At 44.2% G+C, this 144,179-nt stretch overlaps 1 protein-coding gene across 1 annotated transcript; it reads right to left on the reverse strand.

Moving 5' to 3' along the window:
• Positions 1 to 7,377: 7,377 nt before the first annotated feature.
• LOC117511177 (GRAM domain-containing protein 2B) lies at positions 7,378 to 102,359 on the reverse strand. Its single transcript, XM_034171162.1, has 11 exons — positions 102,174 to 102,359; positions 88,486 to 88,608; positions 50,485 to 50,572; positions 44,717 to 44,786; positions 44,498 to 44,601; positions 41,805 to 41,900; positions 30,093 to 30,164; positions 29,902 to 29,988; positions 28,184 to 28,295; positions 17,810 to 17,879; positions 7,378 to 7,561 (listed from the first exon to the last, which is right to left on the reverse strand). Exons 1-11 carry the CDS (start codon positions 102,263 to 102,265, stop codon positions 7,453 to 7,455), a joined length of 1,023 nt encoding a protein of 340 aa, XP_034027053.1. The 5' UTR covers positions 102,266 to 102,359; the 3' UTR covers positions 7,378 to 7,452.
• Positions 102,360 to 144,179: the final 41,820 nt, after the last annotated feature.

The following is a 144,179-nucleotide window of genomic DNA, read 5'->3' on the forward strand; positions in this document are numbered from 1 at the left end:
ATATGATTAAAGTGGTGGGTGGACTCATTTACTTTTTGAGCAAAGCCAATAGAGTCTAATAATAGATTAAATGCAGTGTTGAGGCTGTCATTCTCAGCATCTGTGTGGATGTTAAAATCGCCCACTATAATTATCTTATCTGAGCTAAGCACTAAGTCAGACAAAAGGTCTGAAAATTCACAGAGAAACTCACAGTAACGACCAGGTGGACGATAGATAATAACAAATAAAACTGGTTTTGGGACTTCCAATTTGGATGGACAAGACTAAGAGACAAGCTTTCAAATGAATTAAAGCTCTGTCTGGGTTTTGGATTAATTAATAAGCTGGAATGGAAGATTGCTGCTAATCCTCCACCCCGGCCCGTGCTACGAGCATTCTGACAGTTAGTGTGACTCGGGGGTGTTGACTCATTTAAACTAACATATTCATCCTGCTGTAACCAGGTTTCTGTTAGGCAGAATAAATCAATATGTTGATCAATTATTATATCATTTACCAACAGGGACTTAGAAGAGAGAGACCTAATGTTTAATAGACCACATTTAACTGTTTTAGTCTGTGGTGCAGTTGAAGGTGCTATATTATTTTTTCTTTTTGAATTTTTATGCTTAAATAGATTTTTGCTGGTTATTGGTAGTCTGGGAGCAGACACCGTCTCTACGGGGATGGGGTAATGAGGGGATGGCAGGGGGAGAGAAGCTGCAGAGAGGTGTGTAAGACTACAACTCTGCTTCCTGGTCCCAACCCTGGATAGTCACGGTTTGGAGGATTTAAGAAAATTGGCCAGATTTCTAGAAATGAGAGCTGCTCCATCCAAAGTGGGATGGCTGCCGTCTCTCCTAACAAGACCAGGTTTTCCCCAGAAGCTTTGCCAATTATCTATGAAGCCCACCTCATTTTTTGGACACCACTCAGACAGCCAGCAATTCAAGGAGAACATGCGGCTAAACATGTCACTCCCGGTCTGATTTGGGAGGGGCCCAGAGAAAACTACAGAGTCCGACATTGTTTTTGCAAAGTTACACACCGATTCAATGTTAATTTTAGTGACCTCCGATTGGCGTAACCGGGTGTCATTACTGCCGACGTGAATTACAATCTTACCAAATTTACGCTTAGCCTTAGCCAGCAGTTTCAAATTTCCTTCAATGTCGCCTGCTCTGGCCCCCGGAAGACAATTGACTATGGTTGCTGGTGTCGCTAACTTCACATTTCTCAAAACAGAGTCGCCAATAACCAGAGTTTGATCCTCGGCGGGTGTATCGTCGAGTGGGGAAAAACGGTTAAAGATGTGAACGGGTTGGCGGTGTACACGGGGCTTCTGTTTAGGGCTACGCTTCCTCCTCACAGTCACCCAGTCGGCCTGCTTTCCCGGCTGCTCGGGATCTGCCAGGGGGGAACTAACGGCGGCTAAGCTACCTTGGTCCGCACCGACTACAGGGGCCTTGCTAGCTGTAGAATTTTCCACGGTGCGGAGCCGAGTCTCCAATTCGCCCAGCCTGGCCTCCAAAGCTACGAATAAGCTACACTTATTACAAGTACCATTACTGCTAAAGGAGGCCGAGGAATAACTAAACATTTCACACCCAGAGCAGAAAAGTGCGGGAGAGACAGGAGAAGCCGCCATGCTAAATCGGCTAAGAGCTAGTAGCTACGCTAAGCTAGCGGATTCCTAAAAACACGCAAAGCGAATAATGTGTAAATAATTTAGAGGTGATTCAGCAGAAGGAGTGCTTTAGTTAAGGCACGTAAAGATTACACTGGGAAACAAATCGTAATCTAGATAACTAGATCAATCTAACTGCGCAGATCAAACAGCTAACAGATACAGAAAAACACCGCTGTGCTCCGGAACAAGAAGTGATACAATACCGCAGTGAGAGCCGACCACCAGTAGAGTCAAGTAAAAAAGTAAAAAAAAAATAAAATAAAAAGGTAAAAAAGTAAAAAAGTCTTGAAAAAGACTATTAGTTCAAAGTCCAAAGCAGCAGGTAGCAGTCTCTGTGTAAACAGTCCCAACAGAGAGCCAAAATTAACAGATACAGCAAAACACCGCTGTGCTCCGGAACAGGTGTGTGTGCGAATGACGTCACCGACAGGCGTGGAAAAACTCACGCATGCGCACCAGGGTGCAAGCATGTCTGACGTAAAAACATATGAATGAAATCCATATAGTTTTTGAAAAAAAATAAAAAGGACCTATACTTTACGGACAGCCCTCGTATAATGATGTTTTTGTTCACTGACGTGGAAAAGCATCTGCATGTGCACACCTCGGAAAGTGTTCAGCACAATCTGGAGGAGGTCAAGTCAGTTCTGGATAGTAGAGAAGCTTGAATCTTCGACTGGACTGGGTTGCTTGACGTGAGGACGTTTCGCTTCAAATCACAGAAGCTTCCTCAGCTAAAATTCTTCTGTCTTGACTCTTGTAGAGAAGAATAAACCAGAAGCCAACAAAAGCTGGAGTTTTTTTAACCTAACCAGACCCCACCTACCGAGAGGCTGACTGCTATTGGCTAGTGGCCATAGGGGGCGCTCGGGCGCTGCCCTCCTAGATGTGGGGGGGAAAAGTCATAATATATATATATTTAAAAAGTATTATCAATGTCAGTTTTACTTACTTGTATGTGCCTACATGCAATATGAATGATTAAAGCAACACTTCCTCCAACTGACTCTCATTCAACAGTGCATTTCCACCGACAGGAGCAGAAAACGTACGTTCCTCGTCTTGGGCGCCATTCAAAGCGCCCTTGAAGTGCAGCGAAATAACCAATCGTATGTAGTTACTAGGGAAAATTAATAGATTTTGGCAAATCAACATTGCCAAAATTAATGGCTTTGGGGCGCCGGAATTTTAGCCCTTGCTACAAAATGCGGGAACGTTAGATTACAGTTAGTGATACACGTGACGCTGCAGTTGTCAGTCAGTCAGGAAGAGCGACGACGACATTTGGGTTATATTTATTTATTTTTATTTTGTCTCCGTGTGTTTTGCTGGAGTAAGCTGAAGAACACTTCAGAGGTTTAAAACGGGACAAAACTCATCAAATCAATGACACCAAAGTTTGGCGGGGATCCTTTTGGAGGCGCATGGAGGTGCGCACATCAGATCTTTCTCGTGGTTTAATGACAATTGCACATCCCGGTTGGAGGAGAGACGTTTGTCTGACTCGTTATAAACCGTGTCAGGCTTCATTCACACTGTCAGCGCTCACACGTCACGGAGGCTGCTGATCTGCGCGGATGGAAAGGAGCGCATCCACCTCTTCAGGTGACGAGCTGCTCAGATTTATTCCCGAATGTTGCTCCTGGTGTGGAAACGAGGGTGAAAATTTAAGATAAAACGCATGAGTGATGTTTTTTTTGTTTGTTTGTTTTAGGGGGTCAAAGCTGTGATCTTTATTGGGACAGCAGACCAGTTATAATGGTAATAGGGGATGCTGGGGCTGTTTGTAACAGTGTTCAAAGCTGCAGCCTTGCTGGTATTTTGATTTCACTTTACACGTTATGAGGATCAGTCCACAGAAGTGAAATATTCTTTGGAGTATTCCACACTCTAAAACAAATTATTTGCTCAGTTTAAAAACAAAATAAAACAAAACCCTAAAATAGCAATTTGCATGTTTTTTAAAGAAATTTTAACTCAACCACTGAGTACACACAAGACACTTACAGTCAGACAAACCCAGGTTTAGCAACGCATTTAATTAAGTGGTTTTGTAAACTTAATTTGCTTTGTCCTCTACACTGTTAATTAATTTTAACCAATTTAATTTAAAGGTTTTGGTGTTATTAGTTAGTCAAGTTATTTAATTTAAGTTTTTCAAGCTTCTTTTTTGCATCCATTCCACTCAGTAATGTTCATGCAAAATATTACCTTAATTTTCTCTCTCGCTCTCTCTCTCGCTCTCTCTCTCTCTCTCTCTCACTCACACACATTTTCGATCTCTCTCTCTCTCTCTCTGTCTCTCTCTCTCTCTCTCTCTCTCTCTCTCTCTCTCTCTCTCTCACACACACACACACACACACACACACACACATACACATTCTCTCTCTCACACACACACACACACACACATACACATTCTCTCTCTCTCTCTCACACACACACACACACACACACACACACAAACATTTTCTCTCTCTCTCTCTCTCTCTCTCTGAAGGTGGTGTGAACATTGTAATATGTACATAAGGTTCTTTTGTCAATTGAAGAATTTTTCCACGTTTTTAAAGAGTGTAAATTTGGTGATATTTTCTATTTTGTTAAGGGGGTGTCATTGTGAACCCCAGGATCGGTTTGTCTGAAGATAATGGCAGTTCAGTACAGTTTGGTGTACTATGTGTGTAATTGGTGTCAAATGCTCAAGAACTTGAGTGTTGCATTTGATACTGTTCCTTTCCAAAGTAGAAATGGGGCCTAATATAGCTGTAAATGGCTAACTTGATCTGTAAAACAGCTGATTTTGAGAAGGACATGAAATGATTATTGTGGAATTGTAGTAATTTTCTTACTGTTCACTTGAATGCCTGTACTGGACAAGGCAGGGGAATCTATTGGCACAGCAGCCCCACAAGACTGTTTTTCACCAGCCGCCACTGCTAGTGACTAAACAATAGCTCTAATTAGCACCTATTGTGCTCTAGTTAGCACTCTCCTAATGACAGGAAGATTTTAACTTCCTTGTCCTCTTAGCCAGAGAGAAGAAATGGTTTGAGAGAGGTGTCAAGGAAGCATTCTTTGTAAAAAAAGCTGAAACCCAGCCTTAACTGCGGAGCGTGTCTCAGACACGCTTTGTCCCCTGTTTACAATGTGGTACTCAGGTCAAAGCACTTTCAGTCTTTTGTTCATGGTAATGAGTCATTCACGTCATCAGGAGGGAGTGGTCAAGGGAGCCATCAGGGGAGGCTTCCGTCCTGTCATTAGGAGAGTGCTAACTAGAGCACAATAGGTGCTAATTAGAGCTATTGTTTAGTCACTAGCCTATAGCAGTCAGCCTCTCGGTAGGTGGGGTCTGGCTAGGTTAAAAAAACTCCAGCTTTTGTTGGCTTCTGGTTTATTCTTCTCTACAAGAGTCAAGACAGAAGTCAGACTACCAGAGCAAGAATTTTAGCTGAGGAAGCTTCTGTGATTTGAAGCAAAACGTCCTCACGTCAAGCAACCCAGTCCAGTCGAAGATTCAAGCTTCTCTACTATAGAAACCACCTGGACAACTGAGAGCCTACACAGAATCAGTTCTGGATGTATGCACCAATCTCAAGCATTGCCACACCATAAAATCACCCTAGGTTCCTGGTAGCAACTATCCAGACAGACAACTGGCTCATCCCTACTTCATGAAAGATTTCAGATTACATTTAATCTGTCTACATCAGGCATGTGATATATGTGCATCCCTTTGGCCTTTTCTAACTCCTGGGGTCTTCAACACTACTGCATTTGGTTATTGGATGATGCCAAGATGCCATGCAAAGAAATATTACTAAAACATCAATGCTGAAATTCCTAAACTATGCAAATGATACTCCTCATTCAAATCTCCCCAATTAATTCTTTGTTTGACACAAAGTCATTCCAACAGTACCAAAACACCAAAGAGACCTTGTATTAAAGACACCGAGATATCACCTTAGGTCACTGCTTAGCATCCAGATCTCTATACGAGGTCTGTCCAAAAAGTATCGTACCTTTTTATTTTTTTCAAAAAAATATATGGATTTGAATCAAGTGTGATTACATCAGCCAAGCTTGAACCTTCATGCGCATGCGTGAGTTTTTCCACACCTGTCGGTTGCGTCATTCGCCTGTGGGCAGGCTTTGAGTGAGCACTGGTCCACCCCTCCCGTCGGATTTCTTTTGTCTGAGAACTTGCTGAGAGACTGCCGCTTTGCTCCATGAAATTTTTTTTCAGAAACTGTTAGAGACAGGCAGTTGGAAACCATTCGATAGATTCAGTTGGATATTGGTGAAGATTCTGTCGGCGTCACGCGGATTATGGACTGTTAAAACCTTTTTAAAGACGGCCCACAGCGGCGGAGGGCGCACGGCGCGCCGAGCGGCCATTCAACAGGCTGGATCGACCAGATCATTTCTAAACTGAATGCTGTATTGATCAGGGACATCATGTGACTACCACAGAAATGGCAACAGAGCTGGACATAGCACTTTTGCTGCACATTCCACTGTTACAGGAGATTTTGTAATGAAAGACGTGCGGAGGGCACGAAGCAGCTCAGGACGCGCAGCAAAAAAACACCTCCATCTTGGAAGTCTCACAAGACATGTTGGGGCATGTCCAGCTGTTACACAATTTCTCGGATACTCACTCGACTGAAAGCCATCGAAAGCCGTCTGAATCTTCTGAATGGTTTCCAAAACGGAGGTGTTTTTTTTTTTTTTGCTGCGCGTCCTGAGCTGCTACGTGCCAACACGCGAAATCCTCCGCACGTCTTTCATTATTTAATTTCATGATACAATGTGCTGGGATCACAGACATTAATATGTTACCCGACTCAAGGGATATAATAATGATTGTGAAGTAACAAGGCTATTTTGGAAGATTTTTAGGTTAGTTTATTAGATATAGTATATATAATAGCTAGGCATAGCATGTGTCTATATGTGTGTGGTGTATTGTAGTGATGAGAAAACAATGCCACTGTGCATAGACCATCATATGCATAAAGTTGCCATGAAGGTGTTTTTTGGGTGGGGATGAAGGAAAACAGTGCCAAGAACAGGTCAAAACGAGTAGCCTTGAACCTGCCTCTGCTTGTTCTTCGACGCCAAACGATGCCAAGGTCAAGACTGTGTCATTACATAGCGAGGCCGAGGCATCAAAAACCTGTCTTGACACCTCCAGCACTAATAACCATACAGTAAGACAGGAAGCAGCAGGACCCTTAGGACTTTGACCTCTATTGTTCTGCATAGATATCGACACCTCTGTACAGAGATGTCATGACTTCAGAAGCTCTTCCCAGGTGTCACTTGTTTTTAGTAGCAAAGGACCCAGAGACATGAACGTCACTGCTGAGGCAAGTGAATCTCTCTAAATTTGAAACTTTGCCTGCATATAGATACACTAGGAATGGCCGACTCCAGAAAATCATTGAAAACCTGGCTCTTAATCGTGACTGAGTACACTCGCAAACCTAGACACTTTGTTGCCTTACTGAGCTTCTCAAATGCTGCAATACTTAGATTCCACAAATATCAAACATCATCCACAAAGTCAAGTATATGTTCCTTGGTAACAATGGTACCGAAGCTGATGTTCTCCACAACCCTGCTCCACACCCAGTCCATGCAGGCATTGAACAGAAGGGACCCAGAACACATCCCTGGAGTCACATTAGAGGCACAAGTAACTTGAGTCAAGAATTATATTTTTTCAGCACATTATGTAGAATTGTACATTTTTCAGCATTTTGAGGGAGGTGAACCTACTCCTGCTCAGTGGATTCTGCGACAGAGCCAAGTGATGTCAGTTTTTGCTCTAACGAGATGATTTTAAATGCCATATAGCAGGACGACAGCAGCAGGATACACACCCTACAAGACAGAACACACACAATTGGCACAAGTAAGTGAATGAGTGTGTGAATAAACAGAAAATGGTAAATTAATCAACATGAAAGGCACACTGGCTCAAAATGCTAATCTTGTTTTTCAGGTACAGTGGGGAAAATAAGTATTTGATCCCCTGTCAGTTTGGAGGTTTTCCCACCTACAAAGAATGGAGAGGTCTGTAATTTTTATCATAGGTACACTTCAACTGTGAGAGACAGAATCTAAAAAAAAAAAAATAAATAAAATACAGAAAATCACATTGTATGATTTTTCCATCCATCCATCCATCCATCCATTTTCTTCCGCTTTATCTGGAGTCGGGTCGTGGGAGGCAGCAGCTCAAGCAAAGCCGCCCAGACCTCCCAATCCACACACACCTCCCCCAGCTCCTCCAGGGGAACCCCAAGGCGTTTCCAAGCCAGCCGAGAGATGTAGTCCCTCCAGCGTGTCCTGGGTCTTCTCCGGGGCCTCCTCCCAATGGGACGTGCCCAGAACACCTCTCCAGCGAGGCGTCCAGGGGGCATCTGGAAAAGATGCCCGAGCCACCTCAACTGACTCCTTTCGATGTGGAGGAGCAGCGGCTTGACTCCCAGCTCCTCCCGAGTGACTGAGCTCCTCACCCTATCTCTAAGGGAGCACCCAGCCACCCTGTGGAGGAAACTCATCTCGGCCGCTTGTACTCGCGATCTCGTTCTTTTGGTCATGAGCCAAATCTCATGACCATAGGTGAGGATCGGAACATAGATCGATTGGTAAATCGAGAGCTTTGCCCCCCTACTCAGCTCTCTCTTCACCACGATGGTCCGATACAGCGACCGCATCACCGCAGATGCTGCACCGATCCGTCTATCGATCTCACGCTCCATCCGTCCCTCACTCGTGAATAAGGCCCAGAGATACTTGCATTTTATTGTATAAAGTAAGTATTTGAACACCTACCAACCAGCAAGAATTCTGGCTCACACAGACCTGTTAATTTTTCTTTAAGAAGCCCTCTTATTCTGCACTCTTTACCTGTATTAATTGCACCTGTTTGAACTTACCAGTATAAAAGACACCTGTTCACACACTCAATCAATCACACTCCAACCTGTCCACCATAGCCAAGACCAAAGAGCTGTCTAAGGACACCAGGGAAAAAACTGTAGACCTGCACAAGGCTGGGATGGACTAGAGGACAACAGGCATGCAGCTTGGTTGAAGACAACAACTGTTATGATTATTTATTAGAAAGTGGAAGAAACACAAGATGACTGTCAATCTCCCTCGGTGTGGGATTCCATGCAAGATCTCACTTTGTGGGGTAAGGATGATTCTGAGAAAGCTCATAACTACACAGGAGGACCTGGTCAATGACCTGAAGAGAGCTGAGACCACAGTCACAAAGATTACATTAGTAACACATGATGCTGTCATGGTTTAAAATCCTGCAGGGCAGCAACGTCCCCCTGCTCAAACCATCACATGTCCAGGCCCGTTTGAAGTTCACCAGTGACCATCTGGATGATCCAGAAGATGCATAGGAGAAGGTCATGTGGTCACATGAGACCAAAATAGTGCTTTTTGGAATCAACTCCACTTACCATGTTTAGAGGATGAGAACAACCCCAAGAAAACCATCCCAACCATGAAGCATGTGGGTGGAAACATCATACTCTGGGGGTGCTCTTCTGCAAAGGGGACAGGACGACTGCACCGTATTGAAGGGAGGATGGATGGGGTCATGTACAGTGGTCCCTCGCTATAACGCAGTTCACCTTTCGCGGCCTCGCAGTTTCGTAGATTTTTTTAGTGCAATTTTGCAAGGTTTTCTTTTTTTTTTTTACAGCGCATTCTGTTCGTGTCCTCATCAAGCAGGCCGGTTGCGGCACCGCGAAGAGAGAGCACGTGCATTGTGTTCTGCGTGTCTGTTTATAAGAATCTTCTCGCCCAGAAGAAAAAAGAGCACCAACAACTACCCATAACTGTGTTCTTCAATCGGAAAAAGACACCTGCACCAAGATGTCACTCAGTGGAAAAAGACGTGACAGCGGAGCGGCGCCAGGATGAAGAGGCGCGATCAGAGGAACTGTGAAATACTGGTCAGTCACTATTAATAATTTCTTATGTGTCCAACCTCGTAGGTTGATCATTAAAATTAAATTTGCTAGTTCTAAAAGCCATCATAGTTATTTATAGGAAAACGTTCTATTTTTATTTCTCAAACAAATGTTTGGGCCTGAAAACAGGTTGGTCTTGTTTTTCTACTAAGGTTTGAACTTTGAGAGTGTTTACACACTAGAGAAAAGTGATAAAATGTTAATGCCTGTTTGAGAAAAGTGTAGAAAGTGTGTAGTGAGGGGTTTTACAGCCTTAAAACACCTATAATAATTGTAAAAAATAATGCTGACTACTTTGCGGATTTTGCCTCTCACCGGTTATTTTTAGAATGTAACTCCCGCGATAAACGAGGGACCACTGTATTGCGAGATTTTGGCAAACAACCTCCTTTCCTCAGTAAGAGCACTGAAGATGGGTCATGGCTGGGTCTTCCAGCATGACAATGACTCCAAACACTCAGCTAGGGCAACTAAGGAGTGGCTCCGTAAGAAGCATTTCAAGGTCCTGGAGTGGCCTGGCCAGTCTCCAGACCTGAACTCAATAGAAAATCTTTGGAGGGAGCTGAAACTCCAAACCTGAAAGATTTGGAGAAGATCTGTATGGAGGAGTGGACCAAAATCCCTGTTGCAGTGTGTGAAAACTTGGTCAAGAACTACAGGAAATGTCTGACCTCTGTAATGGCAAATATTTCTGTACCAATTGTTAAGCTCTGTTTTTCGAGGGGGTCAAATACTTATTTTATGCAATAAAATGCAAATTAATTATTTAAAAAATCATACAATGTGATTTACTGGATTTTTTTAAAATAGATTCTGTCTCTCACAGTTGAAGTGTACCTATGATAAAAATTACAGACCTCTTTGTAGGTGGGAAAACCTGTAAAACTGACAGGGGGTCAAATACTTATTTTCCTCACTGTAATTTTGTGCCATTGCATCATTAGCCACCACCTTCTCAACCAAAACAAAAAGACATTTAAATTTCCCTTGGAATATAACATACAAAGAGCCCTATCATGACAATCTATAGCACAAAGTCTACCGTACGTAGCTCCAGTGGACTTGTTGTGTGTCCAGCTCTTTTATTGCTATTTACATGGTATGTAATCTGATCCCAAACTTGGCCACATGGTGCAAAGGGGGTGGTATTATTACAGTAATAGTATTATTGGTATTATTACAGTAATATTATTACAGTAACATGCAACATAACCTTATTTAACATCCCGATTAGCAACACAATATCAAAGTATTCATGATTGTAAATCTATCTGTGCACATGTGGTAATAATTAGTGGTCGTTGATGTATTTTATTGCTAATTATTCCTCTCGCTCAGTGACTTAGCAGGTGTATTTCTGGAAAATGTCTTACTCTGCATTTCTCAGCATGTGACGTACATTTTAGGAAAAGCAGAAAAATCCCGACAGAGTGATCGAGTGAAACAAACGCTGCTACATCCAATAAGAAAGCTTCTGAGCTTTCATTTGAAAGTAATGGCTCAGAAATACATAGAATACACAGAGAGGGACAACACACGTCACCACAATACACTTAAGTTTTTCAGAGTTTGTCAGATTTTGGACCCTAACATGTGGTGATGCTGCTGTTTGTGTAGCAGGATGCTATTTTACTGCCACAAGGAATGCTCATGTGGAATATTTCCATGACACTGTTTTTACAGGCTGCCTGAACATGCAGATGTATTTCTTACATTGGAAGAAGTCAGAATCCATTTTTTTCAAGAGATAATGGACTTTTTATCCAACGTGCCAGAATCATGAGAGAACTTTGTGAGAAGCTGACGGTGGAGAGGCCATGGGAAATGTAGGGCCATGGCCTCGATTCGCCCTGATTAAATAAAATATATTAATCCTATCTCAACCACAAAAACCACTGGAGACAGAGACTGCGTTTCCGCCTCCAGTTGAGAAATTCCTAAGTCATCTGGAGATCTTCAGATAAGTCTGGAGATGTCCCTAGATGGTCCAACACTGCTTCACAGAGTAAAAACAAAGCTGTAATTCAAAGTTCTTCATAGGGAAGCCCTCGCCTTTTTATCAGTGAATTTTCGGTCATTATGAATTACATGACATTATAATTGCTTCATGTTAGAATCTGAGCTTCTCCAGGCCAGGAGAACCCAAACTTTTATGATCAAGCAAAGGCAGAACCTCTCCTCATCCGAGGGGGGGCTTCCTCCATGATAACACATGGTCATAAACTTTGTCTTGATGACCAGCTACTTTGTTTAAAGCAAAGGAAAATACCTTTGGTTTGAAATAAAATTTTAGATCAGTATTTCTTTCATTTATATCTAAAGACTTATAATGTTTGTTTGTATTGATTTTTCAAACAAAATGCTTTGCATGTTGTCATTCCATTTATTGATATGTGTTCTTGCCACTGATATGTGTGTAAGTGTGACCTTTCTGCAGTATCCAAAATGAGATTGAAGTATTCTGTTTATTCAAAGGATGTGCTTATGTGACGATGGATGATGTGTCCGTTTGAGTGTCTTAGAACAAATAGTATTTCAAATTAATTAATGTGTTTAAATAGTCAGATCATTTGAGTCTGCTCTGAGGACATGAAGTTTCTGTAAGATTACACACACTCTAAATGGGCGGAGTTTGGTGACGTCATTCCCCCTTTAAGAAGTTAGCACAATGTCTCGCTCGTCCCTTCTTCTGCAACCTTCTGCCCTTCTTCTGCGGCCTTCTGCTCTCTTCTCTGCTGGCAACTCTTTCTTCTCTCTCTTCCTTAAGGCTTAATTTTTATTTTTGGGCCAAGGCCCCATTGCTAAGCAGTACTAAGCTAAGCCAAGCTAAGCAACCATAGTGCATTCATTCATTCATTCTTTACTTTTGACAGACTTAAAGTTTAACTTGACAGTTTAAGGTGCGTCAAGTCTTTTGAATTCGTAAGACAACTTCTGAGCTTAGCTTTTCAAATTAAGTGCGAATTTACAGAAAAGCGACTTGTCCTTTTCATAATTTTCAACGCTCTTAATGTTTTACTTTTTATAAATTCACAAAGACTTTAATTTGGCTCCAACAATTTTTTTAGCTCCCAGACACCATTTTCAACAAACACCTTCTACCTCTGGGTTCCTGCAAGCTGACAACGGAGCTGATTTCAAACCTGACTGCAGGCAGCTATAACCATTGGCAAAGCCAGCCGACACAAGCCCTGGGATCACTCGGGGACACCGCTTGGTTAACCCCTCCAACCCAAGTGAGCCCACGCTGCCCAGAGCAGAAATATCGACGACGCACTGATGGAACCAACCCTGCAACAGCAGCCAAATGACCCAGTCCAGGCTCCATGAAAGAGGTTTGTTGTCATTGGATACGAGTGGCTCCCTTTTTAAACATATTCATGCTTGTTTAATATTTTTCTTCATAATTGGCTTCAAAATTCATCACTAAATTCCAGTCAGATTTATTTCTTAAAGTTTTGAGCTTTATCTCTCTTCCTTCCAATGTCTCATGAATGAGTAAGAAAATTGTTTCCATGAATGAACATATTTTCAATCACTGTCCATAAATGCCAGTAAAATGTTCATTTCTTGTATAAACTGTAAATAGATTGTAAATATTTTCTGCTGTGGTTTATTTTGTGCTCAGAAGGAAACTCTTGGTCAACCGTACATGAGAATTCAGACTTCAGATCAGAGATTGATTAAATTAAATTGAGGCAGATTAATTAATTTGAGACTGATGAATCAATGTTTAAATTATAGTACCTATGCTATAAAAAAGAATAATAGGTGGTGCCCCCGAGTAATAACTAAATACGTATTAAACCCTAAATTAATTATTTTGGTGACCCGTTACATTGGGCCTAGTCCAATCTAATTCAATTTGGGAGTTTAATTACTTATTCACTATAAATTGCTACATCTAATTTTTCAGTGTGATGTATGACACACAAGCCTAGGCTAAGCATTGCCTGGTCAAAATGATGCCGATGTCTCCCTGGACCAAGAACATCATTTCAGTCTTATCAGAGTTTAAAAGTAGGAAGTTGCTAGACATCCAGCTTCTCACTGATGCAAGGCAATCTTCTAAGGATTTTATGTGGATGAGATCAGCATAGCAGTGAAAGGTAAACCCAAAACGCTGCAATATGTGCCCAAGAGGTGCTATATAAAGGGAGAAAAGCAGGGGGCCTAAGACAGACCCCTGTGGAACACCAAATTTCATGTCACTAAAGTTAGAGGTAGTGTTATTGTACAAAATACAGTGAGAACGACTGGTCAGGTATGACAACCATGCAAGGGCACTCACAGTAATCCCAAAATGATTCTCCAGCCTATCAAGTAGAACAGGGGTGGCCATGTTTGGTCCTTGAGAGCCACATTCCTGACACTCTTAGTTGTCTCCCTGCTCCAACACACCTGAATCCAATGAAAGACTCGTTAGCAGACTTTTAATGAGCCTTTCATTGGATTCAGGTGTGTTGGAGCAGGGAGACAACTAAGAGTGTCAGGAATGTGGCTCTCGAGGACCGAACTTGGCCACCCCTGAACAAACACAGCACTGAGATCCAACAGCACCAGAACCGTAGTGGTGTCTGAATCCATTGCAAGCAGACGATCATTCACCACTTTAGTGAGAGCCGTCACTGTGGAATGCTATTTTCTAAAAGCAGACTGCAGTGGCTCAAAGAGATTAATGGACTGCATTTATATAGCACTTTTCTATCTGCATCAGACACACAAAGCACATTACACATCAATGCCTCACATTCACCCTGATGTTACGCTGCTGCATCCACTACACACCGGGAGCAACTAGGGGATTAAGGACCTTGCCCAAGTGCCCTCAGTGATGTTCCGGTCAGGCTGGGATTTGAACCGAGGATCCTTTGGTCTCAAGCCCAACGCTTAACCACTAGACCATCACCTCCCCTATTCTCAGTAAGGTGGTCCACTAGCTACCGTGAAACCACTTTTTCCAGAATTTTAGAGTAAAATGATACATTTGATATTGGCCTGTAGTTTTTCAATTCACTAGGGTCAAGATTAGGTTTCTTAAGGAATGGTTTAATCACTGCAGATTTGAAACATTTAGGAACAAATCCAGAAGTTAATGAGAGATTAATAATTTCCAGCACAGTCAGCCCAAGAGTGGGCCACAGGTCCTTAAACAATTTTATTGGTAGGATCAAATAAGCAGGTTGTACTTTTTGTATATGTTACGAGTTTTGTCAGCACACCTCGTGAGATACTATCAAATTCTGCAAATCTAGGTAATACCTCAGTAATGGCACCTACCTCACTAGCAGGGTGTAGTGGCTGCATTAATGCATGCTGGGATATGTTTAACCTAATGTCTTCTATTTTCTTCTCGAAGTAATCCAAGAAATCTTGTGCTGTAAAAGGAGAGTGACTTACAAGTGGTTGTCCATGAATAAGTGTTGCCACCGTGTTGAACAAGAACTTTGAGATATGCTTGGTTTTGTTGACCTTAATAATTATTAATATTAAAATACGCCACATTGGCCATGTCCACATGTGAGGGACAATTAATCTCAAAGGTTAATAACTACTAAAAGTATTTAAATTCACTACAGTTCTGGTGCCATCTTGTGTGGCCAAATTATTAGAGCTTTAAATTGTTACAATTGTAAATCCATTGAAAATACATGGATGACACAACAATGTGAAAACACTTATTTCCACTGTTTCCCCTTAAAAAATAACAAATAGAAGTAATAATAATATCAATAATATTAATAATAATATTAATAATAATTTCTATTATTATTATTATAATAGTGTGTATAGTATAACAACAACCTAAACAATTTATAAATATATTAAAACAGTAAATTAACATTAAAAATACATAATGAACAGGAAATAAAAGGGTTGAGTTCTTCAAAAACCTGTTGAGGGCTAATGTTCTAAACACATTCTGGTCTCACACGCCATTCCAACTGATTATAGAATTTTTGCACAATTTATTACCACCCTTGAAAAATGCCAGCTACCTATTTTATAAATACTACCCAGTCTACAGCCATGGATCCCCATGGGCATCATACTAGTTTTATTGTTTATCACTCAACAAAAATATAAACGCAACACTTTTGGTTTTGCTCCCATTTTGTATGAGATGAACTCAAAGATCTAAAACTTTTTCCACATACACAATATCACCATTTCCCTCAAATATTGTTCACAAACCAGTCTAAATCTGTGATCGTGAGCACTTCTCCTTTGCTGAAATAATCCATCCCACCTCACAGGTGTGCCATACCAAGATGCTGATTAGACACCATGATTAGTGCACAGGTGTGCCTTAGACTGTCCACAATAAAAGGCCACTCTGAAAGGTGCAGTTTTATCACACAGCACAATGCCACAGATATCGCAAGATTTGAGGGAGCGTGCAATTGGCATGCTGACAGCAGGAATGTCAACCAGAGCTGTTGCTCGTGTATTGAACGTTCATTTCTCTACCATAAGCCGTCTCCAAAGGCGTTTCAGAGAATTTGGCAGTACATCCAACCAGCCTCACAACCGCAGACCACGTGTAACCACACCAGCCCAGGACCTCCACATCCAGCATGTTCACCTCCAAGATCGTCTGAGACCAGCCACTCGGACAGCTGCTGAAACAATCGGTTTGCATAACCAAAGAATTTCTGCCCATCTGTCAGAAACCGTCTCAGGGAAGCTCATCTGCATGCTCGTCGTCCTCATCGGGGTCTCGACCTGACTCCAGTTCGTCGTCATATCCGACTTGAGTGGGCAAATGCTCACATTCGCTGGCGTTTGGCACGTTGGAGAGGTGTTCTCTTCATGGATGAATCCCGGTTCACACTGTTCAGGGCAGATGGCAGACAGCGTGTGTGGCGTCGTGTGGGTGAGTGGTTTTCTGATGTCAATGTTGTGGATCGAGTGGCCCATGGTGGCGGTGGGGTTATGGTATGGGCAGGCGTCTGTTATGGACGAAGAACACAGGTGCATTTTATTGATGGCATTTTGAATGCACAGAGATACTGTGACGAGATCCTGAGGCCCATTGTTGTACCATCCAAGAACATCACCTCATGTTGCAGCAGGATAATGCACGGCCCCATGTTGCAAGGATCTGTACACAATTCTTGGAACCTGAAAATGTCCCAGTTCTTGCATGGCCGGCATACTCACCGGACATGTCACCCATTGAGCATGTTTGGGATGCTCTGGACCGGCGTATACGACAGCATGTACCAGTTCCTGCCAATATCCAGCAACTTCACACAGCCATTGAAGAGGAGTGGACCAACATTCCACAGGCTACAATTGACAACCTGATCAACTCTATGCGAAGGAGATGTGTTGCACTGCATGAGGCAAATGGTGGTCACACCAGATACTGACTGGTATCCCCCCCCCAATAAAACAAAACTGCACCTTTCAGAGTGGCCTTTTATTGTGGGCAGTCTAAGGCACACCTGTGCACTAATCATGGTGTCTAATCAGCATCTTGATATGGCACACCTGTGAGGTGGGATGGATTATCTCAGCAAAGGAGAAGTGCTCACTATCACAGATTTCGACTGGTTTGTGAACAATATTTGAGGGAAATGGTGATATTGTGTATGTGGAAAAAGTTTTAGATCTTTGAGTTCATCTCATACAAAATGGGAGCAAAACCAAAAGTGTTGCATTTATATTTTTGTTGAGTGTAGTATTACTAAATGTCTCCATCTGCTGTGCTCTTTATTTACTGTTTTACATTAGTGTTAGAATATGTCTGTCTCTTCACCATGTAATAGTGAGAAACATCCTTTTGATTCCTTTGTATGTGTGGTGCATGTGAAGAAATTGACAAGTTAATAAATCAGTCTTTCAGAATGTGCCAATAAGGAATGGCCACCAAAGCTCACTAAGGTGAAGCATTGAAGCAGTAAGGTAAAATTTTATCTTTTTCTGCTGGTGTTTACTTTTTTGATGGTTGGTTTTGGTTTAGTTTTGCTGTGTGAACTGTCAGAGTGCATGTGTATTGTGTACCCATTTATGTAATGTCATCATCATATAGCTGAACATTAGCTTAGCAGGTAAAATGGCACATTATTTACTGTATGATGGAAAAAAACTGAGCCAATGAATGATTGAATTAATATATACTTACAAGAACAGGTAGACAAACAGCAGCGTGTTGAGAGAAATAGCTTCTTTACTGTTTATCACCACATGTGAACCTGTAAACAGACATTACATCATTACAGGTGTTGTCACACTATGACAGAGTGAATAAACTGATTAGTACTAGTTTGAAATAATTTGGCCGTTGGCAAATTTCACTAAATCCATTGGCCACCCTTGGATTTGGGGCTCTGATGGATGGATGACGTCAAAACAGGAAGCCCTGGCTCTGATTGCATGCCAGTCAACATTCTTTGAAAAATATATATACCAGATTACACAGGAAATTTTGCTGAGTAAACCAATTCAACATAGTGTAAAATCAACTCTTATTGGAGTAGAACCATTTGCAATGATGAGACAGTGTTGCAGACAGAACGGTACGCCCTGCCTTCACTGCGCATGCATCATCAGCCATGGTTCACCGATTAACACCTTGTTTCTGCTTCAAACCGCATTCCACTCATCATCTTTCTCAGCGACAGATATCTGAAGCTTTTGTACAACAATCATTTCCACATAAATTCAGCATTATTTCATCAGAAAAGGTGTAGGAAGTGATCACAGTGCCGAAGCTACACGAGCTGCTAGCTATTGCGTTCACTGACCATCCATCATTTCAAAGCGTCACCAATTTACGCTTCGTTTCTGCTTAAAATTACCTTGTTTCTGCTTAAAACTGATTTTAGAATGATTTAAGAGGTTTTACCTTGCCATCTGGTTAATAATACCATTAATCCATTTGATCGCTTTGGGTGAAGAGAGTCCGTCCACAGGGGCTGCTGAGCTCTGGAATGACGCATGTGCATTGGAGGCAGGGTGGGAGGACCGTTCGTTTGGCAACAACGGTAGAGCTGATTTCACTCATCAATAGAGTGTTTTTTTAATCAATTTAGACTGGGATCAAATGTTATCCCAGCAGAGTAAATTTTACTCAGCAAAATTTACTGTGTATGAATCATTACTTCCAACTCTTTAACTTGTGCAAACATTGCATATGCCTCAACAAGACTGAATAATAATGATTACATAGAAAGTGGTGTCTGTAATTTCACTCCTGCTGTGTCCACACATAGAATAGAAAACAAATGATCCGCACAACCACAGCGCTCTGATACAAAAAAGGTTTTATTTAACAAGACGTAACGTTTCGGGCAACCTGCCCTTCGTCAGACACGACTTGTGATCCATTCGCTGTATGACAAAGGGCAACTATGTGGGGCTCCAGAAGAAAAACAAACCTCCCTTCATCAGCCTACGGATCTGGTGTCATTGACATTGGTTCTACTCATAGCGCTTAGCTTGGCATGGCGCGATTTGACACTGTGGCGCAATCCACAAACATGGCCGATTCCACGCTTTCGGGAGAGGAACATGCTTTGTTCTGAATTTTCTCCTGGCCACACAAAAGGAAAGGATAAAATCTGTGGTTAGATCCATGTTTTGAAGACCATTCTCGCGCTGTGCTCGGCTTCACTTGTGCTGTTTGTACGAGACGTACTATATATATATATATATGTATAACCAACTCCCACTTTCAAAATTTTATCTTTGGAAAATCTGTCCACATAATAAAGAACACTAGTCATGTGACGACATCCTTGCAAAGTACACATTTTAACCATTTTAACATATTCACAGTCAAAGTAAAAAACAAAAAAAACAAACACTTATTTCACACTGTAAAAAAAATTACAGTTTTCCTCATTCAGTTTAGAGGCTTGACCTGAGATGATGTCACCAAAATTCATAATCCTTGAGGTTTCTGAGTGTTTATCAAAGGCTAAAGCTAATTTTCCCATGTTTATGACTTCATTTCTCTGGGCATATGGCACCAAAAATAAAATGAAATGCAACAACATTTTCATAATTCTTTATTTAGTTAGAATAGTCAGCTCATTTGACATTTTATTTACTTGTGATATCTACTTTAAACCTGTTAACTTTTTATGAGGTCATTGATTACTTCCTCACTGCCCATGTCACACAAATGATTAAGGTTTACCTGATTCAGAGTGGGTAACTCTGTACTTAAACAATCCAGCACTCGCTGTGTGCCTTCCCAACATCACCCAGTTTACTGTCTGCCACGTACATTCAACATGTGGCACAGTTAGCATAGCCTCACAGTACAGATTCTTGATGTTTGTACCAGTGTCTATCCTATTTCAAATGTGTATGTGTGGGTTTGTTGTTGTTTTTGTGGGTTGGGTCAGATTTGGACTGTTAATCAGTGTATATTTTTTCAAGGCAGGCAGTGTGGACTGCCTCCTATGAGGGGTCAGGTGGGTGAGGGTGTTAAACCATACCTGACTATATATCACTCAGTACAGTTCTCTGTATAGAGACAAGACTTGTGATCGATTCAAGGCGGCAATGTTCAGTAATTTTCATGATCAATAAATTAATTTGAGGTTAAATTGAAACCCTGGAGTCTTGTTCACAAATGGAGGTAAGAATCAGAATTGAATATATTGCCAAGTAAGTTCTCACATACAAGGAATTTGATCTGGTGTCACTGATGCATAATCAATAAAAGAAAATACTTCTGTAAGAAGTAATGGATGCCTAAACAACAATCAAAAGAAAAGGAAAAAAAATATTTCTGTAAGCAGTAAATGAGTCAAGTGCAAAACTAAACACAAAAAGGGCAAAACTAAGTTTACTGTCAAATAGATATAGTGGAATGGGGCTGTGCAGGCATACAGGTGAACAGTACAGGGAGGATCAGTCTGTACTTTGTGAGAGTTGGGGGGCAGGGTAAATGGGGGTTTCTGGGATTATTTGTAAGTCTAGCTGTGGACAGAAAGAAACTGTTTTTGTGTATTGAGATTTTAGTCCTGATGGACTTCAGCCATCTGCCAAAGGGGAGAGTGACAAAAGGTTTATGTCCTGGGTGAGACGGATCGGCCACTATCTTCTTTGCTCACCTCAGGGCCCTGGAGGTGTACAGGTCAAGAAGGGATGGCAATCACCTTTTCTGCTGTGTGGATGATATGCTGCAGTCTGCTCCTGTCCTTAGCAGTGGCAGTAGCGTACAAGACAGTGATGGTAATGGAGAAAGAGATGATAGACTCACTAGTGGCTGTGTAGAAGTTCACCATCATTGTTTTTTGCAGGTTGAACTTCCTTAGCTGCTGCAGAAAGTACATCCTCTGTTGTGCTCACTTGGTGAGAGAGATGACGTTCAACTCCCACTTGAAGTCCTTGTGTAATGTAATGTGATGTGGTCCCGAGGTAACAGAAGGCTTCTTCAGTGGCAACTGGGAAGTCACACAGGGTGATGGGGCTGGTTGGAACTGGGTTCTTCCTGAGGTCACCAACCATCTCCACTGTCTTGAGGGCACTGAGCTTCAGATTGTTTTGTTTGTATCAAGACACCAGGTGATCGATCTCCCATCTGTAGGCAGACTGGTTCCCATCAGAGATGAGTCCGATGAGGGTTGTATCATCTATGAACTTCAGGAGCTTTATAAACTGGTGGCTAGAGGTGCAGCTGTTGGTGTACAAGGAGAAGATTAGAGGGGAAAGAATGCAGCCTTGGGGGAGATCTGGTACTGATGGGCTGTGTGTTGGAAATGTGCCCCCCCAGCGTCATGTGCTACCTTCTGTTCTTGAAAGCCTCCTCCTTCTGCCGACTCAACTGTTTGAGTTTAGGATTGAACCACAGTTTGTCTTTGTTATACCTCACCATGGTTTGTGATGAAATGCAGCAGTCCTCACAGAAGCTGATATATCAATCAATCAATCAATTTTTTTTTTATATAGCGCCAAATCACAACAAACAGTTGCCCCAAGGCGCTTTATATTGTAAGGCAAGGCCATACAATAATGATGTAAAACCCCAACGGTCAAAACGACCCCCTGTGAGCAAGCACTTGGCTACAGTGGGAAGGAAAAACTCCCTTTTAACAGGAAGAAACCTCCAGCAGAACCAGGCTCAGGGAGGGGCAGTCTTCTGCTGGGACTGGTTGGGGCTGAGGGAGAGAACCAGGAAAAAGACATGCTGTGGAGGGGAGCAGAGATCGATCACTAATGATTAAATGCAGAGTGGTGCATACAGAGCAAAAAGAGAAAGAAACAGTGCATCATGGGAACCCCCCAGCAGTCTACGTCTATAGCAGCATAACTAAGGGATGGTTCAGGGTCACCTGATCCAGCCCTAACTATAAGCTTTAGCAAAAAGGAAAGTTTTAAGCCTAATCTTAAAAGTAGAGAGGGTGTCTGTCTCCCTGATCTGAATTGGGAGCTGGTTCCACAGGAGAGGAGCCTGAAAGCTGAAGGCTCTGCCTCCCATTCTACTCTTACAAACCCTAGGAACTACAAGTAAGCCTGCAGTCTGAGAGCGAAGTGCTCTATTGGGGTGATATGGTACTACGAGGTCCCTAAGATAAGATGGGACCTGATTATTCAAAACCTTATAAGTAAGAAGAAGAATTTTAAATTCTATTCTAGAATTAACAGGAAGCCAATGAAGAGAGGCCAATATGGGTGAGATATGCTCTCTCCTTCTAGTCCCCGTCAGCACTCTAGCTGCAGCATTTTGAATTAACTGAAGGCTTTTTAGGGAACTTTTAGGACAACCTGATAATAATGAATTACAATAGTCCAGCCTAGAGGAAATAAATGCATGAATTAGTTTTTCAGCATCACTCTGAGACAAGACCTTTCTGATTTTAGAGATATTGCGTAAATGCAAAAAAGCAGTCCTACATATTTGTTTAATATGCGCTTTGAATGACATATCCTGATCAAAAATGACTCCAAGATTTCTCACAGTATTACTAGAGGTCAGGGTAATGCCATCCAGAGTAAGGATCTGGTTAGACACCATGTTTCTAAGATTTGTGGGGCCAAGAACAATAACTTCAGTTTTATCTGAGTTTAAAAGCAGGAAATTAGAGGTCATCCATGTCTTTATGTCTGTAAGACAATCCTGCAGTTTAGCTAATTGGTGTGTGTCCTCTGGCTTCATGGATAGATAAAGCTGGGTATCATCTGCGTAACAATGAAAATTTAAGCAATACCGTCTAATAATACTGCCTAAGGGAAGCATATATAAAGTGAATAAAATTGGTCCTAGCACAGAACCTTGTGGAACTCCATAATTAACTTTAGTCTGTGAAGAAGATTCCCCATTTACATGAACAAATTGTAATCTATTAGACAAATATGATTCAAACCACCGCAGCGCAGTGCCTTTAATACCTATGGCATGCTCTAATCTCTGTAATAAAATTTTATGGTCAACAGTATCAAAAGCAGCACTGAGGTCTAACAGAACAAGCACAGAGATGAGTCCACTGTCCGAGGCCATAAGAAGATCATTTGTAACCTTCACTAATGCTGTTTCTGTACTATGATGAATTCTAAAACCTGACTGAAACTCTTCAAATAGACCATTCCTCTGCAGATGATCAGTTAGCTGTTTTACAACTACCCTTTCAAGAATTTTTGAGAGAAAAGGAAGGTTGGAGATTGGCCTATAATTAGCTAAGATAGCTGGGTCAAGTGATGGCTTTTTAAGTAATGGTTTAATTACTGCCACCTTAAAAGCCTGTGGTACATAGCCAACTAACAAAGATAGATTGATCATATTTAAGATCGAAGCATTAAATAATGGTAGGGCTTCCTTGAGCAGCCTGGTAGGAATGGGGTCTAATAAACATGTTGATGGTTTGGATGAAGTAACTAATGAAAATAACTCAGACAGAACAATCGGAGAGAAAGAGTCTAACCAAATACCGGCATCACTGAAAGCAGCCAAAGATAACGATACGTCTTTGGGATGGTTATGAGTAATTTTTTCTCTAATAGTTCAAATTTTGTTAGCAAAGAAAGTCATGAACTCATTACTAGTTAAAGATAATGGAATACTCAGCTCAATAGAGCTCTGACTCTTTGTCAGCCTGGCTACAGTGCTGAAAAGAAACCTGGGGTTGTTCTTATTTTCTTCAATTAGTGATGAGTAGAAAGATGTCCTAGCTTTACGGAGGGCTTTTTTATAGAGCAACAGACTCTTTTTCCAGGCTAAGTGAAGATCTTCTAAATTAGTGAGACGCCATTTCCTCTCCAACTTACGGGTTATCTGCTTTAAGCTACGAGTTTGAGAGTTATACCATGGAGTCAGACACTTCTGATTTAAAGCTCTCTTTTTCAGAGGAGCTACAGCATCCAAAGTTGTCTTCAATGAGGATGTAAAACTATTGACGAGATACTCTATCTCCCTTACAGAGCCTAGGTAGCCACTCTGCACTGTGTTGCCACATGGCATTAGAGAACACAAAGAAGGAATCATATCCTTAAACCTAGTTACAGCGCTTTCTGAAAGACTTCTAGTGTAATGAAACTTATTCCCTACTGCTGGGTAGTCCATCAGAGTAAATGTAAATGTTATTAAAAAATGATCAGACAGAAGGGAGTTTTCAGGGAATACTGTTAAGTCTTCTATTTCCATACCATAAGTCAGAACAAGATCTAAGATATGATTAAAGTGGTGGGTGGACTCATTTACTTTTTGAGCAAAGCCAATAGAGTCTAATAATAGATTAAATGCAGTGTTGAGGCTGTCATTCTCAGCATCTGTGTGGATGTTAAAATCGCCCACTATAATTATCTTATCTGAGCTAAGCACTAAGTCAGACAAAAGGTCTGAAAATTCACAGAGAAACTCACAGTAACGACCAGGTGGACGATAGATAATAACAAATAAAACTGGTTTTTGGGACTTCCAATTTGGATGGACAAGACTAAGAGACAAGCTTTCAAATGAATTAAAGCTCTGTCTGGGTTTTTGATTAATTAATAAGCTGGAATGGAAGATTGCTGCTAATCCACCGCCCCGGCCCGTGCTACGAGCATTCTGACAGTTAGTGTGACTCGGGGGTGTTGACTCATTTAAACTAACATATTCATCCTGCTGTAACCAGGTTTCTGTTAGGCAGAATAAATCAATATGTTGATCAATTATTATATCATTTACCAACAGGGACTTAGAAGAGAGAGACCTAATGTTTAATAGACCACATTTAACTGTTTTAGTCTGTGGTGCAGTAGAAGGTGCTATATTATTTTTTCTTTTTGAATTTTTATGCTTAAATAGATTTTTGCTGGTTATTGGTAGTCTGGGAGCAGGCACCGTCTCTACGGGGATGGGGTAATGAGGGGATGGCAGGGGGAGAGAAGCTGCAGAGAGGTGTGTAAGACTACAACTCTGCTTCCTGGTCCCAACCCTGGATAGTCACGGTTTGGAGGATTTAAGAAAATTAGCCAGATTTCTAGAAATGAGAGCTGCTCCATCCAAAGTGGGATGGATGCCGTCTCTCCTAACAAGACCAGGTTTTCCCCAGAAGCTTTGCCAATTATCTATGAAGCCCACCTCATTTTTTGGACACCACTCAGACAGCCAGCAATTCAAGGAGAACATGCGGCTAAACATGTCACTCCCGGTCTGATTGGGGAGGGGCCCAGAGAAAACTACAGAGTCCGACATTGTTTTTGCAAAGTTACACACCGATTTAATGTTAATTTTAGTGACCTCCGATTGGCGTAACCGAGTGTCATTACTGCCGACGTGAATTACAATCTTACCAAATTTACGCTTAGCCTTAACCAGCAGTTTCAAATTTCCTTCAATGTCGCCTGCTCTGGCCCCCGGAAGACAATTGACTATGGTTGCTGGTGTCGCTAACTTCACATTTCTCAAAACAGAGTCGCCAATAACCAGAGTTTGATCCTCGGCGGGTGTGTCGTCGAGTGGGGAAAAACGGTTAGAAATGTGAATGGGTTGGCGGTGTACACGGGGCTTCTGTTTAGGGCTACGCTTCCTCCTCACAGTCACCCAGTCGGCCTGCTTTCCCGGCTGCTCGGGATCTGCCAGGGGGGAACTAACGGCGGCTAAGCTACCTTGGTCCGCACCGACTACAGGGGCCTGGCTAGCTGTAGAATTTTCCACGGTGCGGAGCCGAGTCTCCAATTCGCCCAGCCTGGCCTCCAAAGCTACGAATAAGCTACACTTATTACAAGTACGATTACTGCTAAAGGAGGCCGAGGAATAACTAAACATTTCACACCCAGAGCAGAAAAGTGCGGGAGAGACGGGAGAAGCCGCCATGCTAAATCGGCTAAGAGCTAGTAGCTACGCTAAGCTAGAAGTCACAGCATCTGTGTACTCATCCAGACTGTTGGTGGCAGTCTTGAACACATCCCAGTCTGTTTTTTCTAAACATGCCTGTAGACCCTCCACAGCCTCACTGCTCCACAGTTTAGATGTCCTCACTACAGGTTTGCAGAGTTTTAATTTCTGTTTGTAGGTAGGAATCAGTTGGGTCATGACATGGTCAGCATGTCCCAGTGCAGCACGTGAGATGAGATGATAAGCACTGTTCATAGTTGTGTAACAGTGATCCAAAATTCTGTCCTCTCTGGCCAGACATTTGATGAGCTGTCTGTGTTTGGGAAGTTCGTGGGAGAGGTTACCTTTGCTAAAGTTGCCCAGGACAATAACTAAAGAGTCTGGATTAGTCTGCTCCACATGCAGTATCTAGTGTACGTTGTGCTTTGTGAACGTTAGCCAGCGGTGTGATGTATGTACCAGCCAGGATGAATGAGCTGAACTCACATGGCGAGTAGAACGGTTGGCAGTTCATAAAAAAAGTTTCCAAATCAGAAGTGCTGTTGGATCACTGTTACATTGTTACACCAGTCAGTGTTGATGTAAAAACAGATTGCACCACCTTTTGTTTTGTTGGAGAGTACTGTGTCTCAGTCCACTGTGAAAAGTTTGGAGCCTACCAGCTGCAGCGCAGAGACCGGTATTGATCCACAGAGCCACGTCTCCGTGAAGCACAAAACAGCAGATGTGGTGAAATCTTTGCTTTTTCCCACCAGTAGCTGGAGTTTTTTGGTTTTAGTTTGCAGAGAGCACACGCTGGGGAGGAATATTCCTGGTAGCAGTGTACGTTGGCTGCGGCACCACAGTCAAACAAATGCTCCGGCTCGTCTCCCCGTCCTGTGGCGTTTCGCTGCGTGCACCAAGGTGAGGACATCTTTGACCAAAATGCTCAATAGGTCCACTGAAGGCTCGATAAAAATGGGAAACAAATCCGCTGGCCTTATTCCCCTGATCTTCAAGAGTTCAATGCGGTGAAAGAGATCCAGGAACCGTTGCATATCACAGGAGTAAAATACAAAAACAGACAAAAGAATGTGCAGCAAAACACAGAGGCAGCCATTTGCAGTGCCATCTTATACTAAGGTGTAGAATGAGATCGATAGACGGATTGGGGTGGCATGTGATGTTTTATGGATTCTGTGCTGGACTGTTGTGGTGAAGAAGGAGCTGAGTCAGAAGGTGAGACCCTCAATTTACCAGTTGATTTACACTCCTATCTTCACCTATGACCATGAACTTTGTGTAATGGCCGAAAGAATAAGGTTACGGATCCAAATGGTGGAAATGAGCTTCCTCTGTCAGATATCTGGGCTTACACTCCTGACCAGAGTGAGAAGCTCATCTATCCAGGCAGGACTCTGAGTAGCGCCAGTGTTTCTTCGCATCAAAGAAACATCAGCCACCTGAGGTGGTATCCTCACTGGCATCTGGTGAGGATGTCTCCTGGATGTCTCCCAATGGAGGTCTTCCAGACACATCCAAGTGGGAGAAGGCCCCGCAGACGATTCACGGCATGCTGGAGGGATTATATTTCCCAGCTACCTTGGGAATTGTTCAGGATACTCCGGGGAGAGTTACAGGACTTGGCTACCTCGGTTTGAGCTGCTTAGTCTACTACCACCATGACCAGGACTCAGATAAGTGACAGAAAATGAACGAATGAATGACTAATCTAGATTTTATTTTTAATTTGCTATTTTTTGCTTCTGTAAAATGCATAAACTACATTTTCAAAGTTAATCACAGCTTGCTAGACTCCAAGGTCACATCTTCAAATTTATCACATCTGACCAACAGTTGAAAGTCCAAAAATATTCCATTCTTAATGATACAATACAGAAAACGATCAAAGTGTGCTTTTATCCAACTGGTGTGGCAGATATTCTAAGATTTTTACACTTGCTTACGTAAATGACAAACCTTGAATTTACATGTTTCTTTATTGCCGTTATTATTGCATGTCATGACCCACTGTCGCCAAGCGTTTGCTCATAGGGGGTCGTTTTGACCGTTGGGGTTTTTCTGTAATTATTGTATGGCTTTTGCCTTGCAATATAAAGCGCCTTGGGGCAACTGTTGTTGTGATTTGGCGCTATATAAATAAAATTGATTTGATTTGATTTGATCATTTTGATTAATTAATAAATCTTGACAACTGGCTGATTTTGATTGGTTGTTTGTTAATACCTGCTATCTTGTCATCAGTGGGGGTTTGTGAATCTGAGCTGCTGCTCTCCTCCATTTCTTGACTCTGGTGTCTCGCTGTTCCATCCAGATCACTGAAATCAGCTGGAAAACTCTGCCAAAAAACAACTGACAATGCAAACTTTAGCAGTCCAAAGGCTTAGTGCTGAGACTTGTAAAGCACACATTTGAGCCCACCTGTGGGGGTTAATTTGTAATTAATTTGGCATCCAAAATAACCTCAAGTTAATATGATCCAGTGCAAAATGACCAAGAACAATTTGACGCAATTTAAAGTGAAATGAGCCAAAACAGACCAAGCATGATGGAGAACCATCATAGAAACAAAGTGTATAAAGCCCAGTGCATCAGATGTCACATTAAATTGTTTCTGCATGAGACCTAAGTCCTACAGAGGCACTGAGGCTAATTACAACAGAGATTTGATCGTATGGCTGTTGGTCTCCTTTCATTGGCTTCCTGTGCCTGTGAGACCAGATTTTAAGGTTTTGTTGATGCCTTAAAAGGGTGCAATAGTTGTCCACTCAATTATCTTGCAGAACTTAATGAGCCTTATGTGCTGTCACATACCCTGCAGGCTCAGCATGCAAGCATGCTCTGCTTTACTAAGCAGAACAAAGGTTTGACAGCGTGCAGGGCTTTTGTTTATGGGACTATTCCACAGAGCACCGGTCCTTCCCATTTAATCCGAAATAGCAAATCAGTGTGAAGCGTGTGAAGCTCTTACTTTCACCCCTGATTATTTCCCATCTTTAACTTAATAATGACATTAAATAATGATCCGACAGGTATCTTGTGTCGTGGCAGACATAGTGTGTATGACAAACTGATGGTATTCTTTTCTGTCTGGATTCGGGCTAACAAATTAATTCAAGTCTATTATATAAATAGTCTGATCCTCTTCTGTATTTGTTTTGACAAATAGTGGCTGTACAAATGTGGGACTGAGTTTGAATAAATGTCACAGCACAGTAACAGCATGGAAAATTCAGATTTTTCCTAAAACTCTCTTAAAAACATTGATCGTGTCCACACTGTCTGGTTGTTACATACTAACAAGATGGTGACACTCTGGCAACAGCCAGCCAATGAGCAGATGCCTCAGTCCTCCATCTAGTGAGTAAATAGAAATCGATGATCTTCACCTGGTGGACATTTACCATTAATGCTGGTACAATAGAATTAATGCAGGTACACCAGAATTTTGCCAAAAGCTCTAGTAAACAATATTTAACAAAATGTAAATCTATATAAATATAATATAATAGAAATATAAATATAAATATAAATAGTAGAGGGGTGGTGGCCAAGTGGTTAATGTGCTTGGTTTCAGTTCAGAAGGTTCTGGGTTCAAATCCCACCCCTGCCACATTTCTCCATGTAATGTGGAGTTGCGTCAGGACGGGCATCCAGTGTAAAACCTGTGCCAATTCAACATGCAGATCCACCTTGGATTTGCTGTGACGACCCCGAGTGCAAACAAGAGAGCAGCCGAAGGGACTTACTAAATCTATATAAATAAACAGATGACCTCATCAGCAATATTGTCTACACTGCCTGACAGTTGAGGCAGGTGTCAGCAATTTCTAAGAACTGTGGTCAGATTGAGATATTTTGCTATCCTGGACATTTGGATCCTGAAAATGATGGCTGAGACTTGAAAGTGGCTTAAATCTGCCATATTTATATGGTTCACTGACCAGAGGAAAGTGTGGGGATTGTGGTGACCTTTGACCTCTGAAGCTGTTCTCTGCTGAAGATAGGATGGGGCTGCTGCATGGACTCTTCTTTCCATAAAAAATGAAAAAAAAAAAAACAGACAAACATCAGATATGTTTGTTGTAGATTTGACCTTCATCTGTTACAAGGTCATGCTGTACATCTGTTCTACCTTCAGGTGAAGACATATGGATATCAGGAACTTGTAGGTGTTATCTCTGGACAAGAAGGATACAAACACGTACTGCAACAGAAATACACCAATTTTACTGCAAATGTTTACTCCTTTTGACGTCTTTTTGCACAACAACCATTTTTGCTGCTGTTAATGTGACTGTGTTTGTCCTGGTTCAGGGTTAGTTTCTTTCTTTTTTTGCCAGATATGGTAAATGTACATGGACTACATTTATAAAGCACTTTTGTGGTCAAACTCTTTACAATAATGCCTCACATTCACCCATTCACAGCCACACACACATTTGTTATGGCACATATTGTCGTAGGGCATATATTGTCGCCATGACCATATATGCCAATGTTCAAAGGCACCGGCACATCATGTCGCCGGCACATTTGTCCAAAGCGACAATATATACCGACAATCCAGGCACATATTGCTGCCGGTCATTTGAGCAAGAAGTAAGGGCCCCTTCACACATAATACGAATAAGTACAAATCAGGGCGAATCATGACAGAACAGCTTGTATGAGCGATCCACGAAAACACTGAGCCGACTGGCAGGCGTGAATGGTCCCGCTTGCAACGGTTTCATGCACAACACCGTTGCGTGCACGAAACCATTGCAGCGGGAACACAGTGCGAGCAGCTGGAAGTGTAACCACATCGCGCAGCTGCTGTGAAAATAAATAAACACATGCCACCCACATGATTCGAACCTGCAATTTACAAAATCTCTGATTGCCAGCCAGAAACTTTACCACTGCACTACCATCGCTGGCCTGTAAAAGATGCAGAAAAATGCCTGAAATCAACAAGGAGATGGATGTATTTAAAACCACACACCATAAAAAACGCCACATTTTATTGAATTCCTCTTATCAAGTGAACAATACAAGTATGAACCATCTGTTCCTTTGTAAATGACCCATGGTCACAGACGTACAGTCATGAAATGACATGAATGCAGGGCGTTCTTATCATGTTCACATCTACTGGTCCAGTGTGTCCAGCCGGCCCCGCGGGCATGTCCGGCCCTACGCGCATGTCTTGTGCAACAGAGCTCACATGGGTGATGTGACATTCAGATCACCCACTGCGTGTTACGATCTGACGGTCCATATCACCTGGGGCAGCCTGTCAATGTGCGCGCCGTGCGCTCGCTCGCCACAGCCCGTCGCTACAGCGATATATGTTTTGATGTATTTCCACGTGAGGACAGCAAACAGATGCGTGGAGACCTGCATGGAGGTCTAAAATGTAGGCTTCCCGTGGATACGCACCAGGTTCTATTCTGGCAGTTTATCGTGCGAGTGCATGTAAAGTGTCACATTTATTTTCTTGCCAGCCTTCTTGACAGCACCAGGACTTTTCACGACAAATGCACACAGGACCAAGAAAGATGGTTCGATCCATTCTGTACTGACTGGCAATGCGTAACGTGGAGATGCTTCTGCGCTGGCTGCAGAACATCACATCATTTCAGCATGACTTTTAGCACTCACATGTTGGTGAATTATTCAAAGCGCTCGGGTGATATTGGCTCAGTAATAATAAAAATGCTGGCACCGTTGCTGCTTCTGCTGCAGATGGCAGTGACACAACAGGGTGCGCGACAGAGACCCTGAACCCTCACACTTTACAAAAGCACAGTGAAAATTTCAGATAAAATAGTCACTGTGTGGTGCAGTTGCTTTTTTTCCCCGTCTGCATATATATAGTAATGGTAACTGCCACACTGGCAGAACCAATTATGAACATTAATACACATATATGCAATTTATTCTTGCAAGACAGAAGGTATGTAGTGTGTGTGTGTCTGTGTGAGACCCCCATCCGCCCTTCTCGATCAGCCTTCAGCATCCTACTCAAGGCTAACCGACAACTTCTGTCAGGAAGGGCCAACCACCAAAACAACATGAAGACAGACAAGAATGATGTGTGGCGCAGTTGCTGAGTCGTCTCGCACGCTCCCTCCCTCACCATGGGTTTGCCAAAGCGTGCAGTTGAACAGAAAAGGACTGCAAGGAATTTAGGCATACCATCATCTACACTCCATAATATAATCAGAAGATTCAGAGAATCTGGAGAACTTTCTGTTCTACACATAAGTGGCAAGGCCAAAACCAACATTGACTGCCTGTGACCTTCGATCCCTCAGGCGGCACTGCTTTAAAAACAGACATCATTGTGTAAAGGATCTTTCCGCGCGGGCTCAGGAACACTTCAGAAAACCATTGTCAGTTGGTATGGGGGCTTGTTAGTGCCCATGGCATGGGCAACTTACACATCTGTGATGGCACCATCAATGCTGAAAGGTACATCCAGGTTTTGGAGCAACACATGCTGCCATCCAAGCAACATCTTTTTCAGGGACGCCCCTGCTTATTTCAGGAACACAATGCCAAGCCACATTCAACAACAGCATGGCTTCATAGTAAAAGAGTGCAGGTACTAGACTGGCCTGCTGCAGTCCAGACCTGTCGCCCATTGAAAATGTGTGGCGCATTATGAAGTGCAAAATACGACAACGGAGACTCCGGACTGTTGAACAACTGAAGTCGTACATCAAGCAAGAATGGAAAAGAATTCCACCTACAAAGCTTTAACAATTAGTGTCCTCAGTTCCCAAATGCTTATTGAGTGTTGTTAGAAGGAAAGGTGATGTAACACAGTGGTAAACATACCACTGTCCCAGCTTTTTGAAACGTGTTGCACACATTCAATTCAAAATGAGCAAATATTTGTACAAAAACAATAACATTGTTGCCAGTGCACAGGACAGGAGGGTTTCAGAAACAGACATCACATCCATCTCTGGATGGAGCTGCACCTGAAACAGAGAGAAAAAACAGAATCAGGCATCAGAGAAACAACAAATACAGTATAATTTGTCAACATAAAGCAACAAGAAAAATAGAAGAAATACTAAGGTGGTCGCCGGCCACTAGTCCTAAGCTTCACTAAACGACCCAGAATTTAGATAAAATTGAGGCCGCAGCCCGCTCCATGTCCTAATAAAATTAATTTAAAAGGGTAAAAAGCATAGTATGTTACTATGCCAGTATGCTAGCCATACGAAAGGGGAAATAAGTGCGTCTTAAGTCTGGACTTGAAAGTCTCTACAGATCTGACTGTTTTATTTATGCTGGGAGCTCATTCCATGGAACAGTGACACTATAAGAGAAAGCTCTGTGACCTGCAAACGTTTTATTCACCCTAGGTACAAAAAGTAGTCCTACACCCTGAGAACGCAAAGCTGGTACATAGGGTTTAATTAGGTCAGCTAGGTAGGGAGGTGCCAGTCCGTGAACAACTTTATAGGGTTAGTAGCAGAACCTTAAAATCTGATCTCACTGGGACAGGAAGCCAGTGAACTTATGCCAAAATGTGTGTAATGTGGTCAAAAGTTCTGCTTCCTGTCAAAGTCTGGCAGCAGCATTTTGAACCAATTGGAGAGCCCTAATGCTGGACTGTGGTAAACCAGAAAATAGAACATTGCAATGGTCCAATCTAGAAGAGAAAAATGCATGAATCAGGGTCTCAGCATCAGCCATAGACAGGATGGGACGAATCTTCAATATATTTCGCAGATGGGAGAAAGCAGTCTTCATAATATCTCTAATGTGGAGGTCAAAGGACAATGTAGGATCAAAAATTTCCCCAAGGTTCCTCACTTTGTCAGTGTGATGTATGACACACGCTCGTGTGTCATACATCACTAAGCGTTAGGTGGTCAAATTGATACTGGTGTCTCACTGGCCCAAGAACCATCATTTCAGTTTTATCAGTGTTTAAAAGCAGGAAATTGCTAGTCATCCAACTTCTCACTGATGCAAGGCAATCTTCTAAAGATTTTATGTGGATGAGATGTGGATGATGATTTTTACGTTGGGTTGTTTTGTTTTCCAATAAATCACATTGATTTTTTTTTTTTACATGTGTACCCCTATTTTCATAGCTGGTATTATATCCTACCATCAAGTGTTTTGTCTTTATAGATACCTTAGGTCATACCCCATTACTACAGTAAATTTGAGGACGTTTTGTCTTTATTTAGTGCAGTTACACAGGGGACACAGATTCTAGGAGCCAGGATCTCTCAGCCTGCCAGGAAATGTATCCCCTACTTTTATAGCTTGTATTAAGTCCTACAATCAGCTATTTCAGATTCATACTGTATATACATTAGGTCATATCCAATTACTACAGTAAATTTATGGCCCCTTCACAGAAACTGCGAATTTTGAACAGTGTTTGGACAAAAACAGCGAAACAGGGTGAAACAGTTCGAAATTAGTGCACCACAAAACATCACGCCAACAGGCAGGCATGCATGAACCTAGTGTGAGAGTTCATGCACACGCCAGTGTCTTTTGGGCAATAAAACCAGCCGGTACCTGTGGGACCACATCGCGCCACTTTTGTGGGAAAAAAAAAATACTATCCACTGGACATGAACCAAAAGCTCTGATTGCCAGTCAGAGACTCTACCACTGAGTTATGGAACTGTTTTTGAAAGCTGCGGGAATCTACCGCATATCAGGAAGGACATGGAAAACCTGAATTACAAAAAAAAAATTAAAATCACACACTATATAAAAAACACATTTATCAAGCAAGCAATAAAATATGCCCCATTTGTTTCTATGTAGATGACCCATGTCACAGACATACAGTCATGAAATGACATGAATGAGAAGCAGTTCACTTGTCTCATTCATGTCCACATCTGCTGGTGCGTCTCCAACTGGCCGTACACGCGTGTCTTGGAAATGATGCGCTGCAGGACACCGCGTCATGTGGAACAGAGCTCACGTGGGTGACATGACAGTGAGATCGTCTGCTGCATGTTCTGATCTGACGGTTTCAACCTGAGAGCAGCTTGTCCATGTACGGTCCTTGTGTCTTATTTTATTTTTATTTTATTGAAATTCATTTTTTTATCATGGTTTTATCTATTTATATATTATTTTATCTTACCTATTTTATTGTTATTATTGTTATTATTGCTATTTTCCGTGTCTATGCTTTTGTTGTGCAGCACTTTGGAGACTCGGGTCTGTTTAAATGTGCTTTATAAATAGATTGGATTGGATGTGCACGCCATGTGCATGTTTGCTCACTGGAGCATGTCACCACAGTGATATATGTTTTTATTTATGTCCACTTGATAACAGCAAACAGACATATACATGTCACAGTGGACAGTTGTTTGTCCATGTCCATCCAAACATAGTACGTGGTGTCCAGCTGGAATGTCCAGATCCACAGATGTCCACAGCTGCATCAGTGGGAGGACACACTTCCTGTCATTTTCAATTTCAATTTATTTTCATTTATATAGCGCCAAATCACAACAAGGTTTGGAGGCTCTGTCATCTCAGCGCACACACCAACGCCACACTTGTAAGGGACTTAGATAAATTTCTCTGTGAGTACGAAAGTGATTGTCTGCAGTCTGTTGTCATGTCAACAGAGCGCCTTGGGGCAACTGTTTGTTGTGATTTGGCGCTATATAAGAAAAAAGTTGATTGATTGATGTCAAGAGTGCGACTGGCCACACATTTTCTAAGTGCCATGCGAGCAGTGTTAGATGTTTGTGTGTATCACCTGGAATTTGGCCGGCACCTGCCTCGAGAGGGTGACATGGGTTCGCACAGCACACACTTTGTCTTTTAGGCATTTGTGTCCGCAAATAGTTGTAACAATGGGTGTACGAGGCGTTGGAGGCAGGGACGACATTACACGGTTTGCACACGATTCCTGCGTCATGTGCACTAAGTGTTGCACTTCGTCCAGACTTCGCATTATGTGTGAGGGGCCCTTAGTACAGTTGCATTGGGGACACAGATTCTGGCAACCAGCATCTCTAAGCTTGCCAGAAAATGTATTGCTTATCTTTATAGCTGGTATTACATCTGACCGTCATTTATTTCACCTTCATATATGCCTTAGGTCATATCCAATTACTAGAGTAAATTTGAAGATATTTTGTCATTGTTTAGTACAGATGCATAGGGGTTGTCAGCACCTCTCAGCCTGCCAGAAAATGTATCCGCTATCTTTAAAGCTGGTATTACATACTACTATCAGGTTTTTTGTCTTTAAAGATACTTTAGCTCGTACCCAATTACTGCAGTAAATTTGATGGAGCTTTGTCTTTATTTAGTACAGGCGCATAAGGGATTATCTTTTATTTAAAAAAGAAAAAGTCACAGCTTCTACACAAGAGTGTACAGTTTATAATTGTTCATATTTTAATCTCGAATAAACTAACTGAACTGAAAAAAGAGTGAAAATCATTGTAGATTATCTTGAGAGTGATGTCATAGTAAACGTCTTACAGTGTGTTTTTTAAATAAACGACTTATAGCATGTTTTTAAAATAAACATCTTACAGAGTGTTTTTTAATAAACGTCTTACAGCATGTTTTTATAAACATCTTACAGCGTGTTTGTTTTTATATATCTTACAACATTTTTTTAGTAAATGTCTTACAGTGTGGGTTTTTTTTTTTAAATAAATGTCTTATCTTACAACGTGTTTTTTAAATAAACCTCTTACAGCATCTTTTGGATACCATTTCTGTGACGTGAAGACACACATGCATCAATCAATCAATCAACAACTTTATTAATCCCACAAGGGGCAATTTCATTTTAGCAGTCCATTTAAGAAAAAATGAAATAAAATAACAATATATAACAACAATAAAAACAAATAAAAAAACAAATAAAACAGACTTAAGAAGTTAAAATGAATAGCAAGAATACCCATATGGAAAATAAATAGAAAAAACTTACCAGAAGTTACATCTGTTCCAGTAATAAACTTTATATTTGACATGTGTTGTGTTTATAAGTCTCAGTTTGATATTACATATATCTACTAAGGATTCTGTATGTGGAATTAGTCATATATTGTTCTTGTAAGTTCCCAATTTATATAAGTCACATATTATACAAATTTACTAAGGATCTTAGATCTGGTTTGACTGTCACATGTATTACTTACAAGTTCCAGATAGAGCAGATACAAACTTTATAAAATTTATATATATCTTTTCCATATGGGTAAATAAATAAATAAAGACACGGCAGACCTATGGAGCATTTAAAAGTCAAATTGCTGAAGGTATAAATGACTTTAAAAAACGGTTGGTTCTACACACCGGGGATGCATAACTGCGTCCTAAAGGAAACAGAGAAAACTCTCCTAAAAGAACATGACCTGACATGGACAAGATGATTTCAGCCTTCCGGAGGATCTGTTGATTACAAAAAGAGTGTAAGTCTCTTTGTTTCACTCCAATAATCTTTGAACAAATTTTAACAATATTGTTCAGGCTGTTTCTGTCTTTCACTGAGAGGCTGTGAAACCAGCAGATAAATGAAAAACACAAAAGACTCAACGCATTAAACATTGTCAAATGATTATGAAACTGATTTTTTAAATCATGTATTGAACAACCAGCATACTGTTATTTTTGTCTGGAAGTGCGGAGGAAATTGTTTATAAGCGCGGCACAATGTTTGTAAGTGCTGCACTGAGTGAGAGCGTGTTCCCGCATCAGGGGATACAATTCCTAGTGCGAATAACTACTTTGGCACGACACCGGGGGAACAATAACATGGGGATTCACGTTGCACAAACAGTTCTTGCGCTGATCCACATATTTACATGCGATTCCAACCAGCTTTTATCCACGAGGTGCGCAGCTCTAATTCGTGCAAGTGTCAAGACACCTGCTCAGTCCCATTTTTCGATGATCACTTGTATCCCATGAAGTCCAACATGGTTGCAGTGTGCAAACATTTCAACATATTGTTGAAGAAAGCCTTATTGTTTCATTAAAAGTTATTGAATTATTGAGCCTGCCTGCTCTCTCTCTCTCTCTCTCTCTCACATACTTTCTCTCTCTCTCTCTCTCTCTCTCTCTCACATACTTTCTCTCTCTCTCTCTCTCTCTCTCTCTCTCTCTCTCTCTCCTCTCTCTCTCTCTCTCTCTCTCTCTCTCTCTCTCTCTCTGATTGATTGATTGATTTTGCAAAATACATGTAATGAAGTAACAGTGGCAATATACATGCATATACATATTTACTGAGTATGGCACGAAAAAGCACAGACTTATTTCCATCATGGTCCCCATGGCAACACAGAAAAACAAACAACAAAGATAAAAAAACAAAACCAAAACAAACAAACAAACAAAAACCCAGAAATACTTAAAAATGGCTACAAAGCCATTTATATACACAAATTAATAAAATACAAAATTATTATGACTTCTCTCTCTCTCTCAATCACACAACTATTGCGTTATTTTGGTGACAATATGTACCAATGTTCATGGCACATATTGTCCCTGGTGCAGTGGACTGTATGCACTAACACACCTGGCACATACTGTATTGTCCCTGGATACAATATGTGCTGTAAAACCTGGACACATATCATTGCTGGCAACAATATGTGCTGCACTGTGGCCATGAATGTCAGCCTATGTGGTCGTGGCAACAATATATGCCGTGCGACAATATGTGCTGTAACACACATTGATGTTGAGATACTGCTATGCAAGGTGCTCAGTATAGTGCATCAGATAAGTGTAGGAATTGTTCAGTTGATGATACGAGCACCAAATTGGGCAAAAATACTTCTGAGAAGTCCTTTTCTTCGGCAAAGCTGTTTGGCACATGAATTTTTAATTTTAGGGGCTATAATGTTGAAGTAATTGTTTAGCACACAAGCCAATGTGGTGTACTTGGGTGTGGCCATTGTCATGCACAACAACTACTACTTACACTCATAGGTCAAAGTTAGGTAAGCAGTAAGGACTAGTATCCGTCCAAAGAACTTGGTTGACTTTAAAAACAAAAATACAACCTTGACTACTAAACCTTTACACCCCAAACACTACTGCACGTTCGACAGCATGCATGTACACTTATTTAAAACATACACGATCCATCTAAAAAGCATGAAAATATTGCCTGAAGTTAATTTCAAATCTACCAAGTTCACAGTACAATATTTAACAGGTTCAACCTTGAAGTAAGCCAAGATTGTGTAAATATATGAGGGAAATACATATTTCTAGGTCCCATCTTTAAAAAAACAAAACAACAACACAAAAACAGTAAATTGAAGTGGCTAATGGTTGGTTGTTTGTTTTTTTTGAAAAATGTAGATGAAGAAGTAACATTATGCCAAATTTGGTGCCTTTATGACAACATGAAAGATTCTTATGATATATGCATTTATCTGCTGCACTACTCCACATCTACAGTGACTTGGGGATTAAGGCCCTGAGTGATTTTCTCATACAGCAAGTATTGAACATGTCACCAGTTTTCTCAGTAAATATATTCCTAAAGGTGCTATTCATCACGTCAGTAACAAACCAAGTAAACCACACATACAAAATACTACAGAAATTAATTCATCAACTAGTTCAGGGGTGGCCAAGTTCGATCCTCGAGAGCCACATTCCTGACACTCTTAGTTGTCTCCCTGCTCCAACACACCTGAATCCAATGAAAGGCTCATTAAAAGTCTGCTAATGAGTCTTTCATTGAATTCAGGTGTGTTGGACCACGGAGACAACTAAGAGTGTCAGGAAGGTGGCTCTCGAGGACCGAACTTGGCCACCCCTGAACTAGTTCAATCCCAAGTAATGGCCTATAAAAAGGTGTCTCATTACCAAGGTGTCACACAAGAAACATCTCATGATGGGTAAAAGCAAAGAGCTCTCTCAAGATGTTTGGAATCTAATACCCCCGTCACGCATACAATCATGCAGAATGGCGTCAGAATGACAAACTGGCGCACATCTGAAAAGTGTGTGTGTGTGTGTGTATACAGTATATGTACTCACCAGCCCCTTTATTAGGTACACAAGTTCATTTGCTTGTTAACACAAATAGTTAATAAGGTAATCACATGGAAGCAACTCAGCACATTTTGGCATCTAGATGTGGTGAAGATGATTTGCTGAAGTTCAAACTGAGCATCAGAATAGGAAAGAAAGGGGATTTAAGTGACTTTGAATGTGACATGGTTGTTGGTGCCAGATGAGCTGGTCTGAGTATTTCAGAAACTGCTGATCTATGGGGTCATTTATGCACAAACATTTCTAGGGTTTATAGAGAATGGTCTGAAAAAGAGAAGATATCCAGTGAGCTGCAGTTTTTTGGACAAAAATGCCTTGTTGATGTCAGAGGTCGGAGGAGAATTGGCAGTCTGGTTAAATGGGTGATTGTGTGATGCTATCTTGTTAATATGGTACTACCCAACCCACCCTGGTACTAGCAAGGTATACGTAATAAAGTGGCTGTTGAGTAAATGTATATATCAGATCTCAGCAGCTAAGGGTGCTATCTCACTGGGCTGCAACACCTTTTTAAACTTGTCTCACCCCCTTCTCTCTCTCTCTCCCCCATCCCTCGTCTCTATGAAGACATGCATTGGGAGTTCTTTGATGTGCTCATTGTGAGGAACGCATGAATAGTGAGAAAATATGATCACATGCTTTCATTAAACAGCACTCTGCTCAGTTCCAGCTCCAACAGGACACGTATGTGTCTTTAAACCTGGAAAATCTTTCTTCTAAATGCCGTGCTGCAGAAATGTGATGCCATGTCCATCAGAGCCAAAACAGGAGGATGGAGAAGGACATATCTGTGCCAAATCAATGTGCAAATCCACCTCAGATCTGCTGTGAACACCTCGATTGAAAAAACAAGGGAACATTTGAAGTGCCTTACAGTGTTATTGCCAAAGGATGCACACCTCTGAAGCACTGCTGGACATCACTGTGTCACAGAGAAAAGGCTGTTCCAGTATGTGAACAATCACTGTGCATGAATCTTGGAGCCATATGTAACCCTTAATTGGAGTAAGCGGGTATAGAAAATGGATGGATTATATATTGGACATGGAAGATAGGACATAGATCCAGGGACATCATTCTGCAAATCACTGTATACTTTATTAAACATTTTTTAATTAATTATTATTCTACTATTTATTCAGTTTTGGCAATATTGGGAACAGTCGGGGAATTTCCACAGTCTATTCACATGGATAACAGCAGGATAATAAGAGCTGAATACTTTGTATGCAAATCTGTCATTTGTCTTCAGTTGTGAGTGGCTGATTCAGTGAAATACCCAATGTGACACTGTCGCTCGTTCGCATGTTTGGTCGCTAAGTTGCATCTCCAACAGCTCTCCAACAGATGTGCCCAGTGAGATAGGACTCTAAGTAGAGGGGATCCTGGTTATACATGCATGGGGACCTCTTCAGAAGACCAGGGGCTGTGTTTGTTTCTCTGGGAAATTGGAATTGTGCCAGGCATCCATTTGTGCCAAATCCCATCATGGATCTCTACTACATCCATTGTGGTATCCCTGAACAATCAGGGGCTGCTGAACATCAACACTGCAGCAGCCACACGCCTCAGCAGGACATGCTTCTCTACATGGACAGACATTCTTATCAGAGTAAAATCTGAAATGCCAAACAGTTTGATTCAGCAGTTTCTGATAATATCATAAAACATTTATCAATATCTGGCACTGCAAGGCCCCCAAAAATTGACATATTGTCCCAGGTATCACCTATCTGCACATGAAATATGTATGCCCAGGACAGAAGATGTGCCGTGTTTAAATACAATAAATAACATGATACATTCTCACCCTGTCATTTGTCGTGGCGATCACCAGAGCATTTGGCAACAAGATCGCGGTTTTGGTCTTCTTAATGTACGTGACGGACACCAGGGGGATGGCGATCTGAGACGGACAGACACCATGATGAAATATATAAGTGCATATCTGCAGAAACTGACTCTTTTTTTTTTTTTTTTTGCTGTTTATGAAGTTGCTTATTTCTGAAAATCAGTGACTCGTTCATTTTTACAGCAGTCGGCCGGTCTGACATGCTCTAAATGCAAGGTCCACTGTGCATCACAGAAAATTCAGATAGGGTCATTGTGCAATGTCAGAGATATTCCTGGGCCCAGGTACATAAAGCAGTCTAATTTGTTTAGTTGAATAAACTAACCTAGTTGACTAATTTTTTTTTTTACATTAGTAATTGCACAAAGCACATATTTGGCTAGTTTTGTGTTACCCAACTAAAGTTTTTAGCCCAGTACAGAGGAAGCTAATCGTATTTTAGTCAAGAAAATGAAAATGGTTGCTATCCTGTATCACCACTTGATGGAACAAACACTCAAGACCACCCCCATGTTGCTCGTATTCCGCCAAAAGGAGAGCTTCCTCTGCTTTTGGCCATGGTTGTAGCAGAGAACTGTCATGTGATGTGTTTAGAAGAGTTCTTACATTAGCCACCAGGCATCGCTGTTACTCTGAGAAGTGTTGTGTGCACAAACAGGCTCAACGGAAGTGCTGTAAGTATGTAGAAGAAAAACTGCTAGGTTAAGAGCTAAGCACGTCGTCCTACAGTTTGTATGTGTCCGTAAATGTTAATAAAGCCAGTTAACGCAACAAAAGCTGGATAGTTCGTGGCAACAACCAACCCGGAAATAAACAAAACTCTCATGCATTGGGGGTGATTCTTGGCATTGGTGCTCGCGAGGTGGCTATGCCTATGAAAATTATAGACTAATGTAAAACGGCTAATAAGTTTAAGTTTAGCTTTTGATGTGAAACAGCGATGAGACAGATGATGTTGGGCAACTAACTGTAGATGACTAAGTAAGTTTAGTAGACTAAAAGATTAGACTGCTTAATGAAACCTGACCCAGGTTTGTCACCAGGTCATGACAGGGATAAATCAGTCTTTTATTCAAACAGAACACCAGAACAAAATATTTCAGCTGCTTTCAACAAAATGTTTTTATCCAACAACTAGAAGCACTCAGAGAGTGCAAACTTCCGCCAAGGCCATGGGGTCACTGACGCCATAACATCTACACGCCGTGGAATCATTGAACCTAAAAAAGTCTAACAATGATGTTTGCTCAGTAGTAAAAAAAAGTTTCATCTGCTGTGACTGGATAGCATGTATCCTTAGCGCTTGGCATCACAGTTTATTGCAACTTGCACCTTTACCAGAAGCTACTGTCATCTGAGCACTGATATTGATATCGCATGTGCTTATAGACAAAAACAAATAAGAGACAAAATTCAATTTATTATTCAACTAAACTGCAAATATATGAATTTTTTAACATTTATGAAACACTTCTCTAAACAAGGCCATTCGGGGTATTCACATATCCCATAATCCCTTGCGCGCCAGAGAGTCGCTGCAGTCAAAACAACATAGAGAATCCACACGATGACAATTGTAAATTAATATTATACTACAAAAATGTTTTTATGCTTTTCATCATGTTAATAAGAGACTGCTGAAGGATACCCTGAAAACTTGCTAAAACAATTATAACAAAAAATCTGTGTCTGCTACGTTTAATCTGCGTGAAATTTAATAAGTGCAAACCGAATTTCAGACATATTATATATATTAGTCTCAAACAAAGAGGACAGTGTTGTAAAGAACAATAATCAAGACGTTAAAGAGCAAACTTCACTTTCCCGACATGATCAGGAAGCGATTGTAGCTCACAGCAGCTCCCATTGAAAATAACGGAGAGACAGCCTGTGATTCTCACATGTTTACATAAAACAAACGCAATAACATGTCTAAAACCCAGAGAAATATTCACAAGCGTTTTAGGCACAATATAAAAAGTTTTATGTTGCGATGTTAATGGTGTTGTCTGTGTGCAGCGCTTAAAGTGAAGCGTGATCAGAGCCTCAGTGCAGTTCTCAATGTTACTGGGATCTCGCAGCGCAGTAACCTCTTTGAGGTTTTGCGGGATTTGAAACCTGAAAAGCCTCAATAGGGTCACTGACCCTAAAGAGATTCCCTCCTTGGCACAGTGATCTATTTCTTTTTGTCTCTTTCTCTAAAATTGTATATAATAATAATTAGATTATTAATATATAAACAAAAATAAATTTAAGAAATATTACAATTTGAAAACAAATGCACCCGAACGTGATGACAGCTGCAACTGCTTAATGCTAACTTTTAACATTGAAAATGCCATAGACATGCTAACGCATTAGCATTGGGATCCGGATCGTGATCCGGATCACCACTAAAATTTAATTACTTGTTCCTCTTGTCATTTCCAACCACTCCACAAAATTTCATCAAAATCCGTTCACAACGTTTTGAGTTATCCTGCTGACAGACAGACAAACAAACAAACGCGACCGAAAACATAGCCTCCTTGGCGGAGGTAACAAATAACTTTTCTGCTCAAATAATGTTTTCAGTCTTTCTGTGTCTGTGACTCAAACTATAAGCAGCACTTCAGTGGTCAGAGACGGTTACTAGGTTACTTTGTGAGTACCTTAGTGTCTTTGCCAAACACCTTGGAGTGGAAACAGATCCAGTGGTCAGAAACAAACATTCTTCCCTGGTACAGAATGTCTTTTTGCAGGGCACACGTATAGCCTGGCAATGGGCACAAAACATCACTTTATACAAGTTTTGTCTTCAACAAAAAAATGGCAACAACAAATAAATTCAGTATTTAAAGTGGAATTAAATGAGATGAAGGAAGACTCACTCTGTCGGAGCTGTTCGTCTTTGCTGATTTCCTTAAATATTTTATGGTACTGGCAGTTGCTCTTTGAAAGCTGAAACACACACACACACATACACCCCCATAGAACCGTATCTCTGCAATCTCACATGAAAGATGTTTTAGGTTTTTACAGAAATGCCTGATGCATATCTGAGTGGGTCAGAACCAGAGTCCACAATGCCACAAACTTAAAATTCTTAAGCCCCTGTCACACACAGTAAGAATTTGCAGGAACCAGACCAACACAGCAAAAATGGCCATAATCCGGAAGCAGTTGGCAGGGAAAGAGGCATGTAGACTGTGGGCAGATCCTGTCCAGACCGTCCACACCTGCACAATTGTATCCAAAGCACATTTAGCCAACAGTTAGATGACACAGACTGCTGTCAGATGGCCATAAAAGGTGCTGAAGACTGCCTGATGTCCAAATATCTAGATGGCAAACATGGGACCGGAGTGGGAGGCAGCATTATGTCCTCCCTTTGCACAGGCCCTGTCGGTACTGGACATTGTAGTACAACCAACGTATGGACCAGACTCACACCATATGTGTCCAAGCCAACAATGGTGCAGTCACTCGCTCACTCATGCAATCACACCTTCGCTTGTCCTTTCCTTCCCAGCAGCGCTCACTGACTTCAGGTGCATGTGTGTGCATAGAACAGGTGCTGAAATGATGAAATGATTGCTCAGTGTGTGTGTGTGTGTTCATAACGGCTGAATGAACTGCTACGCGTGCATGGGGTGCACGTGTGTGGGGTGCACGTGCATGCATGCGCGCCATTGTCAGCCACTGGACATCTTTCGCTTCTAAAGTTTGCTGGCAGTGGGCCAAGCTTTCCCATGTGCACAACATCCATCAGACGCAGCCTTTTCAGCAAACTTTTAATTTCTTTATTATTTCTTTGCTCACTTCAACAGCACACTGCAACTCTGTACACATGGGATTTATGTATGCCGTGGTTGTTTCTAGCACACAGCAGCCAGGTGAGAGGCTTTTCACCATAGACTGTGGTCCCTGGCTCCTGTCCACCCTGTGCTGTGAAATGCTCCTGGGGACGTGCCAAAGATGAGATTCATGTTTGATAATGTTGCCATGGCCTGGCAATACAGTTCCACATCAATCAATCAATCAATCAATTTTTTTATATAGCGCCAAATCACAACAAACAGTTGCCCCAAGGCGCTTTATATTGTAAGGCAAGGCCATACAATAATTATGTAAAACCCCAACGGTCAAAACGACCCCCTGTGAGCAAGCACTTGGCTACAGTGGGAAGGAAAAACTCCCTTTTAACAGGAAGAAACCTCCAGCAGAACCAGGCTCAGGGAGGGGCAGTCTTCTGCTGGGACTGGTTGGGGCTGAGGGAGAGAACCAGGAAAAAGACATGCTGTGGAGGGGAGCAGAGATCGATCACTAAAGATTAAATGCAGAGTGGTGCATACAGAGCAAAAAGAGAAAGAAACAGTGCATCATGGGAACCCCCCAGCAGTCTACGTCTATAGCAGCATAACTAAGGGATGGTTCAGGGTCACCTGATCCAGCCCTAACTATAAGCTTTAGCAAAAAGGAAAGTTTTAAGCCTAATCTTAAAAGTAGAGAGGGTGTCTGTCTCCCTGATCTGAATTGGGAGCTGGTTCCACAGAGAGGAGCCTGAAAGCTGAAGGCTCTGCCTCCCATTCTACTCTTACAAACCCTAGGAACTACAAGTAAGCCTGCAGTCTGAGAGCGAAGCGCTCTATTGGGGTGATATGGTACTACGAGGTCCCTAAGATAAGATGGGACCTGATTATTCAAAACCTTATAAGTAAGAAGAAGAATTTTAAATTCTATTCTAGAATTAACAGGAAGCCAATGAAGAGAGGCCAATATGGGTGAGATATGCTCTCTCTTTCTAGTCCCCGTCAGTACTCTACCTGCAGCATTTTGAATTAACTGAAGGCTTTTTAGGGAACTTTTAGGACAACCTGATAATAATGAATTACAATAGTCCAGCCTAGAGGAAATAAATGCATGAATTAGTTTTTCAGCATCACTCTGAGACAAGACCTTTCTGATTTTAGAGATATTGCGTAAATGCAAAAAGCAGTCCTACATATTTGTTTAATATGCGCTTTGAATGACATATCCTGATCAAAAATGACTCCAAGATTTCTCACAGTATTACTAGAGGTCAGGGTAATGCCATCCAGAGTAAGGATCTGGTTAGACACCATGTTTCTAAGATTTGTGGGGCCAAGTACAATAACTTCAGTTTTATCTGAGTTTAAAAGCAGGAAATTAGAGGTCATCCATGTCTTTATGTCTGTAAGACAATCCTGCAGTTTAGCTAATTGGTGTGTGTCCTCTGGCTTCATGGATAGATAAAGCTGGGTATCATCTGCGTAACAATGAAAATTTAAGCAATGCCGTCTAATAATACTGCCTAAGGGAAGCATGTATAAAGTGAATAAAATTGGTCCTAGCACAGAACCTTGTGGAACTCCATAATTAACTTTAGTCTGTGAAGAAGATTCCCCATTTACATGAACAAATTGTAATCTATTAGACAAATATGATTCAAACCACCGCAGCGCAGTGCCTTTAATACCTATGGCATGCTCTAATCTCTGTAATAAAATTTTATGGTCAACAGTATCAAAAGCAGCACTGAGGTCTAACAGAACAAGCACAGAGATGAGTCCACTGTCCGAGGCCATAAGAAGATCATTTGTAACCTTCACTAATGCTGTTTCTGTACTATGATGAATTCTAAAACCTGACTGAAACTCTTCAAATAGACCATTCCTCTGCAGATGATCAGTTAGCTGTTTTACAACTACCCTTTCAAGAATTTTTGAGAGAAAAGGAAGGTTGGAGATTGGCCTATAATTAGCTAAGATAGCTGGGACAAGTGATGGCTTTTTAAGTAATGGTTTAATTACTGCCACCTTAAAAGCCTGTGGTACATAGCCAACTAACAAAGATAGATTGATCATATTTAAGATCGAAGCATTAAATAATGGTAGGGCTTCCTTGAGCAGCCTGGTAGGAATGGGGTCTAATAAACATGTTGATGGTTTGGATGAAGTAACTAATGAAAATAACTCAGACAGAACAATCGGAGAGAAAGAGTGTAACCAAATACCGGCATCACTGAAAGCAGCCAAAGATAACGATACGTCTTTGGGATGGTTATGAGTAATTTTTTCTCTAATAGTTAAAATTTTGTTAGCAAAGAAAGTCATGAAGTCATTACTAGTTAAAGTTAATGGAATACTCAGCTCAATAGAGCTCTGACTCTTTGTCAGCCTGGCTACAGTGCTGAAAAGAAACCTGGGGTTGTTCTTATTTTCTTCAATTAGTGATGAGTAGAAAGATGTCCTAACTTTACGGAGGGCTTTTTTATAGAGCAACAGACTCTTTTTCCAGGCTAAGTGAAGATCTTCTAAATTAGTGAGACGCCATTTCCTCTCCAATGTACGGGTTATCTGCTTTAAGCTACGAGTTTGTGAGTTATACCATGGAGTCAGGCACTTCTGATTTAAAGCTCTCTTTTTTAGAGGAGCTACAGCATCCAAAGTTGTCTTCAATGAGGATGTGAAACTATTGACGAGATACTCTATCTCACTTACAGAGTTTAGGTAGCTACTCTGCACTGTGTTGGTATATGGCATTAGAGAACATAAAGAAGGAATCATATCCTTAAACCTAGTTACAGCGCTTTCTGAAAGACTTCTAGTGTAATGAAACTTATTCCCCACTGCTGGGTAGTCCATCAGAGTAAATGTAAATGTTATTAAGAAATGATCAGACAGAAAGGAGTTTTCAGGGAATACTGTTAAGTCTTCTATTTCCATACCATAAGTCAGAACAAGATCTAAGATATGATTAAAGTGGTGGGTGGACTCGTTTACTTTTTGAGCAAAGCCAATAGAGTCTAATAATAGATTAAATGCAGTGTTGAGGCTGTCATTCTCAGCATCTGTGTGGATGTTAAAATCGCCCACTATAATTATCTTATCTGAGCTAAGCACTAAGTCAGACAAAAGGTCTGAAAATTCACAGAGAAACTCACAGTAAAGACCAGGTGGACGATAGATAATAACAAATAAAACTGGTTTTTGGGACTTCCAATTTGGATGGACAAGACTAAGAGTCAAGCTTTCAAATGAATTAAAGCTCTGTCTGGGTTTTTGATTAATTAATAAGCTGGAATGGAAGATTGCTGCTAATCCTCCGCCCCGGCCCGTGCTACGAGCATTCTGACAGTTAGTGTGACTCGGGGGTGTTGACTCATTTAAACTAACATATTCATCCTGCTGTAACCAGGTTTCTGTTAGGCAGAATAAATCAATACGTTGATCAATTATTATATCATTTACCAACATGGACTTAGAAGAGAGAGACATCATACCTCCTACACAGTTAGATGGTGATCAAGCTAAAATATGCATATTACTGGGGTGAGATCTATTCAGCTCTGAGCCTTTGACATGTGCAATGAGGCATTACTGCACATTAGACCACGGAGAGGCCCACCTGCCCGTGTTGTCACAGATATGATGGGCACAATATTTCACATTATTTATGTCACCCATGGGAAGGAATGAAAATATATCTGTACTGTAGGGTCTATTTTGGCTATAACAGCCTGTTCAGATCTGCAGCGGTGTGTGTTGTGTGACGTATTGACGTGCAGTGGCACATGGTGCTTTTGGTTTGACTACGCGCTGTTCACATTCACTGCACATAATGAATGCATGCCACATACATGTGATTACATATTAACATTTCCTCTGCCCTGCCTGGCTAGGGTCCAGTGGAGGTGGACATATGTGGCACAACATGCCAGCAGGCTCTGCCATGACCCATCCATCTCAGAGCTCAATCAACCATGATCAATGAATATTGGGCCAAAGTCTACTATTCATTTTTGCAGCTGGGTGGACTGAGACAATGCAGTTTAAGTGTTTTGTCCAAGGACATAGACAGGTAGCATGATCGGGATGAATTCACAACCCAGTGCTTACAGAGTGCCTGTCCTCTATTTGGATGAATTATGTTTCTGTCAGGAAGGGTTAAAATTTTGCTAGACCAAACATGCAAATCACCAATCAAATTTCAATCACGGATGGGTTAAGGCCCGGATTAAAAATGTTAACCATGTTCGCCATATTTGTTGTGGTCCAGCAAGTAATTATGTTACTTTTGGACAAAGCAGAGGTGGAGAGTGTGTCCTGAGGCTGTGGGAGAGGGAAAAAATTTAAAGTGACCTGAAGTGACCTGAACTGAGTGTCTGATAGGGTGATGAGTGTGAACCTGGACATTGAATGGGTGATGATGAGAGTTGGGAAATAGAAGCGATAGGAGACCTATGGACTTCTAGATGAAAAGGTGGAGATATCCTCTGAAGAGAAGGGGAATGAAAGGCAGTTGGAGCAACACAAAGTACATTTCTGTGAAGGAGAGGAAGTACAAAGAAATTGTGAGGTTGCAAGGAGGTGAAGTGGTAAAGGTAGATTGGTTTAAATAGATGAGATAACCTCCTCAAATTAATGGAGAGTGTGGTAAAGAAGTGAAGAAGAGAGCACAGGCAGGGTGCAGGGGTGGAGGAGTGATTTTCCATAGAAGGGTATCTACAAGAGTGAAAGGGAAAATTTGAAAGCCAGTACTGAGATGAGCTACTGACTGTAAAATACAATAACCATGAAAATGATTTCCTTATGTGCGTGTGTGTAGGTGTCTCATTTATCTATCAAATCCTCACCTGGCTGTACTGAGGCTTCTTCCTCTCTAGCTTGGAGTCTAAATCTGTCTGGATCTGTGTCAACAGCGAGTGATCAAAAGTCTTTGACCTGCGTAGACAGAGAGGAGCCTGAAATCAGTTCTGACATGGAGTAAGTCTGAGTTACACAACTCATACAACATTGAACAGTAGACATATATGTTTGGGATAATGCACTCAATATAACTGGCATTAGACACTTTGTGCACATTTAGATTTTTCAGTCTACTCTCTTGATAGAAATGTTTCATTGCTGTTCCTGAAATACACTCAACAAAAATATAAATGCAACACTTTTGGTTTTGCTCCCATTTTGTATGAGATGAACTCAAAGATCTAAAACTTTTTCCACATACACAATATCACCATTTCCCTCAAATATTGTTCACAATCCAGTCTAAATCTGTGATAGTGAGCACTTCTCCTTTGCTGAGATAATCCATCCCACCTCACAGGTGTGCCATATCAAGATGCTGATTAGACACCATGATTAGTGCACAGGTGTGCCTTAGACTGCCCACAATAAAAGGCCACTCTGAAAGGTGCAGTTTTATCACACAGCACAATGCCACAGATGTCGCAAGATTTGAGGGAGCGTGCAGTTGGCATGCTGACAGCAGGAATATCAACCAGAGCTGTTGCTCGTGTATTGAATGTTCATTTCTCTACCATAAGCCGTCTCCAAAGGCATTTCAGAGAATTTGGCAGTACATCTAACCAGCCTCACAACCGCAGACCACGTGTAACCACACCAGCCCAGGACCTCCACATCCAGCATGTTCACCTCCAAGATCGTCTGAGACCAGCCACTCGGACAGCTGCTGAAACAATCGGTTTGCATAACCAAAGAATTTCTGCACAAACTGTCAGAAACCGTCTCAGGGAAGCTCATCTGCATGCTCGTCGTCCTCATCGAGGTCTCGACCTGACTCCAGTTCGTCGTCGTAACTGACTTGGGTGGGCAAATGCTCACATTCGCTGGCGTTTGGCACGTTGGAGAGGTGTTCTCTTCACGGATGAATCCCGGTTCACACTGTCCAGAGCAGATGGCAGACAGCGTGTGTGGCGTCGTGTGAATGAGCGGTTTTCTGATGTCAGTGTTGTGGATCGAGTGGCCCATGGTGGCGGTGGAGTTATGGTATGGGCAGGCGTCTGTTATGGATGAAGAACACAGGTTCATTTTATTGATGGCATTTTGAATGCACAGAGATACCGTGACGAGATCCTGAGGCCCATTGTTGTGCCATCCAAGAACATCACCTCATGTTTCAAGGATCTGTACACAATTCTTGGAAGCTGAAAATGTCCCAGTTCTTGCATGGCCAGCATACTCACCGGACATTTCACCCATTGAGCATGTTTGGGATGCTCTGGACCAGCGTGTACGACAGCGTGTACCAGTTCCTGCCAATATCCAGCAACTTCGCACAGCCAGTGGCCTGTGGACCAACATTCCACAGGCCACAATTGACAACCTGATCAACTCTATGCGAAGGAGATGTGTTGCACTGCATGAGGCAAATGGTGGTCACACCAGATACTAACTGGTATCCCCCCCCCCCCCCCCCCCAAAAAACTGCAACTTTCAGAGTGGCCTTTTATTGTGGACAGTCTAAGGCACACCTGTGCACTAATCATGGTGTCTAATCAGCATCTTGGTATGGCACACCTGTGAGGTGGGATGGATTATCTCAGCAAAGGAGAAGTGCTCACTATCACAGATTTAGACTGGTTTGTGAACAATATTTGAGGGAAATGGTGATATTGTGTATGTGGAAAAAGTTTTAGATCTTTGAGTTCATCTCATACAAAATGGGAGCAAAACCAAAAGTGTTGTGTTTATATTTTTGTTGAGTGTATATTTTATCTATCTCAAACTAAAGTTTTGTGAAAATAACCTAAAGCATCACATGGGAATGGGAACCTATTGTGTGTTGGGGGGTGTGGTTGGATATTTTGGTGTTCTTTTCTTTTCTTTGCTCTTCAGGTGGCAGGGAAACTGATTTGTCTGTGGAGAAGGTGCTGGCTGAAGAGTCCTCACCCTCATCAACATCATGTGTAGCACCTGTGACGGGTGCTCACATGCCACCTTAAAGACTTTCAGCTGAAGCAGATAATTGGATGGCGTTCTGCATTTAAGTCATGTGTGATTCAAGCAGAACTGCCGGGAACTCGACCTTGTGATGTTCGTTTGTGAGACGCTGAGGACCGCGCCTGGGTTTGACACATCGAGCCCGTGAAGCAAGGAAGGGTGAGGACACATGCTGTCAGCACACATTAAAGGTAATTAAGTGTTTGACTAATTGTTGATAGTAACTTGGTGTTTTGTTACACAGTATACTTGAATTGTGATGAGAATTGTGCAGCTTGCTTCTCACTGCTGTGGCGTGCGGATAAGTGATCCTCCACCTGTTATGAGAAGCTGCTCATTTGCATAAAGTTAAAAAAGATACAGACCTGAATGTGTTGCTGATAGTGTGTGTCTTTTGAAAGATATTGTTGTAACTGCTGACTTACCTCACCTCTTCTTTGCTTCACAGAGAGTCAGTTTGTCGTGTCCACCTGGGGGGTGTTTGGCGGTGGTAGTGAGTCCAGGAGCGCTGGGCTTTGATCCTTGCGGGCGCTGGAGAGTGTGCCAACAGTCACTCCACCAGAAGGACGCTATTTTTGTTTTTACACTTTTTATGCACAGCGGGTGTAATAAATATATTGTTTTTGGAACCGCTTTTCTGGTTATTTGTAGCGCTGGGTTCCGTCTGACGCAGGTCCGCTCCTCAACCCGCGTCGACACATAACAGTAGTTCCCGGCCATTCCATAATGGACCCAGCGTCAGAAGCGGTTCCTTTTGCCGAACACTTGGAGAAAATATGGGAGCAATTACAGCATCTCGCAAACCAAATTAAACAAACAGACGCCCGTGTTACGGAGATCGCAGCGCAAGCCGTTCCGCTTCCTGCTGCTCCAACTGCGGCATCATCGATACTAGTGCAGATAACTCCGTCACCCAGAGATTCGGCGTCCGAACCGATTGTTTGTCGTCCGGAGCCTTGTGCGGTGATGCAATGTTCTCTGGTTTCTGCTCAGTCAGGTTGGAGCGCCGCAGCTTTACGAGGAATGTTTGTAGATGGGTTAAATGAGTCATTAAAAGACGAGCCGGCAGTTCGTGACGGGCCAAACGATTTAGATGAGCTAATATCGTTGGTGATTCGTCTAGATGATCGGATGAAGGAGCGTGGACGCGAGAGAGGACGCCCATCAGAGCGGGTTTTTTCATCTCGGGGCTTTCCCCGACACAGATCTGGGCCGCCTCTTCTTCGCTCCACTGAGGCTCCTCTGACGGGACCTGTGGCTCCTCCTGTTGACGAGCCCATGCAGCTCGGACGAGCAGAGACTACTGTATTGCCCCGACATATAAACGTCAAGAAAAATTGGTAACGTATCTCCAGGTGTTCTGGGACAGGCAATATACACACATAAAAAAAAAAAAATCTAGTACGGGTTAATGTTTTGTTTTCTTTAAATAGGGTTATAATTTGTTTGGGGAGTCAGAGGCGTGTCTGGTGGAGTGACTGTTAGGCGGTTAGACGTCCGCCTGGGCTCACGTCATTGTTAATTTCTATGTGTTTTAGGTATTTTCTGTTTGGGTTTTGGGTCATTTTATTTTGTTGTTTTATTTCTCTACATCCCTAACCCCAACCTCACTTGCCCCAAGACTGTTTTCTTGTGGGTTGTGGGGTGGTGCAGGTTGGTCACGCTGAGTATTCTCAGAAGACCTCTGCACCTGGGGGGGGGGGGGGGGGTGTTAGAGGCGTTTTCTTGGTTTGGTTAGGGCCCGGTTCCACTCCAGCCTCGGTGAGCCTTTGTACCGTTCGTCATTGGTGTTGCCGGGTGTGTTGCAGCGGAGACTTACCTCAGTCGGAGGGGTGGGCCGATCTGTTGCCGTTCGCCATTTCGGTAGTTCCACCCCTCCCGAGAGGCTGGGGTATGGTCGAGTTGGGGCACCGGACGTATTTCCGGTTCTCCGCTGCGCCTTGGGGTTGGAGCTGGGTTAGTTTTTTCCTGTTCCCTTCTCCGGCTTAATGTTTTGAGCCGTTCGCCAAAGTTGAGCCGCCGAGGGGCTCTGGGAGGGACCCGGAGTCTTTCGGGGTGCCGGGGAGGGTAACAGGGTTTACGGCGTTTTATATCCCCCCGGGGTTGTTTTTGGTAGTCCTCCGGGGGTTGATTTTTGATTTTGTTCTGTTTCCTTCCGGGTTCCACCTCCAGGGTTGATGGGACGGTCCTCTGGGGGGGAATTGGCTTGGGGCCAACTAGCCAAGTGTGACCGGGTCTGGGGTTCCGGGGTTGTGGGGAGGGTACCTCCTGGGTTGATGGTACGGTCCTCTGGGGGGCGCCGTTTGCTCCATGTACACCTGGGGACCTTTGTGGGATTATGGTTCTGGCTGTTCCTCCTGGAACTGGCGATGAAGGCCTTCTGGAGGGGTTGGGCTCTGCAGGTCATTCTGGGGGGTTGTTTGTTATTTTTCTTTTATGCATTTACGTTTGTATTGTGTGGGGCTGTGTTGGGTTTTTGTGTTTGGGAGTTTTTCTTTTCTTCCCGGGTTTGATGGGACGGTCCCCTGGGGAGGTTTTGGGTGGGTTTTATGTTTTTTTCTGTGTGTTGAATTGTACTGGGAAATGTTTTGGGGCTTTTGTTGATGCCAGCCGGCCTTCCAGCTGCGGTGCCTGTCCTGCTGTCTGTGGTGCTGTCTGCTTCCTGACGTGGACCCCGGAGGGAGGTGCTGTTCTCGGGCCTGGTCTGTTCGGTCGCCGGGAGGCTTCCCGTTGATGGGGGGGTACTGTTGTGTGTTGGGGGGTGTGGCTGGATATTTTGGTGTTCTTTTCTTTTCTTTGCTCTTCAGTGGCATGGAAACTGATTTGTCTGTGAGAAGGTGCTGGTCTGATTGGGGAGGGGCCCAGAGAAAACTACAGAGTCCGACATTGTTTTGCAAAGTTACACACCGATTTAATGTTAATTTTAGTGACCTCCGATTGGCGTAACCGAGTGTCATTACTGCCGACGTGAATTACAATCTTACCAAATTTACGCTTAGCCTTAACCAGCAGTTTCAAATTTCCTTCAATGTCGCCTGCTCTGGCCCCCGGAAGACAATTGACTATGGTTGCTGGTGTCGCTAACTTCACATTTCTCAAAACAGAGTCGCCAATAACCAGAGTTTGATCCTCGGCGGGTGTGTCGTCGAGTGGGGAAAAACGGTTAGAAATGTGAATGGGTTGGCGGTGTACACGGGGCTTCTGTTTAGGGCTACGCTTCCTCCTCACAGTCACCCAGTCGGCCTGCTTTCCCGGCTGCTCGGGATCTGCCAGGGGGGAACTAACGGCGGCTAAGCTACCTTGGTCCGCACCGACTACAGGGGCCTGGCTAGCTGTAGAATTTTCCACGGTGCGGAGCCGAGTCTCCAATTCGCCCAGCCTGGCCTCCAAAGCTACGAATAAGCTACACTTATTACAAGTACGATTACTGCTAAAGGAGGCCGAGGAATAACTAAACATTTCACACCCAGAGCAGAAAAGTGCGGGAGAGACGGGAGAAGCCGCCATGCTAAATCGGCTAAGAGCTAGTAGCTACGCTAAGCTAGAAGTCACAGCATCTGTGTACTCATCCAGACTGTTGGTGGCAGTCTTGAACACATCCCAGTCTGTTTTTCTAAACATGCCTGTAGACCCTCCACAGCCTCACTGCTCCACAGTTTAGATGTCCTCACTACAGGTTTGCAGAGTTTTAATTTCTGTTTGTAGGTAGGAATCAGTTGGGTCATGACATGGTCAGCATGTCCCAGTGCAGCACGTGAGATGAGATGATAAGCACTGTTCATAGTTGTGTAACAGTGATCCAAAATTCTGTCCTCTCTGGCCAGACATTTGATGAGCTGTCTGTGTTTGGGAAGTTCGTGGGAGAGGTTACCTTTGCTAAAGTTGCCCAGGACAATAACTAAAGAGTCTGGATTAGTCTGCTCCACATGCAGTATCTAGTGTACGTTGTGCTTTGTGAACGTTAGCCAGCGGTGTGATGTATGTACCAGCCAGGATGAATGAGCTGAACTCACATGGCGAGTAGAACGGTTGGCAGTTCATAAAAAAAGTTTCCAAATCAGAAGTGCTGTTGGATCACTGTTACATTGTTACACCAGTCAGTGTTGATGTAAAAACAGATTGCACCACCTTTTGTTTTGTTGGAGAGTACTGTGTCTCAGTCCACTGTGAAAAGTTTGGAGCCTACCAGCTGCAGCGCAGAGACCGGTATTGATCCACAGAGCCACGTCTCCGTGAAGCACAAAACAGATGTGGTGAAATCTTTGCTTTTTCCCACCAGTAGCTGGAGTTTTTTGGTTTTAGTTTGCAGAGAGCACACGCTGGGGAGGAATATTCCTGGTAGCAGTGTACGTTGGCTGCGGCACCACAGTCAAACAAATGCTCCGGCTCGTCTCCCCGTCCTGTGGCGTTTCGCTGCGTGCACCAAGGTGAGGACATCTTTGACCAAAATGCTCAATAGGTCCACTGAAGGCTCGATAAAAATGGGAAACAAATCCGCTGGCCTTATTCCCCTGATCTTCAAGAGTTCAATGCGGTGAAAGAGATCCAGGAACCGTTGCATATCACAGGAGTAAAATACAAAAACAGACAAAAGAATGTGCAGCAAAAACAGAGGCAGCCATTTGCAGTGCCATCTTATACTAAGGTGTAGAATGAGATCGATAGACGGATTGGGGGGCATGTGATGTTTTATGGATTCTGTGCTGGACTGTTGTGGTGAAGAAGGAGCTGAGTCAGAAGGTGAGACCCTCAATTTACCAGTTGATTTACACTCCTATCTTCACCTATGACCATGAACTTTGTGTAATGGCCGAAAGAATAAGGTTACGGATCCAAATGGTGGAAATGAGCTTCCTCTGTCAGATATCTGGGCTTACACTCCTGACCAGAGTGAGAAGCTCATCTATCCAGGCAGGACTCTGAGTAGCGCCAGTGTTCTTCGCATCAAAGAAACATCAGCCACCTGAGGTGGTATCCTCACTGGCATCTGGTGAGGATGTCTCCTGGATGTCTCCCAATGGAGGTCTTCCAGACACATCCAAGTGGGAGAAGGCCCCGCAGACGATTCACGGCATGCTGGAGGGATTATATTTCCCAGCTACCTTGGGAATTGTTCAGGATACTCCGGGGAGAGTTACAGGACTTGGCTACCTCGGTTTGAGCTGCTTAGTCTACTACCACCATGACCAGGACTCAGATAAGTGACAGAAAATGAACGAATGAATGACTAATCTAGATTTTATTTTTAATTTGCTATTTTTTGCTTCTGTAAAATGCATAAACTACATTTTCAAAGTTAATCACAGCTTGCTAGACTCCAAGGTCACATCTTCAAATTTATCACATCTGACCAACAGTTGAAAGTCCAAAAATATTCCATTCTTAATGATACAATACAGAAAACGATCAAAGTGTGCTTTTATCCAACTGGTGTGGCAGATATTCTAAGATTTTTACACTTGCTTACGTAAATGACAAACCTTGAATTTACATGTTTCTTTATTGCCGTTATTTTGCATGTCATGACCCACTGTCGCCAAGCGTTTGCTCATAGGGGTCGTTTTGACCGTTGGGGTTTTTCTGTAATTATTGTATGGCTTTTGCCTTGCAATATAAAGCGCCTTGGGGCAACTGTTGTTGTGATTTGGCGCTATATAAATAAAATTGATTTGATTTGATTTGATCATTTGATTAATTAATAAATCTTGACAACTGGCTGATTTTGATTGGTTGTTTGTTAATACCTGCTATCTTGTCATCAGTGGGGGTTTGTGAATCTGAGCTGCTGCTCTCCTCCATTTCTTGACTCTGGTGTCTCGCTGTTCCATCCAGATCACTGAAATCAGCTGGAAAACTCTGCCAAAAAACAACTGACAATGCAAACTTTAGCAGTCCAAAGGCTTAGTGCTGAGACTTGTAAAGCACACATTTGAGCCCACCTGTGGGGGTTAATTTGTAATTAATTTGGCATCCAAAATAACCTCAAGTTAATATGATCCAGTGCAAAATGACCAAGAACAATTTGACGCAATTTAAAGTGAAATGAGCCAAAACAGACCAAGCATGATGGAGAACCATCATAGAAACAAAGTGTATAAAGCCCAGTGCATCAGATGTCACATTAAATTGTTTCTGCATGAGACCTAAGTCCTACAGAGGCACTGAGGCTAATTACAACAGAGATTTGATCGTATGGCTGTTGGTCTCCTTTCATTGGCTTCCTGTGCCTGTGAGACCAGATTTTAAGGTTTTGTTGATGCCTTAAAAGGGTGCAATAGTTGTCCACTCAATTATCTTGCAGAACTTAATGAGCCTTATGTGCTGTCACATACCCTGCAGGCTCAGCATGCAAGCATGCTCTGCTTTATAAGCAGAACAAAGGTTTGACAGCGTGCAGGGCTTTTGTTTATGGGACTATTCCACAGAGCACCGGTCCTTCCCATTTAATCCGAAATAGCAAATCAGTGTGAAGCGTGTGAAGCTCTTACTTTCACCCCTGATTATTTCCCATCTTTAACTTAATAATGACATTAAATAATGATCCGACAGGTATCTTGTGTCGTGGCAGACATAGTGTGTATGACAAACTGATGGTATTCTTTTCTGTCTGGATTCGGGCTAACAAATTAATTCAAGTCTATTATTAAATAGTCTGATCCTCTTCTGTATTTGTTTTGACAAATAGTGGCTGTACAAATGTGGGACTGAGTTTGAATAAATGTCACAGCACAGTAACAGCATGGAAAATTCAGATTTTTCCTAAAACTCTCTTAAAAACATTGATCGTGTCCACACTGTCTGGTTGTTACATACTAACAAGATGGTGACACTCTGGCAACAGCCAGCCAATGAGCAGATGCCTCAGTCCTCCATCTAGTGAGTAAATAGAAATCGATGATCTTCACCTGGTGGACATTTACCATTAATGCTGGTACAATAGAATTAATGCAGGTACACCAGAATTTTGCCAAAAGCTCTAGTAAACAATATTTAACAAAATGTAAATCTATATAAATATAATATAATAGAAATATAAATATAAATATAAATAGTAGAGGGGTGGTGGCCAAGTGGTTAATGTGCTTGGTTTCAGTTCAGAAGGTTCTGGGTTCAAATCCCACCCCTGCCACATTTCTCCATGTAATGTGGAGTTGCGTCAGGACGGGCATCCAGTGTAAAACCTGTGCCAATTCAACATGCAGATCCACCTTGGATTTGCTGTGACGACCCCGAGTGCAAACAAGAGAGCAGCCGAAGGGACTTACTAAATCTATATAAATAAACGATGACCTCATCAGCAATATTGTCTACACTGCCTGACAGTTGAGGCAGGTGTCAGCAATTTCTAAGAACTGTGGTCAGATTGAGATATTTGCTATCCTGGACATTTGGATCCTGAAAATGATGGCTGAGACTTGAAAGTGGCTTAAATCTGCCATATTTATATGGTTCACTGACCAGAGGAAAGTGTGGGGATTGTGGTGACCTTTGACCTCTGAAGCTGTTCTCTGCTGAAGATAGGATGGGGCTGCTGCATGGACTCTTCTTTCCATAAAAAATGAAAAAAAAAAAACAGACAAACATCAGATATGTTTGTTGTAGATTTGACCTTCATCTGTTACAAGGTCATGCTGTACATCTGTTCTACCTTCAGGTGAAGACATATGGATATCAGGAACTTGTAGGTGTTATCTCTGGACAAGAAGGATACAAACACGTACTGCAACAGAAATACACCAATTTTACTGCAAATGTTTACTCCTTTTGACGTCTTTTTGCACAACAACCATTTTTGCTGCTGTTAATGTGACTGTGTTTGTCCTGGTTCAGGGTTAGTTTCTTTCTTTTTTTGCCAGATATGGTAAATGTACATGGACTACATTATAAAGCTTTTGTGGTCAAACTCTTTACAATAATGCCTCACATTCACCCATTCACAGCCACCACACATTTGTTATGGCACATATTGTCGTAGGGCATATATTGTCGCCATGACCATATATGCCAATGTTCAAAGGCACCGGCACATCATGTCGCCGGCACATTTGTCCAAAGCGACAATATACCGACAATCCAGGCACATATTGCTGCCGGTCATTTGAGCAAGAAGTAAGGGCCCCTTCACACATAATACGAATAAGTACAAATCAGGGCGAATCATGACAGAACAGCTTGTATGGCGATCCACGAAAACACTGAGCCGACTGGCAGGCTGAATGGTCCCGCTTGCAACGGTTTCATGCACAACACCGTTGCGTGCACGAAACCATTGCAGCGGGAACACAGTGCGAGCAGCTGGAAGTGTAACCACATCGCGCAGCTGCTGTGAAAATAAATAAACACATGCCACCCACATGATTCGAACCTGCAATTTACAAAATCTCTGATTGCCAGCCAGAAACTTTACCACTGCACTACCATCGCTGGCCTGTAAAAGATGCAGAAAAATGCCTGAAATCAACAAGGAGATGGATGTATTTAAAACCACACACCATAAAAAACGCCACATTTTATTGAATTCCTCTTATCAAGTGAACAATACAAGTATGAACCATCTGTTCCTTTGTAAATGACCCATGGTCCAGACGTACAGTCATGAAATGACATGAATGCAGGGCGTTCTTATCATGTTCACATCTACTGGTCCAGTGTGTCCAGCCGGCCCCGTGGGCATGTCCGGCCCTACGCGCATGTCTTGTGCAACAGAGCTCACATGGGTGATGTGACATTCAGATCACCCACTGCGTGTTACGATCTGACGGTCCATATCACCTGGGCAGCCTGTCAATGTGCGCGCCGTGCGCTCGCTCGCCACAGCCCGTCGCTACAGCGATATATGTTTTGATGTATTTCCACGTGAGGACAGCAAACAGATGCGTGGAGACCTGCATGGAGGTCTAAAATGTAGGCTTCCCGTGGATACGCACCAGGTTCTATTCTGGCAGTTTATCGTGCGAGTGCATGTAAAGTGTCACATTTATTTTCTTGCCAGCCTTCTTGACAGCACCAGGACTTTTCACGACAAATGCACACAGGACCAAGAAAGATGGTTCGATCCATTCTGTACTGACTGGCAATGCGTAACGTGGAGATGCTTCTGCGCTGGCTGCAGAACATCACATCATTTCAGCATGACTTTTAGCACTCACATGTTGGTGAATTATTCAAAGCGCTCGGGTGATATTGGCTCAGTAATAATAAAATGCTGGCACCGTTGCTGCTTCTGCTGCAGATGGCAGTGACACAACAGGGTGCGCGACAGAGACCCTGAACCCTCACACTTTACAAAAGCACAGTGAAAATTTCAGATAAAATAGTCACTGTGTGGTGCAGTTGCTTTTTTCCCCGTCTGCATATATTAGTAATGGTAACTGCCACACTGGCAGAACCAATTATGAACATTAATACACATATATGCAATTTATTCTTGCAAGACAGAAGTATGTAGTGTGTGTGTCTGTGTGAGACCCCCATCCGCCCTTCTCGATCAGCCTTCAGCATCCTACTCAAGGCTAACCGACAACTTCTGTCAGGAAGGGCCAACCACCAAAACAACATGAAGACAGACAAGAATGATGTGTGGCGCAGTTGCTGAGTCGTCTCGCACGCTCCCTCCCTCACCATGGGTTTGCCAAAGCGTGCAGGTTGAACAGAAAAGGACTGCAAGGAATTTAGTCATACCATCATCTACACTCCATAATATAATCAGAAGATTCAGAGAATCTGGAGAACTTTCTGTTCTACACATAAGTGGCAAGGCCAAAACCAACATTGACTGCCTGTGACCTTCGATCCCTCAGGCGGCACTGCTTTAAAAACAGACATCATTGTGTAAAGGATCTTTCCGCGCGGGCTCAGGAACACTTCAGAAAACCATTGTCAGTTGGTATGGGGCTTGTTAGTGCCCATTGGCATGGGCAATTACACATCTGTGATGGCACCATCAATGCTGAAAGGTACATCAGGTTTTGGAGCAACACAGTGCTGCCATCCAAGCACATCTTTTTCAGGGACGCCCCTGCTTATTTCAGGAACACAATGCCAAGCCACATTCAACAACAGCATGGCTTCATAGTAAAAGAGTGCAGTACTAGACTGGCCTGCTGCAGTCCAGACCTGTCGCCCATTGAAAATGGTGTGCGCATTATGAAGTGCAAAATACGACAACGAGACTCCCGGACTGTTGAACAACTGAAGTCCGTACATCAAGCAAGAATGGAAAAGAATTCCACCTACAAAGCTTTAACAATTAGTGTCCTCAGTTCCAAATGCTTATTGAGTGTTGTTAGAAGGAAAGGTGATGTAACACAGTGGTAAACATACCACTGTCCCAGCTTTTGAAACGTGTTGCACACATTCAATTCAAAATGAGCAAATATTTGTACAAAAACAATAACATTGTTGCCAGTGCACAGGACAGGAGGGTTTCAGAAAACAGACATCACATCCATCTCTGATGGAGCTGCACCTGAAACAGAGGAGAAAAACAGAATCAGGCATCAGAGAAACAACAAATACAGTATAATTTGTCAACATAAAGCAACAAGAAAATAGAAGAAATACTAAGGTGGTCGCCGGCCACTAGTCCTAAGCTTCACTAAACGACCCAGAATTTAGATAAAATTGAGGCCGCAGCCCGCTCCATGTCCTAATAAAATTAATTTAAAAGGGTAAAAAGCATAGTATGTTACTATGCCAGTATGCTAGCCATACGAAAGGGGAAATAAGTGCGTCTTAAGTCTGGACTTGAAAGTCTCTACAGATCTGACTGTTTTATTTATGCTGGGAGCTCATTCCATGGAACAGTGACACTATAAGAGAAAGCTCTGTGACCTGCAAACGTTTTATTCACCCTAGGTACAAAAAGTAGTCCTACACCCTGAGAACGCAAAGCTGGTACATAGGGTTTAATTAGGTCAGCTAGGTAGGGAGGTGCCAGTCCGTGAACAACTTTATAGGGTTAGTAGCAGAACCTTAAAATCTGATCTCACTGGGACAGGAAGCCAGTGAACTTATGCCAAAATGTGTGTAATGTGGTCAAAAGTTCTGCTTCCTGTCAAAAGTCTGGCAGCAGCATTTTGAACCAATTGGAGAGCCCTAATGCTGGACTGTGGTAAACCAGAAAATAGAACATTGCAATGGTCCAATCTAGAAGAGAAAAATGCATGAATCAGGGTCTCAGCATCAGCCATAGACAGGATGGGACGAATCTTCAATATATTTCGCAGATGGGAGAAAGCAGTCTTCATAATATCTCTAATGTGGAGGTCAAAGGACAATGTAGGATCAAAAATTTCCCCAAGGTTCCTCACTTTGTCAGTGTGATGTATGACACACGCTCGTGTGTCATACATCACTAAGCGTTAGGTGGTCAAATTGATACTGGTGTCTCACTGGCCCAAGAACCATCATTTCAGTTTTATCAGTGTTTAAAAGCAGGAAATTGCTAGTCATCCAACTTCTCACTGATGCAAGGCAATCTTCTAAAGATTTTATGTGGATGAGATGTGGATGATGATTTTTACGTTGGGTTGTTTTGTTTTCCAATAAATCACATTGATTTTTTTTTTTTACATGTGTACCCCTATTTTCATAGCTGGTATTATATCCTACCATCAAGTGTTTTGTCTTTATAGATACCTTAGGTCATACCCCATTACTACAGTAAATTTGAGGACGTTTTGTCTTTATTTAGTGCAGTTACACAGGGGACACAGATTCTAGGAGCCAGGATCTCTCAGCCTGCCAGGAAATGTATCCCCTACTTTTATAGCTTGTATTAAGTCCTACAATCAGCTATTTCAGATTCATACTGTATATACATTAGGTCATATCCAATTACTACAGTAAATTTATGGCCCCTTCACAGAAACTGCGAATTTTGAACAGTGTTTGGACAAAAACAGCGAAACAGGGTGAAACAGTTCGAAATTAGTGCACCACAAAACCACGCCAACAGGCAGGCATGCATGAACCTAGTGTAGAGTTCATGCACACGCCAGTGTCTTTTGGGCAATAAAACCAGCCGGTACCTGTGGGACCACATCGCGCCACTTTTGTGGAAAAAAAAAATACTATCCACTGGACATGAACCAAAAGCTCTGATTGCCAGTCAGAGACTCTACCACTGAGTTATGGAACTGTTTTTGAAAGCTGCGGGAATCTACCGCATATCAGGAAGGACATGGAAAACCTGAATTACAAAAAAAAATTAAAATCACACACTATATAAAAAACACATTTATCAAGCAAGCAATAAAATATGCCCCATTTGTTTCTATGTAGATGACCCATGTCACAGACATACAGTCATGAAATGACATGAATGAGAAGCAGTTCACTTGTCTCATTCATGTCCACATCTGCTGGTGCGTCTCCAACTGGCCGTACACGCGTGTCTTGGAAATGATGCGCTGCAGGACACCGCGTCATGTGGAACAGAGCTCACGTGGGTGACATGACAGTGAGATCGTCTGCTGCATGTTCTGATCTGACGGTTTCAACCTGAGAGCAGCTTGTCCATGTACGGTCCTTGTGTCTTATTTTATTTTTATTTTATTGAAATTCATTTTTTTATCATGGTTTTATCTATTTATATATTATTTTATCTTACCTATTTTATTGTTATTATTGTTATTATTGCTATTTTCCGTGTCTATGCTTTTGTTGTGCAGCACTTTGGAGACTCGGGTCTGTTTAAATGTGCTTTATAAATAGATTGGATTGGATGTGCACGCCATGCGCATGTTTGCTCACTGGAGCATGTCACCACAGTGATATATGTTTTTATTTATGTCCACTTGATAACAGCAAACAGACATATACATCACAGTGGACAGTTGTTTGTCCATGTCCATCCAAACATAGTACGTGGTGTCCAGCTGGAATGTCCAGATCCACAGATGTCCACAGCTGCATCAGTGGGAGGACACACTTCCTGTCATTTTCAATTTCAATTTATTTTCATTTATATAGCTCCAAATCACAACAAGGTTTGGAGGCTCTGTCATCTCAGCGCACACACCAACGCCACACTTGTAAGGGACTTAGATAAATTTCTCTGTGAGTACGAAAGTGATTGTCTGCAGTCTGTTGTCATGTCAACAGAGCGCCTTGGGGCAACTGTTTGTTGTGATTTGGCGCCATATATAAAAAAAAGTTGATTGATTGATGTCAAGAGTGCGACTGGCCACACATTTTCTAAGTGCCATGCGAGCAGTGTTAGATGTTTGTGCGTATCACCTGGAATTTGGCCGGCACCTGCCTCGAGAGGGTGACATGGGTTCGCACAGCACACACTTTGTCTTTTAGGCATTTGTGTCCGCAAATAGTTGTAACAATGGGTGTACGAGGCGTTGGAGGCAGGGACGACATTACACGGTTTGCACACGATTCCTGCATCATGTGCACTAAGTGTTGCACTTCTTCCAGACTTCGCATTATGTGTGAGGGGCCCTTAGTACAGTTGCATTGGGGACACAGATTCTGGCAACCAGCATCTCTAAGCTTGCCAGAAAATGTATTGCTTATCTTTATAGCTGGTATTACATCTGACCGTCATTTATTTCACCTTCATATATGCCTTAGGTCATATCCAATTACTAGAGTAAATTTGAAGATATTTTGTCATTGTTTAGTACAGATGCATAGGGGTTGTCAGCACCTCTCAGCCTGCCAGAAAATGTATCCGCTATCTTTAAAGCTGGTATTACATACTACTATCAGGTTTTTTGTCTTTAAAGATACTTTAGCTCGTACCCAATTACTGCAGTAAATTTGATGGAGCTTTGTCTTTATTTAGTACAGGCGCATAAGGGATTATCTTTTATTTAAAAAAGAAAAAGTCACAGCTTCTACACAAGAGTGTACAGTTTATAATTGTTCATATTTTAATCTCGAATAAACTAACTGAACTGAAAAAAGAGTGAAAATCATTGTAGATTATCTTGAGAGTGATGTCATAGTAAACGTCTTACAGTGTGTTTTTTAAATAAACGACTTATAGCATGTTTTTAAAATAAACATCTTACAGAGTGTTTTTTAATAAACGTCTTACAGCATGTTTTTATAAACATCTTACAGCGTGTTTGTTTTTATATATCTTACAACATTTTTTTAGTAAATGTCTTACAGTGTGGGTTTTTTTTTTAAATAAATGTCTTATCTTACAACGTGTTTTTTAAATAAACCTCTTACAGCATCTTTTGGATACCATTTCTGTGACGTGAAGACACACATGCATCAATCAATCAATCAACAACTTTATTAATCCCACAAGGGGCAATTTCATTTTAGCAGTCCATTTAAGAAAAAATGAAATAAAATAACAATATATAACAACAATAAAAACAAATAAAAAAACAAATAAAACAGACTTAAGAAGTTAAAATGAATAGCAAGAATACCCATATGGAAAATAAATAGAAAAAACTTACCAGAAGTTACATCTGTTCCAGTAATAAACTTTATATTTGACATGTGTTGTGTTTATAAGTCTCAGTTTGATATTACATATATCTACTAAGGATTCTGTATGTGGAATTAGTCATATATTGTTCTTGTAAGTTCCCAATTTATATAAGTCACATATTATACAAATTTACTAAGGATCTTAGATCTGGTTTGACTGTCACATGTATTACTTACAAGTTCCAGATAGAGCAGATACAAACTTTATAAAATTTATATATATCTTTTCCATATGGGTAAATAAATAAAGACACGGCAGACCTATGGAGCATTTAAAAGTCAATTGCTGAAGGTATAAATGACTTTAAAAAACGGTTGGTTCTACACACCGGGGATGCATAACTGCGTCCTAAAGGAAACAGAGAAAACTCTCCTAAAAGAACATGACCTGACATGGACAAGATGATTTCAGCCTTCCGGAGGATCTGTTGATTACAAAAAGAGTGTAAGTCTCTTTGTTCACTCCAATAATCTTTGAACAAATTTTAACAATATTGTTCAGGCTGTTTCTGTCTTTCACTGAGAGGCTGTGAAACCAGCAGATAAATGAAAAACACAAAAGACTCAACGCATTAAACATTGTCAAATGATTATGAAACTGATTTTTTAAATCATGTATTGAACAACCAGCATACTGTTATTTTTGTCTGGAAGTGCGGAGGAAATTGTTTATAAGCGCGGCACAATGTTTGTAAGTGCTGCACTGAGTGAGAGCGTGTTCCCGCATCAGGGGATACAATTCCTAGTGCGAATAACTACTTTGGCACGACACGGGGGAACAATAACATGGGGATTCACGTTGCACAAACAGTTCTTGCGCTGATCCACATATTTACATGCGATTCCAACCAGCTTTTATCCACGAGGTGCGCAGCTCTAATTCGTGCAAGTGTCAAGACACCTGCTCAGTCCCATTTTTCGATGATCACTTGTATCCCATGAAGTCCAACATGGTTGCAGTGTGCAAACATTTCAACATATTGTTGAAGAAAGCCTTATTGTTTCATTAAAAGTTATTGAATTATTGAGCCTGCCTGCTCTCTCTCTCTCTCTCTCTCTCTCACATACTTTCTCTCTCTCTCTCTCTCTCTCTCTCACATACTTTCTCTCTCTCTCTCTCTCTCCTCTCTCTCTCTCTCCTCCTCTCTCTCTCTCTCTCTCTCTCTCTCTCTCTCTCTCTCTCTCTCTCTGACTGATTGATTGATTTTGCAAAATACATGTAATGAAGTAACAGTGGCAATATACATGCATATACATATTTACTGAGTATGGCACGAAAAAGCACAGACTTATTTCCATCATGGTCCCCATGGCAACACAGAAAAACAAACAACAAAGATAAAAACCAAAACCAAAACAAACAAACAAACAAAAACCCAGAAATACTTAAAAATGGCTACAAAGCCATTTATATACACAAATTAATAAAATACAAAATTATTATGACTTCTCTCTCTCTCTCAATCACACAACTATTGCGTTATTTTGGTGACAATATGTACCAATGTTCATGGCACATATTGTCCCTGGTGCAGTGGACTGTATGCACTAACACACCTGGCACATACTGTATTGTCCCTGGATACAATATGTGCTGTAAAACCTGGACACATATCATTGCTGGCAACAATATGTGCTGCACTGTGGCCATGAATGTCAGCCTATGTGGTCGTGGCAACAATATATGCCGTGCGACAATATGTGCTGTAACACACATTGATGTTGAGATACTGCTATGCAAGGTGCTCAGTATAGTGCATCAGATAAGTGTAGGAATTGTTCAGTTGATGATACGAGCACCAAATTGGGCAAAAATACTTCTGAGAAGTCCTTTTCTTCGGCAAAGCTGTTTGGCACATGAATTTTTAATTTTAGGGGCTATAATGTTGAAGTAATTGTTTAGCACACAAGCCAATGTGGTGTACTTGGGTGTGGCCATTGTCATGCACAACAACTACTACTTACACTCATAGGTCAAAGTTAGGTAAGCAGTAAGGACTAGTATCCGTCCAAAGAACTTGGTTGACTTTAAAAACAAAAATACAACCTTGACTACTAAACCTTTACACCCCAAACACTACTGCACGTTCGACAGCATGCATGTACACTTATTTAAAACATACACGATCCATCTAAAAAGCATGAAAATATTGCCTGAAGTTAATTTCAAATCTACCAAGTTCACAGTACAATATTTAACAGGTTCAACCTTGAAGTAAGCCAAGATTGTGTAAATATATGAGGGAAATACATATTTCTAGGTCCCATCTTTAAAAAAACAAACAACAACACAAAAACAGTAAATTGAAGTGGCTAATGGTTGGTTGTTTGTTTTTTTGAAAAATGTAGATGAAGAAGTAACATTATGCCAAATTTGGTGCCTTTATGACAACATGAAAGATTCTTATGATATAGCATTTCTGCTGCACTACTCCACATCTACAGTGACTTGGGGATTAAGGCCCTGAGTGATTTTCTCATACAGCAAGTATTGAACATGTCACCAGTTTTCTCAGTAAATATTCCTAAAGGTGCTATTCATCACGTCAGTAACAAACCAAGTAAACCACACATACAAAATACTACAGAAATTAATTCATCAACTAGTTCAGGGGTGGCCAAGTTCGATCCTCGAGAGCCACATTCCTGACACTCTTAGTTGTCTCCCTGCTCCAACACACCTGAATCCAATGAAAGGCTCATTAAAGTCTGCTAATGAGTCTTTCATTGAATTCAGGTGTGTTGGACCACGGAGACAACTAAGAGTGTCAGGAAGGTGGCTCTCGAGGACCGAACTTGGCCACCCCTGAACTAGTTCAATCCCAAGTAATGGCCTATAAAAAGGTGTCTCATTACCAAGGTGTCACACAAGAAACATCTCATGATGGGTAAAAGCAAAGAGCTCTCTCAAGATGTTTGGAATCTAATACCCCCGTCACGCATACAATCATGCAGAATGGCGTCAGAATGACAAACTGGCGCACATCTGAAAAGTGTGTGTGTGTGTGTATACAGTATATGTACTCACCAGCCCCTTTATTAGGTACACAAGTTCATTTGCTTGTTAACACAAATAGTTAATAAGGTAATCACATGGAAGCAACTCAGCACATTTTGGCATCTAGATGTGGTGAAGATGATTTGCTGAAGTTCAAACTGAGCATCAGAATAGGAAAGAAAGGGGATTTAAGTGACTTTGAATGTGACATGGTTGTTGGTGCCAGATGAGCTGGTCTGAGTATTTCAGAAACTGCTGATCTATGGGGTCATTTATGCACAAACATTTCTAGGGTTTATAGAGAATGGTCTGAAAAAGAGAAGATATCCAGTGAGCTGCAGTTTTTTGGACAAAAATGCCTTGTTGATGTCAGAGGTCGGAGGAGAATTGGCAGTCTGGTTAAATGGGTGATTGTGTGATGCTATCTTGTTAATATGGTACTACCCAACCCACCCTGGTACTAGCAAGGTATACGTAATAAAGTGGCTGTTGAGTAAATGTATATATCAGATCTCAGCAGCTAAGGGTGCTATCTCACTGGGCTGCAACACCTTTTTTAAACTTGTCTCACCCCCTTCTCTCTCTCTCTCCCCCATCCCTCGTCTCTATGAAGACATGCATTGGGAGTTCTTTGATGTGCTCATTGTGAGGAACGCATGAATAGTGAGAAAATATGATCACATGCTTTCATTAAACAGCACTCTGCTCAGTTCCAGCTCCAACAGGACACGTATGTGTCTTTAAACCTGGAAAATCTTTCTTCTAAATGCCGTGCTGCAGAAATGTGATGCCATGTCCATCAGAGCCAAAACACAGGAGGATGGAGAAGGACATATCTGTGCCAAATCAATGTGCAAATCCACCTCAGATCTGCTGTGAACACCTCGATTGAAAAAACAAGGGAACATTTGAAGTGCCTTACAGTGTTATTGCCAAAGGATGCACACCTCTGAAGCACTGCTGGACATCACTGTGTCACAGAGAAAAGGCTGTTCCAGTATGTGAACAATCACTGTGCATGAATCTTGGAGCCATATGTAACCCTTAATTGGAGTAAGCGGGTATAGAAAATGGATGGATTATATATTGGACATGGAAGATAGGACATAGATCCAGCAGGGACATCATTCTGCAAATCACTGTATACTTTATTAAACATTTTTTAATTAATTATTATTCTACTATTTATTCAGTTTTGGCAATATTGGGAACAGTCGGGGAATTTCCACAGTCTATTCACATGGATAACAGCAGGATAATAAGAGCTGAATACTTTGTATGCAAATCTGTCATTTGTCTTCAGTTGTGAGTGGCTGATTCAGTGAAATACCCAATGTGACACTGTCGCTCGTTCGCATGTTTGGTCGCTAAGTTGCATCTCCAACAGCTCTCCAACAGATGTGCCCAGTGAGATAGGACTCTAAGTAGAGGGGATCCTGGTTATACATGCATGGGGACCTCTTCAGAAGACCAGGGGCTGTGTTTGTTTCTCTGGGAAATTGGAATTGTGCCAGGCATCCATTTGTGCCAAATCCCATCATGGATCTCTACTACATCCATTGTGGTATCCCTGAACAATCAGGGCTGCTGAACATCAACACTGCAGCAGCCACACGCCTCAGCAGGACATGCTTCTCTACATGGACAGACATTCTTATCAGAGTAAAATCTGAAATGCCAAACAGTTTGATTCAGCAGTTTCTGATAATATCATAAAACATTTATCAATATCTGGCACTGCAAGGCCCCCAAAAATTGACATATTGTCCCAGGTATCACCTATCTGCACATGAAATATATGCCCAGGACAGAAGATGTGCCGTGTTTAAATACAATAAAAACATGATACATTCTCACCCTGTCATTTGTCGTGGCGATCACCAGAGCATTTGGCAACAAGATCGCGGTTTTGGTCTTCTTAATGTACGTGACGGACACCAGGGGGATGGCGATCTGAGACGGACAGACACCATGATGAAATATATAAGTGCATATCTGCAGAAACTGACTCTTTTTTTTTTTTTTTTTTTGCTGTTTATGAAGTTGCTTATTTCTGAAAATCAGTGACTCGTTCATTTTTACAGCAGTCGGCCGGTCTGACATGCTCTAAATGCAAGGTCCACTGTGCATCACAGAAAATTCAGATAGGGTCATTGTGCAATGTCAGAGATATTCCTGGGCCCAGGTACATAAAGCAGTCTAATTTGTTTAGTTGAATAAACTAACCTAGTTGACTAATTTTTTTTTTACATTAGTAATTGCACAAAGCACATATTGGCTAGTTTTGTGTTACCCAACTAAAGTTTTTAGCCCAGTACAGAGGAAGCTAATCGTATTTTAGTCAAGAAAATGAAAATGGTTGCTATCCTGTATCACCACTTGATGGAACAAACACTCAAGACCACCCCCATGTTGCTCGTATTCCGCCAAAAGGAGAGCTTCCTCTGCTTTTGGCCATGGTTGTAGCAGAGAACTGTCATGTGATGTGTTTAGAAGAGTTCTTACATTAGCCACCAGGCATCGCTGTTACTCTGAGAAGTGTTGTGTGCACAAACAGGCTCAACGGAAGTGCTGTAAGTATGTAGAAGAAAAACTGCTAGGTTAAGAGCTAAGCACGTCGTCCTACAGTTTGTATGTGTCCGTAAATGTTAATAAAGCCAGTTAACGCAACAAAAGCTGGATAGTTCGTGGCAACAACCAACCCGGAAATAAACAAAACTCTCATGCATTGGGGGTGATTCTTGGCATTGGTGCTCGCGAGGTGGCTATGCCTATGAAAATTATAGACTAATGTAAAACGGCTAATAAGTTTAAGTTTAGCTTTTGATGTGAACAGCGATGAGACAGATGATGTTGGGCAACTAACTGTAGATGACTAAGTAAGTTTAGTAGACTAAAAGATTAGACTGCTTAATGAAACCTGACCCAGGTTTGTCACCAGGTCATGACAGGGATAAATCAGTCTTTTATTCAAACAGAACACCAGAACAAAATATTTCAGCTGCTTTCAACAAAATGTTTTTATCCAACAACTAGAAGCACTCAGAGAGTGCAAACTTCCGCCAAGGCCATGGGGTCACTGACGCCATAACATCTACACGCCGTGGAATCATTGAACCTAAAAAAGTCTAACAATGATGTTTGCTCAGTAGTAAAAAAAAGTTTCATCTGCTGTGACTGGATAGCATGTATCCTTAGCGCTTGGCATCACAGTTTATTGCAACTTGCACCTTTACCAGAAGCTACTGTCATCTGAGCACTGATATTGATATCGCATGTGCTTATAGACAAAAACAAATAAGAGACAAAATTCAATTTATTATTCAACTAAACTGCAAATATATGAATTTTTTAACATTTATGAAACACTTCTCTAAACAAGGCCATTCGGGGTTTCACATATCCCATAATCCCTTGCGCGCCAGAGAGTCGCTGCAGTCAAAACAACATAGAGAATCCACACGATGACAATTGTAAATTAATATACTACAAAAATGTTTTTTATGCTTTTCATCATGTTAATAAGAGACTGCTGAAGGATACCCTGAAAACTTGCTAAAACAATTATAACAAAAAATCTGTGTCTGCTACGTTTAATCTGCGTGAATTTAATAAGCAAACCGAATTTCAGACATATTATATATAGTCTCAAACAAAGAGGACAGTGTTGTAAAGAACAATAATCAAGACGTTAAAGAGCAAACTTCACTTTCCCGACATGATCAGGAAGCGATTGTAGCTCACAGCAGCTCCCATTGAAAATAACGGAGAGACAGCCTGTGATTCTCACTGTTTACATAAAACAAACGCAATAACAATGTCTAAAACCCAGAGAAATATTCACAAGCGTTTTAGGCACAATATAAAAATAGTTTTATGTTGCGATGTTAATGGTGTTGTCTGTGTGCAGCGCTTAAAGTGAAGCGTGATCAGAGCCTCAGTGCAGTTCTCAATGTTACTGGGATCTCGCAGCGCAGTAACCTCTTTGAGGTTTTGCGGGATTTGAAACCTGAAAAGCCTCAATAGGGTCACTGACCCTAAAGAGATTCCCTCCTTGGCACAGTGATCTATTTCTTTTTGTCTCTTTCTCTAAAATTGTATATAATAATAATTAGATTATTAATATATAAACAAAAATAAATTTAAGAAATATTACAATTGAAAACAAATGCACCCGAACGTGATGACAGCTGCAACTGCTTAATGCTAACTTTTAACATTGAAAAATGCCATAGACATGCTAACGCATTAGCATTGGGATCCGGATCGTGATCCGGATCACCACTAAAATTTAATTACTTGTTCCTCTTGTCATTTCCACCACTCCACAAAATTTCATCAAAATCCGTTCACAACGTTTTGAGTTATCCTGCTGACAGACAGACAAACAAACAAACGCGACCGAAAACATAGCCTCCTTGGCGGAGGTAACAAATAAACTTTTCTGCTCAAATAATGTTTTCAGTCTTTCTGTGTCTGTGACTCAACTATAAGCAGCACTTCAGTGGTCAGAGACGGTTTACTAGGTACTTTGTGAGTACCTTAGTGTCCTTGCCAACACCTTGGAGTGGAAACGATCCAGTGGTCAGAAACAAACATTCTTCCCTGGTACAGAATGTCTTTTTGCAGGGCACACGTATAGCCTGGCAATGGGCACAAAACTCACTTTATACAGTTTTGTCCTTCAACAAAAAAATGGCAACAACAAATAAATTCAGTATTAAAGTGGAATTAAATGAGATGAAGGAAGACTCACTCTGTCGGAGCTGTTCGTCTTTGCTGATTTCCTTAATATTTATGGTACTGGCAGTTGCTCTTTGAAAGCTGAAACACACACACACACATACACCCCCATAGAACCGTATCTCTGCAATCTCACATGAAAGATGTTTTAAGGTTTTTACAGAAATGCCTGATGCATATCTGAGTGGGTCAGAACCAGAGTCCACAATGCCACAACTTAAAATTCTTAAGCCCCTGTCACACACAGTAAGAATTTGCAGGAACCAGACCAACACAGCAAAAATGGCCATAATCCGGAAGGCAGTTGGCAGGGAAAGAGGCATGTAGACTGTGGGCAGATCCTGTCCAGACCGTCCACACCTGCACAATTGTATCCAAAGCACATTTAGCCAACAGTTAGATGACACAGACTGCTGTCAGATGGCCATAAAGGTGCTGAAGACTGCCTGATGTCCAAATATCTAGATGGCAAACATGGGACCGGAGTGGGAGGCAGCATTATGTCCTCCCTTTGCACAGGCCCTGTCGGTACTTGACATTGTATTACAACCAACGTATGGACCAGACTCACACCATATGTGTCCAAGCCAACAATGGTGCGTCACTCGCTCACTCAATGCAATCACACCTTCGCTTGTCCTTTCCTTCCCAGCAGCGCGTCACTGACTTCAGGTGCATGTGTGTGCATAGAACAGGTGCTGAAATGATGAAATGGATTGCTCAGTGTGTGTGTGTGGTGTTCATAACGGCTGAATGAACTGCTACGCGTGCATGGGTGCACGTGTGTGGGGTGCACGTGCATGCATGCGCGCCATTGTCAGCCACTGGACATCTTTCGCTTCTAAAGTTTGCTGGCAGTGGGCCAAGCTTTCCCATGTGCACAACATCCATCAGACGCAGCCTTTTCAGCAACTTTTAATTTCTTAATTATTTCTTTGCTCACTTCAACAGCACACTGCAACTCTGTACACATGGGATTTATGTATGCCGTGGTTGTTTCTAGCACACAGCAGCCAGGTGAGAGGCTTTTCACCATAGACTGTGGTCCCTGGCTCCTGTCCACCCTGTGCTGTGAAATGCTCCTGGGGACGTGCCAAAGATGAGATTCATGTTTGATAATGTTGCCATGGCCTGGCAATACAGTTCCACATCAATCAATCAATCAATCAATTTTTTTATATAGCGCCAAATCACAACAAACAGTTGCCGCCAAGGCGCTTTATATTGTAAGGCAAGGCCATACAATATTATGTAAAACCCCAACGGTCAAACGACCCCTGTGAGCAAGCACTTGGCTACAGTGGGAAGGAAAAACTCCCTTTTAACAGGAAGAAACCTCCAGCAGAACCAGGCTCAGGGAGGGGCAGTCTTCTGCTGGGACTGGTTGGGGCTGAGGGAGAGAACCAGGAAAAAGACATGCTGTGGAGGGGAGCAGAGATCGATCACTAAAGATTAAATGCAGAGTGGTGCATACAGAGCAAAAAGAGAAAGAAACAGTGCATCATGGGAACCCCCCAGCAGTCTACGTCTATAGCAGCATAACTAAGGGATGGTTCAGGGTCACCTGATCCAGCCCTAACTATAAGCTTTAGCAAAAAGGAAAGTTTTAAGCCTAATCTTAAAAGTAGAGAGGGTGTCTGTCTCCCTGATCTGAATTGGGAGCTGGTTCCACAGAGAGGAGCCTGAAAGCTGAAGGCTCTGCCTCCCATTCTACTCTTACAAACCCTAGGAACTACAAGTAAGCCTGCAGTCTGAGAGCGAAGCGCTCTATTGGGGTGATATGGTACTACGAGGTCCCTAAGATAATGGGACCTGATTATTCAAAACCTTATAAGTAAGAAGAAGAATTTTAAATTCTATTCTAGAATTAACAGGAAGCCAATGAAGAGAGGCCAATATGGGTGAGATATGCTCTCTCTTTCTAGTCCCCGTCAGTACTCTACCTGCAGCATTTTGAATTAACTGAAGGCTTTTTAGGGAACTTTTAGGACAACCTGATAATAATGAATTACAATAGTCCAGCCTAGAGGAAATAAATGCATGAATTAGTTTTTCAGCATCACTCTGAGACAAGACCTTTCTGATTTTAGAGATATTGCGTAAATGCAAAAAGCAGTCCTACATATTTGTTTAATATGCGCTTTGAATGACATATCCTGATCAAAAATGACTCCAAGATTTCTCACAGTATTACTAGAGGTCAGGTAATGCCATCCAGAGTAGGATCTGGTTAGACACCATGTTTCTAAGATTTGTGGGGCCAAGTACAATAACTTCAGTTTTATCTGAGTTTAAAAGCAGGAAATTAGAGGTCATCCATGTCCTTTATGTCTGTAAGACAATCCTGCAGTTTAGCTAATTGGTGTGTGTCCTCTGGCTTCATGGATAGATAAAGCTGGGTAGCATCTGCGTAACAATGAAATTTAAGCAATGCCGTCTAATAATACTGCCTAAGGGAAGCATGTATAAAGTGAATAAAATTGGTCCTAGCACAGAACCTTGTGGAACTCCATAATTAACTTTAGTCTGTGAAGAAGATTCCCCATTTACATGAACAAATTGTAATCTATTAGACAAATATGATTCAAACCACCGCAGCGCAGTGCCTTTAATACCTATGGCATGCTCTAATCTCTGTAATAAAATTTTATGGTCAACAGTATCAAAAGCAGCACTGAGGTCTAACAGAACAAGCACAGAGATGAGTCCACTGTCCGAGGCCATAAGAAGATCATTTGTAACCTTCACTAATGCTGTTTCTGTACTATGATGAATTCTAAAACCTGACTGAAACTCTTCAAATAGACCATTCCTCTGCAGATGATCAGTTAGCTGTTTTACAACTACCCTTTCAAGAATTTTTGAGAGAAAAGGAAGGTTGGAGATTGGCCTATAATTAGCTAAGATAGCTGGGACAAGTGATGGCTTTTTAAGTAATGGTTTAATTACTGCCACCTTAAAAGCCTGTGGTACATAGCCAACTAACAAAGATAGATTGATCATATTTAAGATCGAAGCATTAAATAATGGTAGGGCTTCCTTGAGCAGCCTGGTAGGAATGGGGTCTAATAAACATGTTGATGGTTTGGATGAAGTAACTAATGAAAATAACTCAGACAGAACAATCGGAGAGAAAGAGTGTAACCAAATACCGGCATCACTGAAAGCAGCCAAAGATAACGATACGTCTTTGGGATGGTTATGAGTAATTTTTTCTCTAATAGTTAAAATTTTGTTAGCAAAGAAAGTCATGAAGTCATTACTAGTTAAAGTTAATGGAATACTCAGCTCAATAGAGCTCTGACCTCTTTGTCAGCCTGGCTACAGTGCTGAAAAGAAACCTGGGGTTGTTCTATTTTCTTCAATTAGTGATGAGTAGAAAGATGTCCTAACTTTACGGAGGGCTTTTTATAGAGCAACAGACTCTTTTTCCAGGCTAAGTGAAGATCTTCTAAATTAGTGAGACGCCATTTCCTCTCCAATGTACGGGTTATCTGCTTTAAGCTACGAGTTTGTGAGTTATACCATGGAGTCAGGCACTTCTGATTTAAAGCTCTCTTTTTTAGAGGAGCTACAGCATCCAAAGTTGTCTTCAATGAGGATGTGAAACTATTGACGAGATACTCTATCTCACTTACAGAGTTTAGGTAGCTACTCTGCACTGTGTTGGTATATGGCATTAGAGAACATAAAGAAGGAATCATATCCTTAAACCTAGTTACAGCGCTTTCTGAAAGACTTCTAGTGTAATGAAACTTATTCCCCACTGCTGGGTAGTCCATCAGAGTAAATGTAAATGTTATTAAGAAATGATCAGACAGAAAGGAGTTTTCAGGGAATACTGTTAAGTCTTCTATTTCCATACCATAAGTCAGAACAAGATCTAAGATATGATTAAAGTGGTGGGTGGACTCGTTTACTTTTTGAGCAAAGCCAATAGAGTCTAATAATAGATTAAATGCAGTGTTGAGGCTGTCATTCTCAGCATCTGTGTGGATGTTAAAATCGCCCACTATAATTATCTTATCTGAGCTAAGCACTAAGTCAGACAAAAGGTCTGAAAATTCACAGAGAAACTCACAGTAAAGACCAGGTGGACGATAGATAATAACAAATAAAACTGGTTTTTGGGACTTCCAATTTGGATGGACAAGACTAAGAGTCAAGCTTTCAAATGAATTAAGCTCTGTCTGGGTTTTTGATTAATTAATAAGCTGGAATGGAAGATTGCTGCTAATCCTCCGCCCCGGCCCGTGCTACGGCATTCTGACAGTTAGTGTGACTCGGGGGTGTTGACTCATTTAAACTAACATATTCATCCTGCTGTAACCAGGTTTCTGTTAGGCAGAATAAATCAATACGTTGATCAATTATTATATCATTACAACATGGACTTGAAGAGAGAGACATCATACCTCCTACACAGTTAGATGGTGATCAAGCTAAAATATGCATATTACTGGGGTGAGATCTATTCAGCTCTGAGCCTTTGACATGTGCAATGAGGCATTACTGCACATTAGACCACGGAGAGGCCCACCTGCCCGTGTTGTCACAGATATGATGGGCACAATATTTCACATTATTTATGTCACCCATGGGAAGGAATGAAAATATATCTGTACTGTAGGGTCTATTTTGGCTATAACAGCCTGTTCAGATCTGCAGCGGTGTGTGTTGTGTGACGTATTGACGTGCAGTGGCACATGGTGCTTTTGGTTTGACTACGCGCTGTTCACATTCACTGCACATAATGAATGCATGCCACATACATGTGATTACATATTAACATTTCCTCTGCCCTGCCTGGCTAGGGTCCAGTGGAGGTGGACATATGTGGCACAACATGCCAGCAGGCTCTGCCATGACCCATCCATCTCAGAGCTCAATCAACCATGATCAAATGAATATTGGGCCAAAGTCTACTATTCATTTTTGCAGCTGGGTGGACTGAGACAATGCAGTTTAAGTGTTTTGTCCAAGGACATAGACAGGTAGCATGATCGGGATGAATTCACAACCCAGTGCTTACAGAGTGCCTGTCCTCTATTTGGATGAATTATGTTTCTGTCAGGAAGGGTTAAAATTTTGCTAGACCAAACATGCAAATCACCAATCAAATTTCAATCACGGATGGGTTAAGGCCCGGATTAAAAATGTTAACCATGTTCGCCATATTTGTTGTGGTCCAGCAAGTAATTATGTTACTTTTGGACAAAGCAGAGGTGGAGAGTGTGTCCTGAGGCTGTGGGAGAGGGAAAAAATTTAAAGTGACCTGAAGTGACCTGAACTGAGTGTCTGATAGGGTGATGAGTGTGAACCTGGACATTGAATGGGTGATGATGAGAGTTGGGAAATAGAAGCGATAGGAGACCTATGGACTTCTAGATGAAAAGGTGGAGATATCCTCTGAAGAGAAGGGGAATGAAAGGCAGTTGGAGCAACACAAAGTACATTTCTGTGAAGGAGAGGAAGTACAAAGAAATTGTGAGGTTGCAAGGAGGTGAAGTGGTAAAGGTAGATTGGTTTAAATAGATGAGATAACCTCCTCAAATTAATGGAGAGTGTGGTAAAGAAGTGAAGAAGAGAGCACAGGCAGGGTGCAGGGGTGGAGGAGTGATTTTCCATAGAAGGGTATCTACAAGAGTGAAAGGGAAAATTTGAAAGCCAGTACTGAGATGAGCTACTGACTGTAAAATACAATAACCATGAAAATGATTTCCTTATGTGCGTGTGTGTAGGTGTCTCATTTATCTATCAAATCCTCACCTGGCTGTACTGAGGCTTCTTCCTCTCTAGCTTGGAGTCTAAATCTGTCTGGATCTGTTGTCAACAGCGAGTGATCAAAAGTCTTTGACCTGCGTAGACAGAGAGGAGCCTGAAATCAGTTCTGACATGGAGGTAAGTCTGAGTTACACAACTCATACAACATGAACAGTAGACATATATGTTTGGGATAATGCACTCAATATAACTGGCATTAGACACTTTGTGCACATTTAGATTTTTCAGTCTACTCTCTTGATAGAATGTTTCATTGCTGTTCCTGAAATACACTCAACAAAATATAAATGCAACACTTTTGGTTTTGCTCCCATTTTGTATGAGATGAACTCAAAGATCTAAAACTTTTTCCACATACACAATATCACCATTTCCCTCAAATATTGTTCACAATCCAGTCTAAATCTGTGATAGTGAGCACTTCTCCTTTGCTGAGATAATCCATCCCACCTCACAGGTGTGCCATATCAAGATGCTGATTAGACACCATGATTAGTGCACAGGTGTGCCTTAGACTGCCCACAATAAAAGGCCACTCTGAAAGGTGCAGTTTTATCACACAGCACAATGCCACAGATGTCGCAAGATTTGAGGGAGCGTGCAGTTGGCATGCTGACAGCAGGAATATCAACCAGAGCTGTTGCTCGTGTATTGAATGTTCATTTCTCTACCATAAGCCGTCTCCAAAGGCATTTCAGAGAATTTGGCAGTACATCTAACCAGCCTCACAACCGCAGACCACGTGTAACCACACCAGCCCCAGGACCTCCACATCCAGCATGTTCACCTCCAAGATCGTCTGAGACCAGCCACTCGGACAGCTGCTGAAACAATCGGTTTGCATAACCAAAGAATTTCTGCACAAAACTGTCAGAAACCGTCTCAGGGAAGCTCATCTGCATGCTCGTCGTCCTCATCGAGGTCTCGACCTGACTCCAGTTCGTCGTCGTAACTGACTTGGGTGGGCAAATGCTCACATTCGCTGGCGTTTGGCACGTTGGAGAGGTGTTCTCTTCACGGATGAATCCCGGTTCACACTGTCCAGAGCAGATGGCAGACAGCGTGTGTGGCGTCGTGTGAATGAGCGGTTTTCTGATGTCAGTGTTGTGGATCGAATGGCCCATGGTGGCGGTGGAGTTATGGTATGGGCAGGCGTCTGTTATGGATGAAGAACACAGGTTCATTTTATTGATGGCATTTTGAATGCACAGAGATACCGTGACGAGATCCTGAGGCCCATTGTTGTGCCATCCAAGAACATCACCTCATGTTTCAAGGATCTGTACACAATTCTTGGAAGCTGAAAATGTCCCAGTTCTTGCATGGCCAGCATACTCACCGGACATTTCACCCATTGAGCATGTTTGGGATGCTCTGGACCAGCGTGTACGACAGCGTGTACCAGTTCCTGCCAATATCCAGCAACTTCGCACAGCCAGTGGCCTGTGGACCAACATTCCACAGGCCACAATTGACAACCTGATCAACTCTATGCGAAGGAGATGTGTTGCACTGCATGAGGCAAATGGTGGTCACACCAGATACTAACTGGTATCCCCCCCCCCCCCCCCAATAAAACAAAACTGCAACTTTCAGAGTGGCCTTTTATTGTGGACAGTCTAAGGCACACCTGTGCACTAATCATGGTGTCTAATCAGCATCTTGGTATGGCACACCTGTGAGGTGGGATGGATTATCTCAGCAAAGGAGAAGTGCTCACTATCACAGATTTAGACTGGTTTGTGAACAATATTTGAGGGAAATGGTGATATTGTGTATGTGGAAAAAGTTTTAGATCTTTGAGTTCATCTCATACAAAATGGGAGCAAAACCAAAAGTGTTGTGTTTATATTTTTGTTGAGTGTATATTTTATCTATCTCAAACTAAAGTTTTGTGAAAATAACCTAAAGCATCACATGGGAATGGGAACCTATTGTTGTGTGTTGGGGGGTGTGGTTGGATATTTTGGTGTTCTTTTCTTTTCTTTGCTCTTCAGGTGGCAGGGAAACTGATTTGTCTGTGGAGAAGGTGCTGGCTGAAGAGTCCTCACCCTCATCAACATCATGTGTAGCACCTGTGACGGGTGCTCACATGCCACCTTAAAGACTTTCAGCTGAAGCAGATAATTGGATGGCGTTCTGCATTTAAGTCATGTGTGATTCAAGCAGAACTGCCGGGAACTCGACCTTGTGATGTTCGTTTGTGAGACGCTGAGGACCGCGCCTGGGTTTGACACATCGAGCCCGTGAAGCAAGGAAGGGTGAGGACACATGCTGTCAGCACACATTAAAGGTAATTAAGTGTTTGACTAATTGTTGATAGTAACTTGGTGTTTTGTTACACAGTATACTTGAATTGTGATGAGAATTGTGCAGCTTGCTTCTCACTGCTGTGGCGTGCGGATAAGTGATCCTCCACCTGTTATGAGAAGCTGCTCATTGCATAAAGTTAAAAAAGATACAGACCTGAATGTGTTGCTGATAGTGTGTGTCTTTTGAAAGATATTGTTGTAACTGCTGACTTACCTCACCTCTTCTTTGCTTCACAGAGAGTCAGTTTGTCGTGTCCACCTGGGGGGTGTTTGGCGGTGGTAGTGAGTCCAGGAGCGCTGGGCTTTGATCCTTGCGGGCGCTGGAGAGTGTGCCAACAGTCACTCCACCAGAAGGACGCTATTTTTGTTTTTACACTTTTTATGCACAGCGGGTGTAATAAATATATTGTTTTTGGAACCGCTTTTCTGGTTATTTGTAGCGCTGGGTTCCGTCTGACGCAGGTCCGCTCCTCAACCCGCGTCGACACATAACAGTAGTTCCCGGCCATTCCATAATGGACCCAGCGTCAGAAGCGGTTCCTTTTGCCGAACACTTGGAGAAAATATGGGAGCAATTACAGCATCTCGCAAACCAAATTAAACAAACAGACGCCCGTGTTACGGAGATCGCAGCGCAAGCCGTTCCGCTTCCTGCTGCTCCAACTGCGGCATCATCGATACTAGTGCAGATAACTCCGTCACCCAGAGATTCGGCGTCCGAACCGATTGTTTGTCGTCCGGAGCCTTGTGCGGTGATGCAATGTTCTCTGGTTTCTGCTCAGTCAGGTTGGAGCGCCGCAGCTTACGAGGAATGTTTGTAGATGGGTTAAATGAGTCATTAAAAGACGAGCCGGCAGTTCGTGACGGGCCAAACGATTTAGATGAGCTAATATCGTTGGTGATTCGTCTAGATGATCGGATGAAGGAGCGTGGACGCGAGAGAGGACGCCCATCAGAGCGGGTTTTTTCATCTCGGGGCTTTCCCCGACACAGATCTGGGCCGCCTCTTCTTCGCTCCACTGAGGCTCCTCTGACGGGACCTGTGGCTCCTCCTGTTGACGAGCCCATGCAGCTCGGACGAGCAGAGACTACTGTATTGCCCCGACATATAAACGTCAAGAAAAATAATGGTAACGTATCTCCAGGTGTTCTGGGACAGGCAATATAACACACATAAAAAAAAAAAAATCTAGTACGGGTTAATGTTTTGTTTTCTTTAAATAGGGGTTATAATTTGTTTGGGGAGTCAGAGGCGTGTCTGGTGGAGTGACTGTTAGGCGGTTAGACGTCCGCCTGGGCTCACGTCATTGTTAATTTCTATGTGTTTTTAGGTATTTTCTGTTTGGGTTGTTGGGTCATTTTATTTTGTTGTTTTATTTCTCTACATCCCTAACCCCAACCTCACTTGCCCCAAGACTGTTTGTCTTGTGGGTTGTGGGGTGGTGCAGGTTGGTCACGCTGAGTATTCTCAGAAGACCTCTGCACCTGGGGGGGGGGGGGGGGGGGTGTTAGAGGCGTTTTTCTTGGTTTGGTTAGGGCCCGGTTCCACTCCAGCCTCGGTGAGCCTTTGTACCGTTCGTCATTGGTGTTGCCGGGGTGTGTTGCAGCGGAGACTTACCTCAGTCGGAGGGGTGGGCCGATCTGTTGCCGTTCGCCATTTCGGTAGTTCCACCCCTCCCGAGAGGCTGGGGTATGGTCGAGTTGGGGCACCGGACGTATTTCCGGTTCTCCGCTGCGCCTTGGGGTTGGAGCTGGGTTAGTTTTTTCCTGTTCCCTTCTCCGGCTTAATGTTTTGAGCCGTTCGCCAAAGTTGAGCCGCCGAGGGGCTCTGGGAGGGACCCGGAGTCTTTCGGGGTGCCGGGGAGGGTAACAGGGTTTACGGTCGTTTTATATCCCCCCGGGGTTGTTTTTGGTAGTCCTCCGGGGGTTGATTTTTGATTTTGTTCTGTTTCCTTCCGGGTTCCACCTCCAGGGTTGATGGGACGGTCCTCTGGGGGGGAATTGGCTTGGGGCCAACTAGCCAAGTGTGACCGGGTCTGGGGTTCCGGGGTTGTGGGGAGGGTACCTCCTGGGGTTGATGGTACGGTCCTCTGGGGGGCGCCGTTTGCTCCATGTACACCTGGGGACCTTTGTGGGATTATGGTTCTGGCTGTTCCTCCTGGAACTGGCGATGAAGGCCTTCTGGAGGGGGTTGGGCTCTGCAGGTCATTCTGGGGGGGTTGTTTGTTATTTTTCTTTTATGCATTTACGTTTGTATTGTGTGGGGCTGTGTTGGGTTTTTGTGTTTGGGAGTTTTTCTTTTCTTCCCGGGGTTTGATGGGACGGTCCCCTGGGGAGGTTTTGGGTGGGTTTTATGTTTTTTTCTGTGTGTTGAATTGTACTGGGAAATGTTTTGGGGCTTTTGTTGATGCCAGCCGGCCTTCCAGCTGCGGTGCCTGTCCTGCTGTCTGTGGTGCTGTCTGCTTCCTGACGTGGACCCCGGAGGGAGGTGCTGTTCTCGGGCCTGGTCTGTTCGGTCGCCGGGAGGCTTCCCGTTGATGGGGGGGTACTGTTGTGTGTTGGGGGGTGTGGCTGGATATTTTGGTGTTCTTTTCTTTTCTTTGCTCTTCAGGTGGCATGGAAACTGATTTGTCTGTGGAGAAGGTGCTGGCTGAAGAGTCCTCACCCTCATCAACATCATGTGTAGCACCTGTGACGGGTGCTCACATGCAACCTTAAAGACTTTCAGCTGAAGCAGATAATTGGATGGCGTTCTGCATTTAAGTCATGTGTGATTCAAGCAGAACTGCCGGGAACTCGACCTTGTGATGTTCGTTTGTGAGACGCTGAGGACCGCGCCTGTGTTTGACACATCGAGCCCGTGAAGCAAGGAAGGGTGAGGACACATGCTGTCAGCACACATTAAAGGTAATTAAGTGTTTGACTAATTGTTGATAGTAACTTGGTGTTTTGTTACACAGTATACTTGAATTGTGATGAGAATTGTGCAGCTTGCTTCTCACTGCTGTGGCGTGCGGATAAGTGATCCTCCACCTGTTATGAGAAGCTGCTCATTTGCATAAAGTTAAAAAAGATACAGACCTGAATGTGTTGCTGATAGCGTGTGTCTTTTGAAAGATATTGTTGTAACTGCTGACTTACCTCACCTCTTCTTTGCTTCACAGAGAGTCAGTTTGTCGTGTCCACCTGGGGGGTGTTTGGCGGTGGTAGTGAGTCCAGGAGCGCCGGGCTTTGATCCTTGCGGGCGCTGGAGAGTGTGCCAACAGTCACTCCACCAGAAGGACGCTATTTTTGTTTTTACACTTTTTATGCACAGCGGGTGTAATAAATATATTGTTTTTGGAACCGCTTTTCTGGTTATTTGTAGCACTGGGTTCCGTCTGACGCAGGTCCGCTCCTCAACCCGCGTCGACACATAACACCTGTTTTGGAACACTAAATTCTGTATTTCACAATGATTGATGGACATTTGTGAGGCATAATGTTATTAATCATCAAATCGGATACAATGTTTAAAAAAAAAATCCAAATGCAGACTTAGATCAGGTTGGTCTTGGACGACCAAACACTTCCTGGCTTTAGGGTTAGGGTATGAACACATTTACACGCCACAAGACTCAACAGTAACACTTTTGAGGCAAGTAAAGTGCCAGGTCAGTCACGAAATTCTGGCAACTCTTACCCAACTGGACAAGTGGTTAAAAAGGATTAAATGTTGCTGTTGTTGTTGTTGTTGTTGATGATGATGTTTTTTTTTAATGGACACAGAATGTTTGTTGAGAGATGCTCATGAATTGTTCTGCACTGGGCAGTTGTAGCAAAATGGCAACACCTAAAGAGGTCCATGAGCTGAAGTGCAGGAAAGAATTTATGTTACCCTTGAAAAAATAGTTCAGCTGGTTGACAGTTGAAGATATGGGAAAAATTACAATTTTGTTACAGGTTTAAGGGTTAGTCAAGTCTGGGAGAATGCACTGGTGCTGCACTCAGTCACAACTGCCTTGGGTTGTGGATGGCAGCCACCCAGGCAAACAACCAGTCCATCCTCACCTTTCAGCATCTATGTGCCACAGCCAGGTGAAGTGTGGACCTAACCCTTGGTTTTCTCCAGTCCCTGGAGTCCTCAACACTTAGACATCTATGCACTGGATCATGCATAAAGAAATGTGCCACATGGCCAAAATTGCAAACTGGCACTTCCTCACAATGCAAGTGCTACTCCTCAACGCCTTTGACACTGAATGATTCCAGTGGTACTCTAGGATCCTCCAAAGATACCCAGTACAAAAAGACGAGGTTTGTGACTACCTCAGTGACTTTCACTGGGGTGATGGCACCAGATCTGCCTGAATCTTCCATCCCAACTCAAAGGAGGATATGTCAGTAGGGTTGAGAAGATCCTCAAAGTGTTCTTTCCACTGCATGACAGTACCCTAGGTCCAGTTCAACAGCTCTCCACCCTTGCCGAACACAAAGCCTGGACTAAGAACTACCTCCCCCCCCCCCCCCCCCCCCCTTCCTGAGTTGCTTGACACTTACCAAAACTGCTTTGAGGCTGACCGAAAATCAATCTCCATGGCGTCTCCAAACTTGTCCATACCCGACGTTTTGCCTCAACAACCACTTAGGCAGCACTCCTTCTGGTCACCTGTGCAGTGATTCAAAAGACCTCTGTGCCAACCAATCATGAAAGGTGTCCTTCTTCAGCCCCATGGCTTCTTGCCACAGTTGCCACAAGAACAAACACCGATAACCATCTGGCCATAGCCCAAAGCTGCCATCTGAATATTGGAGGCCTTGAACATGGACAACTCTAATTCGATGTCCTGAACTTCCCTCAAGAGATAGTAGTTTCTTTGAAGGTGTGAGTTGAAGGCCATCTGGACAGGCTCTTCCACAAAACCTTCCAGAAAACCCTCAAACAGGTTGGTTCGGTGGCTTATTCTTCCATTTGACCCTTCCCATCACCAGGTGGTGGTGATCAGTTGACAGCTCCACCCCTCTTCACTTCAGTGTCCAAGACACATGGTCACAGGTCTGATGACAGTGACACGATTACAAAATAGATGACTGACCTTTTACCTAGGATGTTCTGGTACTAAGTGTACTTAGGAACACCCCTGTATTCAAACAAGGTATTCGTTATGGACAATCCATGACCAGCCCAGAAGTTTAACAACAAAACACCACTTGGATTCAGATTGGGGGGGTTTTTCCTCCCAATCACTCTGCTCCAAGTTTCTCCATCATTACTCACGTTGGCATTGAAGTCCCCAGTAGAAAAAAGAAATACTCAGCAGGAACATTTTTCAGGATCCCACAGTCTCCAAGAAGGCTGGGTACTCTGAAGTAACAACAATCAGATTTGTCTCTAAAACATGTTGTCACATTGACGCAGGCCTCTCCTTAAAAAGGGATATCTTGAGATGAATAATTGATATAACAGAATAAGCTGCAAAACATAAATTTTACAACGTGATAGTAATAATGTCATATTTATAGAACAAATGTCATATTTTTGCATTTGGTTAGGATCTGCACATGTTGAACATCATTTAGAATAAAGGTTTTGTGTGTGTGTTTACCTCACTAACTCAGGTTTTCTCCGGCCTGAGCACACCCGATGATCATGCTCAATAGATTGCAGAAGATCACTGACTGTTCTTTTGTAGCCACAATGTTTTTCAGTGACATTCTCTACATCCGAACTATGCAAAGAAAGAAAACCTCAGTTCAGCAAAAACAGCTAAATTACATTTCAAAGCAGCAAAAACAGTGTTAATTCTCCCAAACGCATAAAGGACAAAATCCACCCAGAATGCATTGTGTCATCAACATTTGGTGTTTTTCAGCCTATCAACGCACTTCTGTAGCAGTGCTGATTTTTGTTTAACAACACCTGGCTACTGTGCTTTATTCTGTCATTATTTTTAGGTGTTTGTTTACCATTACTTCTGCATACTTTATCTTCAAGTCTGTCATCATGGAAGAGAACAAAAATATCAAGAATATGACCATCCCACAGCTGAAAAATTCTCCTCCTTCAAGGGGTATTCCCTGCAGTGGAAAACTATGCCGGGAACCAGCAAATCCTGCGTAGAAAGCTAAGTCAAGCGGTAAGTGAAAACAAACAGGTGATTTATTGTCTAAAAATAAAGACTAACAATCCAAACAAGGGCAAAAATACACATGAAAACAAGAGTCCAAAACATGACATGATCAAACTCCAAACAGTCACTAGGACTGAATCTAATATATCAGGGATCACACAGGATTAACAGGCAATTTCTGAATACTCACAATCCACAGGAAGCAACATGAAACTACTGGCAAACCAACAGGGACAGAGGTGTGGCTAAAATGCAAAACTAACTGATGAGTAAATGAAAGACAGATGTGTGACAAAGGCCAAGGTCAAGTGACAACAAAAGCTGGCAAAACACAAACAGCCATCAGAAGGTGAGTAGAAGATAAAACAAAATAGTAGAAAAGCTTGAATCTTTGACTGGACTGGGTTGCTTGACGCGAGGACATTTTGCTTCTAATCGCAGAAGCTTTCTCAGCTAAATTTCTTGCTCTGGTAGTCTGACTTCTGTCTTGACTCTTGCAGAGAAGAATAACAGAAGCCAGCAAAAGCTGGAGTTTATACCTAACCAGACCCCTCCTACCGAGAGGCAGACTGCTATTGGCTAGTGACTAACAGTTGTTCTATTTAGCACCTATTGTACTCTAGTTAGCACCCTCCTAATGACAGGGTAGCTGTCCCTCCTAACGATAGGAGTGACGCCTCTCCTGACAACTATCCTGCCTACTGTCCTGACGACGTTAATGACTCATTACCCTGAACAAAAGGCTGAGACTGCTTTGACCTGAGTACCCCATTGTAAAAAGGGGACAAAGCGTGTCTCAGACCCCCTCCCCGGTTAAAGCTGGGTTTCAACTGTTTCACATACAGTGCTTCTTTCACTCCCCTCTCAAACCATTTATTTTCTTTGGCTAAGATTTTAACTTTCTTGTCCTCACATGTGTGGCTAGTGTCTTTAAGGTGGAGATGAACTGCAGACTGAGATCCACCGGTGCCCTCTCTGCGGTGCTGGTATAGCCTTTTGTGCAATGGCTGCTTAGTCTCACCTATGTAGTGTTTGTTACAGTTTTCCTGACATCTGATAGAATACACCACATTGCTCTGTTTGTAACTAGGGATCCTGTCCTTAGGGTGAACTAATTTCTGTCTCAAGGTGTTAACAGGTTTAAAGTATGCCCTATCATCAGGATGATTCCACCTTCTAACAGAAACAATTGAATGTATGAGGCTGACTTAGTCCTTGTGGTTGGCTTGGAGGAAGAGTGATCTTGTACTGGATCAAGCCAGCAATTGAAGTCCCTGCCCATAATTAGATAACTCGGGAAGCTTAGAAAAAGTTCTTTCAAAAAAGGTGATATCATCTACGTTTGGAGCATAAATGTTAACTAAGACAACACTGGTATCAAAAAGCGTTCCAGAGACAATTAAAAAACCTGCCATCGCTGTCAGCCATGACATGAGTTGGTTCAAACAGTACATCCCTGGACATAAGAATGGCCACCCCCCTTGCTCTAGCCCGAAAGGTAGAATGAAAACACTGCCCTGCCCATTTGGAAAAAAATTGAGTGCTCGGAAGATTGCAAGTGGGTTTCCTGCAGAAACACAATTTCTGCCTTTCATTGTTTGAGATGGGTTAGCACCTTCTTCCTCTTGACAATATGGTTAAGACCCCTAACATTCCAGCTCACCAAATTAGCCTGTCTAGCCATTGCCATTTAAAGGAGAAAAAGAAAAGGGAGAAAAAAATAGAAGACAAGGAGAAATAAATGGACATACATGTGTACCTGCCTTTAAAAAATGAGAACCCTCTCCCCCGATTCCCAACCGCACCCAGAACATCAAAAGAACAAAGAACAGACCATCTTACCGCTTCCCCAAAAACAGCTGGGTCAAACTGCAGCTGCATACTTCTCCTACGCGCTTCCCCACACATATACTTCAAAGAATTCAAGGATTCAAAGGATTCAAAAGAATTTTATTGTCATATGCACAAAGGAACATGTTCCCTGCACAATGAAATATGATTACTGCATTTAACCCATCCTAATTGCCAGTTAGGAGCAGAAGTCGCCTTTAGGCGGCCGGGGACCAGCTCCAGATGTATATCCTGCCTTAGGTCAACAGCAGGGCTGAGCAAACCTTGACCGGCCTCATGACGACAGACGACACACACATAACACACACATAAGCCGGCCCGGTACATGAACACATATAAAAAGCACACACAAGGTAAAACTTGGGAAAGAAAAACCTTCATTGCTGCTGCATTGAATCATGCAGCAGCAATGCAGGAAAAAACCCATCAGCACAATGAACAATGATGACACACAACAACAGGACGAGAGACGACGACCGAGATTTATAAGAGTCCAGTTATCAGACAGAACACCCGGAGGCCGCCTTTAGGCGCCATCAACGGCCTTGCTCGTCCATTGCTCGTCCCGGCCCTGAACAGTTCACTGTCCACAGTCAATGACAGAGCTGGAGAAGCTGAGGGCGGGGGAAGACGAGGGGAGTGAGGCATGAGCGTTGTTCTTCTCCAGGAGGTTTTTATCACAGCAGCCTTGAAGTGCAGCTGTGTTTTGGGAAGCCGAATGAAAATCCAGATTATCAGACGCCTGAAAGATTCCACAGTCTGAGACAGAGTGGCTTCCAATACATCTGAATTAGGAGAGGAGATGTGGTCATTACTTACGATCAATGTGGTTTTCCAGTGCAGCCATCCTACCGGAGATGGTATCCAACGCGCAGTTAACACCCGCCGACTGAGCTGACACTTCCCTTCCAATCAAATCAATCATGTGGGGCAGCCTGGACGGGCCAATTATTGCCGCTTCCACTTTCTTAATTTTCCGGTAAACCAGTGCTATGCCCGCGCCACACAGCAGAAAGCCGGTTACTCCCAAGCCAAATAGATACACATCTTCGACGTCCTCCACAGACAGCGTGTAAAGGCACATGACCTGCCATCTCCTCCACGAGTCCATCACGTAGGCCATCACATGTGTCCCGGCAGGACAGGTCGGGTCCTCTGCCCCCGAATGTCTTGTAGAAAAAATAGTGTCAATTGCGTTCAGAGACCACTTTAACAAATCCATTTTTGTCACTTTTCAGAAGAGCAAAAACTGGAGCCTCACAGACAACACGCCACAGAAACAGGAAAGATAAGGAGGGAGGGAGAGAAGAGAAAATGCGTCCGTCTCGGCCGAGTGCAAGCTGGCCATGGAAAAACCATGGAACTCAAACAGGAAAGAAATGTGGAATTCAGAAGTGCATAACTGGCAAGGAATGAAAAAAAAAACTAACATGAAGACAAACACATGAAAAGGGACAATCATTAATCTAACTACAAAAAGAACATAAAACTAAGTCAAGGAACATAAACACAAAAACAACATGGAACTCAGAAGTGATAAAATACAGAACCAGGTGAACAAAATGTGATGTACCAAAGGGACACATGCGTAAGACAACACAGAGACCGAGGAATGAACACAGATGCAAGAGAAATACCAAGGACAAAGACAAAGAAAGAACCACAAGCAGGAACACTCACAGATGACAAACAATGACAGGGGACAGGACACTAACTTCAAGGCACAGACATGATCTCAGGACCAGGAGCACACACACAACACTCAACAGTTTGCACTTATCCAATCATATTCAGACATATTTGATGTTTTGTTTTGTTTTGTTTGTTTGTTTGTTTCCTGGGGATGGAGGGGGTTCTGAAGACATTGCAAGTTACAAAAGACCTAGAGCCAGAAATACATTGGTCAACCAACCTTGGAAAATTCAGGCAAAAACAACTTGTGTGCCCACTGTGGAGGTATGTAAGTACCTATATGCGGTAGGGAGAATCCTACCAATATCCACAGTTGTAGAAAATCACTGGACACTATTTCTAGAACACAGTAGGGTTTTCCATGATCACAAACTGAATTTTTTGTTTCACTCACGGCCCTATTGTTTGTTAGAACTCATGAGACTTCTCTGTGTCACTCCACTCTGAGCTATAGCACTGTCTTCATTATTCAGGTCAAAACTCCTCGTTACCTACAGCGAATAAAACACTGATGTTTCAATAAAACATTAACCCTCAGCAATATTGGAAAACGAGAACTTAAGCTGAAGAGCCTGTCAGGCTGCTTTTTTTACACTCCAACAAAAAACAACCTGATCTGGATCTTTTGCTTGCCTTTGACACGTATCGGATATCAGGTCGGTTTGTGTCTGGGAGAGTGCATCGGTGTTGTGTTGCTGCTTCAACAACCATTCTGGACATTATTGGTAACCATCCAGTCAGACTACTGGTCCATCCCCACTTCCCAAAAGTACCTATGTGCCAAACTGCCACAATCATGTGATATGTGGGCACCTCCTTGACCTTTTCCAGTGAGTGGGATCCTCAGTAGTAAGCCACCTACAGACTGGATCATGCTCAGGGAAGTGCACCACATTTTCATTGTGTGATAACTGGTGTTCATTCACACTGCAAGGAGTGTATCTGGGTATCTTCAAGTATGTGCTCATTGGGCAAAAACTCAGTCCAGTAGTACCCAAGGATTCTCCGGAGAAATACAGTACCAAAGACATTCAGTCTTCGTCTTAAAGTTGTGCAGCCTTTGGGTCTTAAGATTTAAGTCATAAAAACAATTTTCTTTGGCACCACTATAATTTTATTCCTTAGCATTTAACTAAGGAATTCATCATATGACATTGCCCTTATAAGCAAAATGTGCAAAGTCTGGAAACAATTTAGAATGTCTACCCCTATAGGGGAGAAATTCAAGCGATCAGACGCCATGACCTACATTTAGTAGTGACGTCATAGATCACGTGGGGGCTTACCCTGAGTTTCATGTAGATGCTGGGAAGGACACAGCAACTGCCAACTGGAGTAAAGAAAGGCAGCGTTACATCAACTGGCTTCTCGCTTGAACACAATAAACCAAGATGGCAGAAAATCCTCCAAAACAGCTTATTTCTGTATTAATCTAATATGTTTCTCATATATTTTGTAAAGTTAGGGAAATAAACACTTTTCAATCTAAAAACACTATTTTTGTAACCAGATGACAAGTGATTTACAAGACATCTTATGGATGTTAGTGCGCACGCCCCGGCAACGTGTATCAAGCAAGTACCTCAGGTCAAAAGTAATCTCAAAATCTCAATCATGCACCAATACACTTCCGCCTGCAGTCTGTCTGCACAGCGACATCAGAAGGAAAAGAAAATATTTGCCATGGAATTCACCTCAGATAAATATGTTCTATTCATTGAAATAAGCTGTAATTTTGCAACACATTATAAAAATAAACCAACATTATAATGCTTGGATTTCAGTAGAAACTAAATTTTGTCAGTTTTTTGAAATTTGAGAGGCCGTACAGCTTATTTGTTTTTATTTATTGCATTGTTAACTATTTTAATTATGTTTTTACATGGTCACTTTTATGTATTTGGACTTTAAATGCATGTTTGGGGTTGTCACAGAAGTAATTTTGTTATACAATAATAATAAAATGCTTGAATCTTGAATTGTGATCCTGGACATTCAGAAATCCAGACACTGACTTCTCCCTCAGCTTCTCCAGTCCTGCAACCAGGCTATCCAAAGATTCAACAAAGATGACGTCAGCCAAGTTCTTCTCACAGCACTTCAATTGCTGGACTCCACGATTTTACCCAACTCTCAGTCCAAGAAAGCATTAAACGTGCATGCCAGAGTCCATCTCTAACAAATGCTACTATTCCCTGTTGTGTGGGCCGCTGAAGAGGAGGTACTGCTGGCCCACTTCCAAAGGGCGCCCTGCCTGAAGTGCGGGCTTCGGGCACGAGAGGGCGCTGCCACCTCACAGGAACGGCCGGGAGTGACAGATGTCACTCATCAACTACGACAGCTGTCACCAATCACCAGATCTTCACCCACACACACAAAAGTCAGACGACATCTCCACCTCGACGCCGAGATATCGTCTACCTCTAAGGTAAACTCTCATCCGTTTTGACTGTGCCATACGCACGTAATTCTCTGAGTTTGTTGCAGGAGCGCCTGAGGATTCTACTCGCAGCGGGACGCTGAGTTTGGGGAAACGTGACGGGTGACGGACTTCACTCCGCACGTCAAACTAAGTAGCCCTCAGGTTCTGCACTAAGTGTGTTACTGTGTTGGAGGTGGAGGTGTTGTTTTCCCGCCTGGAGAGAAAGACTGCAGTTTGCTGACTGTTTACTGGGTGTGTTTTCTCACACACTCATTACATCTGTTCTTCTGCTTCCTGCCAGCAGTACCAGATCCGACAGTCGGAGACGGTGACCACCTGGGGTCTCAGGACTTGGCGGCTCCAGTATCCTTCGGGTCCGGTGGCAGTGGAAATCGTGTGGGATCCGGTTCTACTCAGGATGGACGTCTTCTATCCTCGAGCCTGCCCACACTGTTGTGAAAGTGTAGTGACACGGACCCACAACAGGGGGCGCAAATGAACGGCCAATAAATGAGCCAAAAAGTAACAATTTAATGTTGTGAAACGTGCACAACGAATATACAGACAACCTCAGAATATAATTACAGTCAAATCACAAAGGTGACGTGTGGGCAGGCTCGAGGATAGAAGACGTCTGTCCTGAGATGAACCGGAACCACACGATTTCCGCCGCCACCAAACCCAGAGAATACTGGAGCCGCCAAGTCCCGAATTCCCAGGTGATCACCGTCCCCGACTGTCGGATCTGGTACTGCTGGCGAGAATAAAGACAGTCAAGTGTGGGTGTGTGTACACCCAGTAACAATAACGGTGGGAATGCCACCTCCACCTCTCACTCAATATGCTGATGTGTTTGCAGTGATCCCTCAGAGAAAAAGAGTGCCGTCCTGCACTCACTCAGCTTCCACAAAACAAGGAACCGGTACGCCTGCAAACACTCACAATGTACAGATTACAGATAAACACAAAAAGGCTGAGGATATTACCTACAATGAAGTACGATATCTCGGCAACGAGGTGGAGATGACGTCTGGTCTTTATGGAGTGTGATGATGAAGAATGTGTGACAGCTGTCAGGAATTAATGAGTGACAGCTGTCACTCCCGGCTGTGTCCGTGGCGGCAGCGCCCTCTCGTGCCTGAAGCCCGCACTTCAGGCAGGGCGCCCTTTGGTGGTGGGCCAGCAGTACCTCTTCTGGCGGCCCACACAACAGGACCCCCCCCCTCAACGGGCGCCTCCTGGCGCCCGACCAGGTTTGTCGGGGTGTCGGCGGTAGAAGTCGGCCAGGAGGGCCGGATGCAGGATGAAGCTCCTCTTCACCCAGGAGCGTTCTTCGGGTCCATACCCTTCCCAGTCCACCAGATATTGGAACCCCCGGCCCATTCGACGGACGTCCAGGAGCCGGCGCACAGTCCAAGCCGGCTCCCCGTCAATGATCCGGGCAGGAGGTGGCGCCGGACCGGGAGCACAGAGGGGTGAGGTGTGGTGAGGCTTGATCCTGGAAACATGGAACACCGGGTGGATCCGCAGTGAAGCCGGGAGCTGGAGCTTCACTGCGGCAGGGCTGAGGACCTTGAGGATTTTGAAGGGTCCAATGAACCTGTCCATCAGTTTTGGTGACTGTACTTGTAGAGGGATGTCCTTCGTCGACAACCACACCTCCTGCCCGGGCTGGTATGCAGGGGCCGGGGACCGCCGGCGGTCTGCATGGGTCTTGGCCCTCGTCCGGGCCTTCAACAAGGCAGAACGGGCGGTGCGCCACACCCGACGGCACCTCCGAAGGTGGGCCCGGACCGAGGGCACACCGACCTCTCCCTCCACCACGGGAAATAATGGGGGCTGGTACCCCAAACACACCTCAAATGGGGAGAGGCCGGTGGCAGAAGACACCTGGCTGTTATGCGCATACTCGATCCAGGCCAGATGGTTACTCCAGGCCGTCGGGTGCGCGGATGTTACGCAGCGGAGCGTCTGTTCCAGTTCTTGGTTGGCCCGCTCTGCCTGTCCGTTCGTCTGTGGATGGTACCCGGATGAGAGGCAAGTGGCCCCCAGTTCCCTGCAGAAGCTCCTCCAGATGTGTGAGGAGAACTGGGGACCACGATCTGAGATGATGTCGGTGGGTATCCCATGCAGACGGACGACATGGTGGACCAGGAGGTCTGCTGTCTCCTGGGCTGTTGGGAGCTTCGGGAGGGCCACGAAGTGGGCCACCTTGGAGAATCGGTCCACTATCGTGAAGATGGTGGTGTTGCCCTGGGACGGCGGGAGGCCCGTGACGAAATCCAGGCCGATGTGGGACCAGGGGCGATGAGGCACGGGTAACGGCTGAAGAAGTCCTTGGGACCTTTTATGGTCTGCCTTGCCCCTGGCACAGGTGGTGCAGGCCTGGATATATTCCCGGACGTCGGCCTCCATAGACGCCCACCAGAAGCGCTGCCGGACAACTGCCACGGTCCTTCGCACCCCTGGATGACAGGAGAGCTTGGAACCGTGACAGAAGTCCAAGACTGCAGCTCTGGCCTCTGGTGGGACGTACAAACGGTCCTTCGGACCGGTTCCGGGGTCCGGGCTCCGTGCCAGGGCCTCCCGGACGGTCTTCTCCACGTCCCAGGTGAGGGTGGCCACGATAGTGGACTCCGGGATGATGGGCACCGGTGGATCCGACAGCACCGTTTTGACTTCGTCTTCGTGTACCCGGGACAAGGCATTCGATCTCTGGTTCTTGGTCCCGGGGCGATAGGTGATCCGGAAGTCAAAACGTCCGAAGAACAGTGACCAGCGGGCTTGCCTGGGGTTCAGCCGCTTGGCGGTCCTGATATACTCCAGGTTCCGATGGTCAGTGAAAACCGTGAATGGCACAGACGCTCCCTCCAACAGGTGTCTCCACTCCTCAAGAGCCTCTTTCACTGCAAGGAGTTCTCGATTGCCGACGTCATAGTTCCGTTCAGCTGGGGTCAACCTGCGAGAAAAGTAGGCACACGGGTGAAGAACCTTATCGGTCTCTCCGCTCTGGGATAGCACGGCTCCTATCCCTGAGTCAGAGGCGTCCACTTCAACCACAAACTGGCGGCTAGGGTCGGGCTGCCCCAAAACTAGCGCAGTAGAGAACCGTCGTTTCAACTCCTTGAACGCGGCTTCGCACCGATCCGACCAGGTGAAGGGGACTTTTGGAGAGGTCAGGGCTGTCAGGGGGCTAACTACCTGACTGTAGCCCTTAATGAACCTCCTATAGAAATTAGCGAAGCCGAGGAACTGTTGCAGCTTCCTACGGCTTGTTGGTTGGGGCCAATCTCTCACCGCCGCAACCTTGGCCGGATCAGGGGCGACGGAGTTAGAGGAGATGATAAACCCCAGGAAGGACAAAGACGTGCAGTGAAACTCGCACTTCTCGCCCTTCACAAACAGTCGGTTCTCTAATAACCACTGCAGGACCTGATGTACATGCTGGACATGGGTCTCAGGGTCCGGAGAAAAGATGAGAATATTGTCCAGATATACGAAGACGAATCGGTGCAGGAAGTCCAGCAAGACGTTGTTAACCAAGGCTTGGAACGTCGCGGGGGCGTTGGTGAGGCCGAACGGCATGACCAGGTACTCAAAGTGACCTAACGGGGTGTTAAATGCCGTCTTCCATTCGTCTCCCTTCCGGATCCGAACCAGGTGATACGCATTTCTAAGATCCAGCTTAGTAAAGATTTTGGCTCCATGCAGGGGGGTGAACACGGAATCCAACAATGGCAACGGGTATCGGTTGCGAACCGTAATCTCATTCAGCCCCCTGAAATCAATGCATGGACGGAGTCCGCAAAAGAAACCTGCCCCCATCGGGGAGGTGGAGTTCCGGATCAGCCCAGCAGCTAATGAGTCCCGGATGTAGGTCTCCATTGATTCGCGCTCAGGTCGTGAGAGGTTGTACAGCCTGCTGGACGGAAACTCAGCGCCTGGAACCAAATCAATGGCACAATCGTACGGACGGTGCGGGGGAAGGGTGAGTGCCAGATCCTTGCTGAAGACGTCAGCAAGATCGTGGTACTCAACCGACACTGCCGTCAGATTGGGAGGGACTTTGACCTCCTCCTTAGCCTGTAAACCGGGGGGAACCGAGGATCCTAAACACACCCGATGGCAGGTTTCGCTCCACTGAACCACCACCCCAGACGGCCAATCAATCCGGGGATTGTGCTTCAACATCCATGGGAAGCCCAAAATCACGCGGGAGGTAGAAGGAGTTACAAAAAACTCAATCTCCTCCCGATGGTTTCCAGACACCACCAGAGTTACTGGTTGTGTCTTGTGTGTGATTAAAGGGAGGAGGGTGCCATCTAGTGCCCGCACCTGCACTGGCGAAGGAAGCGCCACCAGAGGGAGCCCTACCTCCCTTGCCCATCTGCTGTCTAGCAGACTCCCTTCTGACCCCGTGTCCACCAGTGCTGGGGCTTGAAGGGTTAAATCCCCGCTCAGGATTGTAACTGGGAGTCACTTGAATGTTATGACCCCCCCTTAGCCCAGTCTCTAAGGGCGAGTGTTGTTGTTTTGGCCGTTTGGGGCAGTTTTTCCTGTGTGTGCTCAGTTGAGCTGCAGAGAAAACACTCTCCACGGATCAGCCTCCTCATTTTGGCCCTGTGCGTTTCTCTAACAACGTCAGCAGGGGGAGCTGTTGCCCCACGGAGCGCTGTGGCTGTGGAGCGTGGGGAGGGCGGCGCCTTTTCGAACCCGGAAGGGAGAGGGGCGGCGCGTATCCGGTCACGTCCTTCGCCTCACTCCCGACGGCGTTCCTCCAACAGATTGTCTAACCGTATAACGAGATCGATAAGCCCATCTAAATCCCGCGGTTCCTCCTTAGCTACCAGCTGCTCCTTCAGAACCAACGACAGTCCGTTTATGAAGGCGGCGCGAAGCGCAACGTTATTCCAGCCGGACCTTGCAGCCGCGATGCGGAAGTCGACTGCATAAGCGGCTGCGCTCTCGCGTCCCTGTCTCATTGACAGCAGCACTGTTGAAGCGGTCTCTCCTCTGTTAGGGTGATCAAACACTGTTCTGAACTCCCCCACAAACCCAGTGTATGCTGATAACAACCGTGAGTTCTGTTCCCAGAGCGCCGTAGCCCAGGCGCGTGCTTTACCCCAAAGCAGAGCAATCACATAAGCTATTTTACTAGCATCTGACGCGTACATGACAGGACGTTGTGCGAAGACGAGCGAACACTGCATAAGAAAGTCCACACACGTCTCCACACAACCTCCGTACGGCTCAGGAGGGCTTATGTATGCTTCAGGGGATGGCGGGAGGGGTTGTTGAACCACCACTGGAACATTTATATCCTGCACAGGGTCGACAGGAGGACGAGCTGCAGCAGCGCCCTGAGCGCTCGCCGCCATCTGTGCGGAGAGAGCCTCCACTCTGCGGTTCAGGAGGATGTTTTGCTCGGTCATTTGATCCAACCGAGCCGTAAAGGCGGTGAGAATGTGCTGCAGCTCACCAATCACGTCTCCTGCAGACGCATGCGCTCCCTGCTCTCCCATTGGTCGTTCAACAACCGGGTGACGCCCCTCGGAGTCCATGACGCTGGCCGAGATATCCTGTTGTGAAAGTGTAGTGACACGGACCCACAACAGGGGGCGCAAATGAACGGCCAATAGATGAGCCAAAAAGTAACAATTTAATGTTGTGAAACGTGCACAACGAATATACAGACAACCTCAGAATATAATTACAGTCAAATCACAAAGGTGACGTGTGGGCAGGCTCGAGGATAGAAGACGTCTGTCCTGAGATGAACCGGAACCACACGATTTCCTCCGCCACCGAACCCAGAGAATACTGGAGCCGCCAAGTCCCGAATTCCCAGGTGATCACCGTCCCCGACTGTCGGATCTGGTACTGCTGGCGAGAATAAAGACAGTCAAGTGTGGGTGTGTGTACACCCAGTAACAATAACAGTGGGAATGCCACCTCCACCTCTCACTCAATATGCTGATGTGTTTGCAGTGATCCCTCAGAGAAAAAGAGTGCCGTCCTGCACTCACTCAGCTTCCACAAAACAAGGAACCGGTACGCCTGCAAACACTCACAATGTACAGATTACAGATAAACACAAAAAGGCTGAGGATATTACCTACAATGAAGTACGATATCTCGGCAACGAGGTGGAGATGATGTCTGGTCTTTATGGAGTGTGATGATGAAGAATGTGTGACAGCTGTCAGGAATTAATGAGTGACAGCTGTCACTCCCGGCTGTGTCCGTGGCGGCAGCGCCCTCTCGTACCTGAAGCCCGCACTTCAGGCAGGGCACCCTTTGGTGGTGGGCCAGCAGTACCTCTTCTGGCGGCCCACACAACAAACACGTCACCTTGTATATTTTGCTTGTGATCCAAATTCTATGTTTGTCTGTATTTTTGTTGTGCACGTTTCACAACAGTAAAGTGTTGTATTTTTGGCTCATCTATTGTCCGTTCATTTACGCCCCCCTGTTGTGGGTCCGTGTCACTACACCTTCCCAACAAATCCCTATTGAAAGGTCAGGGACTATACCTCCAATCCCCACAGTACTCCCACTTACCAGCTCTCAAGTCAGCCAGACTAATGAAATAAGCCTGGTTCATTTGGTGATCCTGTTTTATGGAACGGACCCCTAGTGTATTAGAAAAATAAACCAGGTGGCCCATATTTTGCAAGATGTGGTACCTCGAACATATGGATGATAATGCAGTCAGGTTCCAGTGATATGTCACTGCTATTTTAAATGTGAAGCGGATTTTTTGAACTCCTTGGACAGCTGCTCCATTCCCTCTCATTTGTCTCTTCTTTAAAACATGAAAACGTGCTGATGCCCTGTGCCTGCCTTTAAACATGCCTTTAATCATGTGTCTGTAAACATGGATTTTGTCCTTCATTACTGCTTGGTAGAAATTGTGTCCAGTGTGTAATTATCATGGTTATCCCATGATAATTACACACTGGACATGCAGAAGATGCAGAAGACAAATTTTGTTGATACCAAGGAAATAGGATTCTGTAGAGAAAAAGTATCAACCGTGGATAATTCTGTTAGTATCTTATCATATCATATATCATAGTATCATACAATTTCTACCATGATTCAAATTTAAAATGCTATTTTTATGAGTACCACTAACTGAAGAACATCCAAATATCTTATTTCTAATATTTTTGGAACCAGTAGAGTCTGTACGTACTGATAGTCCCTCATGTCCTGCTTTGAGGTTCCTCTGCTGCCCTTCCTGTCTTCCTCCTGCAGCGTCTGTTGGTTTGCATTTTGTTCAGTCATCAGGGTTTGGACAGTTTTAACAGACCGCAGACCAGCTGTCCTGTCTGTGTCCTGCACAAAGACCTAAGAGTTGGATGGACCCTGCAACATGACCCTCAGCTGCTTCACCTGCCTGGGGGGCGTGTCTGCTGGGCCTGCTGCCCTCGTGTCACAGCCAATCAGGCCTCAGGACAGTGCAGCGTGTGTGTGTGTGTGTGTGTGTGTGTGTGTGTGTGTGTGTGTGTGTGTGTGTGTGTGTGTGTGTGTGTGTGTGTGTGTGTGTGTGTGTGTGTGTGTGTGTGTGTGTGTGTGTGTAAACATTTGATCTGTGACAGTGTGAGAATATGACCCTTGTTGCTCAGCAGTGTGGTGTCGTACGTGTTAAAATTCTGTTGTATTTACACAGACTGTGCACACAAATCCAGCTGAACGTGAGATATTTGTTGTCAGTCGGACTGTGGGGATTTCAAAGACTGTTCTCCCAGCATCAGGTTTATATTATAATATTATGCATTTTACATCCTTCACTGCACAATCGAAGAAGTGCTCATCTTGTCATTGTTAAGGGCCTCTTCACACATAACATGAAGCTGGGCAAAAGAAGCAGAAACCAGCCCAAAAAAAAAAAAAAAAAACAGTGGTAAAAAACAAACAAAAAAAAGAAACACCGCAGATTCTAATATTTAATTCCGGTTATAAAGAGTGGACAATACAAGTATCATCCTCCTGTTGATAAAATAGAATAGAATAGAATTATTTATTTCCATGGACTGACATGAATGAAGCCATGCGCTCATGCCCACATCAGCTGTCCAGCAAGGAGCGCGCCGAAGGACATCGCGTCATGTGGACCATATCTCACGTGGTGGACGTGATGATTGCCAGCTAAGTGTTCACATGATCAGACGGAGCTTTTCACATGAGGCAGCCTGCCTGATTGTCAGAGTTGTTCGGAGTTGGACTTGGAAAGAACAACCCAGTTTACACACACACACAGAAAATGATCACGCAAGAGAGACTGAATTTCTTTTCCTGATCAGGAGAGAACAAACGAGGAGCACCTTCATCAAGAACTGTCATCTGCTCTGAAGGCCCCGCCCATTTGCTTCTCCTTTTTATTGAATATAGTTACATACAGCATATAGGAGTGACAATATCACAAAACAATGGAAAGACACAAAGTCTGGTCTCACATTGATATGAAAACTGTTATGGATTTGAGCCCTCAGTCTCCTAAGCTTCCCATAATAATGTCCAGCCCTGAACCGGTGTTCCGGATACAGTGCTCTTTCCTCAAGGCTGAACTGTTAAAGGTGCACATCTGCGCTTAGCAAATGCATGACCCTAGCAAAATAATCTGCACATTCTAGCAAAACAGTCTGCACATTGACTAAGCCAAAGATCATCTGCTCACTTTCTCGTTTGACAGTTTTAATGATCACTTGAGCCATTCAGTGTATATGATTACTTTGACAATAAGTAATTATTTAAAGGAATAATGGTACATGAACTCTCACACATGCATATACGTATATATGAAAAATAGAGAACAGAATCAAAGACATTATCACAGAGAGTACATCAAAGTGAAGACATTAATATTTGATAATATATATTGACAATATATAGAAAACCCTGTCATTCTTCCCCCCTGTTAATCGAATTTCAATGTCTACATTGTCAACATCACAAAGTCACCACCTCCAACTGGGGACTTTCAGCGGCCCGATCATTTTCACAGAAACATCAAAACCTTACACCCAGAGGAAATAACACACAATTGACAGGACGCCCAGTCTAGACGGGGTGACCTGGAGTATCATGTGATTGCAATATAGTATAATATAATAATATAATATAGAAAATATAGTCACGGTCCACCAGCAAACCATCAACTGTAGTGGAAATCATCCGTCGAACCAACGACCGCACAATAGGGATTACGCAATAAATCACAACACTCAATACGCCTAGAAAAACAGCGAGTGGGGTGAGCATCCTCAACAGGATGTGGTACCATGATCCTGAAAAGAGCCATGAAATCCAGCTACTTTTTGTAACAGTCTCCAACTACAGTGCGTCTTAACAACGTCAAATTTTGAATAGCCAAGCCAATGGACCCCCCATCATCGTTGTTGTCAGGAATAAAAGTGCAACAGCTCTCACCCACCATGGCACATACCCCGGCCAAAGCCGCAGTCAATTGATCTAAAACCATCCTATCCTGCATTTCCATGATCCGAATAGCTATCAGCTCCGCCCTTATGCCTTTTAGAGCCTCAACAGTGGAGTTCACAAAATAACTAAATTGATAATTTAGTGTCTCCACACGCAGCATCACCTTGCCCATGCTCACCCAGGGAAAGAGTGATAGTAAGATCTTCTGGTCTGTAGACCACAGTTTTGCGTCTTGAGGCAAATCTGTTCCCCATATAGGGTCATGGGGAGCCAAGTCTCGCTTGAAGCAATGACTGGTCGAGGGGTGAGCGGCTACGACGTAGGAGTGCTGAGTCGTGGTTATCGGAGCGCATCTGCCTGTTCATCCTGCGGGGAGGGCTATGAAGGCGTTGTGGCCACACAGCCAGTACATGTTCACCTGAGCGTAAGTCTCCGTCGGGTCCGGTGCTTGGAAGTAATCTATACACTTGCCCCCATAGGGAGCTTGAGTATGATTAAAGCTTCCATCCGGTAGGCGAGTGCACGGCCCCAGAATTACCTTACAGAACGGCTCAGCAACCTTGCCCATATCAGTAATTGGACCAGAGAACAAAGGCTGGTCGTTTGCATAACAGATGAGTTGAGCTCCAGGATCAAGGAAAAGATTAGTATGAACAGGTGCTGTCAGTGACCCTTCTGCTGCTAGGAAATTTTTAAATGAGATGTTTTTTGGTGCCTTGATTGTGATGTAAGAGCCTGTATGTTCATAAACTGAGTCATTGAGTACCATGGCATCTACTGCTGATGCTACCACGTTCAACAACATTCAAAATTCATCAACACCAACATTCAAAAGCGGCAGTGGTTTTATACATGGGTGTGCGGCAGAGACAGGCAAAGAACATACATAACAGTTGTTCACATTCACATCAGTCAAAAACTTAGCATATCTGTACCACATGTTCATTTGATACGGGTTACGAGGCGTATCAAACATCCACTCAAAACTTTGTGGTTTCACTTTCTTCTGGTCTGACTTTAATGGGGTTAATATATGTTTTCATACCACCACACAGTAAATGCCACAATCACAGCAATAAGTGTCAAAATTATCATCAGGCTGCGTAGTTTGCAGCCTGCTCTGGCAGCAAAGCTCTCCATAGCTAAAACAGTGTTTTAAATAACCTGTTGATATTTCTCTCCTTCTGCTCCTGTGTTTTTTTTTTCAAGGGACATAAAGAAACTACAGTGCTGGTCTTAAAGATGTCTTCTTTCTTGTGACAGTTCAAGAAGGTCCAGTTTGTCTGGGCTTAGGGGCTGACGGGGACAGTTCACAGTCTCAGTTCAGTTCAGCAAGGGTCTGAGGGAATCTGGAACTCTTTTTATGTTAGTTCCCTTCAGCTGTAGTGCATAAGTCTGTACTATCATCAGTATGTGTAAGGAATGCTGCAAGTGGAATTAAAATAATGTGTCATGTACTCTGTCCTGTGCCCTGCTCTTGACGTTTTTTCCAAACACAGGTGCACAGGAATAGAACAGGATTCCCTTGTCTCCCGTTCTCAAAGATGCAGTTTTGTCTGCTTCTTTTCTCCTGGTCTGGTCACATCAGTGCTATATTTCAAGCTTGTAATATGTCTGCTTCTGATCCTGGTTCAAGTTGACAGGCCTCTCCTCGGTCACAGCTGGTTACTCGTCTGCTTCAGGACCCTGGTATCTGCTTCAACCTCTGGTCTTTGTCTTTGTTCACTCCTGGTCACTCTCTCTCTCTGTTATGATGCGCTTCCAGCCATTGCTGGGCCTATAGGCCATCAGCTGTCACTGTTACACGTCACTCCCCTTGTCTTGTTCGGGATCTTCCAGGTATCTTTGTCTTTTGCAGTGGGATAGATGCACCCAAGATGACCTCTCTGCAATTTTCACTGCAGTGGGGGTGGTTAGCAGCACTTGGAATGGACCTTCCCACCTCAGAGATGACCAGTTCTTTCTCTTAATTGTCTTTATCAACACCCAGTTGCCAATCTGGCTCTGACTCTCAGGGCCCTGCACAGAAATAGGAGAGGCTGGTATCGTGTTAGAATGTATAACATTCTTATGGGACAATACTCGTCTCATATAATCAACTAATTCCTCATCCTCACTATCAGGCCCAGCTATCTTCTGTAAATCTGGTATTCTGTAGGGCCTGCCATACAAAATTTCGACTGGCGTAAGGCCAGTCTCTGAGCTGGGTGTTATATGCATGTACAGTTTCACCAAATCTAAACAATAAACCCAGTTTTTCCCTGTTTACTCCATACATTTTCTGAGCTTACTTTTAACTGTCCCATTTGTTCTTTCCACTAAACCTGCACTTTGAGGGTGATAAGCACAATGTGTTTTTGCATTTATTTTCAAATGTTCTGTCAAATGTTGGATGATTTTATTTACAAAATGAATACCATTATCACTGTACATTGTTTCAGGTAGTCCATGTCTTGGAATTATGTCTCTACAAAGTATCTTTGCAACTGTTAGAGCATCTGCATGTTTAACAGGGAACACCTCTACCCATTTGCTATATGCATCAATCAATACTAGACAATATTTTTGTTGTGTGGGCCGCCCGAAGAGGAGGTACTGCTGGCTCACCATCAGAGGGCGCCCTGCCTGTCGTCAGGTTTCAGGCACCAGAGGGCGCAGTCGCCTCTCAGGAGCACCGGTACTGACAGCTGTCAGTCATCACTCATCTTCACACCACACCATAAAAGCCTGGGAGAGACATCACAACTCTGCCGAGTTATCAGCTTACCCGTCAGGTAAACCGACTCAGCCGTTTGTGCCGTTCGCACATTCATTGTAACAGAAGTCTTTGCAGTTGTGACTTATACTTGCAGCTTGTAGCCGAGTCTGTGGGAAGTTTGGAGGAGTTGGTGTCTTCACTCCTCACTTCTGACTGACTGAGTATAACCATTGACACTGCACATTGTCCAGTTTTCCTCTGCACTCTGGGAGTATTTGGATTTATTCCTACAAGAGGATTTCTGTGAGTTGCTGACTGTTTGTTGGGTGTAAACACACCCACCTTTAACCTGTGTCTGTTCCTGCCAGCAGTACTGGATCTGACACATGGAAGCGGTGGCCACCTGGGGACAAAGGACTTGGCGGCTCTGGTGTGTTGCAGGTCTCCGTTGGCGGTGGAACCTCGTGGGTCCCGGCTCTTCTCTGGATAGGTGTCTCCTACCCTCGGGCCTGCCCACGCGTCATCTTTTGTGTAGCTTGATTGACAGACTAAAAGCAGTATTGGACCTGTTGTGCACATTTGCAGCAATAAATTGTATTTATTGGCATCTCTATTGGCCGTTCATTTACGCCCCCTGGTGTGGGTCCGTGCATTTCACTTTCCCCAACAATTTTTTCTCTTCTCATTGGTTCACTTCAGTAAAATCCATATGGATCGTTTGAAACGGGTATTGAGGGGTTGGAAATTTCCCTCGTTTTGGTCTCTCATTACCCTGTGAATTGTGCTTCGCACAGATTAAACATGCTCTGCAGTAATGCTTTGCATATGCCTGAAATCTAAACGTCACAAAATGAACATTAACCAGTCCAACCATTCCAGCCATAGAAGGGTGACATGGTCCATGACTCAAAACAGCTGCTCATTTGAAAAGGCCATGTGGTAGGACTGGTTTGTTTGAGGATCAGGCATACACACCATCGGCGGTTTGGTGGACGTTGTGACGTCCCCAAAGTGCTTTCTCTGATGCAGGAGCATGATTTTGCATATCTTTAAGAATCTGTAGATCTAAGCTGTCAGTTGCGGAAAGTAGGACCTCCAGCGCACCCTAGGCTGCGGCCTTGGCAGTCTCGTCTGCAAACCGATTTCCACAGGAGACAGGGTCCTGACCGGTGGTATGCGCAGCACATTTACAGATGGCAACAGCTGTGGGAAGCTGGACTGCTTTCAGCAATGACAGCAGCAGATCTTTGTTTAAAATAGGTTTCCCAGATGACGTAATCATCCCTCTATTTTTCCAATACTGAACGAAAACATGGACCGTGGAGAATGCATATTGACTGTCAGTGTATATGGTCACTCTTTTCCCTGTCATTAATTTGCAGGCTTCTGTCAGCACTATAAGCTCTGCAGCTTGGGCCGACAAATGGTTGGGTAATGATTGTGCAATTAAAATTTTGTTAGTGGAATAACCTGTAGCATTTGTACCATTCGGGTTTTTCTTACAAGACCCGTCAACAAAAATAAGTTCAGAATCCAGCAGTAGAACGTCCCTCAAATCAGGGTGGGGTTTATGAATTTCCTCAGAATCAGCAAGACAGTTATGTGGCTTGCCTTCACCCTCGACCAGGAGGAGTGTGGCTGGATTCAAAACAGAACATCTTTCCATAGTAAGATGTGGCTGAGATAACAAGGTAGCCATACATGACAAATGTCTGGCTGGGGAGAGATAAGTTATATTTGTCTGTAACAAGAGTGCAGACACAGCATGTGGCACTTTCAACGTCAAAGAATGAAACAACACTACTCTGGCAGAGGCTTGTATAGCCAGAGAGGCTGTGACTATGGCACAGACACAAGGTGGTAAAGCCCTAGCCACAGGGTCCAACCTGGTGGAATAAAAAGCCACTGGTCACAGCCTACCGCCACACTGCTGTGTGAGCACTGATGTCATAAAATCCCCCTTACAATCAACCATTTGAATAAAAGGTTTGGTGTAATCTGGCAGAGCCAGTGTCTGCTGGAAGCTAAAGCCTTTTTAACATCACAGAACGCTTGCTCTGCTTGTTCTGTCCATGTTAAAGTGGCAGACATGGGAACATTTTCCCCAAATATCATGTTTGACAAAGGTCCTGTTATTTCAGCAAAATTTGGTATCCACTGCCTGCAATAATTGACCAGGCCCAGAAAGGACATCATCTGCCTCTTTGTCAATGGTTTAGGAGTTTGCAAAACCGTTGCTTTTCTATCTTCAAGAACAGTGCGGCCTCCTGTGCTGAGATTATGTCCCAAATATTTTAATTGGGATTGGCAATATTGGAGTTTGTTCTTACTAGCTTTATGTCCGTTCTGTGCCAAAAAGGTCAATAATGCTGTCAATAATAAAGTGTCCTGAGTGCAGTCCTGTTTTGTCTCTGATGTGACTAAAATATCATCCACATACAACAAGATTTGACTCCCACTAGGTGGAATGAATGTCGCCAGATTGCTCGCCATGGGTTGTTAAAAGATAGTAGGGCTCTCAGCAAAGCCCTGAGGCAATCTGGTGTATGTGTATCTCTTTCCCTCAGATGTGAACGCAAACCAAAACCGACTGTCTTCATGAACAGGGATAGAGAAAAATGCCTTACTTATATCCACAACTGAGAACCATTTGGCTTGGGGATCCAAAGAGTTCAACAGTGTATGCGGATCTGGACCCTTTGAATCACAGCAGCATTAACCGCTTGAAGATCTTGCACCATTCTCCATTCCACGGAGGGAGGTGCCTTTTTCACTGGAAATATTGATGTATTACAAGGTGAATCTGGACATTCAATCAACATTCCAGCAGATAATAGGGCTTTAGTTACAGGCCTTATACCTTCAACAGCATCAGGTTTTAAGGGATACTGTCGCATACAGGGCCTGTATTCAGTTTTGGGCCGTATCTGGATCGGTTGTATGCCTGTAATCAGTCCTACGTCAGCAGGTCCCTGAGACCACAATCTGGATCGGTTGTATCCCTGTAATCAGTCCTACGTCAGCAGGTCCCTGAGACCACAAACATTCAGGAACGGTGGCTAGGACAATGTTGTCACTTTCTGACAGTAAGTGCATGGTTCATTTTTGTGTAATCTCTCCATGTGTGTGGATCACAGCTTGGGCTGGAGCAGCCCAATTTAGTCTGTATCGATAAGCGTCCAGTCCTGCACTGTATTCTTCTCCGTCTTTTGTCTCGATCCAGTCTCTTGCTGCCATACACCGCGTCACAAACAACCCTACATCGGACCATGGAGCATCTGCTGTTTTTGCCAAGGAGATGTGGGGGTCAGAACAACCATGGTAACATGCCATGGCGTCTGTGGGGATGCCCACCCCCACTCCAACCATGCCCTGGCCATCAGAAAACATATACAACAATGACAACAGAGCTGGTGAACAATTTTGTAATTTGTCATCATATTGTTGGTCAAATCCAGGAGATTGTTTATAGTACATGGTTACATGCAGGCCATCATTTGGCATAAACTCAGTGGAATTGGGATGTGGAAGTGCTCTGACTTGTTTCAACAACGTTTCTGGGATGCAAACTGGAGGTCCCGGAGATATATCAAAAGACCAATAATAGCGGGGGTCTCCCAAGGCTTCTGTCACATAGAAATCTCCTGCTCTCAATTCATACTGCCTTTTGATGACCATGTGGCCTGTTGGGGTCGCAATGATGCTAAGTCCTAACGCTGTCATAACATCACGTCCCAGAAGATTAGAGGGACAGGATGGGTGTATGAGAGCTGACACTCTGCAGGCTTTACCCCCTTTAGGGTCAAGAATTGTAACAGGTTGTGACATTGGCACACGCAGAGTCCCTCCATCAGCAACTCTCACAGCCAAATAACGGCCCCCGCTTCTGAGACCCAACCCAAGATCCCTGCAGCCAGTCACACATGCTCCAAAGTCACACAAAAATTCAGTATCAACTCCATTCACCCTCAAGGTCACAACAGGTCTAGTAGGGTCATCTGAAAGCAGAATGTCACTCAAAGCGCACATGTCCTCTACACTACACTCCAAATCATCCACCTCCACCATTGATTCATGTCCCTCATGCTGGACCGGGTCAGCAGTATTTACGTCGGCGGTCAGTCATGCCGTCACTGAAGAGGGAGGGCAGTTCCGTGGACCTGATGATGGACAGTCTCGTGCGAAATGACCAGGTTTATGACACCGCCAGCACACCCCATCCTGGCTGGATCGACTAAAACCACCACGTCTCAGCTGCCCTTGGCCTCTCCTCCTTCCCCTAAAAGTCCCTCGTCCTCGTCCAGAAAACAATACTTCTTCTGGCTGTATCCCACCAGACAACATTATGTCCCCTGAAGTCTTAGTCTTCTTTTTCGTCTGCGTGACTTTTTCAGCATGCATAGCATGATTAATGTAATCTGCCAATGTTCCACTGGCAAGTCCAATATGATGCTTATTCACCCACTGATGTAGAGGTGTGCTGGAGTTAGCACACAGTATGGTCCCTTGTCATCATTGTCTTCCTGCAATCCGCTGTGTGCCTTAAACACCTTTGTCATCCTGATGACGTAATCTTCGAACAGCTCACCATCCTTTTGTTTTGTTTTCCCAATTTCACAATAATCTGCTCTCTTCTTAAATTTGGTTCTGATTCGGTCGCATACAGTGGTCACCCTCATGTCCAGGTCTGTACTACTTGGTGCTAAGATTTGAGGGGGGATCATTTGTATCCAGGGGTGACCAATCTCCCCTCACTGCTGCCCAATATTTTTGCAGGGCTGTCATTAGCACCTGTTGTGTTTCAACCCCGTTCAGATGATACGACTGTCTGAGTAACTTCAGATCAGTGAGAAAGGCTTCTACATCTTCTTCAGGGGGGTCAGGCTTTTGCATGCCTTTCTCACCTCCTTCTGTGTCCAGGTGCAGTACACCAGTGTTGTTGGGGCATCATCAGCGCCTGTCCGTGGATTTGCTACCTCAATTAAGGGACACATTTCTGCCTCACCAAGATGCATTTGTGGTTCCTGCTTTTGCTTCTGTGCTGCTTTCTGAGTGGGCAATGGAGGAGGTAAAGCTTCCCCATCCCTCAGCGTCATTGGAGGGGTCAGAGGAGAGGAATCTTCAGCAAAATGCTTTAACTCAGGTGGGTCATCATCTGTGGTCTGGTGAGCATAGGGAAGTGGAGAGGGCGCACTTGCTGCAGCTTCAACATTATCTGCGGCTGGGTAAAGGGCTGTGCCTGCATTCTGCGGAGGGGGCCTCTGGCTCCCTCCCGGTGTCTCATTATCAATTTCATTTTTATTATAGAGGACACTCTTAAGATCATCTTGTCCCTGCTTCAGTTTATTTTTGATTTTATTCTCAGCCTCACACCACCTGTAGGCTTCACTTTTGCACTTTAGTGCATTTTCTAACCCACACCTTTTTTTTGCTTTTTTGCAGAGTCCTTAGCTTTCCTCTTTATATTGTCCACTAATTCTGTTGCTTCTGGGTGTAATTTCCCTGAGAAATTGAACTGTTTTTGCCACATGTTTAAATGTTTAGATGACCCGGGATATTTAATCTCCATATACCTGAAATCATTAAACTGTGGTTGTGTGTCATGTTTACTGTGAGAACAACAGCAATTACGCATTTTAGCTGTTTGTGGGGTTATCTCATAGGGAGATCTAAACGAACAGGCTGTTGTTCTTTTTTCACTGTTTGGTCACCGATCAGTCTGAAAAGTGTCACCACTTCGACTTCTGAGAGGTGGGTGACCTTGCTTATGGCTTCTTTCCAGACTCGTAGGTTCACAAACAGGTGTGGTGCATATAGAACGTTTACAACCTACTTCACAGACAGGGCTTCGTTTCTGCCAGTGGGTTAAAACTGGTGACAGGCCCCCTGCGATTCAGTTGCGCACATCCTCAGTCATAAAAGCACATTCACACAAACACATTCACACCGCTGTGCTTCAGCTGTTATCACATTTTAGCTCCGCTGTTATCACGCTTCTGCTCCAACCGGTTTTTATATCAGAATTTTACGGCTCGTCCACCGAAGGTTTCACCGACCTAACACTGTACAGTTTTTACGTGCTGTTCCGGACCCGAAAGTGGTCTTTTAGTTGTCTCTTGCTTTATTAATTGCCAATTGTAACCGCTGCCAGCTCAATCCGGAGCCAACAGCCACATCAGGTGTCTGACACAGCGGGAAATGCAGCGCGAGCACGTGCCTCCATAACAGATGGTCTTTAACCGCTGTGCCACCTGACTTTTCTCTTTCTCTCTCAGAGAGTAAAATTTAACGCTTTCCAGCCAGGCCTTAGCCTCACACCTTACAGTGCTGAAGCCGAGAGACAAACCAAAAAAGACATTACGGGGTTTTTCCTCGCGTTGACTCACAGCCTTACACACACATGTGCACGTAAAGAAAAACAGTCTCACCCGTCCCCCGGAAAAGGGTCTGCAGGAACTGGTTCCCGCGCCGCGGCCGCGGTCTTCCACGGGGGTTCTCCGTCACGGGCCAACAAGTTTCCGGTCTATTGGCACACGGCTGTCGAAGGACCAAGATGTCAGAGTTGTTCGGAGTTGGACCTGGAAAGAACAACCCAGTTTACACAGACACACAGAAAATGATCACGCAAGAGACACTGAATTTCTTTTCCTGATCAGGAGAGAACAAACGAGGGGGAAACATCATCATCACTGATGATGTGCACGCTGACATGGTTGCTGCTGCTCATGTTGCATTGGCGGTATGTGTTTCTATGTATTTCCACATGAGGACAGCATGCTGATGCACGTGCCTCGTGGTAGAGTGTTGTGACAGCACGATATGTGTTCCCCGGCTGTGACTTGCAAGTCCACAATTCTAAACAGCTGCTGCTGGCGTGGACATGCCCACCTCCATTCGGCCAACTCATCTCACGGAAAAAGTCTCACACTCTGTTCCTTTGTTCTTTGATTTTTTGTTTTATGGATTTGTTATGTATGTAGTTATTGTTGTATTTATTTATTTGTCCTGCCTCTGTTCTCTGTGTTTTTAATTTAACACATCATGTGCAGTGACTCACTGTCACTTCCAGCTGACACGCCCCATGTGCCCACAGTGCTTTGAGCAAAACAATCACACATGAATGAGTTCATGTCTTTCTCCCTTATTGCATATACTCAACAAAAATATAAACGCAACACTTTTGGTTTTGCTCCCATTTTGTATGAGATGAACTCAAAGATCTAAAACTTTTTCCACATATACAATATTACCATTTCTCTCAAATATTGTTCACAAACCAGTCTAAATCTGTGATAGTGAGCACTTCTCCTTTGTTGAGATAATCCATCCCACCTCACAGGTGTGCCATACCAAGATGCTGATTAGACACCATGATTAGTGCACAGGTGTGCCTTAGACTGCCCACAATAAAAGGCCACTCTGAAAGGTGCAGTTTTATCACACAGCACAATGCCACAGATATCGCAAGATTTGAAGGAGCGTGCAATTGGCATGCTGACAGCAGGAATGTCAACCAGAACTGTTGCTCGTGTATTGAATGTTCATTTCTCTACCATAAGCCGTCTCCAAAGGTGTTTCAGAGAATTTGGCAGTACATCCAACCAGCCTCACAACCGCAGACCACGTGTAACCACACCAGCCCAGGACCTCCACATCCAGCATGTTCACCTCCAAGATCATCTGAGACCAGCCACTCGGACAGCTGCTGGAACAATCGGTTTGCATAACCAAAGAACTTCTGCACAAACTGTCAGAAACTGTCTCAGGGAAGCTCATCTGCATGCTCGTCTTCCTCATCGGGGTCTCCACCTGACTCCAGTTCGTCGTCGTAACCGATTTGAGTGGGCAAATGCTCACATTCGCTGCCGTTTGGCACATTGGAGAGGTGTTCTCTTCACGGATGATGCGAAGGAGATGTGTTGCACTGCATGAGGCAAATGGTGGTCACACCAGATACTGACTGGTATCCCTCCCCAATAAAACAAAACTGCACCTTTCAGAGTGGCCTTTTATTGTGGACAGTCTAAGGCACACCTGTGCACTAATCATGGTGTCTAATCAGCATCTTGGTATGGCACACCTGTGAGGTGGGATGGATTATCTCAGCAAAGGAGAAGTCCTCACTATCACAGATTTAGACTGGGTTGTGAACAGTATTTGAGGGAAATGGTAATATTGTGTATGTGGAAAAAGTTTTAGATCGTTGAGTTAATCTCATACAAAATGGGAGCAAAACCAAAAGTGTTGCGTTTATATTTTTGTTGAGTATATATGTTTATTTATTTTCCACTCATTCAGTCTGTCATGTGGACTACAATTCATTACCTCGGCCGGCCAGCTGATGACTAGGTTTGCACCATGCCGGGTGCACTTAGATGTTACTTGCCGGTCTCCATGTCATCTTGTCTCTACGTAATTATTAGCATGTCATGAGAGCATGAGAGCATGAGAGCATGTCCACACATGTGCATTGCATGGAGTTTTGTTCATGTTGTTCATGGCACAATATGTGTTCTTCATCTGAGTTGTGAGTACACAGCAGTCAGCTGTTTCAGCTGGACAGTACAGTCATCCAGATGTGCACTGCACTGGACAGTGATTGCACTCCGGCCACCTCAGCCGCACCTGACAATGCTGGATCATGGTGTGTGTGTGTGGGGGGGGGGGGGGGGGGGCCACTTGCATGCCATTTGTGTTGCTTGGTAATGGCACACTGTGGGGCCATTTGCACAGCCAGCTCGAAAGTGATCGCCTGCACTCTACTCTTGTGCCGGCTGTGTGAATAGCCCTGTCTTTTCTAAGTTCCCAGCGAATGGTGTTGGATGTTTGTGGGTTGCCAACTATGACCGAGAGTGGGTCGAATGGCCATTTGTTCGTGATTCACCAACATTTGGCTGCTGGTGTGAAGGCTGCCTCGATCGCACCACTCAGCCATGGTTCGACATGGCTAATGATTTCATTCAGCTACTTAGCGTGGCACAATGTGTCCGACCTGCGTTTGACATACCGTGCGAATGCTGCGAACACGATCAGATGGCAGTGCGACCTCATCTTGCCCGCCATTTGAATGGGTTTCTGCCATGAGCCGCACATGAATGTAGAGTGCATGTGCATGTGCTGTGCCTGAATGGTTGTGATGACTGCTGTAAGAGGCATTCAAGGTGGCTCCAATTTTTCACAAGTGGCCCATGATCCCTCCCTAAATCCATCCATGTGCTCATCAGATTTCGCAAAATATCAACACAATTATACCAGCACACTGCTTTCCATGCATTGTTTCTTCAGCAAGCCCAAGACAGCTGAAAAAAAGTAAGTCTTTCAAACACAGAAAGATTGTTCCATGGGGACGACAGAAGGATTATTACATGAAGACCATAGATAGATTATTCTATGTGGAGTATAGAAGGATTATTCTAGGGGGATCATAGAAGGATTATTCCATGAAGACCACAGATATATTATTATATGGGGACCACAGATTGATTATTCCATGTAGCCTATAGAAGGATTATTACATGGGGAGTTCAGCAGAATTATTCTATAGGGATCACAGAAGTATTATTTTATGGGGACCACAAAAGAATTATTCTTGGGGGACCACAGAAGGATTATTCTAGACTCTAAAAAATGAGGCTTGAGAGGTCTTGTGCCATTAACTCAGTTGAAAGTGTTATGTGTCGGACGCAGCCCGGAGAACCGACCAGCGTTTGAAGGACCCAGTATAAAATAAGCAGAGCATGGTACAAAGGATAACTGAGTTTAATAAACATAACAGTGATGTGATAAATATACAAACAAATAAGTGTGCGGTCTGGCGAGGTGGTAAAGGGTGCGCTCCCAGCAGCACTAACGGTCCGGAGCCAGAACCAGTTCAGACCCAAGGACCCCGCCGACACCCCCCAGGTGGCCGCGACAAACCGAGTCTGTGAATTAAGAAATCATCATGTGAGTCCACACTCTACACACAGAGGGACCGCTCAAAGGTGTACAAACAGCAAACACTTCCTGGCTTAATTACTAATCAGCTTCCCACCCTGCAGGCATGGAACACCTTGTTCACAAACTCACTGCAGTGGAAGCTGATTAAAACGACTAACATAGCAGCTCAATATAATAAGGCGTGAGGGACACCACATTTACTGACTGTACAAATGTTAATCACAAAACCCAACGTACCTCATGAAGTGTGCTGACGAGCGTGAGACCTCACCCTCTCCTCTTTCACAGACCATGCATCAAACCTGGACGTTCTCTGCATCCACTGATGATGAGATGGCTCTCAAGACGACGATCTCACCCGTCTGGTCACAAGGTCGAGTCTCTGGCAAACACACACTGTGCACTCCAGACTTAAATGCCACCATGTTCCAATCCGTGTAGATACACCACAGCTGTGAGTCCTGACGAGCTGCACGTGATCAGCCTCAGGTGATCAGGGTGAAGTCCTGATAAACTCAGCTACACAGCCACTCAGTCCCAAATGCGCACCACCTGGGAGGAAAACCAAAAGACAGAAACAGAAGACAAACAAAAGCCAGCCAGGCACGCCAGCCACAACAGAAAGTTTAAATAACTAAGTTGAAATAACGTTTAAAAAAAAAATCTATGCAAATTGTTACATCAATTTTTCTCATTGAGACAACAGTTCAGAGTCTAGCGAGTCTAGAATAAATCTTATTCTATGGGGATCATAGAGGTATTATGCCATGGGGACTACTGAAGGATTATGGGATTACAGAAGGATTATTCCACAGGGACCTGTAATAAAATTAAATATTTTATTAATATTTAATGTTAATATTTATTATGCCTCACTGCAGGGCCCTGTTGTGAAAGTGTCGTGACATGGACCCACAACAGGGGGCGTTAATGAACAGACAATGGATAAGCCAAAAGTAACAATTTAATGTTGTGAATCGCACAACGACGTACAGACAATAACAATATGGTGGACTGTCAATTATACACCAGGTGATGTGTGGGCAGGCTTGATGATAGAAGACGCCTGGCGAGAGAAGAGCCGGATCCCACACAGCTTCCACCACCAACGGAGCTGAAGAACACCGGAGCCGCCAAGCCCTGCGCCCCAGGTGGCCGCTGTCTTCAGCAGTCAGACCCGGTACTGCTGGCAGAGAACAGAGACAGTCCTGATGAGTGTGAGTTCGCACACTCAGTAATCCCACAGTCTGTATACAGTTAGGAGGGAAAACCTCCACCTCCAATCACACACTCGTGCAGCTCCTGTCTAACCACTTATCTGGTTGGGGTGTGAAGCGAAGCCGTCGCTGATCACACCAAACGCCAATCCCACAGATAAGGCAACACCCACAGGAAAACGGCTGCAAAAAAGTTCAGACTATTAGTCAGTGTTAAGTACAGCAGAGAATATTACCTGAATGGTAGCTGATTTCTCGGCGGGGAGGTGGAGTTGCAGTCCGGCCTTTATGGTGGTGGTGATGAGTAGTGGATGAGTGACAGCTGGTACGGATGATGAGTGACAGCTGTCACTCCTGGTCGCTCCGACGCCCTCTTGTGCTTGAAGCCCGCTCTTCAAGCAGGGCGCCATCTTGTTGTGGTGGGCCAGCAGTACCTCCTCTTCAGCGGCCCACACAACAGGGCACCAAAACATGTCAATTTAAATATTAATATATATTCATATTTAATATCGAATGGACTCCCTACTGGGGGGGGGGGGGGGGGGGGGAGAGAATAAGAATGAATGAATGAATGAATTTATTTGGCACACATACTCAGCAATAACAATAATGTCATAAATAGGACAATTTAACAGTGTACCAGAAGCCAAAGCTTATAAACACCCACCCCTTTTTCCACAAAAGTAAAATGTATATATATACACACACACACACACACACATATACACATACACACATACCCATACTTACAACAGAAAATGCCAGCACAAACATAATAATCAATAAACAAAACAAAAAAGAAGAAAAAAAAAAGAAAAATCCAAACAGCCAGACAAACAGTGCACAATCCCCAAAAACTGTTGTGTGGGCCGCTGAAGAGGAGGTACTGCTGGCCCACCACCACCAGATGGCGCCCTGCTTGGAGTGCGGGCTCCAAGCATGAGAGGGCGTAGGAGCCGCTGGAGGTGACAGCTGTCACCTATCAACACCAGCTGTCACCCATCACCACCACTACAAAGACCGGACTACAACTCCACCTCCTCGCCGAGAAATCTTCTACCATACAGGTAATTTTCTCTGCTGACTTAAAACATTGAGTAATAATCTGAACTTCTTTGCAGCCGTTTTCCTGTGGGTGTTGCCTTATCTGTGGGATTGGTGTTTGGTGTGATCAGCGACGGCTTCGCTTCACACCCCAACCAGATAAGTGGTTAGACAGGAGCTGCACGAGTGTGTGATTGGAGGTGGAGGTGCTCCCTCCCAAAAGAACACAGACTGTGGGATTACTGAGTGTGCGAACTCACACTCATCCAGAACTGTTTCTGTTTTCTGCCAGCAGTACCGGGTCTGACTGCTGAAGACAGTGGCCACCTGGGGCGCAGGGCTTGGCGGCTCCGGTGTTCTTCAGGTCGGTTGGTGGTGAGGCCTGTGTGGGATCTGGCTCTTCTCGCACCAGATGTCTCCTATCTTCGAGCCTGCCACACCTCACCTTTTTGTCGGATTGATATAACGCATATTTGTATCTGTCTGTATTACGTTGTGCACCTTCACAACATTAAATTGTTACTTTTTGGTTATTCCATTGTCCCTTCATTAACGCCCCCTGTTGTGGGTCCGTGTCATGACACTTCCCCAACAAAAACAGTAACAAAAATCTATAAACCCTGTTCATCAGATTATAAAAAGGTATTATATTGTTCTTATAGAGCCTTTTAAAGGCGACGAAGGTACCAGATAATTTGATGTTATCAGGACAATTATTCCTTATGTTAACACCTTTAACAGAAATGCAATGACTTTTTGCAGTAGTTTGAGTCTTTGACTTCTCAAATACTAACGTTCTTCTCAAATTGTAACTGGACAACTTCATTTTAAACAGATCCTGGACATGTTGAGGAAAAAGCTTGCTTTTGACTTTATACATGATTTGAACTGTGGTGTAATCAACCAAGTCCCAGAATTTTAAAATATGTAAACAGACAAATAATGGGTTTGTTGGTTCATGGTAGGGTTTGTCACTGATTTTTCATGGCTTTCTTTTGTAGCAAAAATATTGGATTTGGATTAGTTTTCAAAAGATTCAAAGGATTCAAAAGAATTTTATTGTCATATGCACAAAGGAACATGTTCCCTGCACAATGAAATGTGTCTACTGCATTTAACCCATCCTAATTGCCAGTTAGGAGCAGAAGTCGCCTTTAGGCGCCCGGGGACCAGCTCCAGATGTATATCCCTGCCTTATGGTCAACAGCAGGGCTGAGCAAACCATGACCGGTCTCATGACGACAGACGACACACACATAACACGCAACACACATAAGCCGGCCCGGTACATGAACACATATAAAAAAGCACACACAAGGTAAAACTTGGGAAAGAAAAACCTTCATAGCTGCTGCATTGACTCATGCAGCAGCAATGAAGGAAAAAACCCATCAGCACAATGAACAATGATCACACACAACAACAGGACGAGAGACGACGACTGAGATTTGTAAGAGTCCAGTTATCAGACAGAACACTCCGGCGGCAGCCTTTAGGCGCCATCAACGGCCTTGTTCGTCCAATCTGGAGGGAGGAGGGGCCCAGCCCTGAACAGTCCACTGCCCACAGTCAACGTCAGAGCTGGAGAAGCTGAGGCGGGGGAAGACCAGGGAGTGAGGCGTAAGTGTTGTTCTTCTCCAGGAGGTTTTTATCACAGCAGCCTTGAAGTGTAGCTGTGTTTTGGGAAGCCGAAAGAAAATCCAGATTAGCAGACGCCTGAAAGATTCCACAGTCTGAGACAGTGTGGCTTTCAATACATCTGAATTAAGAGAGGAGATGTGGTCATTACTGACGATCAATGCGGTTTTCCAGTGCAGCCATTCTTCCCGAGATGGTATCCAACGCGCGATTAACACCCACCGACTGAGCTGACACTGCCCTACCAATCGAGTCAATCATGTGGGGCAGCCTGGACGGGCCAATTATTGCCGCTTCCACTTTCTTAATTTTCCGGTAAACCAGCACTATGCCTGCTCCACACAGCAGGAACCCAGTCACCACCGTGCCAAATATATACACATCTTCGACGTCCTCCACAGACAGCGTGTAAAGGCACATGACCTGCCATTTCCTCCAACTGTCCATCACGTAACCCATCACATGTGTCCCGGCAGGACAGGTCGGGTCCTCCGCTTCCGAGTGTCTTGTAGAAAAAATAGTGTCAATTGCATTCAGAGCCCACTTTAACAGATCCATTTTTGCTGTTTCCAGAAGAGCAAAGCTGGCAACCTCACAGACAACATGCCACAGAAGCAGGAAAGATAAGGAGGGAGGGAGAAGAGAAAAATGCGACCGTCTCGGCCGAGTGCAAGGAGGCAAAAAAAAAAAAAAAAAGTTTTGCATGTGTTTCCCCAAACCTCAATGCAATAGATCATTCCTCCCCCCTCCGGAGGCCACTCGGCTTTGAGCTGCAGCGGCCTTCACCTCTCCCACAAGCTCGCAGCTGCGCAGGAGACACTGCTGCGCCCCCGAACCCCACCCCACTTTTATTGCCTCAATTCGGATGACAGACTGCCTTAAAGTTTAGCATACACAAACAATCAAATGCATATGTATGGATGTTCTAATTCTGATGTGTGCCATTATTATGTTCAACTTGTAATAATTGAGGATTAATTATATTTTTGTCTGAGGTGATTGGGTGGGAATAAATTTCGTTGCACTTCGTTGTAATGACAATAAATCTATCTATCTATCTATCTATCTATCTATCTATCTATCTATCTATCTATCTATCTATCTATCTATCTATCTATCTATCTATCTACCAAATGATCCCCACTACAAAATACAGTTGCATCATCAGCAAACAAAATAAAAGTCAGGGACTTAGAAACCAAATATATATAATTATATATGAAATAAACAACAATGGACCAAGGTCTGAACCGTGGGGGACCCCATATGCAATCCTCAAAATTTCAGCATTTATCCCACACAAATGAACATACTGATGATACCTACTGTATAAATAACTCAATATCCACTCATATGCCAATCCCCTGATACCATACTTCTGCAATTTATCCAATTATAAGGCGTGATCTATGGTGTCAAATGCATTCTGTAAATCAAAAAAACCCCAACACTGTATTTCTTATTCTCAATTGCTTTTGTGAATTGTTCAGCAAAGTGAATTAATGCCACTGCAGTTGTATGACTTTTTCTATATCCATATTGCTGCTCACTAAGTATATTATTGCCAGGGTCTGTGGTGACGTGGCGCGGCAGGCAGGTGGACACCAATGCAGAGTCATTACTCAGTTGGAGGATTAGTAAAGGTTTAATCAGAAACAGGCTTGGTCGGTGCACAGGAAGACTATCAGACAGGAAGCGGTACAGAGGGTTGTCAAGTGGAGGCGTGGTCAGTAAACAAGCAGAGTTCCAGCACGGGCAAACAGGTACTTAAGAGGTGGCAAAAAACAGAGTCAAAAACAGGCTGGGTTCAGACACGGAGAAGCAGGTTAACAGGCTCAGGCAAAAACGTGGTCAAGGACAAGCAAAGGTCAAGAACGGCAAAAACACAGACTAGGACAGGATACAGATGGCTTGGAACGAGGCAGAATGCACAACAAACTAGCAGTGAGTGGTGGAAGACAAGGAGTTTAAAAGCAGAGGATAATCAAGGCGTGATGAGATGCAGGTGCAGGAAAGAAGGCGTGGCTGAGTGAGACAAGAGTGGAGTGACAGGTGGGCGTGTCAGACAAAAGCAGCAAGGAGAGGAATGTGACAGTGACAGAACAAATGTTAAACAATTCCTAAAATCCAAAAGTGAGAAACAGAATCAACAAATGAAAAGGCAGAAACAGAACAGAAAATTAAAGGCTGGATCAAAACTAGAGAAGAACTCAACATGTGGCAGGAGTGTACAGAAAAACCTGAGGGACTAATGTGCTCAAAACAGAGTGACTGAATAACCAGAAAATAAGAAAGACTAAACTAGAACAGAACTCAAGTGGCTGACATGTGACATAATCCTTAAAACCTAATGTGATAACACAGTATGACTAAATAAAAAGCTGAGACTAAACTAGAATAGAACTTAACATGGCTGAAGTGTAACAGATCATAAAACCCAGACCAAAGTGGAAGAAACAGAAAATAAACATTCAGGGTCGGACAGAAGGACAAAGAGAGGGAAATAGACGGATACTGGGGCCAAAACTATATTCTGGGCTAAAGCATGACAATTATATTTTGCTATAAAATCATTCAACCTCAGGGTTCTAGCTAGGACCATTTTAGTGCTGGGTAATTTATGTGATCGCGGCTCATACTTTCGGGGAGCCACAGGGCCCTGGATCTGCGGCCCCCTGAAGGTATATGGTTTTATGCCACTAAAAGGTTCTTGGCAAGCCTTATTTTAACTAATTTCAAGAATAATAAACAAAAAATTATATTTATATTGTAATATATGTATAATCATTTTTTTTTTTTTTTTTTTGCATACGTAAGTTATTTTTTGCATGTTTCTCTCAAAGTCTAAGTTAATAATTTAAATAACATTGAAAATGTTCAAAACACATTTAACGGACATAGAATTTGCTCTCTTCTTCAAAAATGACACAGTAGTTTTTAATCAAGTGAAGCAGGCAGCTTTTCTGTCATCCTGACAGTTTTGAGGTTTTTGTTTTTTTTTCAACAATTTGTTTAGGATTGCATTACTTTTTCTTTTTAAACAATATAAACTATATAATAAACCACCACTGTGGCTACAGAATGCACTGACTCTGATCTCTGCTGTTCGTAATTTGCTATGAAGAAATGTATTTCTTATTACTTTAATTATTGGCTTAAAATTTCAAAACAGTGACTCTATAAGCTTGAAATACAATTGAATTGGTACATTTTCAGCAACATTTCAGGTAATTGATGAGGTGGAGATGACGTCTGGGTTTTATGGAGTGAGATGATGAAGCATGAATGAGTGAAAGCTGTCAGGAAATAATGAGTGACAGCTGTCACTCCCGGCTGTGTCCGTGGCGGCAGCGCCCTCTCGTGCCTGAAGCCCGCATTTCAGGCAGGGCGCCCTCTGGTGGTGGGCCAGCAGTACCTCCTCTTCTGGCGGCCCACACAACAGGACCCCCCCCTCAACGGGCGCCTCCTGGCGCCCGACCAGGCTTATTGGGTTGTCGACGGCAGAAATCGGCCAGGAGGGCCGGATCCAGGATGAAGCTCCTCTTCACCCAGGAGCATTCTTCGGGTCCATACCCCTCCCAGTCCACCAGATATTGGAACCCCCGGCCCATTCGAGGGACGTCCAGGAGCCGGCGCAGTGTCCAAGCCAGCTCCCCGTCAATGATCCGGGCAGGAGGCGGCGCCGGACCGGGAGCACAGAGGGGTGAGGTGTGGTGCGGTTTGATTTTGGAGATGTGGAACACCGGGTGGATCTGCAGTGAAGCTGGGAGCTGGAGCTTCACTGCGGCAGGGCTAAGGACCTTGAGGATGCGGAAGGGTCCGATGAACCTGTCCATCAGTTTCGGTGACTGTACCTGAAGCGGGATGTCCTTCGTCGACAACCACACCTCCTGCCTTCAACAAGGCAGAACGGGCGGTGCGCCACACCCGACGGCACCTCCGAAGGTGGGCCCGGACTGAGGGCACACCGACCTCTCCCTCCACCACGGGAAATAATGGGGGTTGGTACCCCAAACACACCTCAAATGAGGAAAGGCCGGTAGCAGAAGACACCTGGCTGTTATACGCATACTCGATCCAGGCCAGGTGGTTGCTCCAGGCCGTCGGGTGCGCGGATGTCACACAGCGGAGGGTCTGTTCCAACTCCTGGTTGGCCCGCTCTGCCTGTCCGTTCGTCTGTGGATGGTACCCGGACGAGAGGCTCACGGTGGCCCCCAGTTCCCTGCAGAAACTCCTCCAGACGTGAGAGGAAAACTGGGGACCACGATCCGAGACTACGTCAGCAGGGATCCCATGCAGACGGACGACGTGGTCTCCTGGGCCGTAGGAAGCTTCAGGAGGGCCATGAAGTGGGCCGCCTTGGAGAATCGGTCCACTATCGTGAGGATGGTGGTGTTGCCCTGGGACGGTGGGAGACCCGTGACAAAATCCAGGCCGATGTGGGACCAGGGGCGATGAGTCACAGGAAGCGGTTGGAGCAGACCTTGAGACTTCCTGTGGTCAGCCTTGCCTCTGGCACAGGTGGTGCAGGCCTGGATGTACTCCCGGACATCGGCCTCCATAGACGCCCACCAGAAGCGCTGCCGGACAACTGCCACGGTCCTTCGCACCCCCGGATGACAGGCGAGCTTCGAACCGCGACAGAAGTCTAGGACCGCAGCCCTGGCCTCTGGTGGGACGTATAGTTTGTCTTTTGGTCCAGTTTCCGGGTCCGGGCTTCGTGCCAGGGCCTCCCGGACGATCTTCTCCACGTCCCAGGTGAAGATAGCCACGATAGTGGACTCAGGCAGGATGGGCTCCGGTGGATCCGACAGCGCAGTTTTGACCTCCTCTTCGTGTACCCGGGACAAGGCATCCGACCTCTGGTTCTTGGTCCCGGGGCGATAGGTGATCCGGAAGTCAAAACGCCCGAAGAACAGTGACCAGCGGGCTTGCCTGGGGTTCAGCCGCTTGGCGGTCCTGATATACTCCAGGTTCCGATGGTCAGTGAAAACCGTGAATGGCACAGACGCTCCCTCCAACAGGTGTCTCCACTGCTCAAGAGCCTCTTTCACCGCAAGGAGTTCTCGATTGCCGACGTCATAGTTCCGTTCAGCCGGGGTCAACCTGCGAGAAAAGTAGGCACACGGGTGAAGAACCTTATCAGTCTCTCCGCTCTGGGATAGCACGGCTCCCTGAGTCAGAGGCGTCCACTTCAACCACGAACTGGCGGCTAGGGTCGGGCTGCACCAAAACTGGCGCAGTAGAGAACCGTCGTTTCAACTCCTTGAACGCGGCTTTGCACCGATCCGACCAGGTGATGGGGACTTTTGGAGAGGTCAGGGCTGTCAGGGGGCTAACTACCTGACTGTAGCCCTTAATGAACCTCCTATAGAAATTAGCGAAGCCGAGGAACTGTTGCAGCTTCCTACGGCTTGTTGGTTGGGGCCAATCTCTCACCGCCACAACCTTGGCCGGATCAGGGGCGACGGAGTTAGAGGAGATGATAAACCCCAGGAAGGACAAAGACGTGCGGTGAAACTCGCACTTCTCGCCCTTCACAAACAGTCGGTTCTCTAACAACCGCTGCAGGACCTGACGTACATGCTGGACATGGGTCTCAGGATCTGGAGAAAAGATAAGAATATCGTCCAGATATACGAAGACGAATCGGTGCAGGAAGTCCCGCAAGACATCGTTAACCAAGGCTTGGAACATCGCGGGAGCGTTGGTGAGGCCGAACGGCATGACCAGGTACTCAAAGTGACCTAACGGGGTGTTAAATGCCGTCTTCCATTCGTCTCCCTTCCGGATCCGAACCAGGTGATACGCATTCATAAGATCCAGCTTAGTAAAGATTTTGGCTCCATGCAGGGGGGTGAACACAGAATCTAACAACGGCAACGGGTATCGGTTGCGAACCATAATCTCATTCAGCCCCCTGTAATCAATGCATGGACGGAGTCTGCCATCTTTCTTGCCCACAAAAAAGAAACCTGCACCCATCGGGGAGGTGGAGTTCCGGATCAGCCCGGCAGCTAATGAGTCCCGGATGTAGGTCTCCATTGATTCGCGCTCAGGTCGTGAGAGGTTGTACAGACTGCTGGACGGGAACTCAACGCCTGGAACCAAATCAATGGCACAATTGTACGGACGGTGCGGGGGAAGGGTGAGTGCCAGATCCTTGCTGAAGACGTCAGCAAGATCGTGGTACTCAACCGGCACTGCCGTCAGATTGGGAGGGACTTTGACCTCCTCCTTAGCATGTAAACCGGGAGGAACCGAGGATTAGACGGTATTGCTTAAATTTTCATTGTTACGCAGATGATACCCAGCTTTATCTATCCATGAAGCCAGAGGACACACACCAATTAGCTAAACTGCAGGATTGTCTTACAGACATAAAGACATGGATGACCTCTAATTTCCTGCTTTTAAAATCAGATAAAACTGAAGTTATTGTACTTGGCCCCACAAATCTTACAAACATGGTGTCTAACCAGATCCTTACTCTGGATGGCATTACCCTGACCTCTAGTAATACTGTGAGAAATCTTGGAGTCATTTTTGATCAGGATATGTCATTCAAAGCGCATATTAAACAAATATGTAGGACTGCTTTTTTGCATTTACGCAATATCTCTAAAATCAGAAAGGTCTTGTCTCAGAGTGATGCTGAAAAACTAATTCATGCATTTATTTCCTCTAGGCTGGACTATTGTAATTCATTATTATCAGGTTGTCCTAAAAGTTCCCTAAAAAGCCTTCAGTTAATTCAAAATGCTGCAGCTAGAGTACTGACGGGGACTAGAAGGAGAGAGCATATCTCACCCATATTGGCCTATCTTCATTGGCTTCCTGTTAATTCTAGAATAGAATTTAAAATTCTTCTTCTTACTTATAAGGTTTTGAATAATCAGGTCCCATCTTATCTTAGGGACCTCGTAGTACCATATCACCCCAATAGAGCGCTTCGCTCTCAGACTGCAGGCTTACTTGTAGTTCCTAGGGTTTGTAAGAGTAGAATGGGAGGCAGAGCCTTCAGCTTTCAGGCTCCTCTCCTGTGGAACCAGCTCCCAATTCAGATCAGGGAGACAGACACCCTCTCTACTTTTAAGATTAGGCTTAAAACTTTCCTTTTTGCTAAAGCTCATAGTTAGGGCTGGATCAGGTGACCCTGAACCATCCCTTAGTTATGCTGCTATAGACGTAGACTGCTGGGGGGTTCCCATGATGCACTGTTTCTTTCTCTTTTTGCTCTGTATGCACCACTCTGCATTTAATCATTAGTAATCGATCTCTGCTCCCCTCCACAGCATGTCTTTTTCCTGGTTCTCTCCCCCAGCCCCAACCAGTCCCAGCAGAAGACTGCCCCTCCCTGAGCCTGGTTCTGCTGGAGGTTTCTTCCTGTTAAAAGGGAGTTTTTCCTTCCCACTGTAGCCAAGTGCTTGCTCACAGGGGGTCGTTTTGACCGTTGGGGTTTTACATAATTATTGTATGGCCTTGCCTTACAATATAAAGCGCCTTGGGGCAACTGTTTGTTGTGATTTGGCGCTATATAAAAAAATTGATTGATTGATTGATTGATCCTAAACACACCCGATGGCAAGTTTCGCTCCACTGAACCACTACCCCAGACGGCCAATCAATCCGGGGATTGTGTTTCAACATCCATGGGAAGCCCAAAATCACGCAGGAGGTAGAAGGAGTTACAAAAAAAACTCGATCTCCTCCCGATGGTTTCCAGACACCACCAGAGTTACTGGTTGTGTCTTGTGTGTGATTAAAGGGAGGAGGGTGCCATCTAGTGCCCGCACCTGCAATGGCGAAGGAAGCACCACCAGAGGGAGCCCTACCTCCCTTGTCCATCTGCTGTCTAGCAGATTCCCTTCTGACCCCGTGTCCACCAGTGCTGGGGCTTGAAGGGTTAAATCCCCGCTCAGGATTGTAACTGGGAGTCGTGTGGCAATATGTGTGTGTCCCACGTGAATGTTATGACCCCCCCTTAGCCCAGTCTCTAAGGGCGGTTGTTGTCGTTGTGGCCGTTTGGGGCAGTTTTTCTGTATGTGCTCTTTTGAGCTGCAGAGAAAACACTCCCTGCGGACCAGCCTCCTCATTCTGTCATCTGTTCTCATTTTGGCCCTATGCGTTTCCCTAGCAACGTCAGCAGGGGGAGCTGTTGCCCCACGGAGCGCTGCGGCTGTGGAGCGTGGGGAGGGCGGAACCTTTTCGAACCCGGAAGGGAGAGGGACGGCGCGTACCCGGCCACGTCCTTCGCCTCGCACCCGATGGCGTTCCTCCAACCGATTGTCTAACCGTATAACGAGATCGATAAGTCCATCTAAATCCCGCGGTTCTTCCTTAGCTACCAGATGCTCCTTCAGGACCGATGACAGTCTGTTTATGAAGGCGGCGCGGAGCGCAACGTTATTCCAGCCGGACCTCGCAGCTGCGATGCGGAAGTCGACTGCATATTCGGCTGTGCACCGGCGCCCCTGTCGCATTGACAGCAGCACTGTTGAAGCGGTCTCTCCTCTGTTAGGGTGATCAAACACTGTTCTGAACTCCCTCACAAACCCAGTGTATGCTGATAACAACCGTGAGTTCTGTTCCCAGAGCGCCGTAGCCCAGGCGCGTGCCTTACCCCGAAGCAAGTTAATAACATAAGCCACCTTGCTGGCGTCAGACGCGTACATCACGGGTCGTTGTGCAAAGACGAGCGAACACTGCATCAGAAAGTCCGCGCACGTCTCCACACAACCCCCGTACAGCTCTGGGGGACTTATGTATGCTTCAGGGGATGGTGGGGGGGTTCGTTGAACGACCAGTGGAATGTTAATATCCGGCACCGGGTCGGCAGGAGGAGGAGCCGCAGCAGCGCTCTGATCGCGCACTTCCACCTGTGCGGTGAGAGCCTCCATCCTGCGATTAAGGATGACGTTTTGCTCGGACATCAAATCCAGCCGAGCGGTAAAGGCAGTGAGGATTTGCTGCAACTCACGGAGCACGCCTCCTGCAGACGCCTGTGCACCCTGCTCTTCCATTGGCTGTCCAACAGATGGGTGACGCCCCTCGGGATCCATGACGCTGGCCAACATATCCTGTTGTGAAAGTGTAGTGACACGGACCCACAACAGGGGGCGCAAATGAACGGTCAATAGATGAGCCAAAAAGTAACAATTTAATGTTGTGAAGGTGCACAACGAATATACAGACAATCTCAGAATCTGATAACAGTCAATCCACAAAGGTGACGTGTGGGCAGGCTCGAGGATAGAAGACGTCTGTCCTGAGAAGAGCCGGAACCACACGATTTCCGCCGCCACCGAACCCGGTGAATACTGGAGCCGCCAAGTCCCGAATTCCCAGGTGATCACCGTCCCCGACTGTCGGATCTGGTACTGCTGGCGAAGAGCAAAGACAGTCAAGTGTGGGTGTGTATACACCCCGTAACAACAACGGTGGGAATGCCACCTCCACCTCTAACACACACTCGTGCAGCGTCTGTGTAACCACTTATCTGAATCTGCAGGCTGAGAAGGTTACCTCCATAGAAGTACGATATCTCGGCGATGAGGTGGAGATGACGTCTGGGTTTTATGGAGTGAGATGATGAAGCATGAATGAGTGACAGCTGTCAGGAAATAATGAGTGACAGCTGTCACTCCCGGCTGTGTCCGTGGCGGCAGCGCCCTCTCGTGCCTGAAGCCCGCATTTCAGGTAGGGCGCCCTCTGGTGGTGGGCCAGCAGTACCTCCTCTTCTGGCGGCCCACACAACAGCAGACAACTCAGCCACATGCGGTGTGCAGCCAGTACATTCTGAGTGCCGGTCCCAAGCCAGAATAAATGAGGAGGGTTGCATCAGGAAGGGCATCCGGCGTAAAACAAGCCAACCCAACTATGCAGACTCAGAATCGAATTCCCATACCGGATCGGTCGCGGGTTAACAACGTCCGCCACCGGTGCTATTGCCCAACAGGGTGCCGGTGGAAATTGGACTACTGCTGGGCGAAGACGACGAAGAAGAGGAGGAAAAGTTGCCACGAACAGCGGGAGAAGAAGAAAACTAGAAGGGTGGAAATGAGAGTGGGGACTTTGAATGTTGGTAGTATGACTGGTAAAGGGAGAGAGCTGGCTGATATGATGGAGAGGAGAAAGGTAGACATATTGTGTGTGCAAGAGACCAAGTAGAAGGGAAGTAAGAGCAGGAGCATCGGCGGTGGGTACAAGTTGTTGTACCATGGTGAGGACAGGAAGAGAAATGGTGCTGGGGTAATTTTAAAGGAAGAGTATGTTAAAAGTATGTTGGAGGTTAAGCAAGTGTCTGACAGGGTGATGAGTGTGAAGTTGGAAATTGAAGGGGTGATGATGAATATCATCAGTGCATATGCCCCACAGGTAGGTTGTGAGATGAAGGAGAAAGAAGATTTCTGGAGTGTGTTAGATGAGGTGGTAGAGAGTGTGCCCAAGCATGAAAGAGTGGTGATAGGAGCAGACTTCAATGGGCATGTTGGAGAAGGGAACAGAGGTGATGAGGAAGTAATGGGTAGATATGGTATCACGGATAGGAATGGGGAAGGACACATAGTAGTTGATTTTGCAAAAAGGATGGAAATGGCTGTGGTGAATACCTACTTTAAGAAAAGGGAGGAGCACAGGGTAACATATAAGAGTGGAGGAAGGTGCACACAGGTGGACTACATTCTTTATAGGAGATGTAAGCTAAAAGAAATCACAGACTGTAAGGTGGTAGCAAGAGAGAGTGTCACTAGACAGCATAGGATTGTTGTTTGTAGGATGACTTTAGAGGTAAAGAAGAAAAGAGTGAGAGCTCAACAAAGGATCAGAAGGTGGAAGCTGAAGGAGGAAGACTGTTGTGTGAAATTTAGCGAGCAGGTGAGAGAAGCACTGGTTGGAGGGGAAGCAATTTTGGACAACTGGAAAAGTACTGCAGATGTGGTGAGGGAGACAGCTAGGACAGTACTGGGTATGACATCTGGACAGTGGAAGGAAGACAAGGAGACTTGGTGGTGGAATGAAGAGGTCCAGGAAAGCATAAGGAGAAAGAGGTTGGCGAAAAAGTTTTGGGATAGTCGGAGAGATGAAGAAAGTAGACAGGAGAACAAGGAGATGTGGTGTAAGGCGAAAAGAGAAGTGGCAAAAGCAAAGGAAAAGGCATATTGTGAGCTGTACAAGAAGCTGAATAGTAAGAAAGATGAAAAGGACTTGTACCGATTGGCCAGACAAAGGGACAGAGCTGGAAAGGATGTGCAGCAGGTTAGGGTGGTAAAAGATGCACATGGTAATGTGCTGACAAGTGAGGAGTGTGTGCTGAGAAGGTGGAGGGAATATTTCGAAGAGCTGATGAATAAAGAAAATGAGCGAGAGAAAAGGCTGGATGATGTGGTGAGAGTAAGCCAGGAAGTACAAGAGATTAGCAAGGAAGAAGTGAGGGCTGCTATGAAGAGGATGAAGAGTGGAAAGGCAGTTGGTCCAGATGACATTCCAGTGGAGGCATGGAAATGTCTAGGAGAGATGGCAATAGAGTTTCTAACCAGATTGTTTAATAAAATCTTGGAAAGTGAGAGGATGCCTGAGAAGTGGAGACAAAGTGTGCTGGTTCCTATTTTCAAGAACAAGGGTGATGTGCAGAGCTGCAGTAACTACAGAGGCATAAAGCTGATCAGCCACACATGAAGTTATGGGAAAGAGTAGTAGAAGCTAGGCTTAGAAAACAGGTGAAGATCTGTGAGCAGCAATATGGTTTCATGCCAAGAAAGAGCACTACAGATGCAATGTTTGCTCTGAGAATACTTTTGGAAAAGTACAGAGAAGGACAGAAAGAGTTACATTGTGTGTTTGTGGACTTAGAAAAAGCTTATGATAGGATGCCAAGAGAAGAGTTGTGGTATTGTATGAGGAAGTCTGGAGTGGCAGAGAAGTATGTTAGGGTAGTGCAGGACATGTACAAGAATAGTGTGACAGCGGTGAGATGCGCAGTCGGAATGACAGACTCATTCAAGGTGGAGGCGGGATTACACCAAGGATCAGCTCTGAGTCCTTTCTTGTTTGCAGTGGTGATTGACAGGTTGACGGATGAGATCAGACAGGAGTCTCCATGGACTATGATGTTTGCAGATGACATTGTGATCTGTAGTGAGAGTAGAGAGCAAGTTGAGTCTAGTCTGGAGAAGTGGAGATATGCTTTGGAGAGAAGGGGAATGAAAGTCAGTAGAAGCAAGACTGAGTACATGTGTGTGAATGAGAGGGAGCCCATTGGAATAGTGCAGTTACAAGGAGTAGAAGTGGTGAAAGTAGATGAGTTTAAATATTTGGGGTCAACTGTTCAAAGTAATGGAGAGTGTGTTAGAGAGGTGAAGAAGAGAGTGCAGGCAGGGTGGAGTGGGTGGAGAAAGGTGGCAGGAGTGATTTGTGACCGACAAATATCAGCAAGAGTGAAGGGGAAAGTTTAAAAAACGGTAGTGAGACCAGCTATGTTGTATGGTTTAGAGACGGTGGCACTAACAAAAAGACAGGAGGCAGAGCTGGAGGTGGCAGAGCTGAAGATGTTGAGATTCTCTTTGGGAGTGACAAGAATGGACAAGATTAGGAATGAACATATCAGAGGGACAGCTCAGGTGGGACGGTTTGGAGACAAAGTCAGAAAGGTGAGATTGAGATGGTTTGGACATGTGCAGAGGAGGGACCCAGGGTATATAGGGAGAAGGATGCTGAGGATGGATCCACCAGGCAGGAGGAGAAGAGGGAGACCAAAGAGGAGGGTCATGGATGTGCTGAGAGAGGACATGCAGGTGGTTGGTGTGACAGAGGAAGATACAGAGGACAGGGTCAGACAGAAACGATTGATCTGCTGTGGCGACCCCTAACGGGAACAGCCGAAAGACAAAGAAGAATATCATATAGCAGACAAACACAGTGATATTTGAGAAGTGAAATGAAGTTTATAGGATTTACAGAAAGTACGAGGTCGTGAGAAAAGTATCCAACCTTTTTATTTTTTTCAAAAACTATATGGATTTGAATCATGTGCGCTTGCATCAGACAAGCTTGAACCTTTGTGCGCATGCGTGAGTTTTTTCATGCCTGTCGGTTGCGTCATTCGCCTGTGGGCAGGCTTTGAGTGAGCACTGGTCCACCCCCCTCGTCGGATTTTTATTGTTTAGGAATGGCGGAGTGACTGCCGCTTTGTTCCATGAAAATTTTTCGGAAACTCTGCCAGACAGCCAGATCGAAACCATTTGGAAGATTCAGATGGCTTTCGGTGAAGATTCTATCGGTATCACATGGATTAAGGACCATTAAAACTGGATTAAAAACAGCCCACAGCGGCGGAGGGCGCCCCGCGCCCCGAGCGACCATCGACAGGCTGGAACAAGCAGATCACTTCCAAATTTAAGGCTCTGTTGATGCAGGATGTTGTGTGACTAGCAGAGAAGTTTCAGAAGAGGTCGGGATCAGTACTTTATCGGCACATTCCACTGTTAAAGGAGATTTTGTAATGAAAGACATGCGGACGGATTTGCGCGACGGGATGCAGCCGCTCATGGCGCGGGACAAACAACACCTCCGTGTTGGAAGTCTCACAGGACAAGTTGGAACATGCCCAGCTGTTAAACAATTTCTCGGATACTCACTTGACTGAAAAGCCACTGAAAGCCGTCTGAATCTTACGAATGGTTTCAAAAAATTTTGATCAAGCAAAGCGTCAGTCTCTCATGAAGTTCTCAGACAAAGAGATTCCGACGGGAGGGGTGGACCACTCCTCACTCAAAGCCAGCCCACAGGCGAATGACGTAACCGACAGGCGTGAAAAAACTCTTGCATGCCCACGAGGGTTCAAGCATGTCTGATGTAATCGCACGTGATTCAAATCCATATAGTTTTTGAAAAAAATAAAAAGGTCCAATACTTTTCTAACAGACCTCATATTGTCAATATTTAGTAGATCCTCCATTTGCAGAAATAACAGCCTCTAAATGCTTCCTATAGCTTCCAGTGAGAGTCTGGATTCTGATTAAAGGTATTTTGGACCATTGTTCTTGACAAACATTTCAGGTTTGTTGTTTTCCGAGCATGGCCAGCCCACTTAAAATCACACCACAGATTCTCAATAATATTCAGGTCTGGGGACTGAGATGGCCATTCCAGAATGTTGTACTTGTTCCTCTGGAGAAATGCCGTAGTAGATTTTGAGCAGTGTTTAGGGTCGTTGTCTTGTTGAAAGATACAGCCCCGGTGCAACGTCAACTTTGTCAATGATTCATGAACATTGTTGTCAAGAATATGCTGATATTGACTGGAATCCATGTGACCCTCAACTTTAACAAGATTCCCAGTACCTGCACTGGCCACACAGCCCCACAGCATGATGGAACCACCTCCAAATTTTACTGTAGGTAGCAAGTGTTTTTCTTGGAATGCTGTGTTCTTTTTCAGCCATGCATACCGCCACTTGTTATGTCCAAATAACTCAATTTTAGTTTCATCAGTTCCACAGCACCTTATTCCAAAATGAAGCGGGCTTGTCCAAATGTGCTTTAGCATACCTCAAGCCACTCCAAGGCTTCCTTTGCATTACTCTCCAATACAGCATCTCCTTATGCAAAGTGCCCTGTATAGGTGAACCATGCACAGAGAAACTGCAGCAAGATCATGTTGTAGGACTTTGCAGCAGCAGTGATCCCCCTGTGGTTGGAACACACCCTCCGGTCCCCCTTCTTAAATAGATGGACCACCACCCCAGTCTGCCAATCCAGGGGTACTGTCCCCGTCTGCCACGCGATGTTGCAGAGACATGTCAACCAGGACAGTCCCACAACATCCAGAGACTTAAGGTACTCAGGACGGATTTCGTCCACCGCAGGAGCCTTGGCACCAAGGAGCTTTCTGACCACCTCAGGGACTTTGGCCTGGGTGATGGACGAGTCCGCCTCTGAGTCCCCAGTCTCTGCTTCCTCTTTGGAAGACGTGATGATGGGATTGAGGAGATCCTTGAAGTATTCCTTCCACCGCCCAACAACATCCCCAGTCAGGGTCAACAGCTCCCCACCTGCACTATAGATAGTGTTGGTGGAGAGCTGCTTCCACCTCCTAAGACGTTGGATGGTTTGCCAGAATTTCTTCGAGGCCGACCGATAATCCTCCTGGAGTAAACTCCAAAGTATTGGCCCAATTTAGTTTAAATAATTATTGAGCACACCATGATAGAACAAGGTAGAGGAAATGTGACCCGGCCTGGAGGAAGCCCAGGGCCCTTATCTGGAGCCAAGCCTGGATGTAGGGCCCGTCACTGCGCGCCTGGTGGCTGGGCTTGCCATGGAGCCCAGTCCAGCACAGCCCGAAAAAGCAATGTGGACTTTCCATCTCCATCCTGTGGGTTTACCACCTGCAGGGGGAACCGCTGGTGTCGGGTGCGCTGTCCTTTGGGTGACAGTGAAAGTGGAGGGCCTTGATGGACCAGACCTGGGCAGCAGGGGCTAGCTCTGGGGGTGTGGAACGTCACCTCACTGTGGGGGAAGGAGCCAAAGCTCGTGCAGGAGGTGGGGCGATACCAGTTAGATCTGGTGGGTCTCACCTCCATGCACAGCCTCGGCTCCGAAACCACTCTCCTTTATAGGGGTTGGATCTTATTCTTCTCTGGAGTTGCCCAGGGGGTGAGGCACCGGGCGGGTGTGGGGATACTCACAAGTCCCTGGCTGAGCACCGATACTTTGGAGTTTACAACAGTAGACGAGAGGGTTGCCTCCATGCATCTTCAGGTGGCTGGGGGGAACTCTGACTGTTGTTTGTGCATATGCACCAAACAGCATTTTGGAGTATTCGGCATTCTTGGAGTCCCTGAATGGAGTCCTGTATGGGGATCCGGTGGGGGACTCCATTGTTCTGCTGGGGGACTTCAATGCACATGTGGGGAATGACATAGACACCTGGAGAGGTGTGATTGGGAGGAACGGCCTCCCTGATCTAAACCTGAATGGTCGTTTGTTATTGGACTTCTGTGCTAGTCACGGACTGTCCATAACGTACACCATGTTCGAACATAAGGATGCTCATAAGTGTACATGGCACCAGAGCACCCTAGGCCGAAAATCGATGATCAAAATTATGATCGTATCATCTGATTTGAGGCCGCATGTTTTGGACACACGGGTGAAGAGAGGGGCAGAGCTGTCATCTGATCACCATCTGGTGATCAGTTGACACATTCTTAATATTAATGTTAATCAGTCTCTCATCTGAAAGTCATAAGTTCCCGAAACAACTGATTAAACCTCTGTTTCAACTGAACACAATAAAACCACTGGCGTAATGTTTACACATTTATTTATATATACAGGGATAAGTGACTTACATTTTGAGAGTAAGAATAATGATTCATAGTTTTCCTATGGAGACAGTCTGTTAATAATGAGACATTAAAAGACAAAGCAGTGAAAGAACAAAGTGTAAGAATTTAAAGAGAATAAATCTGATTAGAATTTAATGATCCAGAGAGGTCTGCCTTGCATCAGTAAAAAGCCAGATGTCTGGCAATTTCCTAATTTTAAACTCTAACTGAAATGATGGTTCTTGGTCCACTGAGACATCAGTATCAGTTTGACCAATTAACACAGTCTAGGCTCATGTGTTAATTTTTGATCCTACATTGTCCTTTGACCTCCACATTAGAGATATTATGAGGACTGCTTTCTTTCACCTGCAAAATATAGTGAAGATTCATCCCGTCCTGTCTATGGCTGATGCTGAGACCCTGATGCATGCATTTGTTTCTCCTAGATTAGACTACTGCAGTGTTCTATTTTCTGGTTTACTGCAGTCCAGCATTTGGGGTCTCCAACTGGTACAAAATCATAAGGATGCCCATAACTGTACATGGTACCAGAGCACCCGAGGCTGAAGATCGATGATTGGTTTTGTTATTGTATCATTCTGAGCTGAGACCGCATGTTCTGGACACTGATCACCATCCGGTGGCGAGTTGGATCAGAAGCTGGGGATGGACTTTGGACAGGCCTGGTGAGCCCAAACGGATAGTGTGGGTGAAGTTGGAATGTCTGGAGAAGGCCATTGTCTGACAGATCTTCAACTCACACCTCTGGCAGAGCTTTACTAGCTTTTTTTCTTTTCCCTGTGGACACTGGGGGGATTGAACAAGAATGGGCAATGCTCAGAGCTTCCATAGGTGAAGCCGCAGCGGGGAGCTATGGCCTGATGGTCTTAGATGCCTCAAGGGGTGGCAACCCTCGAACACCGTGGTGGAAACGGTGGGTCAGGGAAGCCATCCGATTGAAGAAGGAGTCCTTCTTCAGTCATGTTATCTGTTATCTCGGAGGACTCTGGAGGCAGCTGCAAGGTACCGACAGGCCAGAAGGGCAGCAGCCTCTGCTTTGGGGGTGGCAAAGCAGCGGGTGTGGGAGGAGTTTAGAGCAACCATGGAGAAGGACATTCGATTGGCACCAAGGTGCTTCTGGCGGACCATGAGGCACCTCAGGAGGGGAAAATGGGGAACCATCCAAGCTGTCTACAGTAAGGATGGGACTTTGTTGACCTCATCTGAGGATGTAATCTGGCACTGGAAGGAACACTTTGAAGACCTCCTGCATCAGACTGGAGCACCGTCTATACTAGGGGCAGAGCTGGAAGCTGATGGAGGATTTTTGTCAATTTCCCTGGTGGAAGACACTGAGGAAGTCAAACAACTCCACAATGGCACAGCCCCGGAGGTTGATGAGATCCATCCAGAAATGCTGAAGGCTCTGGGTGTGGAGGGACTGTCTTAGATGTGATGTCTCTTCAACATTCTGTTGAGGTCTGGGATAGTGCCTAAGGAGTGGCAAACTGGGGTGGTGGTCCCCATATTTAAAAAGGGGGACCAGAGAGTGTGTGCAACTACAGGGGCATTACACTACTTAGCCTCCCTGGTAAAGACTACTCCAGGGTGCTGAAAAGGAGGGTTTGGCCAACAGTCGAACCTCTGATTGAAGAGGAACAATACAGGTTCCCTCCAGTTCTTCACTCTCAAAATGATCCTGGAGGGTGCTTGGGAGTATGCCCATCCAGTCTACATGTGTTTTGTAGACTTGGAGAAGGCATATGATCGGGTACCCCAGGAGATACTGTGGGAGGTTGCTGCGGGAATATGGGGTGAGGGGGTCCCTTCTCAAGGCCATCCAGTCTCTGTACTCACAAAGCGAGAGCTGTGTTCGGGTGCTTGGCAGTAAGTTGGACTAGTTTCTGGAGGGGGTTGACCTCTGCCAGGGCTGCACCTTGTCACCCATGCTGTTTGTGACATTCATGGACAGCATATTGAGGCATAGTCAGGGGGAGGAGGGTTTCCAGTTTGGTGGGCTCAGGGTCTCATCACTGCTTTTTTCAGATGATGTGGTCCTGTTGGCTTCATCGCCCGGTGATCTCCAACACTCGCTGGATCAGTTTGCAGAGTGTGAAGCGGGTAGGATGAGGATCAGCACCTCTAAATCTGTGGCCATGGTCCTCAGCAGGAAACTGATGGATTGCCTACTACAGGTAGGGAATATGGTCTTGCCCCAAGTGAAGGAGTTCAAGTACCTCAGGGTCTTGTTCACGAGTGAGCGGACAATGGAGAGTGAGATTGGCTGGAGAATTGATGCAGCAGGGGCGGTGTTGCATTCGCTTTACTGTACTATTGTGATGAAAAGGGAGCTGAACCAAAAGGTGAAGTTTTCAATCTACTGGTCAGTCTTCGTGGATCGGGGTGGCTGGTGTCTCCCTTTGAGATAATGTGAGACATTATGTCATCCGTGGGGAGCTTGGAGCAGAGCCGCTGCTCCTTCTTGTTGAAAGGAGCCAGCAGAGGTGGTTCGGGCATCTGGTAAGGATGCCTCCTGGGCGCCTCCCTAATGAGGTGTTCCAGGCACGACCATCTGGGAGAAGACCCTGGAGAAGACCCACGACTAGGTGGAGAGATTATATCTCCACATTAGCTTGGGAATGCCTCAGGATCCCCCAATCAGACATGGTCAATGTGGCACAGGAAAGTCTGGGGTTCCCTGCTGAAGCTGTTGCCCCCGCAACCCAATCCCGGATAAGCAGTTAAAGATGAGTGATGAATTGGTTCAAAATGCTGCTGCCATACTTTTGACAGGAAGCAGAAAGTTCACCCACATTACACCCATTTTGTCATCTCTTCACTGGCTTCCTGTCTCTGTGAGATCAGATTTTAAGGTTCTACCATTAACCTATAAAATTATTCATGGACTAGCACTTCCCTACTTAGATGATTTAATTAAATCCTACATACCAGTCGGGGCTCTGCATTCTTAGGGTGCAGGACTACTTTGTGTCCCTAGGCTGAAGAAAAAGTGGGTCACAGCTTTCTTTTATCATGCCCCTGTTCTGTGGAATGATCTCCCTGCATCAATAAAACAGCCAGTCTTCTGTGGAGACTTTCAAGTCCAGACTGAAGACACACTTATTTTACCTTTCGTATGGCTATCATACTGCATAGTATGGCACTATGCTTCCTACCCTTTTAAATTAATTTTATTAGTGGGTTGTAGCCTCAACTTTATCTAATGTTTGGCTCTTTTAGTGAAGCTTAGGGCTAGTTGCTGGCAATCACTTTAATATTTCTATTGTTTTTCTTGTTGTTTAATGGTGACAAATGATACCTTATTTGTATTCTTTCTGCTGCCTGATTCTTCTCTCTCTCTCTCTCTCTCTCTGTTTGATATGCAGCTCCATCCAGAATGGGAGTGGGTGTCTTCTTCTGCAAGCCTCCTGTCCTGGACACCAGCATGGACTCCCAAAATTTCCTCTATATTTGTATTGTCAAGTGTGTCAGTACCATGGCCCAAGCAGAGGGTCACCCCTTTGAGTTCTGTTCTGCTTGAGGTTTATTCCTCAAATCATCAGAGGGAGTTTTACCTTCCCAGTGTCACCTGTGTGCTTGCTCTAGGGGTTGGTAAGGTTAGACCTTACTTGTGTGAATGTTTCTATGAAGGCTTTCAGTTGTCCAGGTGGTTTCCATAGTAGAGAAGCTTGAATCTTTGACTGGACTGGGTTGCTTGACACAAGGACATTTTGCTTCTAATCGCAGAAGCTTCCTCAGCTAAATTTCTTGCTCTGGTAGTCTGACTTCTGTCTTGACTCTTGCAGAGAAGAATAACAGAAGCCAGCAATCCAATCCAATCCACTTTATTTATATAGCACATTTAACAACAAAAAAGTGCTGCACATACAGTAGAATCAAGATAGATAAAACCCCAATAGTCAAGAAATAAATTAAAAATAAGAAAATTAACAATAAAAATAACTAAAATGTGCAAGATAAATAAATAAATACATACAGCATACAAAAGATAAAACCAATAAAATCTACCAAAATAAAACAAAACCAATAAAACAGAAGACCACACACGCAGTTTTAAGAACCAGAGAATAAAAGTGGGTCTTCAAACAAGACTTAAAACACTCCACTGTGGGGGCTGTTCGGACATGGAGGGGCAGAGCGTTCCAAAGTCTGGGGCCAGCCACAAAGAAAGCCCTGTCCACCTGGTTTTAAGTCTCGTTTTGGGTACCACAAGCTGGGAATGACCCTCAGACCTCAGAGCACGCGCCGGAGAATAAATTTGTAGGAGGTCAGTGATATATTGAGGGGCCATTCCATTCAAAGCTTTAAAGACAAACAATAAAATCTTAAAACCAATTCTAAAATTAATAGGAAGCCAGTGCAAAGATGCAAGAATCGGGGTTATGTGTTCACACTTCCAGGCTCCTGTTAAAAGTCGCGCTGCAGCGTTCTGGACTAACTGCAAAAGCTGGGGTTTATACCTAACCAGACCCCTCCTACCAAGAGGCAGACTGCTGTTGGCTAGTGACTAACAATAGCTCTAATTAGCACCTACTGTGCTCTAGTTAGCACCCTCCTAATGACAGGGCAGGTGTCCCTCCTAACTACGGGACTGAGGCCTGTCCTGACGACTCTCCTGAGGACTCTCCTGACGATGTGAATGACTCGAATGAACCATGAACAAAAGACTGAAACTGCTTTGACCTGAGTACCACATTGTAAACAAAGCGTGTCTCAGCTCCCCTCCCAGGTTAAGGCTGGGCTTCAAATGTTTCACATACAATGCATCTGTCAGTCCCCTCTTAAACCATTTCTTTTCTCTGGCTAAGATTTTAACTTCCTTGTCCTCAAATGTGTGGTTAGTGTCTTTAAGGTGGAGATGAACTGCAGACTGAAGTCCACCTGTGCCCTCTCTGCGGTGCTGGTAAAGCCTTTTGTGCAACGGCTGCTTAGTCTCACATGTTGTCTCACATCTGTGATGGTATGGGGGTGTGTTCGTGCCCATGGCATGGACAACTCACACATCTGTGATGGCATGGGGGTGTGCTCGTGCCCATGGCATGGGCAACTTACACATCTGTGATGGAACCATCAATGCTGAAAGGTACATCCAGGTTTTGGAGTAACACATGCTGCCATCCAAGCAACATCTTTTTCAGGGATGTCCCTGCTTATTTCAGCAAGACAATGCCAAGGCACATTCTGCACGTGTTACAACAGCGTGGCTTTGTAGTAAAAGAGTGTGGGTACTAGACTGGCCTGCCTGCAGTCCAGACCTGTCACCCATTGAAAATGTGTGGTGCATTATGAAGCGCAAAATACGACAACGTAGACCCCGGACTACTGTGTCAGGCTCCTGGGTCGTGGGGGTGGTTTTGGTGTTTGGTTTGTCTCTTTTTCTGCTTTTCTGCTTGGGTTAACTCTGTCCTGTTGTCTCTTGCCTTTTTCTCTTGGTTCTTGGTGGTGGGTGTCTCTGTCCGTCTGGCCACGCCCCGGTTCTGGGTATTTCCCTACACACCTGTTCTGTGTTGCGGTTAATCACTTGGGTGCTTTATAAGCTGCTCGGTTTGACTCTGTCCTTTGCCAGGTCGATGTGCCTTGTGCCTTCTTACCACCTCTGTTCTTGTACTCTTGCCTTTCTTTTTGTGCCTCATCAGTTAATGACGACTACCTGCTTGCATTTTGACCGCGCTTTTTGCCTGATGTTCTGAATCCTGTTGCTTTGTTTGGACTGCCTATCCGTGTACTGACCCAAGCCTGTTCATCAAGTAAATGTTTTTCCTCCGCAGAACTGTGTACCTACGTTGTGCATTTGCGTACAGCCTGTCCTGCCTTTCAAGCCTGATATACTGAACAACTGAAGTCATACATCAAGCAAGAATGGGAAAGAATTCCACCTACAAAGCTTCAACAAATAGTGTCCTCAGTTCCCAAATGCTTATTGAGTGTTGTTAAAAGGAAAGGTAATGTAACACAGTGGTAAACATACCACTGTCCTATATTTTTTAAACGAGTTGCAGGCATCCATTTCAAAATGAGCAAATATTTGCACAATATGCAAATATTTATTAGTTTGAACATTAAATATCTTGTCTTTGTGGTGTATTCAATTAAATATAGGTTGAAGAGGATTTGCAAATCATTGTATTCTGTTTTTATTTACATTTTACTCAGTGTCCCAACTTCACTGGAAGTGGGGTTGTATATCACATATAGTCAACACAAACCAAATCTCTAAGGAAACTAAACTTCCATATCATACAAGATACTAACTTCCTATTCACAACATATCGGCAGGCTTTTGTTGTGAAAGTGTAGGAACACGGACCCACAACAGGGGGCGTAAATGAACGGGCAATGGATAAGCCGAAACAGTAACAATTTAATGTTAATGACGTGCACAACGGAATACAGACAGATATACGAAGACAAACCGATGCAGGAAGTCCCGCAAGATGTCATTAACCAAGGCCTGGAACGTCGCGGGCGCATTGGTGAGGCCGAACGGCATGACCAGGTACTCAAAGTGACCTAACGGGGTGTTAAATGCTGTCTTCCATTCATCTCCCTTCTGGATCTGAACCAGGTGGTACACATTCCTAAGATCGAGTTTGGTGAATATTTGTGCTCCATGCAGGGGCGTGAACACCGAATCCAACAGGGGCAACGGGTATCGATTGTTATGCCGTTCAGCCCTCTGTAATCGATGCATGGACGGAGTCCGCCGTCCTTCTTACCCACAAAAAAGAAACCTGCACCCATCGGGGAGGTGGAGTTCCAGATCAACCCGGCAGCTAATGAGTCCCGGATGTAGGTCTCCATTGATTCGTGTTCCGGACATGAGAGGTTGTACAGCCTACTGGACGGGTACTCAACGCCCGGGATCAAATC

The sequence above is a fragment of the Thalassophryne amazonica genome, chromosome 5 (assembly GCF_902500255.1).
Source record: "Thalassophryne amazonica chromosome 5, fThaAma1.1, whole genome shotgun sequence".
Lineage (NCBI taxonomy): Eukaryota > Metazoa > Chordata > Actinopteri > Batrachoidiformes > Batrachoididae > Thalassophryne > Thalassophryne amazonica.

What these genes read in the sequence shown, in the direction of transcription:
- LOC117511177 (XM_034171162.1), bottom strand. Translation starts at nt 102,265, where the DNA reads ATGACTGAACAAAATGCAAACCAACAGACGCTGCAGGAGGAAGACAGG. An exon ending in AGAAGCCTCAGTACAGCCAG is followed by an intron (nt 44,787 to 50,484) that starts GTGAGGATTTGA and finishes TGTGTGTTTCAG; the next exon opens with CTTTCAAAGAGCAACTGCCA. An exon ending in CACTGATGACAAGATAGCAG is followed by an intron (nt 17,880 to 28,183) that starts GTATTAACAAAC and finishes GTCTGTTTACAG; the next exon opens with GTTCACATGTGGTGATAAAC.